The sequence below is a fragment of the Corella eumyota genome, chromosome 7 (genome assembly GCF_963082875.1).
Source record: "Corella eumyota chromosome 7, kaCorEumy4.1, whole genome shotgun sequence".
NCBI classification, from domain to species: Eukaryota; Metazoa; Chordata; class Ascidiacea; order Phlebobranchia; family Corellidae; genus Corella; species Corella eumyota.
In genome coordinates, this window is record NC_137496.1 from 5023303 (window position 1) to 5126851 (window position 103549).

Genomic DNA, 103549 nt, shown 5'->3' on the forward strand with positions numbered 1-103549 from the left:
TTTTAGTTATCAACAATAGCTATCGCCTGCAGCTATTATTAGCCGGCCTATGCTGCGTATACTTTGTCTTTAGCGTAGCCTATGTATGGAATATGGATAAAATATATTGCTCAATTTTAATGTAAAAGATCAAGAGTTTCGGCCCTAGTTCGAGGCTTGCCGTCTTTACTTTTCTGCGAGGTACGAGGGGTGTTTGGCACTGATTTTCTTAAATTGGGAGTGGAAGATGAGCTTTGAAGACTGGATAAAGATGAAATGCTTGTGGCCCCGTGAAAACCGGAATCAAAATCGCTGTTTTAAAACAACACTTTTTTAATATTTAGCTTATCATCAACAATAACTTGTACATACTTATTGACAATAGGTTCAGTTGCCCCCACCAGTTTAAATGTTACATTTCTTTGTTATTAACATGCTTAATGTCTTCTGGTTTTGGGTAAAATAACAACCATTGGCGCCGTATTTAAGTAGAGCATTGGGATTAACGCTCAGTATTCAGCGTGTGTGCTACATCTATGTAGCACTGTTAGTTATTTAAAGTTAAACTAAAATTTGAAATTCCTACTCGTATGAGACGATGCTTATAGTGGGCTTTTCCTCCTTACTCTTCTTGCGGCTTTTCTTTTTAGTCATTTTAGCTCTCAAGGACTAAAATAATTCCAACGACAATTTTATGCATACAAATAAACACAAAATTATTATAAACTATGGCTATTTAAAAATATTGTAAAAGTTTTGTGATCGTCTAGTCTAGACCGTATGATAGCTACACTTATAAACTACATGAGTGTTGCTGTATTTAAGTGTTGTTAAGGATATAAAACAGACCCCTTTTCTGTGCGGTGGACTACTGCCATCCGAAAGCTGATTAAGATCTTCATTCGATTTGGAAAGAAACTTTCCCACGGAGCCTATACCCCCGCTTATAACGCTACTTAAACGGTTACTAGATTTACGTACCGAGTCTAAACGTGGTCGTAGGCCAGCAGCAAAATCTAGAAACGTTAAGAAGTACATTAGAAATTATAGGGCATAAAACGGTAACAGTTTTTGTTAACAAAAATTAACTGTGTTACAAATCGATTAAAACACATTTTTAAGATTTAAACACGTGTGTGAGTTTATTAAGACTAGGTGTCCAGTTTTGGCTGAACTTTATATACAGTTTTGGCTGAACTTTATGTTTTGGCTGAACTTTATATACAATTTGAAAATTAAGTTACCTTTTGTAGTATTGGCATTTGCAACTTCATTTCCGTTGAAGAGTCCTAAATAGGAAAAGTGTTATACATCGTTTTATAAGCTAAGGACATTTATATAAAGAAAAGCGTTTGCTATGACACCCTAGGTTAAGTACAAACATAGGTAATTGGAATCGACTGAAACGCTTAACCTCTATAACTACACTAAGTGCTATAGAATTTGCTATACCACTCTTTTTAGGGTTTTTGTTAACTTTGAATTAGTTCTTATTCTATTTAACCTATTTTTGAATGTGCTGATTCAAAAACAAATTTGTGTTAAAAATAACCATGCTCTGGCAGTATTATGCTGTTAACCAAATATTTTTCCCCAAAATAAGTAATTAGCTTTCAATTCTGCAAAACACAAGCAGTAAAAACACCATTTTTAATTGCAAGCACATGCATGAATTTTATTAACAGTACACATTATTAAGCTTTGGTTAACAATATATATTTTGTATAATATTAGCAGGTTATTTTTTAAATTATTTTAATTTTAACTTCTAGTTAAAATAACAAAAAAACAGTCTCGAAATCAGGTAACAGTTCACAAAAAATAGCATAATAGTTATCATTATGATAAAGATGAACATACAATGAGAATGGTAATGCACAAACGAGGCCTTTTCGAAATTAAAATAATATGAAAAAATAATAAATGAGCAAAATAAATGTGGTCAGACAGTTGAATCACATGCATAACTATGGGCAAAATTATCCAGGCAAAAAAAATGCACAGTTATGTTATTTAAGCATAATTCATCAAGTGATGATTAAAAAGTTCTTAATTTAGAGTTAAAAATTAATTGCTGCTCAGCTAGTGACTACACCATGTTACCAAGTTCGTCATCGTATTAAGATTCCTTTTATATTAACCAAGGGTGGTAAATACCACACCATATTTTGGTCGGATTAATACAAAATAAATGGGTTAATATACCTGTTAAGCTAAACGGGTTAGTTAAATAAAAATAAGAGTAAAAATTGGATGACCAATTTTTACTGGTTGCATTTAAATAAAATATGATGTTATCTGATTAATGCAAATGTTACTGCTTAAAATATAACAAGGCCTAAGCAAGAAAGCATGTCATAGCCTGATCGGTTAAGCAATAAATGAAGCAAGACTAGTCCGAAAGCTTCATAGGTTTTTTAAATTTTTTCTTTTAGTCAAAATGTCATTATTGATATGAAAGTTATCTTTCTACTTAATTTTAAACTAATTTTTAGGGCCTGCAGGTTTCCACATCATACTAGTGCTAACAGAGGGCCTCATGTTAGGCATGGGTATAAAGGGGGCGTTATTTTCCTTCGACTCCTGCTTTTCGGGGTCGTTATCCTTATTTTTGTCGCCCATTTTGGACTTTCGCAACGAAGTCTTGCGCTTAAAACCTATACCCATCAACATAGACTCCTTACGCGAAACCCTGGACCCCTTTGTGCTCCCGTTTGCCTTTTCATTTTTAGAACCCCCCATTCCGTTACTGTTATTATCATTTTGCCTAGGGGCATTTTCAATATCAGGGGACCCTACCCATTTCACACTATCCCTATGGGGCTTGTTGCCATATTGTAGTTTATGCATAATTTTGTCGGAAATTATGTGTTCGTCGTTAGTGCCCGAAAAAATGTGGTATCTCCACGTGGGAAGATTTTTATCATGTTGCTTACTTTGTAGGGGCAGCGACATGCTCTTGAGATATTGAATCGGCCGTTTTCCACTGTAGTCCCTTATCAATGGGTCCGCATCTGAAATAAAAATTAACCTGCTTCAATTTTTGATTTTTTTTTCACAAGTCAGTTACAACACTATTTTTTCTGCTAGCCTTAACTTTTGTATATCTGTATATCTTTATCCTCGATTAGGAAAGGTCGAATGCGCGACCTAAACATAGAGTAACATTAGTTACTCCAACTCAGTCTCAAGTTGCCATTAGCAGTTTGGGATATTATAGAGATAATTGCGCGGTTATTATGCTGCTGATTAAGTGCTGGCTCAGGAGGAGTTTATACCGTTTATAGCGCCTTACCCAAGGGTGCTACAGCATGAGAGCAGTGGGGATTGAACTCACAACCTCATGATGGTAAAACAAGTGTTCTTACCACAACACCATGCTGTCGGTAAACTATATTAATAACAAATATATTACCCTACTTGGCCAAACCTTAATAATGTTATTCATAGTAGTAATAGCAGAAAAAAAAGGCATTTTGGAGGGGAGCAACATAAAATATTTTAATTGTGAAAATTTTACATTAAGATAAACCAACTCACTGTTTTCTAGCAGCAAAGAAATAGCTTTTTCATGGCCTTGCATGGCAGCAAAATGCAACGGTGTGTAACCCTTTGAAAAATGTATTATTTTTAAAAACATTAAAATTTGAAACAGAAAAAAAGGAATAAAAACCTTTACTTAAAAAAATCAAAGTTATTGTCATTTTAATTTACTCTACTTACCCCATGCTGTTTGCAGCCAACGATTCAGTAAACATGAAAAATAAAAGAAATACAAATTAGCTAATAAATATATTTTTAAAACTTTTAAATATATAGTATCTATTTATTTTGTAAATTAAATAAACTTAATTTAAAACTAGTGGTAAAGCCAGCCCAAACATATAGGTAAGTACTATAAGCCCCTGACTTAGGGGTGCCACTAAAAAAAGCAGTTGGAATCGAACACAGGACCTCATATAGTAAAGATTAGTATTCTAGACACAACACCATGCCACCAGTTCTTGTTTTTAAAACCAATTTTTTTTTTATAAAATTTAAGTGTGCAGTTTTTTTGTATATATCTTTATCCTCGATGTGGAAAAGTCGAATGCGCGACCTAAACATAGAGTAACAACAGTTACTCCGCCCCAGTCTCGAGTTGCCTGTGGCAGTTTGGGATATTTATATTATAATTGCCCGGTAATTATGCTGCTGATTAAGTGCTGGCTCGGCGCTACAGCATGGGAGCAGTGGGAATCGAACCCACGACCACATGGTGGTGTATCATGTGTTCTTACCACTACACCACGCTGCCAGTTAAGTTACCCGTTGCCATATTTTAGTTTAAAGTTAAGACTATTGTCACAATTATATATTTGACTGTAGGCATTCTATCGACTAGATCTTATAAAAATCATTTCTTACCGATTTGGGATTAACATCAACCTTCAGATCAAGCAACATCTGTATTAATTCAACGTCTCCTTTTTTAGCAGCTCGGTGTAATGCAGACTACAAGAAAAAACAAAATAAAGCATTGTAAATATAAAATAAAAAAAATTTAAAATAAGGTAGCTTTGATATATTGTTGATAAAAAAAGACCCTTATAAATATATATGGATTTTTATCATTTATGTTTAAAAGCCGACTCAACAGCTTTAACGAGAATATAGTTATTTTTTTTTGTATATATCTTTATCCTTGATGTGGAAGGTCGAATGCGCAACTTAAACATAGAGTAACATCAGTTACTTCGACCCAATCTCGAGTTGCCGGTGGCAGTTTGGGATATTATAGAATATAATTGCCCGATAATTATTCTGCTGATTATGTGCTGGCTCAGCAGGAGTTTATACAGTTTATAGCCCCTTACCCTCATGGTGGTGTAGCAAGTGTTCTTACCACTACACAACGCTGTCGGTTATACCCTTATCCAATCTCGAGTTGCCTTAGTTAGTTTTAAAATTTTTATAGTCTAATACTTTAGGAACAATTAAATCTTAGTCAACTGACATAACTCTGTTGGAACTAAACCCATGACTTAACTTAGAAATAACCTTTAATTAAATTAAATTTTTTATCTACGTTTTTTTAATTGAAAATGTTGTACTTACCGACTGTATAATTCCGACATTATTTCAAAAGAGACGCAACATGTAAAAAAAACATGAGTTTATTTATGTTTTTTGCTTTTAAATAAAAAGACTGACTACACAGCTTAAGTTAGGGTAAACAATTTTAAAATGATTGTATATCAAAATATAGTTATATGTTAATATGTAAAAATAACTTACCCCCTATAATGTTGCATCCATTCATCAACAAAAAAAGAACATTCAAAATAAGAAAATTAAGTTAAAATATTTTTAAACAATTTAAAAAAAAACTATCTATATTTATAAATGTCGTACTTTATATATATTTTTAAACATAGTGCCTAATTTATTCAACCAGTTTTTTTAAATTTATATAAAAAAGAAAAAAGAACTTACCGAAATAAAATCCTGTAAAAAACAAAACAAATTTAATTTAAAACGAAAAATATTAATTTACACAATAGAAAATTGTTTTAAACTGTGATAAAAAAAACTATTGTTTAGGCAAATAATATAATTTTTTTTAAACTTAACAGCCTAAACACTGGGGTGACACAAAAGCCTAACGTTGGGGTAACTTTTATTACCCAAACCCCTGTTTTGAAATGCCTTTGCCACTTTTAGAACATTGCTTACCAAAGTTATACATGTGATCATTGACCTGCAGATTTAATATTCGCTAAACAAAAGTTGTAACTTTTTTATTAGTTCTTACGCATAGAATCTACTACATAAAAGCAATGGGAATAGCACTTAGGATGTGTTGATGCCCAGTGGCCTTTACTTTATGGTAGAGATAGTTAAAATAAAAGAAATACACACTTTTTTGTCAGCAAGAACGCTGTCTATATTCAACAGTTTTCGCATTTCCAACATATTTCCTTGGCATGATTTAATCAACCAATCCTTCTCACTCTTCTCCATCTTGAATATTAAAAACAAAAATTAATATATTCAATTTTTTGAATTTTGATTGAATAAAACATAAAAACTTACGGCAAAAGTTGGAGCAATTCTTTCATCATCGTAATCTTGATCTCCTTCTCCCTAAAAATAAAATATTTATTTAAATTTAGGCATATTTTTTACTATATTTCTTCCATTTCCAGTCACAATGCCACACAGCCAGTTATCAGACCACGGGGCCGGCCACAGTAGCAGTTCTGAAGTGTTTGTTAATGCGACAAATGTTGGTTTCTACTCTAAAAATGATTCTTACTGCACCAAGCGTTGGTAACCATGCTAAAATGTTGGATATGGCCTTAAAATGTTGGATATGGCCTTAAAATGTTGGATATGGCCTTAAAATGTTAAACAACATCAAAATGTTAATTACTTGACCAAAATGTCATTCGCTGCACCAAAATGTTGGTTACAGCACTAAAGATCGGTGACTGTACTAAAATGTTGGTTACTGTATTAAAATGATGGTTACTTCACCAAAATGTTGGTTACTTCACCAAAAGGTTGGTTACAGAACCAAAATGTTGGTTACTGCACCAAAATGTTGGTTACCTAACCAAAATGTCATTTGCTGCACAAAAATGTTGGTTACTACACCAAAATGATGGTTACTGCACCAAAGTGTTGGTAACCACACCAGAATGTTGGTTTAGTCCTGAAATGTTGGTTACAGCACAAAAATGTTGGTTATTACGTAAAAAGATTGGTTACAGCACCAAAATGTTGGTTATTGCGTAAAAAGATTGGTTACAGCACTAAAATAATGGTTATTGCGTCCAAATATTGGTTACCCAGCGAAATGTAAGTTACCTCACCAAAATGTTGGTTACCGTACTAAAATGTTGGTTACCGTACTAAAATGTTGGATACTGTACTAAAATGTTGGTTACGACACCAAAACGTTGTTTACAACACCAAAATTTCAGATACTGTGCCACATCGCTGGCCATTACAAGAATTTTTAGGGTAACAAGTATGGCAAAACATTTACCTTGCTGTCGACTGAGCGCTCTGATAATGCCAGTGACGTTGCATCCTCATTTCCCTTCGGTTTGTTTTGAAAATTCAAGCGAGCTTTCTCAACTGACCCAGCATAACTTGCCTGATAATTGCATAAAGTAATTTTAAAATTTTATTAGCAATTTAAATGATTTTAAAATTTTTTTATAATGGTCGTTTCTCAATATTGAAAAAAAAATATTGAAAAATCAACTTTAAAACTTTATTATAAGGAATCTCTAATTTACTCCTCTAGTCTTCAGTTGCCTAATTTTTAACATACAACAAGATATAGCACAGAAGTGCCTTACACAAAAACACTATAACATGGTAGCAGTGGGTATAGAACCATTAGTCCTTGGTTATGCATATTGTCTAATACACTAAACTTATTTTTATTTTAGGAATAAATTCATTTTAGGTTTACCCATACTATTTTTATTTTAGCTTTAAGTCTACTATAAACTAATATGAAAAAAAATTTAAGTAGTAATATAGCCTTTATTTAAAATATTCTATTTAAAATTTTTACTAATTAACTGAAGAAATTACATTTTTTGCCGATTTTTTACTTGCCTTATGCCTAAATTTTGAGAGCATATTTTATTTCAACTAATAACTCTAGTTTAACAAGTTTAATTTAAAAACATGCCAATAATAAAAAGGAGTTAGTTTAGTACAAAGAATGTTATCAAAGAAAAAGAAATTTTATCAAAAAAATTTGACAGATTTTTAAGAATTAAAACATTGCATAATTTTATTTCTGAGAATGCTTTTAAAAATTAAAATCTATGGAAAAGTATGGCCTTAAATATGGATGTTAGCATAAGTTTTGCATTCACTCATTTATATACAACACGAAAATTGATCGCAATTATTTCAAACAACTTTGTAATAGATTTGCCTTTTGCATACTAACCACAAACAATAAACACAAAAACCTCAATACTTTGAACCCATTTTGCAACAAACAAAAAAGGAAAAAAACATGATTATTTAGTATACTAGATCCACAAAAATTTCGTCAAAAAAATTAATTTAATAATTTTGATATACTATGTTATAAAACTTTGTGTATGAAATATTAATATTTATGCCAATATATATGACATCATAAACTAGTTTTAATTATATATTATTTTGTTGTTGTTTTAATTTAAATAAAACCATTTCTAGAGCATAAAATACTTAAATTAAAAATAAAATATATAATTTTTTTCCCAAAAATCTTAAATTTTTTCCAAAGTATTATTTTGAGTAAGAATTTGACAATTTTGTCGTAAATTTTACCCAAGTTTCTTACCCTTCTAATTATGCTTTGAGTAAGGGACATACGCTCTTGAATTGAGATTCTTTTTCTCGTGCTTTTTCTTCTCAGGGAAACCAAGATTTCATCGCTTTCATTTATCAAATGTGGAGGTGATATAGACATTGGATATGTGGTTATACTTGACTCACTGCTAGTGCTCATATTTTTGTTATCTGATTGTTTTGCTCTTAGTTGTATCGGCTTACTTTTTTATATTGATATTTTAATGATAATTATCTTTGAAATGTACAGGTCTAATTTCAAAAAAATGGAAAATTTTTTTTTTAAATCCTGTCTTTACTTATATTGTCATCTGATTATTTACCATTTAAAAAAAAGGTGATATTTTGATATTATTTTTAACCTGCTTAATTGTTATTAAAAAAATTTCATTTTAAAATGTTTTTTGTTCAGGCCCATATTTAAAATAAATAAAGTCAATTTTTTTATATACACAGTCTTAGTAGTAATGTCTTCTAAAAGTATACTGTATTGAAAATAAAAACACAAAAAACTAGATAATTCTGATGTAATATTAACCTGTCTTACCCTTTTTAAAACTAAATACTTTCAAAGTGAAATTTTTTACAGGTCCGATTTAAATTTAAAAAAAAAAAAAAATCAAAAAATTTATATAACGCCATCTAATACAATTTTAGTAATGCCATACTATATATTATACATCATTTTAAAAAAAAGGAGGAAATTTCACGATATTTATAATAAACCCGTCTCAAATCTTTTTTTTAAAAACAAAGTATATTTAATAATCAAAATAATTCAACTAGCAAATTTTGATTTACAAAATCTAATCTGCACTCTCAATACTAAGACAGAAAAGTATTAAATGAAAATGACATTTACTGTTGAGATATACAAAAGGTTTTTAGCTTTTTGACAAAACCACAAACACGACTGTAAGTTTACTATATAAATATTATTACTTGAAACAATTCGTTATAATAACCTTAAAAATTTCATTTTTTTGAAATTTAATTATAATTTTATCCTAAAAAGAAAAATCTAAAATTCTGAAAAAAAATTAATTATATTTAAACATTTTGTAATTAGGCTAATTTTTTAATGATACTACCCATTATTGTTGATTATTATAAAAAAATCTGAAAATACAATTTTTTTAACTACAATGTTACTCAGTTTTGGGCAAATCTTGTTCGATTTAAAAATATTAAGCCGCCTAATTTTCCTGTAGACTATCTATTAAAGATTGATTAGTTAAACAATGTCTCCAAGTACCTTAAAAACTTACCTATATCTGTCTACACAATTTTTAACTTTAATATTAGCCAGTTTTGGGCGAATCTTAATAATTAAAAAAAATTAAACCTAATTTTTCATTACTAATATTTATCAATGTTTTTTGTTATAAAACTTTTTCAAGTACCTTAAAAGCTTAACTTAATCTGTATACACTATTTTTATCCTAAATTTACCTATTTTTTGGACTGATCTTAACGTATTTTAAAGCAAAACCTGAATTCTGGAGAAAAAACTATTTTGCTATGCTCAAGTGGTCGTCAATATTCGGCAAAATAAACTCTTCACTGAAATTCCTAAAATAAGTAAAATGTAAGGATTTGGAAAAAGAAAACAACAATATTTTGTATTCTGTACTAAAATAGCCTTACTGTCCTTTAATTGTATTAGTCTTTTAGGTTGTAATACGTATTTTTCGTTAAAATTAATAAAAAAAAATTTTCTGATTTCAATTTTATTTAAAATTTTTTTTTAGATAGTTTAATGCTAAAACTATTCTGTCAATATTATTTTAAATTTTTAGTAGTCTATACCTGCATATTACATAAGCCTGTGTTTTAAAATAAGCTGTTTTTACAAGGTAGCAGTTTAACATATTTGTAAAATAACTACCAATCTTTATTTTTTCTAAACTTGAACTTACTTACTGCCTAACATTATACAACTTAAGTCAAGTTTGAAAAAAAATATGACAACTTTTTTATCATTTTTTTTTCTTTTAATGCCAAGGTAAAAAAGATTGAAATCAACAATAGGGGCTTTAATCTAGGTGATAGTAATCACACATCAAGAAATTGAATGTGCATCTTTCTTCTTTGTTAATATACTAACTATCCTTTGCAGTATTGTCTTACAATAATAAATTATTAGCTTACGGTTTTTGTTTAGAAATTATGATTGTAGTTATTAGAGTAATAATAAGGAACTTCCAAAGAAAATCAGATTTATTCAAAAAAAATATAATTTTTTTCTAATTTTATTGCAAAAATTATATTAAATGAATACCTTATACTTTATTGCCATGCCTAGTAAAAAAAAATTTCATTCCTGCTTAAGAAATACTATTAAAATAAAACTCACTTTTTTTAAATAAATTAAAAATAAATTTTAAAACTTGTTATTTCTTTACATAACACCTATAGCTACTACATCAAACTATACTAACAATCAATACAATAAATTAAATCAATTTATAACAAGACTGCAATACAAAACATCCTATTAAATAAATAAGTAATTATATTCCTGTGATTCACTGAGAATGTATTTCCTTTGCCTAATACAAGATATGGCATATAGCGTTATGCTATATATTAATACCGAACTATTTATGCAGTAATAGTAAGGCTATACAAATGATATATAGATATAGCATTGGTATTACTACATATAAGGCATATCTAAATAGGTTTTTAAAGTTATTTTATTATAAGACTAAATAGGCAAAAAAATGTTACTGAAAATGGTCAATTATAATGACAGAAATGTAAAAAATTTAACTGTTTTTCAATTAAAGATAGGTTTTATCAAAATAAAAACAAAATAACAAATAAAAAATGTGTCAACCAATTAAAAATTTGTTTTGATTTTGTAACTGTTAGTTAAACTTGTAAAATCAAGTAGACCATTAAAATTTTTAATTAAAAATGCTTTAAATTTTTAATTAAAAATGTATTTTTTTAGATTTTTTAATAAACCAAAAAAATATTTTTATATCTTGATGCCTAATTTCTTTATTTAAAAATAGTATGCAATACCTTCTAGCTATCTATTATACTTCTACAATTTTTGCATACCTGTTAAGTTTATTAACTTTATGTTTCTAATTTTAAACTAAAAAATAGAAAAAAATTGCAACATTTTGGCACCTTAGTTTATAGCTACTAACTATTAAAATGTCACTACCTTATTAAACCTAGCTACATTACATTTCCTTGTCTATCTTCACCTGTTTTTAAATAATTGTGCTTTAAACTTATTTTGACCGCATTTTAAAATGTCCCAGTAGATTTTAGCAATTTAGGTTATATAAAATCTTACGGTACTGAACCCACTTAAAAATGCTAATAATTATTTCAAAGTTTACTGCATCATTTATTAAACTTAATATTGGGTTATTGTAGAAAATGTCTTTCTATGTTTGGGTTGTGACACTTGCAATTTAGATTAACGATAAATTAAAAATATATAAAAAGATTAAACTTAAAAAGGCATCAGCAGTTGTAGCTTACAGATGCAGCTTTTGATTTTTTTGACTAAATTTTTTAGCATTATATCAGTAAACTGAAAAACCAACAGAACCAGTTTTATAAACCAATATAGAAATAAGCCAGTGTAAAATACTAATAAAAACCATTTAAAACCCTTCAGCCAACAAACCAGCTAATAAACCAACAAAAACCAGCAAACCAATTTTTACAATAAAAACAAAAAAGTGGGTTTAACGATCATGTCATAATAAACCAAATAAAAAAACAATTTTTAACCATGACAATTTTTATTTTAAAGAGCTGCAATATTTTGTTTACTAATAAACAAAAATAAATAAAATACCTGCATCAGACTTGTTGGTCTTGTTCTACTTAATCTTCCCTGTTCACCTGAAGTTTGGAGGGAGGCTTTTAAGCGATCTATTGCTCCAGCATGCCTCTAATATAAAAAAGAGTTAAGTTGTATTTTAATATTATTTGTATTTTAAAAAAGTTGTATTTTAATATTATTTGGAGCAGTTTGAATATTATTGATTATGACAGCTTAATAGTTAAACTACCAATTAGGTTTTGGTTCAGCCAAAGTTTGGACGCTTTTTAGCACCTTACTTAAGTTAAGAGTCCAACAGCATTAATGCAGTTGTGATTAAAATTAGGGCAGCGAGTAGTAAAGTTAGTATTTTAACCACTATATCAAACAGCCTGATTCAAGGACCAACAGCATGGTGTAGTGGTTAGAACACTTGGCACCATTACATGAGGTCCTCAGTTTGATTTTTACTGCCGCATCAACATAGAGCCTAAATCCTGGAGCGAGGTACTTAACTTTTATTAACCAAAACCTAAAAAGTTAGTTATGAAGCAATATCATACGGGTAATAATTTTTTTTTTAAATGGCAAAGGCAACTCAAAAATAAGCCACATAACAAAAAGTATTTGTTTGGAAAGTTAAATTAATCTTTTCATATAGAGGATAAAAAATACTCACATCAAGACTGGGGGAAGGGGGTACATTTTCCTTCTTTTCTTTTTTCTTTCTGCTTGGTACTTGCGGAATGGAAAATTTGCCGGAGCTGTCCATTGAGTTTTGACTTGGCAAGGAAACAGAATGAGGCCGACTTGTTGGCAAACTTACTAAAAATTTAAACAATATTAAATTAGTTTTTTACTTATTTATCCTCGATGTGAAAATATCTACTTCCTGAGCTAAACATAAAGTAACGTCAGCTAACCTGACTCAGTCTCGAGTTAACTTTGACAGTTTGATATCTTATAGTTTATAATTGCCTGATAATTAATCTGCCATAAATGAGGTGATAAATCAGGGTTTTATGTGGTTCTGTTTCAAAGTTTTAGCAATCTATTTTTCCATGCAGCTTTTATTCTTAATATGTAAAGTTAGACAGCCTTAACATAGAGACACATTTAAATATGCCAACCCAGACTTTAGTTTTTTTAATAGCAGTTTTAAATGTTATTTATCATCAGTTCAAAAATTTGGCCGCAAATTTGTTTTTAAAAAATTGTTTTTTTTTTAACTAAAATTTATATTTTTATAGTGCTTATTGAAAGGCATTATGACTTGTTAGCGATGGGGATTAAACCCAAGTCCTTAAGTTTGAAAGTCAAGTGGCCTACCTTTTAATATAAAAAAATAAAGTCTTATTTTGAATAAATTTGTATATAAATGTACATATATATATAAATCACACTTTTGTTGGCATTAACATTTCTATGCAATATTAAATGACATACCTACACTAAAATTATATGCGGTTTATTGTTTTCTATTTACTGCCATATAATTTACCCTTTAAAAGACTATAATTAAATTTTATGGCAGAGTTTTATTGCTTAATTGCAGACTGGTAATCAAGGGCCCCCTAGTTGCACGTGGTAATGAAAAAACAAATAAACAAAAAGAGTAAAGTGCTAATAGTGCTAAAAGGTATTACTGTTTAAGCTTGTACAGATTTCTTCTGAATAACCTTAGAAGCATAACACTTATTATTAAGCAGCACCAATGCCATACTATTCGCCAATGAGTAATTTTTGAAGGAAAAAAATGAATATAAACTTAACAGCAATTTTACTTACTTTCTTGTTTTTTGTCTTTACTTTCCATAGTTACTGTGTTATCTTGTTTCTTAAAAGATCCCCGTTTTTCTTTTTTAGCAGGCGAATATTTCTTTCTATTGAACCCAAATGCGTCTACGTCGGTTGTTTCGATGGGCGGTGAATTAGACTCTCCAGCGTAATAGTCTAACTCCTATATTTAACAAGTTATTAAACACTGCTATAACCAAGCATTTAATATTAGACTCCACACTGTAAGGTTATATATATATATAAATTTAGATACTGTTATAACCTATATACAGCACTTCCTATAGTGGGTGTTAGCAGACAGACCTAAGCTGCGCTAATATATCAACCCACAACAATTACTTGCAACACATACAGTAATTTACTTAGCTGGATCAACAGCTATATTTTAGCAAGAATATATAGTCTTTAGGCCTTTATACAAACTTACAAAGTTTATTACAGTAAATAGCATGCTAGTTTATTAGACTTCATGGAAAAAAATACCTTTAAGTATAAGACAATTATAACTTTCTTCTACCTGTTTGTCTTTAGAATATTCGGCTTCAGGTTCATTGGTAAAAGGTTTGAAAATATGCTCGTCGTAGGTTGGTAGTTTTTTCGGTGAAGCATTGCTGTCAGGTTGGGGTTGCTGCTGGTACGTTGGCACTTCATCATAAATGTGCTGGTCTTCTTGTTTTTCATAGTTCTGGAATGGTCTTTCCAGTTTTGTATGGTGCTTTGGTGATTCTGGAACAGGGGTTGCTTGACTTGCACCGTCGGCAAAGGGTAGGTCATAAACAGGGTCATAACTTTTGTTTAGGTTTGGTGCTGTTAAAAAAAAATTAAAGATGATATATTTACATTTGCAGATCACTTAAAGTTTAAGGTAGTTTTTTTGGTTCTTTTAAATATATGTACTCTAACCCTAACTTTATAATCACTAGGCTATAATTTATTCAATAACAGGGTATTGTTATTTTATAATAACGATAATTATGTCAAATTTACAGTTCTTTTGTCTTTTAATTTTACTATCTTAAACGTTTTGAAGTACCGTAAATTACATGTATTTTAAATTTCGTATCTTAGTTTAGCAACCAAATTGTATTTAATTTTTTTTCCAACTAACAAAAGTACAAATATACTGATTTTTAAGTGTAATTAGTATTAAAAAACTAGGTTTAGTAAATTGTAAAATTGAAAATGCTAATCCAACAAACAGACACGGCCATAGTAGACAGTATTAAAAAAAAAAAAAAAGAAAAAAAGATAATTGCAATATTTATATTTTACCAGGTTTTTGTTCAGAAATATTGGAAGCCGGCTCTTCTGCAGCTGGAGGAGATGGAGACGGTGGCTTGGTTGTAACTGGTAAAGAGGAAGAAGGATCAGAAGAGCCAGAAGATGCTGAAGAAGTGTGGGAAGGTGAACGATATTTTTTCTTTAAGTGCACAAACTTTTCATTCTAAAAAAATATTTTTTTGTTAAAAAATAGAGTTTTTATCTTTTTTGTATAGGCTATCTTTATCCCCAATATGGAAACGTTGACACAATGGCCGACAGGGTTACATTTGTCACCCTGACCCACAAGTTATACAAAGAAAAGTGGTGGGGATTGAACTTATGACCTCATGTAATGAAGTATATGGCTCTTTTTTTTTTACTTACATTTTCGGTTTTCACGACAGCGACAGTGTTTACACATTCCTTAAACTTTTGACGAGCAATGTCTGTAACCATAAAAATCATTTTAAAAACATATTTTTATTTACTATTTTTACCAATACTCATAACATTGATTTTTATATCTTTATCCTCGATGTGGGAAGACCGACTTCACAGCCAAATTGACTAAGTCTTGAGATGTTTTTGCCAATTAAAAATGACGTTAATATCAGACGATTAAATTGTTGTTTGGAATTTGGATTTGCAGGAGCAGTTTGTACCAGTTATAGGAGTTTATACCACTAACTTAATAGTGCTACAACATGGAAGCATTAGGAATTAAACCAATAACCTTGGGTGCTCTGACAATTTTTTTTTTTTTTGTATATATCTTTATCCTCGATGTGGGAAAGTCGAATGTGCGACTTAAACATAGAGTAACTTCAGTTACTCCAACCCAGTCTCGAGTTGCCTGTTGCAGTTTGGGATATTATAGATTGCCCGATAATTATGCTGCTGATTAAGTGCTGGCTCAGCAGAAGTTTGTACCATTTATAGCGCCTTACTGAAGGGCGCTACAGCATGAGAGCAGTGGGGATTAAACTCACAACCTCATGTGTGGTGTAGCAAGTGTTCTTACCACTACACCACGCTGCCGGTGATTTTAACAACATGACAAAAGCAGGCATTTATTATAATTTAAAAATTACTTTAAAAGAAAAATACATTAAATAGGGGTTATTAAATTAAACTTTACCTTTTGTTTGTGGATTATTTAAAGACTTTTTGAAATGTGAAACTAGAATCGTGTTTTTAACTTTTCCTCCATGCGATATAATAAACTGACAAACCGAGTCCACACTAATTTCTTCCGCCATATTAACTATACTACAACGTATCTTTTTGGCTGTACATTAGGCACATATACTAATAAACATGTAAGCAATAATTGTTTAACTTTGATTATACATTTGTTTTTTTAAAGGGCGTTAACGTTAAAACGTTTTGGCAACTGACGTTACTTCAATATTGTCTAAATATTATTGAATTGCAGTTAAACATGTATTTGTATTACAACATAAGTTTTGGCATTATTTAAACACTTTGTTTTACTTTTATGACAATTTTTCAGGTTTTGTTTACATTTAACAAAGATAATTTCGTCATTTAACACCGAGTTATATGTAAGGAGAAGTTGTGACCGATTTACGACGCCAAATAAATGTTATGAACGATTTTCGACATAATTAATTTTAGTAATTCTATTAATAAGATTGGGGTTGGGTTTCAAGTTAATTTTAAAATATTGGATATTTATTTGTTTAATAAATATGTTATAAAAAAAAATTCAATGTTAAACTATAAAAACCACAAGCAACATAAAAAATATAATTGAAATATAACCATAGATATTACGTAATGTAATATTTTTGATGTAACAACTTAAATCGTAATTTATAAACAATTTTTGTTAAACATTACTACTATTATTACATTATTCAAGTTTGTAATAAATAAAATTATATTAAAAATGGTTGTGTTTTGAAAGTAATAAAATTTACAATGTTTCAAAGCCTATAACTAAGTAACTGTAGCAAGTGTTTATAAAGTATTTCGTTTATGTTATGGTACAACATAATAATTAAACGACGCTGAAATGCTGTCGCCATAAACTGTTTACGTTTATGTGTTTTGGTACACAGGATATCAGGATTAAGATTTAAGCTTTAAAATGCAAGATTTCGTTAAGCGATTTCTCCTATAAATACTTTTGAAAGTTATCTTATGTTCCATCTAAAACTCCCGGGCGACCTTTTTTTTATCGAACCTTGTAAAATTGCTAACGATTTGTAACTTGTCGCGATTTTGATCTAGCTTAATTTAATACAGGACTTAACGAGTTAAATGCCGTTTTCGATAAGCAAAATTGTTAATTAACTTGAATGTAAATATTAGGTTAATAACAAACCTAATTAATCCAATCTAACCGATTATCATTAATCATTATGGCTCACGACAGCCAGACCAAAAACCACTGTAAAATTAAAATTATCACAGATATCAAGAAAACAAATAAGCGTATAACCAGTGCCCAAATATATCACAAAAAATCTTAATTTACCCTTGAACCCTACGACTAAATCAATGTTTATTTTAAATTATTGTTTTTATACCATTTTTGTTTATTTATTCAAACAGAAACTTCGAGTTATTATTTTTTGGTGGAGATGATTATTAAACGCCGGACGAAATGTTAAAAAAACACAAATTATAAATTGAAGTGAAATAGGGAAATAATAACTGTTTCAAATTCAAAGGACAGCCCGAAATACCGGTTTGCATTTTAAGAAAGTAATTATCCAAGTACAATAATATTTGCACAAGGTCTTAACGCGCAGCGCTCACATCGAATTAATGTCATTTTCATCCTAAAGTAAAAGCCTTAAAATTGCTTACCGCTAAGCAAGACCTTAAACAAATTCTCCATAAATTGTTAGGCTCTTACCAGTCGTGATAACGGCTTCTATATGCGGACACTGCTATGTTGTTTTACTGATTCTATTTATTTACTTGTCATAAACTCGGGGCCCGCAATTATTTGTAGGCAAATAAACACGAACAGGAGTCGAAGGTTCGAGTAACTTTTACATAGACTTGGCACAGTAATTGCCCCTTGGCAAACGAATGTCGAAAACAAAATATAATCGAATTTTAATTGAAAAGATTTGGAAATTATATTCATTTTAAGTTAATAGCCTACCTTAAAAAAACATTTTTTTGCACAAAATGTGTTGTTTGATTTTTTTGCAATAAAACAGGCCTTTCAAAAATTAAAAAATAATTACCAAGAAATAGCGTAGTGCAAATGCCTTGAACTTTGCAATTAGAATATGCATTAAGTATAAAATTTAATGTGCCGATAATTTGAAAAAAAATGTACATTTTCTTATCATTTTTTTCATATAAATAATAATGTAACCTTGTTATAACATAATTATCTTTGGCTCCGAAATAGACTTAAATATTTCTCGACCTACAACGAAAAAGGCCTAAAAGGAAATACAATGTCTCTTAAAATTTCATTTCGCCTGCAATCGTTCACTGTTTATTTATACCTGGATCTTAATTGGCGCTCGTTATATCGCAATTGAATGTCGCATTCCGTCTCCGTGTGTTTTGATTTATTTGTCTTATTCGCTACACCATCTAGCACAGTCTTATTGATGAGTTTGACACATAGGCTTATGACGGCCGATTAGTAACTCAATGCGAGAATTAATCATTTCTTGATAAGTCTAAGATAAGTGAATGTAATTTCGGTACTGGGGGTGATTAATTAGGTTTAAGCCTGCGCCCGCCATTTTCTACGAGCGACGGTTTCCAAGATGCATTCTAAAGCGTTTTAGGGCACAGACATTAGAAAAATGTAACGTGTCAGAAATAAGCAGTCTTTAAATAGAATAATTTGATCGGTTTTTCAGGTACTTGTAATTGGGTTTAAGAAAAGTAGTCTAAAATATACAAATAACCTGTTTCCAGGTGTGAAGGGCATTTTTGCGGCAATCTATTTGTTTGTGGCGTGCGAATGATTTCTTTAATCTAAGCTTCTTGAAACCTACACGAGGCGATCGCGGCACCAAAAGAAACCCAAAACACGGACCTAAAATAGGCCCTAATCGTTGTAATGAAAAGGTCAAACGTCCATCAATAAGGCTAGGCTGAGTTATTTCTGCCGAAGAATGATGCACTAGAGCCCGGTCTCTGCGTTTTCGATTGTTTTGTCCCAAAACAGTACGCGCGTATAGCCAGCTCGTTTGTGTTTGCACCACTTCTTTTAAGACAAAAAGACACCGTGCCGGAATTCGCGTTAAGTTTGTTATGTAATTAGCTAAAAGGTTTTAATATCAGCGCTTGTGACGCCGCACCAAAAAAATCTCAAAATTTTGCGATTTTTCTATAAAAGGGACGGGTCCGGATTAATGGTTTATAAACAAGGAGCGGCCTTAGCAAGCATGGTTAACTCTTATACCCAAAACTTAAAATAGCTCATATATATTTTGCATTTTTAGGTATATTTAAATTGAATAAAAAAAGGCAACTTAAGAAAAAAAATTAATAAAATAAAGTAAATTTTTTTTGCACAAAATTTTATGTTTTTTTGGGGCTATTCAATTTTTTTTTAAAATTTTTTGTGCCATTATCTACAGATAAGAATCAGAAATATAATAAATAAACATGGTTACTGTTAATCAGAAGCTATTAAAAGTCTTGCTCGTGGTTTTCGCTTTCATAACATTTGTGCTGGCCGCTATCTTTGCTTTTTTAAACAGCGTTCCTATCACAGTCAACACATTTGGAAGAAATGTGCAACTTCTTTGCCAAGGTAGGGTAAGATTTAATGTTGTTTGGGAGTTTTAAAGACTAACAAAAATTAAGGTAAACACAAAATGTGTGTAGCTACGTTTTTTAAATTAAAAGTATACTTTAGAAATAAACTTATTAATTTATTTCTTATTAAAGTCTAAAAAAAATTGTAAAAAAAATATTTTTGGGGAAGAGTGTGCTGTTCGGACGTGTTTTTAAGCCGTTTGTAAACTCCAGGTTCAAGGGCGAATAGTGTGGCTCTAGTGCGGCTCGAACTCGAAACCTTTCGTCTTATATTTCACTGCAGTAATCTATATACAACACTACCGCACTTATGTTAATATTATTTTACTTAAAATGGTCAATTAAATTTTTTTTTACATTCGTTAACGCCTTAATTTTTTAAAGGTCTATACCGATACAACATGGAAATTCTCGCCGAAAAATACCCGATCGCTATAACACCCGCTGGCTGGGTGTTTTCGATCAACTGGCCCCTTATTTATTTCTGGAATCTACTCTCTGCAATCTACATGTTGGGTTCGATGTTTTTACCACCTGACCAGAACCCAATATTACGCGCCAGACCTCTATTGCCCCCGGTAAGAAACTTTTGGTCCAAAATGTCTGGATTTTCTAGCAATATTTTGATATTCTCGATGTAAGAGGGTCGACTATACAGTTTAGAATTAAAGAAACTCACGTAACTCCAACCCAGTCTAAAAATGCCCTTAACATTTATGGATAATAATAACCCAATAATAGTGATTTTGTGTAACTACTTCAGGCTTTTCCCGATGCTTGCAGGCTTTGCAGAAGTAGCTATCTTTAGCGCCACGCTCAAAGATATTACGGGCTCTTACGCGGTGACGCTAAAGTGTCCTACTATAAACACCTTGTTGTTACATAAATATATATGTTCACATTTGTATTCTTTTAAAGGCGTTCTTTTTTGGCTGGATTTCGACCTACGGTTCCATTATTGGCTGGTTATTTAGTTTCGATGCCGAACTTTTTGAGTTGTCCGCATTTTTACTGATCCTTGCCACGGCTTCGACTTATTTCTGTCTGGGAGTTTCATATCGAGCCATCCAGCAAGAGGAAAAGTATTTACAGCAAAAATGTAAAGGTATTAGAGAAACATTTATCATACGAATTTATTTTATTTAAAATAAAATAAATAAACATAAGCAAAAACTTTATTTTTTTTCTAATGAAAACTAACTTACTTCATTAATATATATTTAACTTTAGAAAAATTTAAAAATATAAATAAAAAATTAATTATTTTGTATATTTTTTTTAGTTATGCTTATTTTGGTTCGATTTTTGGTTCACAACGGTCTTGCTACGTTGTCGGTTTGGATAACTTGCGCTAGCCTTCTTAATCTAAATCTTACTATTTACTATAAGGATAGCCCCGATTCGAATACCGCTATATCTAGAGGTATGTATGTAAATCAATTTTAATTTAAAGGCAGCAATTTAAAGATTTTTTATTTATCTTTTATGTAGAGAGGTCCAATTTATAGCCCAAGCGCAGGGTTACAATTGTTACTCCGACTTAGTCTTAAGTAAATACAGGCAGCTTGGGTTAATATTGATAGCAATTCAACTGCCATTTTTTTAAGCTTAACAGGAATTTATACCATTTATAGCGCCTTATTTAAGGGCGCCACAGAATAAAAGCATTGGGAATCGAACCCAGAACCCCATGTATTACATAGGCAATAGTGTATTTTTGTGCATATGTCTTAACCAATTTATCCTTACTACTTTGCTGTTAATTAAAATAACAACAAGATGCCAAAATTTATAAACGTTTTTTCGTTTCAGATATTATTTCTCTCGAAAAATGCGGCACAATCATGCTGACCATCGCCGTGGTGGTAATACTTGGTTGGTTCATTATCGAAAACTTTGTTTACGAAAAATTTTGCCACTACACACTTGTTATCCACCCTGGCCTGGTGTTCGCCTTTTCCGGAATCGTTGTAGCGAATTGGAAAAACTCGTCGGACCCGATTTCTTTGTTTGCGTGCGCGGCCTTGGGTCTGTGTGTACTTGCGTTATTATTGCGAGCAGGCCTGTTTACGTACAACCAAAGGAACAGAAAGACTGTCAAGTCATACGTTCCCCCCATTTAAGATAGTACCTGTTATAAGTGTTGGTTTAATTTAAATAACAAAATGCAACAGATTGTAAAAACCGGCAGCGTGGTGTAGTGGTCAGAAAACTTTATACACTACATGAGGTCCTGGGTTCAATCTCCAATAATCTCATGCTGTAGCCCTCTTGAGTTAAGGCGATATAAATGGTATGAACTCACCTAATCAGCAGAATTAAATGTTGGGCAATTATATATATTATCCCAAACTGCCACAGGCAACTCGAGACTGGGTCGGAGTAACTCTTGTTACTCTATATTTGGGCCGCGCATTCGACCTTCCCACATCGAAAATAAAGATATATACAAAAAAATGAGTAAAAAATACGAGGTTGATTCGAAAACAGCATTCATTTTCATTGGCTATATTTTCTCATAAGATCTTTTTTTATTATTCTGCCTTCACATGTTTGTTAATTTCGCCGCAGTATTTACTCTTTGTACCGTGCATAGTACTATTACAGTTATCTGACCTTTGTTTAAAGTAATTTGCACAATAAAGATATTCACATTAAGCAAATTGTTGTTCGTAGAACTTAAGTTTAGTAACGATTAACCTTGCTATTTTAACGAATGGCGTAAACATCACAGTTGTCCTAATCATTGTTGCACTTGCCTAATGAGATATTTCTCTTGTGTTGACACCCTTTGATAAGGCGAGTTTGGTGTAAATTACTCAGTTTAAATGAGGTGTTACATTTTTAATGAGTTGTGTTTTTGAGAACCTGCCTAACGGTTGGATTGAATTTTTTTTGTGTTTTCCCATTAATTGTAAATCAATTTTATATGCCAAACTCTGTGCTATTTAGTGAGTTGTCATATAAAAACGGCAGTAATTGAGCAAAGTAAATGTTATAATATAGCGACACCGACAGCTTTGTTTTTAGAATCGCAGTGTTTACTTTCTATAACAAAGGTGTTCTATTAAAGTTCATTTACCTTTTGCCCAGAGTTATTTAAAATTAGCCTAACTGTTATTGATGCGACTTGAAGGGAGTGACGTTTAACCTTGTTCGGGCAAAGTAATATGACACTAGTTTAATTACTGTTTAAACATTATTGAAAATTTCAAGGCTGCTGTTTACGTGATATTAAAAACAAGTATGTTTATCAGGCTTACAAAATGAATGCCCATACACTTCTATCTTTAATGCTGGCGCAAAGCCTTGAGGAGAGACTAGATATTGTTTGGAGCGTCAAAAAAGTTCTCCTTTAAGAAAAAACATGTATGTTATTGTTAATATTTTTAACGCTTTACCAAAGCCCACATACAATTACTGGTTTGCTTTTGTTCTATGTTATCTTTTATGGAAATTATGGAGTAAAAGACCAAGTGGTGCACCGCCAGGTACCAATGGAATTCCGCTCATAGGAGCCATATCTTCATTTCGGACAAACATAGAACAGGTTTTAGAAAATTGGGCTAAGATCTACGGACCTATATTTATGATCAAAATGGGCTTCACAGACGTTGTGGTGCTAAGCGACTTGAAAATTGCAAACGAACTGTTGGCTAAGAATGACAAGGTCGCAGATCGACCCGACGATGGGTTACCAGTATTCCGAAACAACATAGGTATGCTGATGCTTAAGTATGGGCAATTTCATCAAGACCAGCGCCGATTTGGGCTAAAAACTCTCCGAGAACTTGGAATGGGTCGACGCAGTCTTGAGCCAAGGCTTATAGACCAAGCTAACCGACTGTGCAACAAAATCGAAGAGTATTGTGGGTTAACGAGTCCAGTTAATTCAAAATCTAACCTTGAGCCTATCTTGTACGACAACGTTTCGAGCGTAATCTCTGAAATAATTTTCGGACACGATGTTACAGAAAAAAACAAGACTCTGCAAAATTTGATTAAGAAAATGGGAGAACCTAGCAAACGAAACTACCTGGCGGGATTTCTGATGATCTGTCCGTATTTGAAACACTTTCCAGTGTTTTCAAGTGTCTCAAAATCTACGATCGAGTTTGGAAACAACATGAAAGAAGTCTTTACCAAAGAAATCGAAAAACAGATGAAAGATTACGACCCGGAAATTCCTAGAGGCTTTGCTGATATATTTATAAACCGAATAAAAAGAAAAGGTAGGCTAAACAAACAGTAAATATATGCGCAAAGTATTGCAAAAATATTGCTGATAACACGTTGCCCTTGCTTGATGAATACTGTTCACAAAAGTAATACAGCTTAGGCTATCTTTTCAATTACAGTTAACATAACTTTGAATAATTTACAGAATCAAACCATGGCAAAAATGCTGAACTAAACCTAAATACTGATATTGACGACTCGTCATTTACTAAAGAACAGATGATAGCCTTTGTACAAGAACTGTACTTGGCAGGGACCGACACGACCTCCACTACCTTATCTTGGGTGCTATTTTACTTAGCATGCTATCCCAAAGCACAAGAAAAACTGCATGGCGAGTTAAATACGGTAATTGGAGAAGATGGGACTCCTGGAATAGGCATGAAAGCGAGTTTTCCGTACACGATGTCAGTACTACAGGTAAGTGGAACTTAGGCGAAATTATCGCATAAGCCTGTATAGAAGCAAGGTTAAGGGTGTGTCTAAAATGCATATTACCTGAATTGAAACCTTTACCGCTACTATCAATGTTACAACTATCAATAAGAAAATTTGATGCTGATTCAGTCGGCTAATTCAACATATATATTTTTTAGGAAGTGTTAAGGTTACGACCACCTGTGCCTTTAAGCCTCCCTCACCGAGCTATAAAAAGCACAATAGCTTCTGGTTACCATATTCCGAAAGGAGCTCTGGTATTTACAAATCTATGGGCGATCCACCATAACGAAGACATGTGGATAGATGCTGATACTTTTCGGCCTGAAAGACATTTAGATGCAAACGGAAAGTACATAAAATCGGGCGGTGTTGTTCCGTTTGGTATAGGTAGGCGATCTTGTCTTGGCCAACAGCTTGCCATTATGGAAATTTTTCTTATGACAGTTAGTGTATTCCGAAAGTTCAGATTTTCTCTGCCCTCTGGTTTTAAACCAAATATGGAAGGTGAAAGCATGATAACGCTGCGACCGCAAACTTATGAGGTGCTGATTGAAAAGAGGGTCTAGGTTGGCTTAGCCTGGTTTTTTATAAACTTTATTTTAATCTAAGCGATCTCAAACGCAAATGCAATGCAAAACCGCTTGTTATTATTTTGTAAAACTGTAATTTGATTTTATCTTCGTTTTCTTCTAAAATTTGTCTGTTGTTTGATTAGTATGCAATATATATCAATGCAATAAATATTTCTCAAATACTTGTAAAAATCAAATCTTTTTAATAAAAAAATATAAAAATGATTAGTTAATCGGACTAATTAGCTAAAATGTTAACGATAGCCCACTTTTTGGTAAGTTATAAAAATGCCTTAAAGTTACAAAACTTACCATGCGGGCATTGACGTTCGCTTGACAGACTATATTAATAAGATTTATTTTCTTTTGGGATTGCATTCTAACTTATAATAAGATAAAACTTAATATTTAAACCCTTAATCTAATACATCCACAATTTCAAAGACTGCAAACTAAACATGACCTATTGATGCTTTGAACAAAAATTTAATATTTAAAATTTTACTTACATTTAACATTACTTTACCCTGCGTAGTACTAAACACAAGCAGTTGTTTGGTTGAAGGGCTAATTATTTATTTCTGAAGCTTAGGCGTTTGTAGTTTAAGGCATGCTGCGCCGAGGCGAAGTTTTGATCAGCAGTCTTTAGCTTTGCAACAGGAATAGAACTGTTGGTAAGAATATTAGAACAAAATAGAAAAGGTTAATGTTTTTTGAAATAAGAAAATATATATTAAACAATGTAAACCATGTGTACTTTACGGATTTTTAAAATATTAGAACTGCAAAGATGATTAGATATGAAAGCTATAAAAACCAATGCAATTATAACATACTAATAACCTACTACAATATATAGTTTACATAGTTAAAGCTAGGGTAAAAAAGCTATAACGTTGGAGAATAAATACTACAGATAACATACTCGGTAGAAAGAAATTTTAAGGGCCTCATGTAATAAGTCTAATTGATAAAAATAACTTATAACATTGCATTGCAGTTTTCTTTTTTTGTTACTAATTTTTTTAAAAATGCAGTTGTTAATTACTTTTAAACGCCTTGTTTTTGATTCTACCGTCTTCTTCGATCAGTTTATTATCTCAGCGTTACTGGTCATAGCCTTCTGTCTAATATGGATTCTATGGAGCAAAAGACCAGAAAATTCTCCGCCAGGAAGTAACGGTTTACCACTGCTAGGTAATATCCTGGCGTTACGAGATAAGCCTGAACGCGTGTTGGCGCAATGGAGCAAGAAATACGGAGATGTATGCATGATGAAAATGGGCTTTGCAAACGTTGTTGTGCTGGGAAGTTACAAAGCTGTTTTCGAGGCGTTCGCTAAAAGCGGAAGCTTTGCCAACCGTCCTTCCACGGTCGAGCTTTTTGCCGACGGACTTGGCCTTCTACTTGTCGACGCCAACGACTTTCATAAAGTCCAGCGTAAATTTACACTTAACACTTTGCGCGAGCTCGGTATGGGAAAGCGAAGCTTTGGGAATAAGTTGACAGCCACAACCCGAAGTCTGTGTAGTAAAATAGAAGCAATGTGTGTTGAAGCTGGCCACAAATCAAAACCTTTCGCGTTTGACCCAATTATTTACGAGAACGTGGCAAGCGTTATCTCGCAGATGATCTTCGGCTTTGATTTACCCCAAGAAAACCCAGAGTTTAGGAAGTTGTTGTTGAAAATGATCGAACCGAACAAGTACAACGCCTTGTCGGGGATCCTGATGTTTGCGCCGTCTCTAAAATACTTTCCAGGCTTCTTGAAGATTGCGAGCATGGCTAAAGTCTTTCAAAAAAATATGCACGGATTCATACAAAGAGAAATAGATAAACACGTGGAAACCTTCCATTTATCGCGCATGCGCGACTTCATAGACCGATTTCTTGAGAAGGCGATGGGAAAACAAATGCACACTCCTAGTAAGAATTTAACAATTTTTTTATAATAAATTTAACTTTAAAAAAATATTTTAATTTTATTTTCAAACTGTTTATCGGGTGTAGGATTTTTTTGCCAATTGTGATTCATATGTCAATATGAATCACAATTGGCAAAGGCAATTTACGACTGGGTAAAGGTAACAGCTATTATTCTTTGTTGCCTGCCTACTTGACATATCGATAATAAATTACCTAGTTTTATTTCCATTTTTTTTAAGACAACTAAGGCAAGGACAAACAAATTTATTAAAACTATTTTCATTTATTTTATTAAAATAAACACTAGAGTTGAATTATTAAGTTGATATAGTTTATTTTTAGTTGGAGTTTAGGTTGTAAAAAGCAAAGTTGTCTTTAAAATTGACCAATCACCATTATGATATGAACTAGCTCAAACATGATAAGAATTTACAACACCCTACAGGTCGCAGGTCACGAAGGCGATCCAGTCGCCAGCAATCACCCAGTCTCAGGCAAAGAAAACTATCAACAAGACGAGATAGCGACTCCAACAACAACATGTTCAAATCGCGAACCCCCCGTCGGCCCTCGACACCTAAATACGGCAACTTTCTCACCGTCCCTGAAACTAGGACCCGCCGAAAACAAACGCCTGTAAAACCATCTCTAGCGCCTCATGTGACGCGTCGTTTATCCTCAAGCAATAAAACACCACATTATTCGTTCTCAGTCGATCAGTTGGTGTCGCTCGTCCGCGACTTGTTCGTGGCGGCCGTTGACACAACCTCGTCGACTATCTCCTGGATCGTTTTCTTTATGTGTTATTACCCAAAGGTCCAGGAAAAAATGGCAGAAGAAATTGAAGGTGTGTTTGGCCAAGACAGAATTTTGACAATGTCAAGCAAAGAGAAACTGCCTTACGTTCTGGCAGTCATTCAGGTATGTTTAGGCTAGATTGTTAAATTTTACTTTCATATACAAAAAAATGAAAGTAAATGGATACTAAAATAACTTGATACACTACTTTTGTTTTTTGTTAGAAAATTTTGACTTTAACTTTATTTTACTATTTCTAGGAAACTTTTAGAATGCGACCCCCAGTCCCACTTGCCTTGCCCCACTCGTGCGCTTACGATTCCACGCTAATGGGGTATCGTATTCCAAAAGGGGCTATTATCTTGGGTAACATATGGGCCGTGCATTTTGACCAAGACCGCTGGCCAAATCCGCACGCTTTTGCTCCGGAGCGCCATCTACGGGACGGTAAATTTATCAAGTCGCCCCACGTGATACCGTTTAGCATCGGAACGAGACATTGCGTTGGCCAACAGCTAGCTAATATGGAGTTGTTTTTTTGCGTCGTCGGTTTACTGCAAAGATTTAAGTTTAATTTTGTTGATGGTTTTAAACCTGATGTGGACGGCAAAAGCATGGTGGTTCTAAGGCCTCAGCCCTTCGATATTGTAGCTACAGTTCGATAGTAATAATAGAATGCCTGTTGTAGTAGATTATGTTAGATCGCATTAAACCCAGTCAAAATTGGTTTGTTTTTTATTTGGTTTATTAGTTTGTGAACTCAATTTGTTTTTGTTATGTTTGACTTAATAGTGTACCAAATTGGTCTAGGGTCATAAAACAACTTAAAAATAAAAACTCTTTGCTCAATTTGCTTATGATCATCACAATGTCTGAAATTTTATTTATTATCTGACGGCATAGAAAGATTAGCAAAATGCTCAAGGAGGTTAATGTCTAGAACCCCCGTCCGTCTACTGTTTCTCGGGGTTCTGGGGCTCGACTTGTTTTTTGAAGAGGTACTTCTGAAACCACCCACAGTTGAAGGATTGGAGTGTCGAATTTCGGGGCTGTATAATATTAAGGAAATAAGAAAACAGATATATTTTCCTTAAGTTAACTAACAGTTGTTAATAATTGGCCTAAAATTTATTTATCCTTAACAAAAACCGGCAGCATGGTGTAGTGGTAAGAACACTTGCTACACCATGCGTGAGGTCGTGGGTTCAATCCCCATTGATCTCATGCTGTAGCACCCTTGAGTAAGGCGCTATAAACGGTATGAACTTCTGCTGAGCCAGCACTTAATTAGCAGCATAATTACTGGGCAATTATAATCTATAATATCCCAAACTGCCACAGGCAACTCTAGACGGGGTCAGAGCAACTTATGTTACTCTATGTTTAGGTCGCGCTTTCGACTTTCCCACATCTAGGATAAAGAAATCTACAGCCTAAACATTTGTCCTGACACAGTTCCGAGCTGACTTGGTTAGTTATGAAGGGTTCGAACTGTTTGTAGCATTTTATTAGCAAGCGCTATAGCATGAATGCAGTGGGGATTAAACCTAGGACCTAGTAGTTAAAGCCAATTTTTCCCCTTCCTATATTCATGATACAGCGTTGCAGAAAAGAATTCTGCGTTTACACAAACAAAAATCGCTTATTTATTAGATATGTCAACATACAATTTCATAAGTGTGCGTTCATAACGATAAAAACTTAAATGAAAACGCATGAATAATTACCTTGCGCATCTCATCATACTAAACTTTCGTCTACGGATCGGTTCGATTAAAGTTACTCCCTTGCTCACTGAAAACGTCAATCGGAGGCTCATGTCATCACCAGCTAGATAATAAAAACATATAAAGTTTACATAAAACAACAAAAAATATCACTTAATTGTTTTGTTATTATTTTTTTATTGCTAAAATCTAGCCCAGTTTAAAGTTTGATCCCCACTGGTCTTATGCTGTAGCGCCCTTACGTGGGGTGCTATAAACGGTTTGAACTCCTGCCAAGCCAACACCTTAATAGCAGATTTATTATCAGGCATTAAAAATCTATAATATTTTAATTTACCAACGACAAGCCGAGACTGGGTTAAAGTTACTTATGTTACTCCATGTTTAGGTCATAAAATCGAACTTCCCACGTCGAAATAAATAAATATAACAAAAAGTTGTCTTCTCGAGGTATAAGTTATTATAAATACAGTATGCTGCCTTGCTGTTAAATTTTTGAGTTTAACCACCGTTTATAGCAACCTACCCATGGACGCTACAACCATGAAGCAGTGGTAGTCGAACCAACGGCCTTATGTTGTGATGATTAGGGTATTTAACAACTTTGCAGCGCCGCCAATAAGTTAAAAAAAGGTATTTTAAATAACAGATATAAAATCTCCAAACGGAGAACCTCTCCGCTTTTTAAACGTTTTCGGATCCATGTTCAAGTAATCCGGCAAATCCGCTGTTCTAATTCTCGACGAATATTTCGGCTTTAGGGACTTTTCTTTCTCTTCATCATCTTTAAGTCCACGTTTACCAGCAAGTTTTTGCTTTCTCATGGCTTCTGCAATTACCGGCGTCATCTTGAGACCGTAAATTTGTTTAAAGCGTTTTGACAGCGTAGGAATGTACTTGTAATACTCGTCGCAAAATCTGCAAAATAAAAACGGACAGAGTTGCAATTTTAAATTAACTAGAATTATTTTTACTACTTAATTTTATAGGTCGAAAATATAATGGGTGAGTTAATGATGTCGGCAGCAAGGCGAAGTGATTAATACACTTTGCTTTACAACATGATATTATACACTTGATATGATCTGCTTTAATGTTGTAGCTCCTTTAAGTTTGACTCTAAAACTATAGAAACTCTTGACTATAGCCTAAATCAATCGGGAGATTGGTTAACAGTCAACATTCTCAATATCACTCAAAACTGCCAACAGAAACTCGAGACTGGGTCAAGGTAACATATTTACTCTATGGTTAGACCTGTGAATTTCTCCTTGCCACATCACGAATATCATCTATACAATCAGACAATACAAGTTTCTCATTACTTAGTTTATTACTTTTTCCAAAAGATTAGCAGCAGTGGAAATACGTAAATAGTAGCCTCGTGAAATAAAGCTCGGTCGATCAAACCGTTGTGGAGAGCCTCTGTGGTTATATCAGCTACCTCTTGGGGCACATTGACCTAATTTTTTAAATTTAAAACCTTTGCAAGAATGTCATTTAATAGGAAACATTGAATATGGTATCCAAAGCAGTGTTCAGAACCCTTGGCTTCACTACATAAGTTCCTCAGTTCGATTTCCACTGCTCTCATGCTGAAGCGCCCTTGAATAAGGCGCTACAAACTGTATAAACTACTACTGGGCCAACACTTGATCTGCAGCTTATAATTGTCGGGCAATTATAGCTCTAATATCACAAACTGCCAAAGGCAATTCGAGGCTGAATTGGGGTAACAAATATTACTCTATGTTTAGCTTTTGAAGTCTATATCAAATATGGAGGATAAATATATGTTGAAAAATGTCATCTTCTTTAAAGAACATACCCTAACTGCTGGCAAAATAGATGAGTCGATATAACAGTCCACAATAAGCTTGGCTTTCCAAGACAACATTTTATTTTTGCCGTGCGGTTCTTTCGACATAACATCCATGGCTGTACTGCAATCCGCCATCGACTTATAACTAAAAATAAGTAATTTGTGTTTTTTTCAGCCTTGGTGTAAAAAAGATGACTAGTCATTTTCTCTCCAAATCAATTTATAATTTTAGCAGAATATTTACAGTTATAAAGAGCCTTGTTCAAAGACTCTAAAATCTATTCAAGGACTTCAAGAGATCAATCCATGCAAGCAAAAATATCATTGTCTGGCGTGAAAAGAGTTCACAAGATTTATACAACAATATATATTACCATTGTATCTCTCGCCAGAAGCTTAAATCATTATGTAGAAGTTCGTAGGTGACCAGCTGCCCGTTAATAATACGTTGTTTCAAACCTTTTCTTTCTCTTTCTGGCTCATTGTTGTTTCGAGTGAGATCCAGCAACGCCATCGTATTAACGCTTCGTTTCGCCACAATATCTGCAAAAATGATGACAAGGATTTTGTAAGCCCAAAGTTTTTACATTTCATTAACAAATAAACAAAATTATCTACAAAACTCTAAATTAGTACACTTTTTTGTATATACCTTTATCCTCGATGTAAGAAGGTCAAATGCGCGACCTAAACATAGAGTTACATTAGTTACCCCGACCCAGTCTCAAATGGCTTTTAGCAGTTTGGTAAATTATAGGTTATAATTGTCAAAATTATGCTGCTGATTAAGTGCTGGTTCAGCAGGAGTTCACACCATTTATAGCGCCTTATTCAAGGGCGCTACAGCATGAGAGCAGTGGGGATTGAACCCACGACCTCATGTGTGCTGCCGCAAGTGTTTTTACCACTACACCAATCTGCCGGTATATTGACATCATCAGATTGATTAATATTAAAAATGACACAAACGGTTTCAGAATGGGCAAACATACCCAAATTAATTTATTAATAAGTCTGTAAAGTCGATAGTGAGGTAAAGCATAGTTATGACATTGAACTACGAGCCAAAAGGTTTCGTGTTTGAGTCCCACCAATGCCACACTAATCGTCTTTGAGCTCGGCACGAATAGATCTGTCACGCGTCTTAATAAAATGTTTTCAATCTAGTTTGTTTTACCCGATAACATGCTGTCGTCTGGAGCGCGCACTGCGTCCTCTCTGTCGACCTCCCTTTTCAAAAACTCTCGGAAGCTGTAAACGAATCGTTCCTCTCTCATGCATCTCATAAACTTCGCAGCTCGTTTGATGAAATCGTTGAATATAACCCAAGCTCGTTTCTAAAAATATGGCCCAAGCTCGTTTCATTTTTTTACGAATTTAAACAAATTAATGTATGATTTTTTTCTTTTTTGCAACTCTTAGCCGTGATATCTCGAAAAGTGATAATTCAATATTAAAGAAACTGGTATGATTTAGTAATAAGCATGCGGCTTTACAATCCTTAAAAAAAATTCTCTAGGATGATATGGTTTAAGTTTTTTACCACTATAACGCTAATGAGACAAAAAAACGCTAATGAGACAAAAACCATAGATTTGGAGCGTTTTAAACTTTAGACCATTTAAACCTTAGTCAATGATATGACTATTGATACTATTGAAAACTAAAGGGCCTAAGAGGAACCCTATGAGTTATCCTTCTCAATTAAACTGCTACTATGTTAAATCCTAAAGTAATTTGCTTACCAGATGTCCCTGTTTGAGTTTTACAGACTTGTCAGCAATGCTGATTACGTCGCTTGGATGTGTAAACATAGAATCTGTAAAAGTGTCGGCGTATTTTCGGAACCAACGATCTTCAATAGCATTTGCTACCACATTTTGAGCTGTCAACAGCATTGATGTAGTCACAACGTCGAGATATGGAATTTCCCTGTTTAAAGATTAAAAAGAAGTCTTGTAAACACCATTTTAATAAGGAGAAGGCTGTTCGACATTGTAAATCGACGTAAAAAAGAAACTAGGTCATGTAATGCAGTCTAAACAAAAAATTGGATCAAATATAAGAGTTAAACCTAATTTATCACAGACATTTTTTGGTAATAGATTTAATATAGCATTGTTTATTTATATTAGAAGCTTAAAGAGATGCCACTTTAAGACCGGCAAAATGATATCTTTTAACGCTACTTTATACACCTGTCCATTAAAGCTACCTCTTTCTTTAAAGTGATAGGTTTTTGTATTTTTATTGGGTAAGGAAGGGTGTGCAGTTAAAACGTGATTAATATATACGTAAACGCCGGGCTCAAGAGTGAATAGTGTTGTAATGGTGCGGTTTGAACCCGAAACATTTTGACTTGTTCTCAGCCGCCATAACCGGTATACCACACTACCGGACACTAATAAATTTATTTTAAAAACACAAAGTTACTAATATATTAGATAATATCTACCGAATAATGTCGGCACTGCACTGCAAAATCTTGGTCGCAGGCATTTTCGCGTTGTGGAAATAACGCTTGATAATTAACTTCGCCTTGTTCTGGCGTTTTTTGATGGTATCTGTATTCCTCAATGCTTCGACTGAAGACCAGAACAAGAAAGGGGTATCTGATCTGTATGCCTTCAAGTACCTCTTGAAAAACTCAACGTGAGTTTGGTCGTGCAAGACTTCGTGGAAATTTCTAAGAAGCATTATTTAAATGTTATTTCAGTTTAGGCGTAAATAGACTTACAGTTAAAAGTAGTTAAATTTAACTAAAACTACATGAAGTCTTGTGTTCAATCTCCACTGCTATTATTCGATGGGCCCTTGAAAAGGGCATTATAAACAGTATTAACTCCTGCTAAGCCAACACTTTATTACTGGGAAAAAATAATCTATAATATCCTAAACTGTCAGAGGTAACTCAAGACTTAGTCTGGGCCAAAGGCAACTTGAGAATTGGTCAAAGTGTAACTGATTCTACTTTACGCTTAGTTCGTAAAATCGATCTTCCTACATCGAGGATAAATAAATATAAAAAAATATATTACTTAACTTACGCTGGTCGTGTCATTGGCCGTTTTAAATAGTGGCCGCCACGTTTGATAGGTTTAAAAAACATTGCTGAGTTTGGATGGCGCTTCACAACTTTGAGCTTAGCTTGAGTTACTATTGGGTTTTTAGGCTCGGGATATTGTCGAATAGACCTTGCTGCCAGCATTTTCATATCAACTGGTGGTTCTAAAAAATAAAAAAAGCGTTGCTTTAAAATTAAGCCATTTATTGGATAGTTGAGTTGTCAAAAATAACATTTTTTTGTGTATATCTTTATCCTCGGTGTGGGAAGGTCGAGTGCGCAACCTTAACATAAAATAACATCAGTTACTCCGACCCAGTCTCGAGTTGCCTGTGACAGCTTGGAATATTATAGATTATAATTGCCCGATAATTATGCTGCTGATTAAGTGTTGGCTCAGCAGGAGTTCATACCGTATATAGCGCTTAACTTACGGGCGCTACAGCATGAGAGCAGTGGGAATTGAATACACGACCTCATGGTGGTGTAGCAAGTGCTTCTACCACTACACTACGCTGCCGGTGACTATTTAATTTATTACACAAGCAATTTTTTTTATTTAATAAAAGTTTTAATTTATTTAAATAAAGAATGTAGAAACAAAACACACACAAACAAATATTAGGTATCATTATTTTAAAGCGTTTCTGCGTCAAGAAAAATAAGTAATTAAGATTTAGTAAAAAAGGAGAAGAAAATAAAAAAATGAAGAAAGAAAAAAATAAAAATAAATAAGCATTGATTTTAAGTTACAATCTACAGTTGTTTACATATATTAAAAAAATCACCAAGTACTCTTTTTGGAGGAAGCGGAGTTCCAACTCTTCCATCTTCATCACTCTCGAGTCCTGAATCCTTATCTGGTAACTCGGAGATCGGCAAATGACTTCTCCCGCCTTCAATAAAAAAATCAAGTAAATTATGAGTTTTACTTAAATTTAAAAAAACAATTTAAGTAATTAACTTAGGGTTGAACACATTTTAGTAGTTATTGAGTTTTCCTACTCACGAGCAAACATAACATTCAAAACGATTAAAGTAAATAGTAAGTTCATTTAATAAGAGCATTAGATTTAAGAAAATATCAAATTTTTTTTATACAGAAGTCAAGTAAAAGTTGAGTTTTCTTAACTAAAAAAGAAAATGTTGAAGTAAATAGCGGCGATTTTTTTAATTAAAAAAAAATTATAGAAAATTTAAGTTTGCTTTCTAACTTAAGAAACCTAACTCAAGAAACCAAACTCAATAAAGTTCTTACTTGGTAAGTTACTTTCAATCACCAACTTATGTGCCCGCATCATTCGCCCCTTCATCTCCTTCTCGATTCGACCCAACTTCTCGGCCATCGCCTTTTCTTCGTTGGAGGAAAGATGCGTCAACTTTTTCGGCAGAAAGGGTGCCAGGGGAGCAGAGTCGGGAATCCGTCTTGCTATAATAGGAGGAAGTAGCAAGTTTTGTTTTTCGGAATTGATCGCAGGTAAATGAGAGTTTCGAGAGTCAAACATCGTCTCGTCCTCTGTCTTAAATGCCTGAAGTATAAAAATATACGTCTAAGTTGCATAATGTGAAATCAAGATTTCCGTTTTTGAATGCCTAGAGTCAAGACCTTTCGTTTTTAAATGCCTAGAGTATATAAATATAAATCTAAGTTTCTTATATGGTACATTTAAGGCATATAACACTCCGTTTTTAAATGCCTAGAGTATATAAATCCAAATTCAATATATGTCACATCAAAGGATTAAAACACTTCTATTTAAATATCTGAAGTATATAGGTATAAATCTAAGTTTTATATATGTTAAATCAAGGGCCTAAAACAATCTTAATAATATAATTCACAAACTTAATAATATAAAAGCTGTTTATTAAAACAGATCTAACTTACGGCGGCGTTGTAAAAAGATTGTATCTCTTGCACACAATAAGCCTCATAACTACATTTCAGATCTTCGAAAACCTCCATGTGCAGTTTTCTTAACTCCCAAGGTATTTCCCTCAAGTCGGTGGTGAGAACTTCGAATATTATCGCTTTCCTGAGATTTTCTGGAGACTCTATATGGAATGGGGATGAGGGAAGAAGATATTGAGTGACAACAGACCTGACCTATTAACAGAAAATGTATGAAAGAAAGAAATATTAGATATACTAGTCAATAGTTCGCCCTACATGCTGCATTTTAATTGTTATATAGTCACAACCCTTTAATATTTGCCCGTGTTAATTTAATCGCATATCAATTCTAATTTAGTCGTGCGACAAAACGGCAGTTTTATGTATTCTGTAACCTAAAAAATGGACATGCATATATTGGTCACTAAGCACCATTGAATTAAGACAACAATCAATTAAAATTACCATTAGGAAAAAAAAAGAAGTAGAAAAAAATACCATTGCCTTATACTGTAGTATACCGATCATGGCGTCAGACTACAAGCCACTTCGGGTTCGAGTCGCACCAATGCCACACTATACGGATACCTTAAGAACGTCTGAATATCACAACCTTACCCGGTAAAACTATTAAAAACCTGTCTTCTTATTGGGAAATTGGAGAAAAAAATTACCATAGCCTTACTTATATTTTAGGTAAGCCTAAAACATCTTATTTTAAGTAAAATTTTTTAAGTCCATTCTACTTACTGATTCAATGAAGACGGTAAAATTCATCGTTCCGTACGGGTAATCCCAGCGGACTTTTTCGACGTCCTGCCAAAAACTCAAGTAGTCCAGCAGCTCTTCGTTGTCCGTGTTAACCAAAAACTGCTGAAACGGGTGGGCTGCCACGTGGTCGGTCTGTAGGGCAATAATCATTCTCTTGTTTTTCGGGTCGTTTCTGTATTGGTAGTCTCGCTCCATAGTAAAAGTCCATTTTAACTGAACAGGAGCTACATGCCTGAAAAATACTCGGAAAGAAAATTTGATTTAAGATAACAAAGATTAACTGTATCCTTTATATGGCAGAATATTTAGACTTTAATTTCAGAGCTTCGTCCGGCAGCGTGATGTAGTGGTAAGAACAATTGCTACACCACATGTGATCGTGGGTTTAATCCCCACTGCTTTCTTGCTGAACCGCCCTTAAGTAAGACGCTATGAACCGTATAAACTTCTGCTGAGCCAGCACTTAATCAGCAGCATAACTGTGGCAATTATAATCTATAATATCTAAAACTGCCAACGGTAATTCGAGACTGGGTCGAAGCAACTGATGTTACTCTATGTTTAGGCCGTGCAGTTGACCTTTCCACATCGAGGAAAAATATATATCCTAGTCCTTATCGGGCGACCCTTATTTATATAGCTTAGCTTGTACAATTTTTCTATTGCTTTAACTAGTATCTTTTTCCTTGCGGCTTTTTGCGTTTTCTTTTTGTCGACCTTCTTCGGTTTTTCATCTTTTGTATTTGGGCCGTCTCCAGACAAACTGAAAGTCAGCGTAGTAACCTAAAAATAAAAAATATGATGAATCACTTGTACTTCACGGTCCTTAAAAACTAGGCCCGTAGAGTACGAAAAAGAATCTGCAAGGACCGTAAAAGAAAAGGGAGAATTAGCGAGAATTATTAAGTACAAAAAATGAATTAGCGAGAACCGTTAAAGGCGAGAAGAATTGGCGAGAAGAATTGACAAGGCGAATTAGCGAGAATTATGATACACAAGAGAAAATCAGCGAAGACTATAAAGTAGCCTAAGGTATTAGAATTTGTTCGAGAACCGTAAAGCATAACGTCAATGTGTTATATAATTATTATATTTTTGTTTGCCTAGATTACTATACCTTTGCCTTTCTTGGTTTGATTCTAACACTAGGTCTTCGTTTCTTAACAGCAGTAACCATGGTAGCAGTGGAACCGATAGAATCTTGTAATCCCTTTCTACTCATTTTTCGCCCTGAGCCGACTCCGCCCAACTTAGATAACATTACCCTGTTGACAAATGGTTTAGCACTGTTATAAAACCTTAATTAAAACAAATTATATATTTTAATTGCTGTGTTTTAAAATACAATTGTAAGAGCAGCATGGTTTAGTGGTAAGAACACTTGCTACACCACCATGAGGTCGTGGGTTCAATCCCAATTGATCTTATGCTGTAGCGTCCTTGAGTAAGGCGCTATAAACGGTATGAATTCCTGCTGAACCAGCACTAAATCAGCAGAATAATTACTGAGCAATTATAATCTATAATATTCCAAACTGCCACAGGCAACTCGAGACTGGGTCGGAGTAACTGATGTTACTCTATGTTTAAGTCGCGCATTCGACATTCTCACATTGAGGATAAAGATATATACAAAAAAAAGAGTCACTTTACTGAATTTTATATTTACCCGCCACCGTCGACAAATTTCCCTTCAAACGAACCGGAATGTTTTCTTAGCATATTAGAAGACATGTCTTCTTGCGAAAGGTCCCAAAACGAGCCGGTCGTGCCGAGAAATCCTTCATTCTCGTTACCATTACCGGTTAACGATGGCGGAGTGGTACTGGATGGGATGCGCAATGCTGCCTTAAATACAAAGAAACTATGTCCAGTTTACTGTAAACTTTACTGTAAAAATTATTTTTAACATTTTACCCACAATAGTTACATTGCATCTCTAACTTAAACATCTTTTTTACCTTCAAAATATTACCTTTACTTACTTTTAGTATGTTACCTACCTTTATTTAAGTATTTTTTAACATATATATGACTCACTTTAAACAAACTACACCACTACAACATTACTTTCAACGAAATTTTTACCATTAACCAAAATACTTTTAATATTACACCCACTTTCAATATAATGTTCAGTTTTAACATTTATTTTTAATATAATACTTACTTTGAATAGTTACTCACAGTCAATCAATTAATATCAACAACACATATGTGACTTTCAACATAATATTTACTTCAACATATTACTATCAACCAAATTATAAAAAATTGTTTTGCATTTAATTGCCTTCTGCTTATCTTGAACTTAAAGAACATTGTAAACAAATTGATTGCCTTTAACTTTTACTATTACTTACCTTTAGTAACGCCTTCCCCCCTATATTGTCCAAATTCATAGCATCAGGCCTGTTTAACGCACTAGACATTCTTCTACTTGTGGTACTAGTCGGTGAAGTTGGTGCACTACTTGCATCTGTATCGCATGATCCACCCAACGCGTTGTCATCTTCCAATTCGTCAACAGTGTTGTCAACAATCTAAATTTTATCTTGTTAGTGTAGGAACTGTTTTCTTGCCGATTAAATTTAATTATTCAATTGACAGTTTAGGCTCAAAATAGCCTTATATAGCCTAATATAGTAAGATTTTTTATGAGAAACATGCTTAAGTATTTATGTTTGATTATAGCCTATTAGTTTAGGCTGAAAAATGGCCTTATATGGCCTACAGTATAATTTATAATTCTCTATTTAAATTAAAATACACCTAAGTGCTCGAATTTAACTCGGCAGTTAAGGCTCGAAGAATCCTTATATAAAAATATAACTCATACCCATTTTTTCAAAATATATGAGAGTTTTTTTAAAATGATTAAACCTGCCTTTTGAGGTAATTTTCGTTTTCCTTTTGTCTTAATCTTAACGTTAATTTGATCGGCTGTAACACTGGTTCGTCTGTGGGAAGATGTTTGCAACAATTGTTCAAACTTTTGTTTTCTTGAGCCAGCGGAGCGACTAATGTGCCTGTCCTGGTAGTGAAACTTTTTTGTCTTTTTGCTTTTGCGAAATTTGTCATGCACACCCTCCCAACTTTCAGAACTTTCGCCACCGCTTGATGAAACACCCTTGCCACTTTCAACAGCTTCCTCGTCTTCAAATCTGGGTTAAAATAATATAGGTAACAATATCCGGAAGCGTGGTGTAGTGGTGGTCAGAACACTTGATATCACTAGATGAGGTCCTGGTTTCGTTTTCCACTGCTCTTATGTTGTAGCGCCCTCATGTAAGGCGTTAAACTCCTGCTGAGTCAACACCTAATCAGCAGTCTAATTATCAGGCAAATATAATCTTAAACTTCCCAAAGGCAACTAATTTTACTCTATGTTTAAGACGTGAAGTATGCCTTTTTATATGGAAGATGAATTTTAAAAGCAAAATATAGTCGAGACATGTAGGCCATGTAAAGACTAAGTCTATGTAAAAAAAACATTACACAAAGTTCTTTACAGAATAATTTTATTGTAATTTATAGTAATTTACCCGCTTCCACTACTACTTCCTTCTTCCGAATATGAAGAAGACTTTTCTGGACGTGAATCAGATGACTTGCGAGATTTTTTTACTTTTTGATTTTTTGATCTTCTTTTCTTTTTTCTTTCATCATCATAAGACGGAGGATATTCTTCTTCGTCCGAGCTAGAAAGTCCCGGAGGAGCGTGGAATTTAAATGATACTTTTGTCTTCTTTTTGTCGGAGGACTCTTTTTCGGAGACCTTTTCCGTTGGAGTATCATCAAGAAACATTCCTTTGGGCTGAATTATCGTCTGACTTTTACCTCCTGGGGTCGTCACATCGATTCCCGGCGTAGGCGAACTACCGTCGATAGAGGCTGTAGTTGTAATAACAAGAGATATACACTCTATTTATTAACAAAAAGTGTTAAAATTACAAGTAATACCAAATTACCTTTACGAGTATATCCTCCACATTTGTTAACCAGTTCTCTTTCCGGTTTTACTCCTTTCATAAATTGAATAGCAAGCTTATAATATGACTTTTCTTGTGGTGTTCTTGTCTTTATCTTAGCTGTTGTTATGTAACGAGGTTGCCAATAAGTTTTCAATCTTTGAAGGCATAACTAAACAAAAAAATTAACTTTAAATATTAAGCATACCCTAAATAACGATATAAACTAAATTTTATAACTTCCAAAATAACATTTTAAAATACACTTAATTGTAAAGTTTTGTTTTCAGCATTTTTAATCAATTTATTTAAATGAAAAACAGGGAGAAGAAATGTTTATAATTTTGCATCCATTTTACCTTTTGCATGCAAAGCGTAAACTTAATATCGTAATCTCTTCTTCCAGCGTCTCCTCCGGATCTTTTGTGAGAATCCGGTAGATTTTCCCAAGCTGCGTCTAGAAGATGTTGCGGGAATTTCATCGATCCACTTCCGGCAAAAAACTTCTCTTTGAGCTGGTTGAACAAATCCATCGAGCTGCGCGAACGACGCTTAATGTGATGATATCTAAGCATTTATTTAAAGCATTTATTTTAAGCATTTATATAAGCAGTTAATAGCCTACAAGACTTTTAACTTTATTAGTACCTTAGTGTAACAAAGAAAATATAAAGTTATATCACTCATATTGTTACTTAACACAGTGTTGTTTAACATAGTGTTGTCTAACAACGTGTTGCTTAACATAGTGTTGTTTAACATAGTGTTGATTAACATAGTGTTGCTTAACATAGTGTTGCTTAGTGTTGTTTAACATAGTGTTGTTTACTTATTATGCCCTTACAATCGCTCGACGTCCAGCCAGAATTGATACATTTCGAAGGCATACGGCGTTCTCTGAAGAAATATTCGAAACTTTCGCATTGCTGAAACGCTTCCAAAGCATTTTGTTTCTAGCCAGGCCAGAGATTCGTTGACAGCAACCTCCTCTGCGTAAAAAGAAAAAAGATAATAATAATGTTTTTCGGCAGAGTACTCTAGTGGTTAGAACATTTAGCTTCACTACATAAGGCCATATCGACACCAACTACTTTCATGCTGCAGCGCCCTTGAGTAAAGGCTAAGTCGAAAATCATTCATTAGTTTAAACATCAGACAATTATAATTTATAATACCCAGAGCAGCCTAAGTCAACTTGAAACTGGGTCGGGGTAACTAATTTTATGTTTAGGCCGTGAATTCAATTACTTAACATAGAAGACAAACAAAACCAAAAAAATATGTCAGTTTGCAAGCATATCTATCTAAGTAATATAAAAAAATGATGTGTAGCGCCTTTAGCTATGCACCTAAAGCACGACAGTTTTAAGGCATATAGCACTGTTTAGTAGCGGCCAATCTACCTGATGGAGTGAACTCATATTGATGAGTTCGTTCAGTTGAATGTTCGATCAAATGCTGTGCCAAGTGATACTCGTGGTACAGGCGACTCTTCGTAAATAAAGAAAAACGCTTTCTCCAAAGCCATTCCAGCAAACCATTACGGTTTAAAACCTTTTAAAAGCGAATTTGATTATGTCATACAAATTTGTTAAAAACAGTGTGCTAACATATTACCGAAAAATATTTAACCGAATATGTTTTTTTACCGAAAACCATGCGCATGACAACGGTATTTCACCGGCAATGGGGCATTTTTAACCCCTTTTTCACCCTTGACCCTTCTCCAAAAAACGTCATAATTTACCATTTACACTACTTAATTATTGATGCCTAATTTATTAAATCTTAGCGCAAATCGGGACAGATAATGATAAATTTAGTAAAGTTAATTGTAGTTTTAACGTTACTAAAGCTTGCATAACCTTCAATTTGCGAAATTTCACAAAATCTTATTCGGCAACATTTTAATAAAATTTATTTTTTAGTTTATTTTAAAAGATTTCGAATATCTTGCCTTCTTAATTGCTTTTTAAATATATCACTTACGTATTGGTTATGCGGCAAATTGGGTTCCAATAAAAATTCCTGTCTTTCTTGACTAAATGCAACGAGCTGTGCAAAAGCCTGTAACAACATAGACTTTATCCTAGTACAACTGCAAATGCTAAAATATTTTACATATTGAAAAGGCGCAAAGTAATATTGGAGCTTTATCAGCGTCGTCCGCCAAGTATATAAATTGCGGAATTGCAGAATTTTTATAACCTTAAGGCCAGTTCACACGACAAGGTAACGTTGCGTTACGTAACTTTGCGAGTTTTACAGATTTCTTTTTTAAATTTTAATAAAAAATATCTAATAAAAGTATACAGCTTACGAAATCTTACGTAATTTTCGCTCCAGCCACAAAATTTTACGTAATCTTACGTAATTTTTGCAAACTTTCGTACGTGTGAACGACTCTGTTCATTTTAAATGGTTGCGCGATCTTGCATTACGTTACGTTGCGTACACCGTGTGAACGGGCCTTTACCCTAATCTTTTTTGTACATTTCGCCTTTTACGCATTTATTTTAGTACTACTCGTTTCAACGGAGACGCTTATAGATTTCCGTAATATTAGCATCTGTCCTAGCTTACTAACTTTAAATGTGGCATAATATTAACTAAATTGCATAAGTTTTACCGGTAGGCATATAAACTTGTTGAAGTAATCAATAAACAAGCTGTCTCTTAACAAAACGCGGAATTCTGTTAGCGAAATCAAAGAGGTACCTGAAATAACAACACCTTTTAGCAAGTTTCTCTGTAACTGATTTCGTGAAAAACGAAACGCAGGCTTTTTACCTTGTCTCGGCATTTTTTGCTGGTTGCGCTGTTTTTCTCATAGCCTAGTTAAGTGAATAGTTATTTTACTTGTACATTTGGTTTCTTTTTTGTTAATGAATTCTTACAGTCACGTGATTTCAATATGTTATATTGTTTAATTGTGACATCATACAAATATGTTTACTATATTTTATTAAACAACAACATGTTTTTAAGGTTTTTTTATTTTATACTAAATCATATAACATAATAAATAGAATAAATAATATGAGAAAATTTAATATTTAGGCAAACATTCTCTATTTTCTTTTTCATAAAACCATTTTCTAATTGAAGGAACAGTCCGTGGTGTTTTTGCATACCCAAATAAGGGAACATTTTGCTTAGTTTCGTTATAACGAGGCGAAAACACGTTATCTACGTTAATACCATGCAAAACACGACATAACTGACACATACCTATTGTCCTTCCATAGTCAAGCAATTCTTTTTCGTCGGTAAGTCTCCAATTTAAATACTCCCTATATGCAGTGTTGTTTTTGTCAAGGTAGTTGACAAAATCAATTAAGTCTTTAGTGGTAGCAAAATCGTTAACGTGTATGAACGAATGGGGAGGCGCTACTTTAAGGTAGTCTGCCTTGTCTGAGCCCCAAACAATAGGCACCACACCTCTTCTTAGAGCCTTACTCCAAAACTTTTCGGTTATGTAGTCGCCGCAGTGTTCATTGTTTTCAAACGCAATATAAAACTTGAACGACTCGATAAGCTCAATTTGTTCTTGCTCGTCATCCGGGAATGGCAAATTTTGCTCGAAACAGCGACCTCTCCTGTCTATAGGTAACCCTTCTTTTATCAAATCATCCGTTAGTGCTTTTCTAAGTCTAGCGCCTACTGTTTTATCGCAGTTAGATACTACCCAAAGTGCTATATGTTTCTTTTTGGACATGGCAATATCAATATCTTTAACAGGATCGCCTGTACCAAGGTCGTTAAGATATTGGAGAGTGCTTGCTGCAGTTCCCCATGGAAAATATATGTCTGCATACCGTCTGTAAGAAATTAATTAAGTACTTTGTATAGTATGTATTTTTGTAAACATTAGTTTACATGCTTTCATAGCCCATAATATAAATACTCTATTACAAAAACTAATAGTCAGTTACTTTGGTAAGATTAAGCCTGTTAGGTTATACAAACGTGCCTGAAAGTTTATGACATTTCTATATTTAACCTTAAAGTGTTTTTTTATAAAATAAATCTAATCGAAGATAACTTTAGATAAAACTTAACCATACAAATCTATTTAAATTACCTGTAAGTCATAGTTAAGTTAAACAGATTGTCAACATCTTGAAACGTTTTATTTTTAACCAAGCTCACATATCTTGCACTTTCGTGTGTTAGCCAAACGTAAAACTGGTCAGGTCTTCTGTTAGATTAAAGTTTATAAACTTCTTTTAAATTTTGATAATTATATTGTGATTTTTAATAATCTAATAAGAGTTGCCTCTACCTGTATTTTGGTAATTTTCGAATTTCTGCTTTCGGATAAACAAATAAAACAGATTTTGTGGTCGACTCTTTTATCTGTAAAAACAAAAAATCCCAATAAAAACTATAAACTTTAACATATTCTATGGAAGTAAAAACTTATAAGCACATCTAAAAGTGAATTTATAAAATGATGTTTACCTTTGATTCGTTGTAAGATAGAACGCAGGAACCACACTGCTTGTCATCAATCTTCATATTTTCTTTGAAGTGGGATTTCTTCCACAATAATATGGTAATAGTCTAAAGATATTATACTTAAGCAAGATCGTATAACTTTTTTAAAAACATTAAATAGTTTATTTATACTAAACTTAAACAAACCTCTTTTGAAGCTTTCAATAAAGCATGTTTTAGTCTTTTTTGGGAATACAATTGAGTTTCATAAAATTTTGTTGTTGACTCTAATATGTTTTTACTGGATTTGATAAGCGAATTTTCTTTCCACTCTTTAAACATAGTTGTTGATGTCTCTAAATCTGTAAATTGATATTTTTATTTTAATGTAAATTTTTTTAAATTAGTACTAAAAAGAATATATATAACTTTGGATTAAAATTAGTTACTTTACCTTTTTGTCCAATGCTTACTTGACTGGTGATTTTGTCTTGTTTATTGTATTCAATTGAATATAGAGAATCAAAGTTTGTTGTACTAACTAGAATATAACTTTTTAGTAGAACCATGGGCACAAAAACTAACATGCACAGTGCGGCTATACCTTTTTTTAACATTATGTTTATTTAAAATCCTTTTACATAATTTTGTTTTAATGCCTATACCAACTGAACAAAGGCAAAAATGTTATTTTAAGTTAGTTCTTTAAATAAATAAAATAATCTATTAAAATATTACGCCCAGTTTTTATTGCAAATTATATTTTTTATTACTCTTTTTATTACTGTTTAAATAAGACATATTCTATACCTTTATAAAATTGCTGTAGCGTAAATGAATTCACTAGGCATAATTAAGTGGCTTAATCAGTAGTTTTAGTTTGCGTCGTACGAATGCCGAAGGGCTAATATTCTAACCAAGACAACCGTATTTATTTGTATTTTTATAAACATATGAGAAAATTCATAACTGGTTTTTATATATAAGAAACTTACGGTTATATATAAGGCCCAAATCACTTCAAGACATTTATTATGTTATTTTCATAAGAACTTGTATTTTTAGATTTTGATACATTTACATATTGGCATATCAACTTTTAATTAATAACAAATTATAAAAGGTTGGTATTTAATTAATGACAAATTGTATGAGGTTATAATATTTCATTTTATAGTGGTATGGCCTTAGCTATACATCTGTATTAGCAGGTTACAAAAGACAAACAACTTGCTTATTTGATTCATGCATATCAAAAACGCAAACACTTGCCAAGCAAACATATTTTTTACACAATCATGCCGCGTATCAATAAATGGCAAGTAAGTAAATACAGTCTCGTGATGTTTGGACAGTAAATTACTACAAGTCGTGCTAACTGCTAGAATTGCAAATACGCAAACATAACGGTTTTAATGCAATATATGCAACAGCGGAATTTTTCTGTCAGAAGTGCCAATTTTAGTTGTCAACAGAAATGCATTAAAATGTTAAAAATTTATGGTTCTTATGGAATAATTTTTACTTTTGGCACGTTTTGAAATTGATTTACAATCGAAAAAAGGGTACAAATAGTTTTAAGTTAGGTATAAATGGTAAAAGAAAAAAAAAACTCGCTTTTAAAATATAACAACAGTTGTTTTATACCAAAAGTTATTTGCTGTTAAATGTTATTTTAATTTTTTGTCCAAGAATCAAATTTTTTAAGCATTATCAAAAAAATTAATGGTATTTTTAGCTTGCTGGTCAGCACGATTTGGACTATTTTTGGTTCGCGGTTTTAACGACCCGTTCAATATAAAATAGTTTTGCGTGTTGAGGCACCAAACGTGTTTATATAATTCCAATTAGTTGTTAAGCTTTGAAAGGGAAGTGCTATATAGGCAATAAATAAATATATCGTTTGCATTATTCGCCTAAGTGAAAAGGAAAATGATATGCTAAATCAATGTGATTGGCATATTTGTTTTTCTGGATATGTAATTTTAAAAATGTTACTAAACCACGTCCTTTTATATAGCTGAATAGGGATTTAATATTGTCAGGTCAAAATATCTGCAAGAAAGGGTTGCATACTAAACTATAGCCAATAATATTCTATTTACTTTCGTTAAATATTAACAACGGAAATGGGTAGCCTATTTCGGAATTTTTTGAATTTTGATTAACCCGTAACTGATCTCCGTTTTTAATGCAATATGTTTAGGATTTAATATAACTAAAATGAGTGCCATAAAAAGGCCTAAATTAATAGATTATAGACCTTACCTTTTAGATTAATTATTGACATCTTTCAGTTTAGATTTGATGTACAGTTTTAAAAAATTAGTAAAAAGAAAATGTTTGAAGATGCTGAATCTACGAGACTTTTGCCAAGTGACCAAAGGTAACTTGATAATATTTTTAAAAGTCTAGTTTTAGCTAATTATGGTTTAAAAATTAAAAAGGTTTTAGCTCTATGTTTTTGTTTTAGCTCTATACAAAGCATTTCCTTCAAGGACATGACTTCATCTCAAAAGTGGAGATTTATATTTAACCAAGCAATTCGCCCTGTAACAGCAGAATTTTTAGGCCAGATGGCCTTTGCATTTTTCCATTGCTCGACAGCTCATTCTATTGGTAATGAAACCACTGCACTTCGATCAATTTTGCCAGCCGTAAGCGATGGGCTTACGGTTGCTATTTTAGTCGTTATTATTGGCGGAATTAGGTAAACTTTCACTATACTATGTTCTATAACCCAACTCGTATTGCCGTACTTTAAATTTGCTGTGAATAATTGCAATTTTGTCACCACAGCGGTGCTCATGTAAATTTTGCGGTTACCTTTGCTGTGATGTTGGGCGGCGGAATCAAGCCGTGGAAGGTACCGCTGTATTTGATTGCTCAGTTACTTGGTTCGCTTAGTGGCGCTGGATTGGCATACGTAAGTTAAAGTTTTTAATAGTAGCTCTCCTACCTTATAAAAACACTCCTACCTTATAAAAAATATAAAACCTATCACCTTAAGATGATATGAAAAAAAAATAGTTGCTCAAACATTTTCGGTAGTGTGGTGAACTGGTCATGGTCCGAGTACGAGCCGAAAGGTTTCGGGTTCAAGCTGCACCAACGCCACACTATTCGCCCTTGAGTCCGGCGTTCACGGATAGCTCAGACACGTCTCAAACCGCACACTCTTACCCGATAAAAATATCTTATAATACCTGGAACAAAAATACTATAAAAATCGTCTTTAAATTGGTCTGGAAGTACATCAGGTTATGGCAGTGTGTTACGTCGGACACAGCAATGTAGCGCCACACTTAACCCTAACTCTAATATTTGCTCTTAATGCTTATTTGTGTTATTCTATCAGGTAGTACAAGGTGGGCCTAGCGGTGAATTTGTGCTTGGAAAAGATATTGGGCCATGGCAAGGTTTTGGAATGGAAGTTATGGCAACAACTATGTTAACATTAGTAGTGTTGGTTGCGGCGGTAGAACTGAGCAGTGTGAATGCTGCATTTGCAATTGGTTTTGCTATATTGGTTGACATCCTGGCAGGGTAGGCGTTGCAATTTCTATAATTAATGTAACACTTTAGCTTAATACTTCAATCTTAGTCCGTTGAACAAAATCTTGTTTGAAGTAAAGTTACTACATATGGTAAAGCTTTTATAGGTTATCAGACCATAGTCTCACCATTAAAAAATTATTCGTTTACTATGATTATTATTTTTGTTATTTTAAAGATTTGAAGTATCGGGCGGCTGCATGAATCCCACTCTTAGTCTCGGGCCAGCCGTATTTTCTGGTAAATGGGGATATTACTGGATTTACTGGGCAGGCCCTATACTGGGTTCGCTAATTGCTGCAGCAATATTTAGGTACTTATAACTATTTTTGTATTTACTATACAAAAAAATGAAAGAGGTAACAGCATGCAAAAACAAATGCATTTTAGCAATACGGGATTAGTTTTTAATATTTATTTTTTTCTCGATGTAAAAAGTAAAACCGGCAGCTTGGTGTAGTGGTAAGAACACTTGCTACACCACACATGAGGTCGTGGGTTTAATCCCCACTGATCTCATGCTGGAGCGCCTTCGAGTAAGGTGCTATAAACGGTATGAACTCCTGCTGAACCAGCACATAATCAGCAGCATAATTATTGGGCAATTATAATCTATAATATCCCGAACTGCCACACGCAACTCGAAACTGGATCGGAGTAACTGATGTTACTATATGTTTAAGTCGCGCATTCGACTTTTCCACATAAAGATATATACAAAAATAATGACTTTACAGCCCAAACAAACACAGTAGTATTGTTACCTCGATTCAAAATTTTTTTTTGCCTTTACTTTTTAAGAACAATTTAAAAATGTTTGAATTTTTTATTTTTTTGTTTGTTCTCTAGAATTCTTCTTGCTGACAAATACAGAATCACATGTCGCGACGATCGCCATTAAGAAGAGGATTAAGCAATTAGTATTTTGACAACGTCATTTAAACTTTTACATCAGTTCAACTTTTCTAATTTTTTTGTAAATTATCTTTTTCTACTGTATTTGTGCAATAAAGATCGTAATTTTCCGGATCATATTAACTAAGCAAATAGTTTTAAATAGTGCATAACTTTCTAAACATACCTAAATTAAATAAACCAGCAGCGTGGTGTAGTGGTCAGAACAATTGGCTTCACTACATATAGTTATAAGGTTTAATCCCAACTGCTCCCATGCAGTGGCGCCCTTGAGTATAGCGCTATAAATGGTCCTGCTGAGCCAGCCTTAATCAGCAGTTTTATTATCGGGCAGTCATAATCGATAAAATTTAAAACTGCCAAAAGCAGCACGAGATTGTGTCGGGGTAACTAATGCCATTCTACTTTTAGGCTGAGAGGCAACCTTTACAAATCACGGATAAATAAATGTAAAAAAATAAGAAAGACTAGATTTAATCAGTAGTTAAAAAGCACAGCGCAAATATTAAACAGGACATAGACAGGTAAAATGAATAAAATATAAACAAAACACAAAAAATCAAATTTCTACAATAAAAATAAATTACGTTTTTGTAATTGTGCAAATTGTTTTATCGTCACGTGATACAAAAATTGCGACCGCTTCTTTGTAGGAAGGCGGTTTTGCTTCTTTTAATTTCTGCTCGGTCTCCATTTCAGGACCCCTTTCGACTTCCGGTACCTTGACCACGAAAACCGGTATTTTAAACAACGCGTCGTAACTTGGGGGAATGCTCTCCAGTTCCGCGTAACTGGGCGGCTCGCTACTCACGTGACCCGTCGCCTGTTGTTCGCAATCATTGTTTGCTGCGTCAGCGCTGTTGTTGTTTTCTGACGAACCTTTAAAATCAAAACCGTAAAATTTTTTTTGTTTATCAGCCTTTTTTTGGGTGTTAAAAACATATTGTCGTGTTTATTACCTCAAAGTTGGTATTTATTTTTGAGCCTACATTCTAACAAACAAAAGACGTGCTTAAACATGTAAAAATCATAACCCCTTAAATCCCATTAAGCCATAAACATAATGGTCGTAATAAACAATTTGTAGTCAGTCAATTATTACTAGTCGATAGCTCGTTCTAGGGCTGACATTTTTAAGTGTCGTAATATGGTTGCAACTTTCAATACAATAAGTTACCCGTGGGCTACAAACTGCAATCTTATTTATTTTGTTGGACTATAACTTGGACATATATATTAGATGGTCTATTAGGTTTATTTTAAATGAGTTTATTCGTTTCATATAAATGCCCCAAACTTTAAAAAATTGTTTTTAACAAGAAAGTGTTTATGTGTTTTAGTTTTAAACACGTCAGGGATTTTTCCAAAATTCATTTAACCATAATTACACTCTTCTAATTTACCAAGACTTAGCAACTGATATTATAAACGTATCACAGGATTTTGTGGCTTGTGGTTAGCTTGTTAGTTATTGAGAAATATTATTGCGATTCAATGCCATTATACTGAGGCTAATATTTAAGCATTTGGTTTTATAAAACAATTCATAAATTGCCATTATATTTTCTTACCTCTATGCTTTAAAATACATCGAATCAGAATTCCAAGGAATAGAAATAGAAGAATCAACGAGCTCCAAACAATGGCCACTTTCATACCGGGCTTTCTATATTTAAAACAAAAATTTTTGTAATTATTTTAGAATTAAACAAAAAGGTAAAGGTTAAGGTTAATTAATTTAGTGTATAAAAAAAATTTAAAGTTTAATTATAAAAACATTAGTTTTAATAGTATAGCTTTATGAATTAATTTAAGTTAACAACTTACTTAGCTAATAGTAATACATAAAATAAACATATAAGTTGGATTAGAATATCTAATAACTGCGCAATTACCAAAAATTGTTTTGGAAATAAACAATACAGTTCAACAACTTGACTATCTCTAAATGTAAGAGAGGTCATTTGATAAGCTTAATAAACACTATAACAGTACTTTACTACATTCAACAATAAACATTTAGAAAATCGTTATTAAAATCAGACTGTCCGATAAAAAAAATAGCTGTTTTTATTCATAACTTGCAAAAAAAACACCTTTCTTAATCTGATTAGTGCTAAGCAGTATTATTACTAATTACAAACGCTGATAGCAATCTAATGCACGACTTTGTGTTTAAATAAACCAAAGTATCTTACCTTATAGAGTTTAATTTAAACAAGGTTGTTTGGCTGTTGTAGTTATATTCTTCGGTCGTCGTTGGCGCAGCTAAAACATAAATAAACACATGAATAATTTATCTAAACACAACATGTTTATTAAACATTAACTGCACTAAATGTCTTATTCATTAAAAACACAATTTATTATATGACTACCCATGCTATGTTTTTTAAATTTACATTTGTTGGTTTATTTTCAATAGCAGTAAAGGTATGTAAATGCTAAATAAGAGGCATTCAATGCAACACATTTTCGTTAAGGTTTAATTACATAACTATACATTGACAACGTATAATTTGTCAATTACACTAACTGTGCAAAACAATTAAGCATTTTTTTCATAAAACCTCAAAAATAAAATCGTTTTAGAACTCACTTTTTGATTTTTTGAGTAGTGTTAGCAGAATAACTGATATCATCAAACAAAATCTATTCATGTTTTAGCCTTTTAAATTTATCTGTAATCGTTTAACTTTTGGATCAAATTAAGTCTTCTGATTGAATCTAACGTTCATGTGTTTTAATAGTTGGCGACCTTTTTCGCAAGACTCGTTTTTTTAGCTAATATGATTAAGCGTTTTTTTGAAACTGTGTCGTTACAAAACGCTTGGCATGTTTAATATACCTCATCTAAGTTTTATTTAGACGCACAGTGTGAGAAAGACATTCAAAACACGGTCACGTGACCCGTGTCTTCCGATTGCGGTGTAAGCAAATAAGTTACATTTTGTAAAAATTACCCTGTTTAAAATTTGAACCTTGTTTTAGTGTGTAAATAACACTATAGAACATGGTTAATATACGTCATTGCCCATGGTAGAGCGACCAATACGTCCCAAGTATTTACAACATTCATTAAACATGGCTTGTTATCACATAAAACCGCCTAATATAACTAATTAGCTAATATAGAATGACAATTTTGCACGTGGTGGGGGTAACCAAATAATGACTTCTTGTTTAGGTATTGGTCGATTTGTCTAGGCTGGAATAACACGTGTTCACATAAATACTTCGACTTATTTGGTGATAGCAAAACTTTTTGACGTAATTTGTGTAGTTTGTTTTAACGTTAAAATATTCAAAGTTTTATTAGCAAGTAGCAAAGACTGTTACAAAATAAATTTCTTCATGAAACAAATATAATACTTTTTTTTTAATTAATATAATTTTTTTTAATTAATATAGAGGAGTTTATTAACTTTAGGCTAATTAAACTGCAATTTTTAAACCCAAGTCTTTGCTACCTACGACTAACTAATATATTACAAAACATAACGTAAAACAAAAACTGTCAAATATGGCCTAGAAATCATGTGTTTTCTAATATGTGTACATTTTTATTACGTGAGAAACTCTATAGGTATACATTGTATCTTTAAACTAAAAAATTAATAACAAGTAAAATATAATTTTTATTTTGTAAACTTAATTCAGCTATTTACGCACTTTTCATTAATAAAAAATTGCTTTTATTAATAAAAATATTTTATATATATATAACACTGAGGACAAATCAAGAAAACGCTTTAGAGAAAAAAAAAAAAAAATCGCTGAAAAAAATCGCTGCGCAGTTAACCATGGCGATTTAAACTCAAGTATATTTAGATTTCTGATTCACTTGTGTTTTGAATGCGTAGGAGGCCGCTACGTAAATAGAGTCTTTTGTTCGACTGTTTGAAAAGTTAATATTCGATAATTTAGTATTACTAACTATGTTAAAAAAATGTGAGTTTAAGTTATAATGGTAATGTTATCAGAAATCACTATTTTTTGCTCTTTAAAGTAAAATTTTTAGATGCAAACTGACAGAATTATGTCAAATTAAAAATTTTTCAAATTTTTTTTAGTTTATTATTCACTAGCTTGGTGTTTTTAATATTTTGCTGGTGATATCAAAAAAAAAATAGAAAAACTTGTTCTGTCAACTTTGATTAAAAAAAGGGGGCTTTGCCTTTTTAATTGATTTCTTTTTTCAAGAAAGAATTTTCCAGAATGGTTCAAAAATATCAATCCCCAGTTAGGGTTTACAAACATCCTTTTGAGATGGTTATGGCTGTAAGTAATTTGTAAATTGGTTAATATATATTTATTGTGGAATAAAGGCATGTAGTTGTAAAAAGCAGTTGCGAAATGATCATTTTAAACTTCATAAGCAATAAGGGGCAGGTTTGGTTCCCAATGACAGATGTTTCTTCAGTGGGTACCCTTCCTTAAAGCCTTCAGAAAGGCAATATGTTGAACCTAATAATATTCTATGTGGTCAAAGTCAGAAAGTTCACCTTTAAATAAGATTGGTAACAATTGTTACTCTATGTTTATGCTGTAGGGTCAGCCTTCTTCTATTGAGAATAAATATATTCAAAAATCGGAGCTCTATCAGTGTTGTCCGCCAATTATAACGTTACCCTTATTTTCTTTTGTACATTCTGTTTTTTTGCATTCATTTTACTACTACTCGTTTAAATTGGCAGAAGTCGCTAAAAGAGATTCCAAAAAACATGGTTATGTTTATATGCTGTAAAAGCTTTTTTTAACACTTTTTTTTTAATTTTTAGGCCTATGAAAAAAGATTTCCGACTTGTGATATGATTCCTGTGTTTGTCGGCTGCGATATTATGAGCGATGTAGAGAGTGAGGACAAATCAACACATGTTATCGAGCGAAAATGCAAATTAAATGTTGATGCACCTCGTCTCTTAAAAAGGGTAAAGTTTATTTATTTTGGTTATCGTCATTTTTAAATTTTATTACTATTTTTTAAAGTCTCTGATATAAAGAACAATTGATAACAACAAAATATGTTTTATGGTTTAAGTATATTTAAAGTGAAATTTGTTTTCTTTTTTATTTAAATTTTTTGGAAATGTATAATAAAGTGACAAGAAAAAATAATTGATGCGTTAAAAAAAATTTTTAAATTTTAATTCATAATTTAAAACATGCCAGAATTAGTAAATATTTTTACACGATTTTACAGTGTGTATATAAGATAGCATGGTCATCACATTACCCAAAAATATATATACATTGGTTTTACAGATGGTGGGATTTGAGTTTGTTTACTTTGTTCAAAAAAATGCTTTGAATCGAAAGGAAAGAACTTTAAAAATTTCTGCGTACAACGACACCTTTTCCAGTAGAGTTATTATCAACGAGAACTGCCAGTACACTGTAAGTATCTTTTTTTTAGGTGCATTGCCAAATATTACCTAAGCACTGCGCTTTTATCGCAACAATTACAACCATAGGGCAGGCCTAGGCTAGATTTTTTAAAGTATGTTTTTTAAATAGTTTTTTTAAAAAAACATGTTTTTTACCGTAAAAATTAGGCCACATAAATTGTGACGATTGTTCTGATTTTTTTCTACCTGTGATGAATTACCTATGCACCACAAAAGGCAGTTTTATTTTATTTCAAAGTCTTTTAAATTAAACATACCTATGTATATTGTTTACTAAGCCTAACTATATATAGATGGGTTTATTTATACTAACTAGAAAATCACAGCTATCTATTTATTGAGTATAATAAAAAGTTACACCACTTTTTTAATCTTTCGGGAAATAATCTCTTAAAAAAACAAACAAATCAATCCTCAGCTATTATTTATAATAGCTATCCATATGTGGTAATACACAAAATAGCATATATGGTAGCACTTAGGCAATTACTCAGTATTGTCTTAAGGGAAATGCATATTTGAGTGACACGCATCACGAAACCTTTCATTCACACAAGAACGGCTAAACACAAATTTTAGGCTTAGCGCTACAGTGTAATACAATAAGTGTTCACCTGTTTTTTTGTAAACTAGTCAATTGCCGGTTTCATAAGCTGCATTTTAATTGTCATAATATGGTTGCAACTCATAACTAATATTTGCTTATGATGATTTTCCTGTGCATCACAAACAGGGTTTTTACTTTGAAGGTTTGTTAAATGGACATACATATATGTCCACTATGGTCCCAAATACATAAATAATAATTGCTTTTCTTTATAAATTAATATTTTTTCCGAATCACACGATAAAATGTTGTTTGATTTTTTGAAAGAGGGTTGGGCAATGTTATTTGTTTGTATAAAATTTGTGATTTCAGTTGGAACAATCTGAATTAAGATTATGATTAACCTTATTTGTGCTATTACATCTGTTTGATATTTTACAAAATTGTAATATAATACTAGGTAAATTAACCTACAAAAGAGCACTTATTTTAGTATATGTATATATTAATTAAGATCAGATTTCTAAACGAGGCTAGTGTAAGGTAATACAAATAGATACAACTGATGATCTTCTCTGAAGCGTAAAGTTTTTGTCATTGCGATTTCTTGTAAATCTTGTCAATATTGACATATTGTAATATTTCTAAAAGACCTGTAAATATATAAGGTTTCAACAATAGGGGTACAACAACATAAAATATGGTATTATCAATTTAATATTATTAACATTTAAAAGCACAATACCAACAATAAGATATTTATTTATTTTTTTGTATAGGTTCATCCTGATAATCCCGGTTGGACATGTTTTGAGCAGTCCGCCACAATGGAAATAAAATCTCTTTTTGGATTTGAAAGCAGTGTTGAAAAATTAGCCATGAAGCAATATGCTGCTAACATCAAAAAGGTAATCAAGTTTTTAGAATTTTTTTTTGAAATATTTTGCCTAAAAAAATAAACGAAATTTTATTTTTAATATTGCAAAAGTGGTAGTTTTAGACCAGTCATTTACCCAAATAGTTAAAATGACGTCAAATAAATTTTTTATAATCTCAAGTAATACATTGTATGAACTGACTTTCTCATCCTATTATGTTACTATACAATGTATTCTAAAGCTACACGTAATGCCCAAACATACAGGTCAATGTAAGGCCCTTTGTGTTAAGTAATGTCCTGTTCTTGGAAATGTCATTAAAAACCCTGTATTGTCAGAAATATATAATTCATTGAACTGTTTACCGAATCACCATAACATTTAACAGCCTCCTATTATTAAGAAAAATTATAGCTTTCGTGTATATTTTAATTTAAATAAGAAACTATTTCAATATAGTTGTTAAATTTTATGTTTGAATTGTAAATTTTAAAAGACAAATTTACACGAAGCTACAGAAATAAAAAAGATATATATACCATTTTCGATGTTTAATTTGTAAATTTTAAGTCAAACAATTTAGTTTTTTTATAATTTATAAAATTCAAAAAATGGTTTATAAGAGTAGTGGTATAGATATTAACATGTTTTAAAAAATTAAAAAAAGTATTTATGCAAATATTAAATAATAATATTAACCTAGTAATTATCCAGTTAGATTATAGATATATACACTAGTCAATACCCTGCCCTTTGGTCAAAATTTTAATCGTCATAATCATATTTGCAACTAGCAATTCATATTTGCTTGAAATAATTTACACGCGCACCACAAACTGTCGTTTTTTATTTTGCAAGACTATTAATTGAACATAATGGACACTGAGTTTTATTATAAATAGGTTTTAAATAATAAACAATCTTATCCGGTAGTGTGGCGAACATGGAGTCGGACTACGAGCCGAAAGGTTTTGGGTTTGAGCCGAACTAATGTCACACTCTTCACCCTTGAGCCCGGCGTTTACAGATAGCTTAATCACGTCATAACAGCACACCCCTACCCAATAAAAAATATAAAAAAACCTATCACCTTAAGGTGATATGGAAAAAAAAAATAAAAAAAATAAAATAAACAATCTTATACAGGGCAAAGAAATTATTGAATATTACCTCAATGAATTGTATACCGGTGGAACAACCCATATACCCACCTGGCAGGAGCAAAATGTACACTTAACTACTTCCTCTACCAAGACCTCAACTTCTACTGCAGAAAACGACTCCGACAATGATGTAAGAAATTTAAAAAAAAAAAATTTGTTTAGTATTTAGAGGTGGTCTGTAACATATACTGAATAAAATAGATTAAATTTTAACTTAACCTGTTTAAAATTTATTTGATTTTGTATGTTTATAGGTACCAGTTTTCTTGTAAAGTATATACTGATTTTTCAAAATATTGGGCATATTTTTTTGTGTGTAATGTCATATTACTAAAAACTATTTTACAAAAATAACATTTGACCAAAAAACTATATGTCTGTAAAGTCATTCTTCTGGCAATTAGACGTTTTTTATTAACTCCTTGTCTTATTCTTCTTTGTTAAAATACCCCTTAATTTATAAAAAAAATGTTAAACTAAATTTCAGTAAAGTGTTTTTTTTTTTCGAAATTTTGGTTCATTGGTCAAATGATTTTCAATAATTTTAAAGGATACAATTATTTTTTAAGTACCACAAACCAACTAAATATCATTTAAATTTTTATTTTTTTTTGTTGTAGTCATTTCACAGTCGTAGCTCTTCTTTTTCTTCTGCTTGTGGAGATCAATTTGCAACAGCTGAGAGAATTGTTGGAGGCAAAGATGGTAAGTTTAAATTTAAAAGATAGGCAAAATTAATCAGAGAATTTTGTCAGTTTAACTCATACTTAACCTAACTTGTCTATTTGAATGGGGCTGCTAGTTCCTGTAAAAATAGAAAAATAAAAAAAAAAATATATGTATTTATATATATATTGACCCAAACTTAACTTAATCTTAAATTTAATTGGGCACTCTCCGCTAGTGTCTGTAAAAAGTGGACAATAATAAAGCAGAGAGATTTTTACTCTAAGTTAGTTTGACCTAGATTTAACTTGCATTGTCAGTTTGATTGATTCATATTCTGTCTATTGTTTTTGTAAACAACTTTTTCGAATTCGCAGCTAGCTAGTATTAGTAAATCTATGCTTATAAATCTACCACCTAAAACAGAATATTTGGCTTTGTTGATTTTGATTTAATTTTGTTATAACTTGTTACTTTTTTTTTAACAGATATTTTGGAGGAGGAATATATTACACACAACCTCGGCGTTCTGAGACCTCTGGAAGAAAGCAAACTCATTCAGCTTCGAAAATGGTTGTCCGACACTCACAATGGAAAGGTATTTAAAATTAAAAATCAAAATATTTACTAAGGATATTCCAAAGAAAAGGTATTCGTAGAAAAAAAGTTTTTCTAAAGTTGCAAATAAAGATAGTTTTTTTGGGATTGAATTTCATGATTTTGCTTATACCGAAAAACTATTTACACATATTTTTTTTTTGCTGTGTAATATTTTTGTAGAAAAGAGGTCCGTTACATTGGTAGAAAAAATTTTTTTAGAGGCATTGTTTTTAAAATAATGATTGTGTTAACTGTTAAATTACAATAAATGTGAAAAGTTAAAAAATTAGCACAAATTGTTGAAATATTTAAGTGTGACCCTTTTATAGATATTAAATTATTTAAAAAAAAATCTTTTTTTGTTAATAGTTAAAAAATTTTGTAGTTAGTATAATTTGTCAACTGTTGCAATGTGATGACTTAGCTGCTGTTATTTGTTTTTCGCAATGTTTAATTAATTGTTTTGGTCAGCTACTACTGAATGTTCCTGTTCAGAAGGTGCTTTCGGTAACTGTTATTGTTTGTAAACATCTATTCTGAAGTTGGTTGTTTTTAAAGCAACTGACTGACTAAGTGACTAATGGTGTGTCTCGTATTACGACAGCCTTTGACTAAATAGAAATTTGACTAAAAACAAAAATCCCCAAAAGAATAAAACTCAAGTCGTTTTCCAAAGGGAAAGAAAATCTCTTATTATAGATAAAAAAAATATTGTTTCAAGCATATGGTGTTTAGTCAATTATCTGTTTAGTAAAATAGTTTTCAGTAATATAACAGTAAGTAATACTAAACCTAATTACAAAGAACCATAAAGTAATAGAATAATTTAATGGCTAAAATACACGTATAAACCTATATATTACACTATGCGGTCTCTGAAATCTGAAATTTTATTGCAAAAAATTTCTTAGATTGGAGAATTTAAAACAATTGCAACGTATTGTTGTTTTCATATGGTACCTGCATACTTGAGAATATTTCTAATATAATTTCCTGTTTTTGAGTGGTGCTGATTTCTCTGTGAATACTTTTGTTTGCTAAATAAAAAAAAAATTTGTGAATTTAAAAAAATATTTAAAATTTTAAATTCATGTTTTGTAAAAAAAAATTTCTTAAAGATTTTTGTAAAATTCAGTAAATGTACATAAAAATTTATAATTATATAATCTACATACAATTAATACGTATCTGTTTATGACTCAATTTCTAAAAGGTAAATTGTTACAATACAGCTGGTAAAAACACATCATCTAATCACATATACAACACATTTAATTACGTTCGAAATATAACATTACTTAATCACTTTAATCTCCTTGTTCTTATTAGTTAATCTTTACACGTCATTTCTTAAGCCTTTAATCATTGTTGTGGTTTTTTAAACTTAGTTTTTAACAATATTGTTTTTGAAAACATTTTGAATTATCGAAAGGTTAACATTAAAATTGTGATTGCCGGCATTGTGAAGTGGTTAGAGCACTTTGGTTTCACTACATGAGGTCTTTGGTTCAATTCCTATTCTTTTCATGCTGTAACTTTTTTAAATAAAGCATTATTAAAAGTAAGAACTTTTGCTTAGTCAAAAACCAATCAACACATTAATTATCGGGCAGTATTGAATTGATAAAAAATTAAATTTGCCAAAATAAGACCCACTTAGAATAATAAATATACCTATGTTTAAGCTGTCAAATTGTCCATTTTACACAAAGAAAATTAAATATTAAAATTGTTTAAGTTTCATGCACTATTTTTTATGCTTGAGTATTGATTATTGTTTTTGTTTATGTTTGAGTATTTATTTGGCTTGTAAGGATAGCTCATAGCTTTCTAAACCTTTTAGAAGTAATTTAAATAAAAGTGATAAATTTTAAAACGAAAATAAATATATTTTGTCAGATGCGTTGAAATGTATTTATTAATATTTGATTACATTTACTAAATTCAAATTTCTGTTTTAAAAATCGTATCAAATTAGGTAGTTTTTGATGTGAATGTTTGTGAATAAATTTAACTTGTACTATTGGTAATTAAAATTACCATTTTGTAACTTGATCGGTTTTTAGTATCACCATATTATTTAAATCTTTATTTGAAATCACCCTATTTTGCATTATTGTTGATTAGGCCTATGTTAAATAAAAGAGTATTTAAATTTTGTTTTAATGGATAAAAAATAGATAATTTATCTTTTATATAGTATATATATATAAACTTATTTGTTTATATATTTTGTCTATTTTGGAACACAATTATTGACCTATTAAAATACTTGGTATTTTTTTTATATTTATACTATATGTTCTATTTTTAAAATGTGACTTGTCTACGTTTTCATGTTATCCTAGTATTTTTTTATTTTTAATTTTTGAGTCTGACGTCATAATAATGAATCAAAGTCTAGCTGTAAAATGACTTGACAAATATTCTTAACAAATTTTTTTAAGTTAACTTTTTGACACGTACTCAATTATTTATGATTTCTGTAGACTTTGTTTTTAGATGTTAATTAACTTATTTTTGTGCGTGAATTCTGTCACACAATTTGCTAATTTTAAAACAGTCTGATGTTTTTTTTATGTCTGTTTGCTTTTTTGATGTTTTATATCAAATATTATAAGGCACTATTTTAGGTAGTTTGTCATATTTTACCATTTATTATTTGGTATATATAAAATATAAAAATCAAGTATTTTAAAAAAAATACTATTTTAATTTTATAATAATATTTTATTTCTATGTTAGGTAAATTTAAAATACCATGGTCTATTTACATGGTATTTAATTTTTAGTTTTTACAAAAAATATAAAAATTGGCAATTTTTTGTATAATTCTACATAAAAACCATGAAAATATTAATTTTGAAATTGTATGCTATTTAAACACTATTTTCTTTGTGTGTTTTATATTGGTTATAATAGAAAATACTTACATTAAACTATATTTAATTTTTTTTACAATTATATATTTTTGTAGATTCCAAGAGACGAACATATTCTTCGCTTTCTTAAATCTCGAGATTTCCACGTGGACAAAACTAGAGAAGTTTTATGTCAGAGTTTATCATGGAGAAAACAACACCAGGTATAAAGTTTAAAAAAATAAGGTCAAAAATTAAAAACAAAAAAATCAAATTGAATTTTACAATATTTTGTCAGTGTTAAAAACGTTTTGTCAGTATATTATGTTGTAGTGATTTTTTGTTAATACTAAACTGTACGTGCTGTTGCTATGTTAACAAACAACAGGCATCTATATATAACTGGGCTTAGTGGACAATATGTATATAGCTTTATCCTCGATGTGGGAAAGTCGCGCATTCGACATAGAGTAACATCAGTTATTCCGACCTAGTCTCGAGTTGCCTGTGACAGTTTGGGATATTATAGATTATAATTGCCTGGTAATTTTGCTGCTGATTAAGTGCTGGCTTAGCAGGAGTTCATACCATTTATAGCGCCTTACTCAAGGGTGCTACAGCATGAGATCAGTTGGGATTAAACCCACAACCTTATGTGTAGTATAGCAAGTGTTCTTACCACTACACCACGCTGCTGGTTCAATATATGTTGATATGAATGAACAATTCAAACGGCTTCAATTATAAAAAAAAGCTACTATTTGTGGTGCACGGTAAACTATCATGGGCATATATTTATTGTAGGTTGCTACTATATATTGACAATTAAAATGCAGCCTGGCAATGGCCAACTTACTTATTTTATTTTTTAAAGATTGATCGCTTGATTGAATCTCACACCCCACCTCAAATATTAGAGCAATATTACTTGGGGGGATGGCATCATCAAGACAATGGTAATTTATGTTAATATTAACTAATCAATTTTTTTTTTGTATATATCTTTATCCTCAATGTGGGAAATTGAATGCGCGACTTAAACATAGAGTAACATCAGTTACTCTGACCCAGTCTCAAGTTGCCTGTGGCAGTTTGGGATATTATATAGATTATAATTGCCCGATAATTATACTGCTGATTAATTGCTGGCTCAGCAGGAGTTCATACCGTTTATAGCGCCTTACTCAAGGGCGCTACAGCATGAGATCAGTGGGGATTAAACCCACGGCCTCATGTGTGGTGTAGCAAGTGTTCTTACCACTACACCACGCTGCCGGTCAATATGCATCAGTTACTCGTGAAACGAAAAGGAATTTTGTAACGAATGTATAATCTATAAATAATGTAGTTTAGTGGACAATTTGATTATGTATGTTCAATTTAAAGGGTTTCAAGTTAAATAAACTGCCATTTGTGGTGTCCAAAAAAATTATCACTACCAAATATCAAATATTAGTTGTTAGTTGCCATCAGATTAAAATAATTAAAACTTTTTATATAATTCTGTCATAAGATAAATACAGTTTTTTAAAGACAGGTTTTGTAAAAATCTGTAGGTTTTTGCTAATAATGTTTAACGACAACATTCGCATTTTAATGACTGTTTTAAAGTGCATTGACCTTGGCTTAATGGATATTGATTAGGTATTTAAGCCTAACAACATAAATTCCTTGTGCTCTAAGTTTGTTGGAATTTTTTCTGTTTAATTATGCAGTGACGAGTTTTATAATAATAGGGGTTTTATTGTAGTATGCCAGAAAATCTTATTTTAACGACTAAAAGACATTTTATATTTACCCTTCATTACCCTAACCTCCCTCTATAAAATGGACTTTAGTAAAATTTTTAGAAATTTTGACTTTAAAAAAAATTCTCATTGGGTCATTTTTTTTATTTGTAAAAAAAAAATAGCAAGTACCAGTTACCAATTATATAAAATTTGAAGCCTACTTTTTATGGTCTTACGTAACTGTTTAACTTTACGACTTTGTGAAAAAAGGCTTAATAGCCTACTTAAAGGTCATTGACTTGGGTATGTTTGTATGTTTTTTATATGTTAAGAAATGTGAATGACAATGTTGACATGATAAGAAGGCAACTGGAAATAAGTATGTTTTCGGTCATAACATTTTAACAATAATATAAACTTTCATTTAATTTTTGAATAGGAATTTTCAACTTACAAAATTTAAAAAAAAGGTTATGAAATTTTGATATCTTTACTTTTAAAAATATTAAATTGTATTAAATTTTATTTAAACATTTTTAAAAATAAAAAAAATCATATTTAATAAAGCTTAGAGGACAAAACTACGTCCAATTTATAGCTCCGCAAAATAACTGCTGTTTGTGGTGCATAGTTAAATTATTGTTGGCAAATATTAGTTGAGAGTTGCGACCATATTACAACAATTAAATCCCATCTATATGGCGAGCTATCGACTATTTACAATAAAAATTTAAAAAACTAATTCCTTTTTTATTTGTGTTAACAGAGGGCAGACCTATCTATGTTTTAAAACTTGGTCAAATGGACACAAAGGGTTTATTGAAAGCAGCTGGGGAGGAACAGATTCTACGACATGTAAGTTTATTTTGTTTAACACCTAAATCAATAGAAATTAACAGGTTAATGTGACATGTTCAAAAATAATTTAACTAAATAGGCATTGGATTAAAATTACCATTTAAGCAAAAATATTAAAATTCATAGCCATTTTTTGGGGGTTTTTTAAATATTTCTTTTTGTAGTGTTTCGTAAAATAAATAGTTTTTAAAATTTTCTGAGCATGGGTAGTGGAACAACAAGCGTATCAAAGTCTAATAAGGCAGTCCCTTTAAATGTAAATAGTGCCTCGAATGATTGATTAAATATTATCACACCATATTCTCACTACTTCTACACATCCTGTATGTCAATCAGTTTAAATCACTTAGTCTACGTTTACGTTGAATAACCCTAATTTTTGGTAGTTTAAGTTGATATCCCGGTTTTAAATTTACTTTTAATAAAGTGGAATTTATTACTTTTTAATATGACTATGTAAAAACGATTGTTAAGCAAAATTTTCAATTCTAAATATCTTTTTTTTAAATCAATAAAAAAGCTTTAATTGCATATTTTTTTAAAAAAATAGTTGTTATTTGTTATTGTTTTATAACATTAAGATATTTATAAAAGTCTATTTAACATATGGTTTAAAGACAAATAGTGTCATTGGTGCAGCTTCAACATGAAGCCTTTTGGCTTACAATCCACTGTTATGACCAGTATACCACACTATCAATTGCAAAACAATTATATTCATAAATGCAAAAATCCTTTATCACAACTAATTTTTTATATTTCCTTTATCATATATCTAATTGATCCTTGAGGATGATTTAGATATATATATATATGTCCAATTTATGGGCCTACAAAAAAATAAAACTGCTGTTTATCGTGGTAAACTTAGTATTATAACTTTAAAAACTAGATAGTTACACGTTTTCTTATATTTTTCCTAATTATAAATGTATTTTTAATAAATTTTTTGTTATGTAGGTACTACATGTAATGGAGGAAGGTTTATTAAGATGCAGAGAGGCTTCAGTAGCAAACAACAAGCCATTAAGGTAAGAAAAATAACAAATCATTAAAATCAAAAATTCCCAGAACAAATTTTAATTGGTATCGGGTTATTTTTTGAGTAAAAAATTAACGAAAACAAACGATAGATTAGTCAAGTTGTTTACATAATTAGTCATAACATGAATTTCAAAATATAGATAACTTAACTTTATATATGCTATAACGCATGTAACGTGCTTCTGCGTATTTTTTCCATACACAATATTGTTTGAATTGCCTTAAATTGACAGGATGTTGTAAGTAATATAAAAACGTAAATCTTAAAAAAGTCTAAACACATAATTCTTGAATATAAAGTTGAAATTATATAAATATAAAGTTGAAATTAGATTTTTTTAAAAATAAATTTAGGAAATTAAAAAATAACAAAAACTTTTAAATTTCGTTTTTTTTTAAACACAAAAATATCTTTTTTCACAAATATTTTTCAAAATTTTGGCAAATAGTTAGTCAGGCAATTAATCTGACCATTAGATCGAAAATTTTGGTAAATTATTCTTTTGTTATTTATTTGTTGTTGTCAAAGTTAGTTTAAGTTGAATATAATCATCTATGACTAACATGACTGATTTTTAACAAAGAAATATTATACATAAATGTGTCATCTGCTGAAATCTGTCAACATGTTGTCAGATAATACATAACATAACATATGTCCAAAATTGAATCTTTGTTCTTTGCTTAATTAAATAGAATTGTCTAATTTTTTTGATTGTGATTCGAAATTGTAAATTTATGTGAATATAATGGGTAACATTCTTGAAAGTGAAAAGAAAAGGAAAAAATGGTTTAATGAAAAATTTAAAAACATGAAAAAATGAAATAACAATAAAAATTTAAAAAAAGGTTTTTTACCCCTCTCTAATTCTTATTATTGAAAGATAGGGAAAGGATTTATAAACTTTTTTTCGATTTCTTGGTTTTATTTTTTCTTGTTTTTTAATCAAAATTTTTCTCTTTTTGTGGTTTAAAATTTTCGATTATTTTTGATGTTATTCAATTTAAAAAAAAATTTATTTAAGATTTCTATTTTTTAAACAAGTTTTAATCAGTACCGATTATGTGAAATCAAGTAATTTTCATGATAAGGTATTTCGTAATCTTACCTCCTTTTTATTATTTTTAATTCTTGTATTAGTAATAATGTTGATTTCTCAAAATTGGACGCATCACCTATCGGCAGGTAAGCTAAAAAAACAACAAAAAGTCAACAAAATTGGGTGACACTAACCTCAGGAAAAACAAAAACCATGAAAATAGGCAGAAAAAAAATGGCAAAGAGAAAAAAATTACCAAAAACTTTGGATTTAAAGATACACCCTGCCCCTAACCCCAAATAGAGGGATAACCTCAAAAATAGGCAGCTTACCCTTACCCCCTAAATAAAGGACAAACACCCAAAATAAAATGTACTTTCTAAACAAAGGGCTATTCTATTTAATAAGGGGCTTACCCCCTAAATAGTAGAATAAACCCCCAAAATAGTGTGGTAACTCCCTAAAAATAGGGTTATACTTGTAAATAAAGCCCTTGCCCCCAAACAGGCAGGTTAATCCTCTAAATGGAGAGTTGGGGTGGGGTGTACTTATCTTCTAGTTTCGCTGGTTATACCTTTTTCGTTTTTAAACTTTTCTGCCATTGCTTTCCTATTTTTCTGCTTTTTTTAACCTGCTGTTAGTGTCATCTAACCAAATAACATTTTTGCTGCTTGGCCTTAATTTGACAAATGGTTGGCTGTGTTTTTTGCATATTATTACTTACTAACTCAAAGTTTGGTGATTCGAGAACAATAACAAATACAAATCATAAAATGGTGATGCCTTCAAATTCTGCCTTCTGTTTTTTATTCATCTAATTAAATTAAATTAACTTTTTAAATCGTTGGCATGTTTTTTTTGAAGTTTAAAAACTCTCAAAGTAAAACATGTTACAGTTTTTTGATTCTTTTTTTTATTTGATAATCAATATTTGAAAGTTAGTATTTTAATTTGAACATAAATTGTAATTAAACTTTTTTTTTATCATTTTTAATATTGTCATTGATATTTAAATAACTATTTGGTATGATGCGGAAATTTAAATCAAAAGGGTACCGAGTTCGATTCCCTACTGGATAATTCGGGTTGAACACAAAAGTACTGTTTGAATTGGCTTTACTGCAAGTGGTCTTGGGCTTGATCCCTACTGCTTTCATGCCATAGCATCTTTAAGTAAGGTTTTTGGCCTCAGCAAGGGCGCTATGACATAGTTGCAGTGGGAATCAAACCGATGACATCATGTAGTGAAGCAAAGTGTTTTAACCACTACAACACGGTGTCGCTTTAAATATACATAAACTATTTTTACTGAGAAACAGCAATTTGCCTCTAAATTACTGCATGAATTACTTTCTTAAACATTGGCCTTTGGTCTGAAAGTTGGCTTTGAAATAATACAAATTTTTAAAAAGTTATATATATTTATAGCCATTTACTGGAATGCTGTTTTCTAGGTTTCTTAGACTTTGCATGACACTATGACCATAGCATTTTGCTTTTTTGTTTATTTTAGTTCAGTTAAAATAAATGACAACCTTTGTAAGGTGGCTAAATTATACGATTTTTATTATTTACAATAATAATGATCAAAAATAAACCAATTTTTTTTTTCAAAGTTTTTTTTCTTATAATTAGCATTTTAGCATTTTTAATATTCCTAAATATAAAATATATATTGTAAACAAATCTGGACATTATTTTAATTTTGCCATTTTTTTTAACAGATTCTAAACCTAAAAATATTTAAATAAACGCTTAAAGAAATTCTCATTAACAGAATATAGCATGCAAAATAATTTCAAAAAAATTCTGCGTTGTCAAAATCGACATTTTTTTACAGCTCTTGGACGTGCTTGGTTGATTTGGATGGTCTCAACATGAGACATCTTTGGAGGCCCGGAGTTCAAGCTCTTCTTCGGATTATCGAGGTGATTGAGACAAATTATCCGGAGACGATGGCAAGACTCCTCATCGTAAGAGCACCGAGAGTCTTCCCAGTATTATGGACTCTTATCAGCCCCTTCATCGGTAAAAAAACTTTAAATAACTTATTTTTTAGTTGCAAATATATAAAATTATCTTAAAAGTATTTCCAATTTTGTTATATGTTTACTAATCTGTAATGTTAGTGGGTTCACTTTGCGAACATAACAACCCTGGCTTGAAAATATGTCAATATGGCAGTTTAAGATATTATTGATCATAATTGTCTGATAATTAACCTACTGAATAATTAGTTTTTGGTTCAGTAGGTGTTTACACCATTAATGGCATAAAACCAGAATTAATTTGGTAACTCGTGTAATAAATCCAGAAGTGCTACCCACTTCACCACACTTCTAGTTTCTTATAGCTATTTTTTGCAAATATATAAAATAAAATTAAAAATATTTGAATATAGTTATATGTTGTTTATTTATAAATTTAAGAGGGCCAACATTACAGCCTAAACATAAGGTAACATTTGTTACTCTGAATCAAGTTGCCATTGGCAGTTTTAGATATAATTGATCAGTAAAAAAACCTCTATTTTTTTGTATATATCTTTATCCTTGATGTGGGAAAGTCGAATGCGCGACTTAAACATAGAGTAACATCAGTTACTCCGACCCAGTCTTGAGTTGCCTGGGGCAGTTAGGAATATTATAGAATATAATTGCCCAGTAAATATGCTGCTAATTAAGTGCTGGCTCAGCAGGAGTTCATACCGTTTATATCGCCTTACTCAAGAGCGCTACAGCATGAGATCGGTGGGGATTAAACCTACGACCTCATGTGTGGTGTAGCAAGTGTTCTTACCACTACACCACGCTGCCGGCTACTTTAAGTTACTACTTTAGCATGATTTAGTTCAGTATTATTTTACTTTTATTACAGCTTTATTTGCTTTGTCAGTAGGCTTTATTTTTATCACGTTTTAAAGGTTGTTGTTGTGTTAACAGATGAGAAAACGACAAAGAAGTTTATGATGTACACCGGTAATGATTACCAAGGCACTGGAGGTTTGGTCGACTATATTCCTAAACAGTTTATTCCGGATTTCTTGGGAGGGCCGTCAAAGGTACTGTTCTTTTTTATAAATCATTGTTTAAATTTCATCATGTTCAAAGTTCAGTTCATATTTGTTCACTCTTATTTACTATTTTAAAGCAAATAAACATTAATGTACATTGTGCCTAATGCACATTTATATAATTAAGTTCAGTTGATAATATAGGTATATGACCAATTAATAGGCTTTTAGCATAAAAGACTGCCATTTGTGGTGTACGGGTAAATTATCACAGGCAAATATTAGTTTTCGAATTGCGACTATATTATGACAACTAAAATACAGTCTGTAAAGCGGACACTAGTGCACACCATGTTTAATTTTTGTTTTTCAGAATTCAATATCAATTACATGGCCAATTAACATATTTTTTTAAATTCTAGTGTTTGATAAACGATGGTGAACCAGTTCCTAAGTCATTATACAAGATGGAATGGGAGAAAGGAGATGGGATCTCGCTGTGGGAAGACACAATCTACAAACCCGCCAACATTTTTAAGGGTTTACCCCATGAGGTAAAATAAAATTTTTGTATTTATTTATCCTTAATGTAGAAGGCTGACCTAAACTCAGAGTTACATTAGTTATCCAAACCCAGTCTCTAGTTGACCGCACAATAATAGTAAAATTGCATTTTTTAAATTATTTTATCACATAGGTTGTGGTAGAGGTGCCAGAAAAGGACTGCGTTGTGACATGGGATTTCGATTCGTTGAAGGGTGATGTGATGTTCACACTTTTCCACAGTCAATCACCTATTGGTATGTAGTATTACTAGTTAAACTTTTAAAAGCCCACTCTATGGTTGGGATTTTATTTGTCTTAATATAGCCACAACATTTAACTAATATTTGCCTGTGATAATGTATCCAAAAACCACAAACTGTATATATGATTCACTAAGCTTCACCATAAATAGATTATACCCACGTTGCCGATGTCATGATATATAGAACAGTAAATATGGCAAATTGTTTTAGTTTTTTTTTAAATTACAGGTCATTTTTTAGATTGGGGTTTGGGTAATAGAGATTCATAAAAAATGTCTCATTATCGATAAAACTGGATTTTCAACAAATAGTTTTTCTTAAACGTCCATTTTGTGAAATAACTTTTTGTAATATAATAGTGCACCCGTTTTTAGTTCTTTTTTTACTGCTTCACTAATTTTTCTGTTGTTTTTTAAGGACCCTTAGAATTAGGTGACACACAATCTTGCCTTGCTACTGGAGCTATTGTAAACTCTACTTCTAATAATTCAACAACTCACAATGTACAGGTTTGACATCCATGTTAAAATATATATATATAAAAAACTAATTTAAAATTTTTTAATTTTTTTTAAAATTTAGTATCCTTTAACTAAATTTAAATTATTTGTTCAATAAGACATAAATTCTTGGGTTTTCAAATTAATAGAATTGCTAATTTTAATATAAAATATTTTATTTTGTAATGCTATTGTATATTTTAAGGCATACCAAAAACGATATTTTAGACATTTAAGCCTTAATTTTTTGTTACTGACTAGGTTTTGGGTAAGCACTTATCACTCGGTAAGGACTACAATGTTGTTGAGGAGAATATCATGTGCAGAGAAGGTGAAAGTGTTCAGGTAAATATTAGTTTGAAAAATGCTTAAAATAAATTATAAAAAAAAAATTAATTATAAAATTGTAACTTGCTGTTGTGTAAATGAAATGTTTTACAAATTGAAGTAGTTTTTATGTTTTTATAAAAAGGTAAAAGCTCGGTTGTTAAAACTACTCCATAAAACACTAATACAATCAAATGATTATGCCCCATCCAACTAACACTAAAACTCCAACTTGAGCCAGTCCCGAGTTAGCTTTGTCAGTTTTGGATATTGTTGATTATATATCTTGATTTTTTTTTGGTTAGCAGGAATTATTACTGTTATAGCCTAACTTAAGGGCTCCATAAAAACTGGAAGCAGTGGGGATCAAACCAATGACCTGAAGAACACCATGCTGCTTTAAGTGGAGCAAAAATATATATTTTTTTAGGGTTTTTTAGTGGTCACTAACTCCATCGCCAGTGTATCCAATATTACAGGCAGCGGAAAAAAATTTTTTTTTAGGGTTCTCTAGTGGTAATGGTCACAATAATAGTGGTCAAGATTGCCTTTGTTATCAGAAATTGTATTTTCTAGGGTTCCCATATAGCCAAACGATCTGGTTTTTACATCTTGCAGTGGAAATTTCATGGCCCACCCTCTCAAACCTCCACTGTACAGGATGTTCTCTATCAAGTCACTCACAACCCGAAAGCCAAAGTAATTTACTACCATGAGCTTCTGGGTTCTGAAAATTTTAGGTATGTGTCTTAGTTAACTTAAAAATGGGTTTAGTAATAAGCGAATTTGAAATTACCTAAATTCAATAAAACTTCATATTATTGTGTAGCATTTTTGAGGATTTTTAACATGGTGTAGTGGTTAGAACACATGGCTTTACTGCATGAGGTTCTAATTTCTATCCCCACTGCTTCCATGCGGTAATGACCTCGAATTTATTTTTTTTTGTATATATCTTTATCCTCGATGTGGGAAAGTCGAATGCGCGACTTAAACATAGAGTAACATTAGTTACTTCGACCCAGTCTCGAGTTGCCTGTGGCAGTTTGGGATATTATAGATTATAATTGCCCGATAACTATGTTGCTGGTTAAGTGCTGGCTCAGCAGGAGTAGTTTATAGCGCCTTAATCAAGGGCGCTCCAGCATGAGATCAGTGGGGATTGAACCCCTGACCTCATGTGTGGTGTAGGAAGTGTTCTTACCACTACACCACGCTGCCGGTTAGGTTCTATATGTAGTATAAACTTATGCTAAACCAGTCAATGGTTAATTATCAAGCAATTATTATTCAAAATATTCTGAACTGCAATAGTCAATTTGAGACAGGCTGGGTTAACTAATGTTAAGGCCTTGAAGTCGATCTTTCCACATCAAGGATAAATAAATACCCAACAATCAGATCTTAGCACAAAACATTTTTAAAATATTTTATTTATTTTTTTGCAGGGGTTCAATGACAAGTTTGGAATCCTGTGCTAGTGCATTTTCCTCCCTATCTCATGCCACCACCTCAAGCTTTACTTCAAAATAATTTTAATGCAAAAATGGCTACCCAAAAAAGTTTTTAGGGATCAATTTATTCAAGCCGAATTTTTGAAAGTTGCTCTTAGGCTATGTTAATGTTTTTATTTTCTTAAAGATTTAAAATATCAGGCTATTAAAGTATTGGTTTTGCGAATCATTAAAAATTGGGATTTTGTGTGTCAATATTACTTTTGTACTAACAGATATTAATTTGTTTTTTTTTAATTTGTCTAAACTAAATTATGAATTATTGTGATATTTTTAAAGTATTTAAGTAAGGTTTTTTTTTTTGTAAATAAATTGTTTTATTCAAAATAACTTTTGTAATAATGTAATTTGTACTTAAATTTACTCACTGTCCTATAGTAAATACCATACAAATATGACAAATTTAACTTTTTTTTAATTTTTATGCTAGTTTTTTAAAAGGCTTAAAGAATATACTTGTACAGCTTAACTAAAAGAATTCAACTTAAAAATTTTGTAGTTTTTTAGTAATATAACTTATGTATTAATACACTTTTGCCTGCTTTTTTAAATTAAAAAATAAGTATTGCATTGATTTTTTTGACTCTTTTGTGTTAAATGACCCTGTGTTTTTTAACAAGCTTAATATATTTTATTGTACTTTTTTCTGATCTGTATAAATGTTTTTACAAAATAAGATTTTATCTCTATTTGAATAAAGGATTATGCATTGGGCAAAATGTACTAATATGTTTTATGTAAAAAAGCAGTTATTTGAATAGTTGTTTAGTAAATAATTAATCATAAATTTTATTAATTTTTCAAAATTTTAATATTGTACAATTTCTTGTCTTGGGTTTACTTGTAATAAATGTTTTAACAACTACTTGAAAATTTGTCCTGTCTTTTTTCTGTGCAATTTGTAGTGCAAATTCTTTTCGATATTGTCTCAAATTACAGCACTTTTTAAGTTTTTTTGTGTTAATAAAAGTGTTTCTACTAATATTTTGTATTTAATTTTAGGAAAATGAATTTTATGTTTTTTTCTAAAAAAGAAAAATTTTAAGCATATTTTTAAACTAGCACATTTTGGAGTTGCCTTTGCAAGCATTCAAACATAACTACTGTTAGACTAAAGGCTAACCTATAAATTAATTTTTTTTTAATTTTACTCGATGATGGTGCTCTTGGAAGCAATAAAATTCAAACATGAAACCTTAGGTAGTGGTAACATAGTTGGTGTTCAGTCGTTTCAATGATAATAATACATTTAAACCTAAAATCGAATTAAGACAAAATGTAAAATCATTTTATTAAAATTTAATTAATTAAAATATTATTTTTAGTTTTTTTAAACACTTGAAAAAGTTTTATTTAATTTTTATAAAACAAATTAAACAGTTACTTTACTTGTTCCGGGTATTGATGGCGTCTCAATTCTTTTACTTTTCTTGCTCGATGATTAAAATTTTATTTTTTCTACGAAACCGCAACCTTAAATAACTAGTAAACATGCAAGGCGTTTTAGTTGTTTGTAGCAGAACTCTTTGTTCTGCTGATGTTGCTTAGGCTGTAGTAATTAAATTTTACTAGTTTCTCGGTAACGGACATGTTAATTTTTTTAAAAGAATGCAATTTATTGCTAAAATTTCGGTAGTCTAGTCAGCTGATTAAATTGGTGAATATGTCAGCCTGTCAATTTAAAAATTTTTATTTTTAACTGAGAAATAATTAAGTTTTTTTTTTATTTTACCAACTTCTAGTTTTTAAACCCATTTAATTGTTTTAAGGTCACAAAGTGCAAGCAAAGTGATTAACTGAACTCGTTATAGTAAATAAAATTATTTATTATTTGACGTCAGACCTGTTGAACAATAAATTCCGAATTGAGGAAGTCATTAATCGTCATCAGAAATAAAATCATCAAGAGCTCGTAGAGTTGAGTTTATTTTCAGAGTGTAATGGCAGCAGGTACTGCTGCTATGTCAAAGGACATAAACCAAATGAAGATCAAGGCAAGAAAAAAACACTTCAAGAAGCAGAAGCAGAAATTGTTTCGGGCCAATGAGCCATTCATTTCTGTGTTCATGTGGGGAGTCAACCATTCGGTAAAAAAATAAATTATTTTTTATTAAATAAACAGTTTTTAAAGTTAATTTTTTGTGTTGGTTTTTAACTGTGAAGTGGGAAGGTTGACTTGGAGGACCCAACATAGAATTACATTTGTTACCCCAACTAAGTCTTGGGTGGACTTTGTTAGTTTGACCTTTTCACATTAAGGATAAAGATACCCCCCCCAAAAAAAAAAAATTTGGGATATTATTAAATGTATATATTTTGGTCGATTTTTCTGCAGATTGGGTTTTGGCATAGTAAGGGTTCATACAGTTTATAGCACCTTACTCAAGGGCATTACAGTTTAAACATAATTTAATAATTATTTTAAAACACAATATCAAACTAATTATATTCTAGATTAACTTACATGAAAGAAAAATACAGTATTAATTACTTTTTTGTATATTTTCCCAGATAAAGGAGCTCTCCAACATGAAAATGCCACTAATGTTAATGCCAGATGACTTTAAGGCCTATTCCAAAGTAAAAATAGATAATCATATTTTTAATAAGTAAGTCAACTAAACAGGATATTTTGTATTATTAATTCTTGATGGCCAACTTTATAGACTAATTGTATAGGAGAAACTTTTGTTATCCTGACCCAGTCTTTAAAAGCTAGAAGTGGTGTCAGTGGGAATCGGTCCCAAGACCTCTTTTAGTAAAACCAAGTTTTAAACCAATATACCGCACCATTTTAAAAAAAAAAAAAAAAAAAATTTTATATTTTAAAAACAATTTATTTTGATTTGATTTTTAGAGAAAATCTTCCCAGTCATTTCAAAGTAAAAGAATATTGCCCGATGGTGTTCCGAAGACTAAGAGAAAGTTTCGGGATCGAGGACAAAGATTATGTGGTAAATACTTTACAAATTAGAACAGTAAATACATTTTGGCAGTGTGAATAAAAAAGGCATATATACTATTTTTTCTTTTTTAAATTTTTTAATAGTTTTTTTAATTCCAATTTTAGCCAAAAAAGTAATAAAAGATAATGTAAAAACTGTTAAAGTAGTTTAAGAATAGTAACACATGAACAGTGAGGTTGTGAGTAATATGGAAATACAGTATAAATATATATTATATTAGACACATTTTAAAGTCATATAAAAATACCAAAGTTTGTGCATAAATTAATAAAATTTTTAGCTAAAACCAAAAGGATCCAATCTGAGAACGATAAATATGCATGGCCCTATTTTATAAAATTTGAAATATTCCTTATATTAAATGTAATGCAATATAGGCCACCAAAGTTATTGATTTTTTTCTTGTCAAAGCTTGTTGGCATCGTTTAAGATTGATGCACTAGATAATACCGTATTGATTTATTGCAATTTCGTAATATTTGGTATAATTATCATAAGAAAATGCTGTGTCGTGTCTAATCCAAAAAATACATATCTTAAATCAATAATATTGGATTTTATTAACAGACCTTTTTAAATTTATTAAAAAAATAATAAATTGTAGTAGGCCTATTTCATAAATAATAGCTTATTATTATGTATTTATAATGGAGCTTAGTAAATGATGGCCAATTTAATGTCCCAAAAAAAAAAAAAAAAAAAAGCCCTTAAATTAAAAAATGCCATTTGTGGTGCGCTGGCAAATTATTACAGGCAAATATTAGTTGCAACCCTATTTAGACCGTTGCAACCCTATTTAGAAAATGCAATTTTTGGGCAAGCATGTGACTAGTTAAATTAGTAATAGAATTTAATAATTCTTAAAAACCTTTTTGTTTAAACGTACAGCCCTTTTGCATTAAAACTCAGTACAATATTAAGCATTATGAAACTAAATATTGAAATGAGTCATTCTTTTATTTAAACAAATCGCTGTTTCTTTGTTTGGTTAGTTAGGTAAATTTGAATTGTATATATTTTTTTTATTAAACTATTGATTGATTAAACTTTTAAATGCCTAAAAATTAAAAACAAATTAAAATTTTACGGTTTGTAAAAATGTGATTTCTTTATATTTGTGTTTGATTTTTTAAGTTATATGTATATATATGTTAGAAGCTTTCGGGTAATTTTTAACCTGCATTTAAATTAAAGTGTTTTCAAATTAGTTTTAATAGGCCTTTCTTGTCTAGTTTTCTTACTTAAAATTTTTTTTTTTAAGTTTTAAAAATGGATATATATATAAATGATAAATTTCAAGTTAAATTAATCCTGTTCAAGCTATGCTAAATTAGTTAACCTTTTTAATATACTATTCTTGTAAAAACCACACTCCCTTTTTAACCAATTAAAACCCAGTCTTATCTCACATGCAAGGTAAAATACACACCTTATATTAATCCAAGTTTAACCCAAATTGCCAGATAAAATATCTAATTAACCTTTTACCATGACAATTATACGCTAGGTTATTTTAGCAAATTTTTTGTAAAGTTAAATTCAAATTTTATGTATATTTTACAATTTTTATGAAGTTTTTAACTAAATTTGACATTTACTTTTAAACTTTTACTGATTTAAACTCAGTTTAGGGTTTATTTTACAATATTAACAATTCAAACCCAATTTGTCTTTTGGGTCACAATTATTATAAATTTAAACTTAATTTAATGTTTATTTTACAATTTTAACGATTAAAACTCAATTTTTAACATATACATTTTACAATTTTTTTTCAAACTTAGATCGACAAACTTTTACCAGTTTTGAAGATTGAAACTTATATTGCTGTTCATTTAGCAATTTTTAACGATTTAAACTCAATTTTTTTAGAACTCGTTATGTTTCAATCAACCAATCAAAGTTGAGGATAAGGGAAGATCGATTGCTCATTTTCTCCATTCATTTGACCACAAATTTGTCATCAAAACTCTGACAGGAGAGGATATCGCTGAAATGCATGGACTGCTGCCAAAATATCATCAAGTAAGTTCAAAAGTTGGTTAAAAATATGCAGTTCAATTGCAAAACATGGGATAAATATGAATAAAAATGAAAAAATATATTGTATTATGACAATAAAATTTTAACAAAAAATGGTATTTTTATTATAATAAACTAAACTAACAAAACTATGTAGAATATATAAGATATTTTCTACGGTTTATGTTCTCTGTTTTTTGTTTTTTTTATGTATATATATATTTGTTTAAAAAAGTTTAAGAAAATCAATTTTTATTTTAAGAAATTTTATTTTGAAAATATTCTCTCAAACCTAAAAAATCAATGTGTCAGTTTGATTTATTGTTTTTTTTTTCTTTATTAAAATATCATTATTAACACTCAATTAGTTAAAGGTATTATAGTCTTATTCATATTAAAAGTTTTTGGTAAATTTCCCATTAGATTTTAATATTAGCATTTTACTAACTTTATCTAATTTAGGAATAAAAAAACTTTGAATAAAAATCTCATTTTGAATAGCACACTTCTAGTTAAAGCCCTAATAAATAAATAATTTATCAGATTTTAATTAAATATTTATGAATGCCGATCCAAAGTAATTATTTAGGCCGGGTCCAGTCATTTCTAAAGCAACTTAATTAAAATAAATTTTTATGACATTTTCCTTTTAACATATATATATATATACAAATCTATTTTGTATTTTAATACACTACCAACTAGTAAAAAAATAAAAAATTAGTAGATTATTATTTTTAAAGTTTTCTTTGCAGTCTTATTAATGTATGCAACTGAAAAGTATATTTAAAATTTTAACTTACACATTACATGAAAGGACAAATTTAGCTTTTTTAAATCCTATTGACGATGTAAAAAAATTATTGCATTTTAATTATGTAACACTATAAATTTTCAATGCATGTTTTTATTATAGATTTATAGGACTTAATTGTGTTTATTAGTATCGTAATTATCATATGGCTATTATATGGCATTTAACATAGGTTAAAATATTTTCAATTTTTATTTTTTTATTATATTAAATTGTCTATAGCCCTATCATGTACATACCATTAGCTTGCATGTGATAGATTGTCGACATACTTATTTATCTTTAAAATTCTATTTTGGTCTCAAGTAATTACACACACATATGCATACCATTTCAGGAAACTCTAGATAAATCATTTAATGCACAGTGACTAATTAAAACTAATTTTGTATTTGTGTTTTTTGTATGAAGCGCTGATTTAAAATTAAATTTAGTTGGTCATTATGTACCGTTTTTGTAATTCTTTTGTTGTATTTTACTTTAAAATGCTGGTATTTTTAATTATAAATATCCCTTTTTTAATTTAAAAACCTTTTTTTTATATGAAATTTGTAACAATTGTTGGATATTACCTTACATTATTTACAACATAAACATTGCGAAATAAAGCGTCTTTTTAAAATTAAAACACCGTCAAAACAATAAATTCTAAAATTAAAACAGGTTTTGCAATGATTTATGTATTAAATCTAATTCTATTTCTATCTGTGGGTTATCTTTACATGCTTGTATATTCGATTTAAGTTTATATTCAATTACTGTATACCTATATACACTTAGGTTTTGGTTAAGTGAATTTTAACTGCCTAAGGGCAAAAAAATAAACTCAGTTATCCAATGTTTATGAAATAACTCTTATATGTTTTAAGGATTATGATTTTTAATAAGATTACCGTATATTAATCCAAACAATTTTAAACCTAACAAATGCTATATTTAGACATTTTAATTATAAAAAATGTTGGAAAGGCTAATATCAACTTTTTTTTGAATTTTAAAATTTTTTATATAGGTCAAGTTTGTTTTAAATATGTTAAGTTTATTATAAGTGATTAGATCCGGTTTGATGATTTTTGAAATAACTTTTACGGGATTATTACCCAATTTTTTTCGTCTTGAGTATTTTGTATTATATTTATGGTTTAAATTATTATTATTTTCATAAACATGGGTTCTCCATCAAAATTCATTTTTTTGTACATTACATAATATACATTTAAATAGTGTTTTTTAAATTTTAAAAACTGTCAATTTTTTTATTTTTATTTTTTAAAAGCATTCTTGAATTTTAGAAATTTACTATTTTTTGAGTATATTGTGAAACTGAAATATTCAAATAATAATTTTTTAAATTAAAAAAATTTACTATTTTTATTTTATTTTCAGTATATTGTGGAGCATAACTGCAAGACCCTGTTACCCCAGTACCTTGGCATGTACAGATTAACTTTAAATAACGCAGAACATTACATGATAGTCATGAGAAACGTGTTTAGCTCTAATTTCAAAGCCCACAAGAAGTACGACTTAAAGGTAGGAAATGTTTTTTAATTTTATTTATTCTTGATGTGGAAAGGCCGACTTTAGTCTTAAGTTTAAGTCTTTAGTTTAAGTTTATCATTTTGATATTAGTTTTTTTTGTTTTTTTTTTCTTTAAATTGTTAAGTGGTTTTTGAACTTGACAAATATAGTCAGATTTTTTTTAACAAATCATGGCTTACCAACAGTGGGGTTTGAACCCTGGACCTCATATAGTAAAGCCTAAGGTATTTAGGCCATTCTGAAGTATTTTATTTGTTAGTTATCTGATTAGGTAAATATTATAGGTAAATTTTGTTACTCAGAATTGTTTTTTACTTTTTGTTTTACTTTCTTCAATTTAATTATGTAGAAAAGAAGCATAATCAATTTGATTAAACCTTTTTTAATAAAGTAAAACCAATATTTAATTGCAATACTAGGAACTAGATAACATGAAAATTTGTACTGATAAAAAGGCCGTATTAAAAAATAGCATAAGCAAAGCCAAATTTTTTAACAGTTTTTTTTAATTTAATTAATTAACAAAAAATGTGCTCGTTTTTTTAAAATATTTTTCGATTTTTACAGAAATAAAATAAAAACAGTTTTTTCTTTTTTTTAAAAAAATTTTAATTTTATATGTTTAGGGTTCAACTGTGCAACGTGAAGCGAGCGATAAGGAGAAAAAGAAAGAGTTTCCGACTTTCAAAGACAACGATTTCGTAAAAGACAACGCAAAGATCTACCTGGACTCCAACATCCGGGGAGAGTTTCTCACAAAGTTAAAGAGTGATGTGGAGGTAGAAAAAAATAGATTTTTTTTGATCCCCCTATTTTAAAAATAATATACATTTGTAAACAAATATATTATATACCTAATCCTGGGGTTTAGCATGGTATATTTAGTTTGTAAACTTAAGGTTTACTCAATTTTACACAAGATTTCATAAAGATATCATAAATGGCCACACCGATAGTGTTCAGAACACTTAGCTTTACTATATAAGGTCCTGGTTGCATCTTCACTGCTTTCACATTGTGGTGCTATGAGTAATGTGATATAGATGATATTATCTCTTGTTAAGCCAATAACTAATTTGCAGATCAGTTTTTGTGCAAATTTGATAAATAATATTCCAAATTTAAACAACTAACTCAAGACTAGGGTATAGTTAATGCCACTGGCGTCGATCCTGGGGGTGCAGGGGGTGCATGCACCCCCACTTTTAATTTTATCAAGTGCTGAATATATGTGGCACCCCTAGAATATTTGCAAAATTTTGCATTTTTAGTGTAAAAACGGATAGTTATATACGCGATCTAAAAAATTTCACGATAATAAATACTTGGAATGTCGCCAAGTACTTAACAAATGTTAATCAAAATGGCATTTTCTGCGTGCCACGTTGTAGATTGTGTAAAACAGGAATTTTTGCGAAACAAATAACGATTGTCTGGTGCCTTATTTTACGTAATAATTGTACATTGTACTTCCGTTGGTTAAAAACCAACGTGGTCTGCTATCGTTGCGAACATTAAGATTAAGACTATTTAAAGTCTATTTTAGAAAAGCTAAACCAACTATGAGCACTTTAAAACGTTTTTTTATAGAAAATACGTTACTTTTTTTGGCCCCCCTAACATTAGTAAAAAAAAAATTTGGATCGACGCCCATGGCTAATGCTACTCTATGTTTAGACCATAGAATTGGCCTTCTAACATTAAAGATATATATAAAAATAATGGTCCAAACCCAAAATTTTGTTTGTTCCAAATCTAACCAATTTTTTTTTAAATTTTAGTTTCTTGCTTCATTAAAGTTGATGGATTACAGCTTGTTGGTTGGAATACATGACTGTGAGAGAGCTGACAGATTTGCTGATCATGTGACTTGTAATCAGGAAAATGTTGATGGAAATGGAATTTTGGATGGAAGCCCAAATGAAGATGAACCAAGTATGTAAATAATTTTTTCAAACTTGGTAAAGTTTTGGACTGTTTTTTGATTTATTTACTCAACTTAACCCAAAACTCAACTTAAAACTCGTACGTTTTCTGTGTCAAATTTTAAGGAATTTTTGTTGTCACATATTTTTTTTTAAATGAGAAGTTTTTAAAAAATTCTTTATGTTTTGATTTTGCTTACATTATTGTAAAGTGTGGCTAAAATTTTTAAACAAATAATTTTAATTTGTGTTTTTTATTTTGATTGTGAATACTTTTTTTATTGAGTGTAATTTGTGTAGCTGAATTTCCTTTTTCTTAAAATAATGTTCAGAAAAAATTTTCGTTCATTTAAACCCCTCAAAAAATATATTTTACCTTTATTTTTTTTTAATTATTAACAAGTTGATTGGTTTTTGGCCTTAACAGAATTATTGTTATATTTTTTCTTGAACATACTATTCAACTTAGCCACAGTGGGCTTTAAACCCAGGACCCCAAAAGTAATACCTAGAACCTTTAGCCACTCCCTGAGTAAGGAGGCCATTATTTGGTTCTTGAGTAAGGAGGCCATAATTTGGTTTGGCATTATTTTTGTTAGTGGTTTTAACATTTTATTGTGCTGTAACATTTTACTCTGGTTAATTTTGGTTTTGTTTGAATTTGTAGTAACTAACACACCCCCTGACTCTCCAAATGGAAGAATAACAAAACCGTTAAGGCAAGAATCGGTAACGGAAAGCGACGAACTTAATGGTAGTTTTTATGCTGTGCAATCTGCTCAAAGTGAGAAGAAATTAAGTTTTTATTTTGTTTAAGTTTTAGATTGAGTGTCTTCCTAAAGTGGTATATTTTTAACATCTTTTACAAGTATAAGTGGTGAGGTAACATTAATAGTTTTATAAAGTTTACATTTTTTTAATGTGTTTAAAAAATTAGATCTGAATTGTATATTTTTCAGAGTGTGATAACAAAATCTATTAAACTATTTATTTTTTAATGTTGCTAGCCCTTAATTTAATTTGAATTATTTAAATAGTTTTTTAAAACACTTTTTATTAATCTTATTTTTTATCTTTTTGTACCTTGATTTTGAAAATTTTTTGAAATAATTTTAAATTTTTAGATGCCCCAAAATCTGAGGTCTACTACATGGGACTGATCGATATTTTAACGCATTATGACACTAAAAAGAAGGCAGCCCATGCAGTTAAAACAGCAAAACATGGGGTAAATACAATTTAAAATTGAGTTTGTACAAATTATTGTTTAAATGACCTTAAAAAGGCATACACTAGTAAAGGTATGGCATTTGCTATACTTATACAAGACTATACAAAAGTATGTCCATTTTACAGAAATTTACACTAATAAGACTGCCATTTGTACGGGCAATAACTACTTATGACCACTTTACAATAATTGATATATTTAATAGTAACCAGTCAAATAAAGAAACTACCATAAAAATAGGGCAGTCATTTAACTAGTAAACTAAATGGCTTAGATTTGTAAATGTTAAAGGTATAGTAATGTAGAAAAGTAAGCTAACCATTTTATAATCCTAGAGTATTGGTATGCATTAATTTAAGTTAGGTACAATTGCCATTAAATTAGCAAAATTGTTATTTTAAAACAATTGTGTTAGCATAGAATGCAATGTTCTGCAAAACAGATCTTGGTGTCCTCAGTTCTCATGCTGGTTTATTGATTATTTACTCTATATTTGTGCACATTACTAAGCATATTATTTGTTTTTACTTTCAAGCAAAAAGCAATTGTATTAAATTTCTTTTTAAACATTATAAAATTTTATTTTTAGTTGAGTTGCAATTTTTAATTATCGTTTTAATGTTTGCCTAACAGTTTAATATGAGTTTATCGGTATGATTTGATTTTGTGGTAATCATTAGTGTTTACACAAAACTAGATGATTAACGATATTTTGCTGAATAAAAAGTACACAATATGTTATTTAGACAAGCGAGCCCATAGAAATTGATTACCGTTAATATTATGTTGCGTTTGGGTAGATTATTATTTAATGTTTTGTGTATTTTGAATTTCTTTTTATTGTAGAAACCATAATTTAAAAAAATGTAGTATATTTTATTTAAATTTTATCTTTTGAATTAGTTTTTTTATAAATGACTGTAATTTGGGTTTAAAATAACAATTTTTTCTTGAAATCTTTTTATCTAACACTTAAAAAAATTCCAAATCTTGTTCTGCATTTTTCTTTAGATAACAAAATTTAGAGATATAACTTAACTGCAAATATTGAGCCTACCACAAAAGCCATTTAAATAGAAAGCTTTTTACTTTTAGTTTGGCACAACTATTTCTGCACATTGATTTTAGAAGCACTGAATCATTATCAATATAACTGCAGTAGGCCCATAGCAATAGCATAGAGTTTACAGTTTATAATGCTTTAGATAAAAAAAGATAAAATGTAACTTTTACTTATAGTTTGGAGCTGATTTCTCAGTCAAAACCCCTAGAGTCTATGCTCACCGCTTACTACAGTTCATGTTAACTAGAACAGAATGGCAAGAGAAAAATTCCCTTAACCCCATAGTTTACCCCTCAGCCTCACCCGGGACCCATTTACTACAACCTCAGGTTTTTAGTCAGGGACTGCTCATGAGATTCTGTTACAGCAGCGAAGATCTACGGTCTACTAAAGTAAGCCAGAGAGCACAATTCCAAAAAGGAAGATGTAGCAGCGCGACTTATATTCTGAATCAAAAAAATTTATCGCAATCTACTTTATGTTAGGCAGGCAAGCTTTTTTTACTAAATTTTAAATAGTCACAATTTATATAAAAAAAAATATTTAGAGTTTAGCTTATTATTTTTAAGGACTAATTTAAAAAAAAAATAATAATTTTGAGAAATTTGTCGCAATCTACTTTATGTTAGGCAGGCAAGCTAGCTTTATTTACTAAATTATAAATAGTCACAGTTTATATAAAAAAAAAGATTTAGAGTTTAGCTTATCATTTTTAAGGACTAATTTTTATTAATAAATGCAATAAATAAATACAGTTAATTTAATTAAATAAAAATTAGTGTTAGTTTCAGTAAAATAAAATAAAGTTTTAGTGTCAGTTTTTAGCACAGCTATTAATCAGAAATTAGTAAGACTATTGTTCCAAGTTTAAAATCATTTCCCTACGGCAGCAATTTTTTTTTTATTGTATCCTGTTTGTGTTGCTTTTAAACCAAATTTTCTATTTTAAGATTTCGATTTCTGTAGCCGGAAATTATTTTGTGCTAGTTTTTTTAATTGCAAAAAATTTCATAGTCTGCATTTAGGGAGTCCCTTTTATTAAAGGGTCATAATTTTTGACTTAACACATTAGTTTTTTTATATTTATTTATCCTTGATGTGCTAAAGTCGACTTCACGACTTTAAGATAGAGTAAAACCAGTTACCTCATCCCATATAATAGACATAATTTCCCGATAAATGAGCTGCAGATTAAGAGTTGGCTAGGCAGAAGTTCTTACCATTTTTAGTGCCTTATTCAAGGGCCCTACAGCATAAGAGCAGTGGGGATCGAACCCATGACCTTATGTAGTAAAAACAAGTGTTATGACCACTACACCTCTATGTTTAAGCTGTAAAGTTTTCTATTCTAAAACTGAGAACAAATTAATATAAAAATGTAAAATAAATTTAGTTTTAAACAAATTAAATTTTTTGCAGTCTGGAGCTGAGATATCTAGTATACAACCGGTCCAGTACAGCAAGCGATTTTACGAATTCATCTGTGATCAAGTCATAAGCTCGCCTTCCGCTCAGGAGCAGTAACTTTTAACGAAAAAAAAGTGTCTACTATATTTCCAACCCGGTATATTGTATTTGATTTTTAGGTTGAAAATATGTTTTTTGATTGTCGTTCATCTTGCCCGCGCCAAGAAAATTGTTAAAAAAAACGGTAATCTTAGTTTTGAAAGAAATACTTCGAAATTTAAGGGTAAAAAAACGGTTTTTATACTGAAGAGGCGCCATAACATAAATGCGTGTTTTCTGCTTGATAATATTTACTTTAGAGATTTAGATTTTGTTCAAAAAAACGCAAATTTACTATATAATATTTAACTTAAAAATTGTTTATAATAAAATGTTTTTCTATTTATTTGGCCCTCTAATTTACCTATACTATAATAATTATTTTTTTGCGATTTTTTGTTATGTCATTATTATTCGCGGCTAAACGAAAGATAGAAATGTAATTAAAATTTAAAAATTTGAACAAATTATTCGAAACTATTTTAAACGAACAAAAAAATAATTTATCTAAAAAAATGTATATGTCCTAGATTTAATAGATATAAAATCACCAATTTAATGTGTTAGCTGCTGACTGCCTAGCAGAGTTAATTTGCAATAGACCTTATCGTGCGTTAGTATATTAATCTTTATTAAAATGGCAAACATTTTCTTGGTAATTTCGAAAAAAACGATTTAAAAGATTTTTTGGGGGGGACGATATTGTTACTTCCTAAATTTGATTTTCAAATTTACGTGTTTTGCTTTTTTATCTTATCTGTAATACGTTGTAACTATACCATCTTGAAATCAGTGGTGTAATTGTTAGTTGGATGACGTCACGAGGTTGTGTTTTATCGATATATCGATCCTTTAGTTAAGATTATAGTATGATATGATTTTCAACCTTTATCAAAAACTTTTGAACTGTGTTAAATTAATCATCGAAATTTTGTCATCAGATTGGTCATATTTATTTTTCAACTTCTGATTAATCAAAAATCTTAACGTATTACACACCGATGACGTAATTAACTACGTCACAAAGCGCTTCGCTTGGCTTAGATAGGCTAAGCTTCGGTTAACCTTAGTTTAAGCGTTTAATATATCAAACCCGTTTTCTATTTTCGTCGCTAGATCTTGTTACACTAAATGTAAGATGGTCTGTGACGTCACTGAGCGCGTCGTTACGTTATTAAATATAGTTAGGAACATTTTTGATTAGGGACATGGAATGTACTTTGTATGCCTATAAATGTGAACTTTTTGTGTATTTTGCTTAAATTTATACAGGTTTGGTTACCTACTATTGCTATTCTTTTCTTTGTATTGTTCATTAACTGTTTGTTATAAAGGGCATTTACACATTAAATACCACATTTTTTGGAATTTTAATTTAATTTATAAATGTCTCTTTTACATAGAAATCCTAAAAGCGACGATTTCTGCTTTAGAGTGGCCTAAAAGTTCCCCGCGTTGAAGTGAAATTGTTCTAGATTTTATTATTTTCTATATCGTTGTTGCTGAAAAATATCTCTATATATATTCTTGTTACTTTTTCTTTTTTCATTGCTGTCACTTTATTCAGAACGATTCGAATGGCGTGACGTCACACGAATTTGCTGTTTACTAAATATTTTCATAAATTCAAAGTTTACAGTAATTTAAATTTTTCTAAATCCTTTTTTTTAAATCAACAACATTTGGCGAAGTGTTATTGAGGTTATATTGAAAACAGATTCTCTAATTTTCGATGTCGTTTCATTCACTGTGTTTTGTCATTGCCAGTTATCGTGAATAAAATGTATTACCACCAAAGAGTACTTTTTAGCAAAACTAAATGACAGTATTTGATATTGTATAAGATATAGCTTAAACTTGTTGTAAATAATTACTAAATTAGATGCAACTAACGACGAATTGGCACAAAATTAAGTCTTTAAATATGGTTATTGGTCATATTGAAAATTAATGTACTCACGTTTAAAAAAAATACTTAATAATAATTTACATATTCAAATTTAAACGTGGGGGGAGGGGTTGAGCGTAGCATTGGCTAATAAAGAAAATAAAAAAGGTTAAAAAAAGAGCAATTTTACTCTTAAAATATGGTTGTTCTGTAGCAATTATGTTAATTACTAATAAAAAAGAAATTTTTAGGTATTACTCTATATAATATCTTTAAATTATAAAAATACTTAACAGTGGTATAGTTTTAATTCGAGGATAAACTGTCAGAATATACCCTAGGTCACATTTGGTTACCTTCACGCTCAACGACATTGCAGAAAAATTTGTATTATCAGGTTATCGGTTTACGATTTTTTCTTTACTCGCGACCTGAAGACCCTTAAAACATAGCCCTTAAGTCTTTTTAAATGGTAAATTTTGTTACCTCGGCCCTGTTTAAAGTTTTCCCGTACTATTTTAAATATTATTTACTTGGTTTATAGCCTTGTCATTAGTATTCGGGCTTTACATGATATTGCAACATGCAAACGTAAATATTATGGGGTCGGTACGTTTGGCGCGGTATTAAGTACGTTTCGACAGAGCAGCACGGTGAACCGAAACTGGAACCGATTATGGTTATGTCTAGTTTTCTTATTACTGCATTACTAAACCAGTTCAGCTGTTCATTGCCTTGCCTAACAAACTAATTAACTGATAAATCTTAATTTTTAAAGTAATTATTTTTTATGACGAGCAGGCAATGGTAAAACATAAATATCTGTAATAACTTTTATTAAATATAAAACTGCAGAATGGCTCAGGAAGGACTACAGGACATGTAAGTGCATCTAAAGTTTTTATTTTAAGTATTGAACTTAATAAAAATATGTTTTAATACCATTAGCAGTATGAATAATCTGCAAACCAGCAGCATGGTGTAGTGGTAAGAACACTTGCTACACCATACATGAGATTGTGGGTTAAATCCCCACTGCTCTTATGCTGTAGCGCCCTTGAGTAAGGTGCTATAAACAATATGAACTCCTGCTGAGCCAGCACTTAATCAGCAGCATAATTATCGAGCAAATATAATCTATATAATATTTTAAACTGCCACAGACAACTCGAGACTGAGTCGGAGTAACTGATGTTTCTCTATGTTTAGGTCGCGCATTCAACATTCCCACATCGAGGATAAAGATACATACAAAAAATTAAATAAAAAAGTTATATAATTAATAATATTTTAAACTGTTAAAGTCAGCTTAAGACTGGGTTGGGATAACTAATGTTACCAGGTTTAGGCCATAAATTCAACTTTCTCGCATCAAGGACAAATAAATACAAAAAAATCTTTTTTAGACCTGGTGTATTTGGACCAATACCTGATCCCATTGATCGGGAGCGAAATAGGACTTTTACCGATCCAATTGTTGAAGTTCCGATCATGAATTATAAATCTCAATTGAAAATAGCTCCGATAGCGACCAATTTTATGTATTATGCAATTGAGGGACCTGCTGACTTTATTAAAAGTAAGTTTTTGTTTTTACTGAAATCTCTGCTTATAATGGTTAAGGTTTTAAAACTCTTGGTTTTGCCATATAAAGTTTTGTGTTTGATCACTACTGCTTTCATGTGAAGAGCTGATTTTTTATTAAAATTGTCGCTTTTACTTCAATTTACAGTTGGTATGTTCTAGTGTTAAATCACTTGGTTTTAGTCTTTAAGGTTTTATGTTTAATCCCCACTGCTTCCATACAAATTTTTAAGATTTTTTAGTAATAATTGCTAAAAATAAAATATTTTGTTGGCATAGTTTAGTGTTAATACATTTGGCTTTGCTTTTTAACGTCCTATTTTTAAATCCCACTACTTTATGCAAATTGCCTTTATGTGTATAATAAACTCCTGCCAATCATAAAACCTATGTTAAAGCTATGCTATGCTTCATTAACAATGGTTAAAGTCATATATTAGCGACAATTTTATACTCAAAAATTAATAAAGTTGGTGCAACTTTAAATAATTTCACCTACTTTTTAAGTTATACAACTTTAAAAAAAAATTAAAATTAATTAAAAATAAAAAAGGGAAGCCCTGTTTGTGATGACGTAGAAAGTACTACCGTGTATACATTCACTACGCTACTTAGTACTTTCTACGTCACACAAAACATATGGTAACCCTGGTTTTTTATGTATATCATTTTTCAGTCTTTTTAAAAATTAAATTGTAAGTACCACAGACATTTTTTAAAGGTTGTAAAGGCATTTTATGATTCATTGTCAACCATACTAACAGGCTATATACATCACTTACAAAATTGCAAAACTTTGTAACATAACACTTTAATAAATTATCTCTTTTTCAATATTAACCAGCAGCGTGGTGTAGTGGTAAGAACATCTGTTACACCACACATGATGTCGTGGGTTCAATCCCCACTGATCTCATGCTGTAGTGCCCTTGAGTAAGGCGCTATAAACGGTATGAACTCCTGCTGAGCTAGCATTTAATCAGCAGTATAATTATTGGGCAATTATAATCTATAATATTTCAAACTGCCACAGGCAACTCGAGACTGGGTCAGAGTAACTTATGTTACTCTATGTTTACGTCGCGCATTTGACTTTCCCACATCAAGGATAAAGATATATACAAAAAAAATAAAATAAAATAAAATATTTTTTATTATGTTTTAGATATGTTGGATAAAGTAAGGACAATAAAACCACGTCGTTATTATCACACCCACTTCAACAGGGTTCCTAACATTTGGGAGTGTGCGATTGAAGATCACATATGCGTTTACGAGGCGGAAAATCAATTCCGACGAGACATGTAAGTTATGTTACAAAATATTAACTTTTTTAATTGTCTTTTTAATATAATTTCATTAATTAGATTTTTTTGTACTTCACAGCCTAATTATGAGATAACATTTGTTTCTTTTATTTGTTTCTTTTTAGTTTTTGTTTAACTTTTTTTATGTTGTTATCAATTAAACTGTCTAACGTTTGATTGGATTGGTTAGATTATATTTGTTAAGCATTCTCAGAACTTTTTTGGTATGGCATTACTGGGGAATAAACCCTGGACTGCAGTTAAATGTTAAAATAGATGCATCAAAAGCTGCTATAAAAAATATTTAAGCTTAAACCATTTTTTAAAGTTAAAATATTGTTATGTTATAATGCTTTAATGGCTGCTATTAACTTTTAAAGCTTGTGTGGTATACTGGTAATAGCATCGGATTATTAGACAAAAGGTTTTGGGTTTAAGCCAACCCAATACCACATTATTTGCCATTTAGTCCGGCATTTACAAATAGCTCTTACATGTCACAGCAGCACACCCTTTCCCAATCAAAAAAAGATAAGAAAAAGAAAAACCTATAAAGTGGTAAAAAAAATTAAATTTTAAAGCTTAAACATTATTGTTTAGGGCAGTTGATGGTGAAGTACTTGAGATACTGGATAGAAGGAAACTAGCTTGCCAGGTTATGGAAGGACCAAACTATTTAGCCAAGTGTGCGGATATTAACGAGTTGTACAGTAAGACCCATGCTCTGTGGCAAATTAAATGTAAGTATGTAGATTAAAAAAGAAATTAACAGTATACTAGGTGAGTGTTATTTTTTTAAATGTGAACTTTAATGTAGGCATAATGTTTTTTAGGATTTAAATTTTTTGATTGAGTTTATATAGTCTTTAAGATTAAAACCGCTATAACAGCATAATGATATTGATGTTATATTCTTTATTTGAAATTGGTTGGTACATAGAAATCCTAAGGAGGTTTTTGAACAAAAGTTCTCAAAAAATGAGGGCATGAATTTAAAAAAAAAATTTTTGATTTCCATTTTTTCCTTTTTTTAGACTTTTTATTTTGTAGTTGTAGCCATTTTTCTTTTCATTAATTTCAGATGGCGATATTGGAACATTCTGTACGGCAAGACGCGTTTTAAATAAACAAAAAAATCGCTTTATCGAAGATAGATACCTTGCCAGACAAAGCAAAAAATCTAGTGAAGACAATTAAAAAAAAAATGGTTCCTTTTTTATTTATGGTTTCAATTTATATGAATTTTTTTTGTGTGGCAAAATTTTGTGTTCTTTAAAAAATAAAACGCCATAGCTGTTAAATGAAGGTTTTTTTAATAGATTAGTTTAAAACATTAGTATGTTTTTTTTAATAATTAGATAGCATGCCAGCATTTTTTATATTATTTTTTTATTTTTGTTTTGGATATGATTCATTTTTGCTTAGATTTATTTTAGTTTTCAACAAAATTACGCAATACGGTATCCGTAAAACTATAACGTTATTACTCACTATGGAAATAATTATATATAAATTATTGCTAAACAGCTAAAAACAAATGGTAAGCCAGGCTTTTAGATTAGTTAAATTAAAATACTCAAAGGTTTAAGCAGAATACAATAAAAAACAAGCAAGTGATATTCAAATAAGTTGTTATTCAAAATTTTCGACGATTTACAGATAACAAAGTTAATTCCCTTTTTCGGTTTTGGTATACGCGTCGCTTTTTACGTGAATTTGCCTTCGGGCCATTCTATTGCGCAAATGAGCACGTTTCGTTTAGTAAAAGATCAGTTAACGTCAGGAAAGCTAAAGTCAAACGGTTATAAAAAATACTATAACATTTAAGCTAGAAAAAAGTATATCAAGAGTTAGTTGTAATAATGTCATCTGCAAGAACGGTTTTGCTTGCTGGTGGAGCAGGTTATATTGGTTCGCATACTGTTGTTGAACTTTTAAATGCTGGACACAGGTAAATATTTGCCGATATATATAGATAACTTTGTAAACTTATAAGCTAAAATTACATTTAAAAACATTGTTTACTTATTTTTTTGGCATGTACAATGGGACCATGTATAAAAACTAACTTCGTAGTTTGAAAACATATTATAGGCTTTTAAAACGACACCCCTTGTTTAAGGTAAAATATTATTACATGACATAATCCCTGACTTAAAAAAAGATAAAGGTAGTATTTTTTTCAGAGTCGTTGTTATTGATGACCTGTCGAACTCTCAAGCCAATCCAGTTAACTCGAACGACCTTCCACCATCTCTAAGACGAGCCAAGGAAATCACAGGACGCGATTGCTTACATTTTATTAACGGTAAAACTTTATTTTTTTTTACTTAAAACATTGGCATTTAAGGCAGTCTTAAAACACATTTTTGCCCTTTGTAGCCTTTTTTCTTGAGTATTTCATCTTTTTTAGGGAATATATGTGACAAGGAATTGGTGAACAACGTTTTTTCCACTTACAAAATCGACACAGTATTCGATTTCAGTGGTAGAAAGGGTGTAGGCGAAAGCACACAAATACCCATGCAATACTACAAACAGAATATGAATGGTAAGCTAAGTATAATGATAGGTTGTTTAATATGAAATAAGAGACAAACTGATTTTTTTACTGACAACTAAGTAAGAGTATTATACAAAACAAGTTTGTAAAACTAGTTTGTCTTTTCTTTTTTGCCTCGGGGCCTTCTAATTACTTAATTTAAATATCAATATACGAGCAATACAAAAGCACTTAATACAAAGTAATTTAAATCTTTGCATTTTTAAGGCACTATGAATTTACTTCACGTTATGCGAAACCACGAAGTCAGGAACTTCGTTTTTAGCAGCTCTTGTACGGTATACGGTGCACCAGACAGCAATGCTCTTCCTATTAAAGAAACGGACCTAGTAGGATGTTGTCATTGCCCTTACGCCAAAATTAAGTACTTCACCGAGTGTCTGTTGCAAGATTTGGCGACAGGCGAACCCGAATATTGGCGCATTATTATTATGCGATATTTCAATCCGGTAGGAGCGCACGAGAGCGGGTTAATTGGGGAGGACCCAAAAGGCGACCCGCTTAATTTAATGCCAAAACTAGCTCAGGTAATGTATTTTTATAAAAATTCACAAAAAACAATAAAATAATTTAAATCTTTAATCATTTTGGTCAATACATAATTATCATATCATTTATAGTCATGGGATGTTTACGTCTGTTACCATTGCCTTAGCGTGTGGAAACTTTTGTAATATTACGAATTTTGTATTTTCAAATTACTTTAAAAATAACCTACTTTTACAGGTGGCAGTAGGTAAACAACCGATCTTGGATTTGTATGGAGAAGATTACGAGACAACCGATGGATCTCCAATCAGGGATTATGTTCATATTGTCGATGTAGCAAAGGCACACAATAAAGCCATGAAAAAAATATTGGTAAGCAAAAAATATTAACATAAGGTATTTGAAGTAGACAACATTTTAAAATTCAATGTTTTAAATTTTTAGTTCTAGTAAGCCTATAGTTTTATTAGGTAATATATGCGCATTTGTTGAAGGTTTTTAGGCTTACTCATCTTTTGTGAAGCCTTTTTTATTTAAAAAAAATGATAAATTATTTATTTTTTAGGACATTCGTGGAATTGAGACTTACAATATTGGCACTGGCAAGGGCAAAAGTGCATGGGACATGGTCAAAGCTTTCGAGCAGGCCTGCGGTAAATCAATTTCTCTTAGAGTTTGTCCCAGAAGGCCTGGAGACGTTCCTGTCATCTATTGCGACCCTAGCAAGGCGGAAAAAGAGCTCGGCTGGAAGGCTGAGAGGTCTCACGAGCAGATGTGCGCCGACTTGTGGCGATTTTATAGCTTAAACCCGAACGGTTATCAAGACAGAATAAACGTGGGGTGTTGATCTGATTGAGAACAAATTTTTAAACTTCATATCAGCAGCTTTTTTACTTGTTAAAATAAAAACGTTTATGCTCGATGCATAGGTACTAAAAATGTTGTAATATAAGCTGCTATGGTTTTATTTTTTACCAATCTTTAACGCTTATGTAATATACAAAGCTAGAGGTGCTAAGTATTGTATTTTAAAATTTGCACTCACGCAGCTTAAGTAAATTATATACTTTTCGTGTATTTTATAAAGTGCTTTTAGTATTACAATATTGAATCTACAAAACCTGTTGCATTAAATATAAAAATTACATCAAGTACATTGTTTTTGTTTAATATAAAAAAGTATATGAAAAGGTATTTAGTTTTGTTGTGCTGCATTTTATTCGGAAACACTGGACATTTTTAATTATGAAGTTCACGTGGTAAAATATTTGGGAAACACTGGACATTTTATTTTTTCTAAGTCCACGTGGTAGGAGGCATTATTTTAAATAAAACCTAATAATCTCTAGATAATTAGGAAGACTAGTCAGAAAATTATAGTAGAGGTAAGTTTGTAAGTATTATATTGACTTCGGTTTATTTTTAGTTTACTTTATAGCAATAAAAAATCGTTTTTAAACGTTTGTAATTTGTTAAAATAAATACTAGCAATAAGCCATTTTTTTGTGTATATATCTGTATCCTCGATGTGGGAAAGTCGAGGGGGCGACTTAAACATAGAGTAACATTAGTTACTTCTGACCCAGTCTCGAGTTGCCTGTGGCAGTTTGAGATATTATAGATTATAATTGCCCAATAATTATGCTGCTGATTAAGTGCTAGCTTCAGCAGGAGTTCATACCGTTTATAGCGCCTTACTCAAGGGCGCTACAGCATGAGATCAGTGGGGATTAAACCAACGACCTCATGTGTAGTGGAGCAAGTGTTCTTACCACTACACCATGCTGCCGGTGAATTACAATTATTAGTTTCTTATTAATAATATCTTGAACCCTTAAAGTTAACTTGGGACTGGGTTGAGGTAACAAAGGTTACACTATATTTACACCAATTTAAACGTCTGGTAAAAACTTTAATTTTAGTAAAAGTATATATAATTAATCTGTTAATGCGAAATATTTATAACAAAATTTATAAGTCTGTAAGTTTTGCGGTCAGTATAACAGTACTTGCATTAGTCTTTTCTAATACTTTGTTTGCAATTTACAAAAAATTTGTTAAGTTTTTAAAGATGGCTAGCTCCTCATTTTACTCGCAAACCAAATCAAAAATGATTAAGTCTCGAAAAGACGGGCTTCAATCTAGGTTAGATTCACTTAAATCCTCTTATAAGGAAACTTTCGAGATTTTTCAACAACGATTAGATGACATTTTGTGTGGGGTAAATTTGTAAGAATTTTTTATTTTTTTTACCTAATAGTTAAACCCTAATGTGGAAAGGACGACTTTACAGCCCTAATAGGTAACCTTAATGTAAAGAGGTTGACTTCACAGCACTTGTAAAACAGTCAGCTTTAGATATTTTTGACTTCGTGATGTTTTTTGATTTTTAAACTGTTCTTATCATCTTATCCTGCTGTAATCACTAGTTTTTTTTATTGAACAATTCTTTGAAAGAGCTGACTTTACCAGGCCTACCTATAACTCCGGCTTAATTTTACAACTAATTGTTTAGTATTTATTTAAGTATTGTGCTCTAAAATTGCCACTGATTTATGTAAAAGATGTTTATGAATACAGGTTCTAAGTACGGGTGACGCTTTGTTAAAAGAAAATGATGATGATGATGTGTTTTTGAAATCTGTTAATGATGTAGAACACAAAATAGAAAAATGCAACCAGGAAATATTTGATATCACTATGGCATTTTGTCTACACTGCACAAATAGTCCTGGTCAGTTTTAAAATATATAATAAAAAAATTCACTAAAATCCATTTTATAACTTTTATAGTTGCTAATATAATTTTCTTTTTCAATCTTTTAGTCATTAGTCATTTTTTTATAAATTAATTAAAAAAACATTTAAAAATATATTTTTAGCTGAAAATGTGGAAAAGTTATCGCCTGTTATTGAACAACAAAATTTTGTTGATGATATTTATCCTCAATCAATTTCTTGTTCAACACTTTTGACGCCAACTAAATCTCTCGAATGTTTAAAAACTGAACCTGAGGCTAAACCAAACAGAGTAAATATGCAACTTCAGTCTTGTGATATTTTAACCGATTTTGTATCTTTATCAAATACGACGTCAACAGAACTGAATTGTGTTGAATCAAATTCAAATGTTGACATTTTAGCAGCAAAATATAATGCAACAAAGAGCTTAGAAAATAACTTTAATTCTAAATCAAGTGCAATCTCAATTGAAGAATTGATTTCTGCAGAGAGCTTAGATTATCAGTTTCTAAATTTTGAATCTATTGACAGTACAAATAGCAAAGATGTGGAAGTTCTAAAAAACAAAGTTAACAACACATCTATAATTAGTGATTCAACATCTTTCAATCTTAGCTCAAGTAACAAGATTGAAGTAAAATCAACTGCTAACACAGTGCCTTATTGTGACAATGTCATTATTAGTTCATTAAGTTTTGATAATGCTACCTCTAGTACATCGGAATCAGAAATTGGTTCTACCAATGCAAAATCTTCAATAGATTTTTTGTTGTCTGATCGTCATATCAATAAACCTGTTACTTTAACTAATGATAAATCCAAAATGATTGCTTCAAGTGGTAATAATCATTGCTCAGTGAAGTCAACTAATATTAGTGACATAATGCCAAATGCTAATAAATTGGGGGATTTTTTTACTCAAAATTTTTCACCCGACAAAACAGATAATGAGGAGTTAACTGAAAGAATGTTGGACATGAATAATGATGAATTCTCTCTTCTCAATTTATCTTCATCTTCGGAAAATGATTTATCTTTTCATGTTGATTCAGATGGCATGATTGTAAACACTCAATCCAATTATTTTGCACCAAAAATAAATACGCTAAAGGTAATTAGCTTTTTTTGTATTATTTGTTTATCAGTGGTGTAAGTAAGCCACAGTTTAATTATTCAGTAAGTTCTTAACCTGCACTAGTATGTGAGTTGCATGCCATTAGGTATCCAGCATCAGTTAACAATAACCATTAAACTGATTAGATTTAATTTTATGTATATATATATATTTTTTATTCTTTTTCAGTCTCCAACCAGCAAAAATGTGCCAGAATTATTGCAATCCAATCAGCACAAAATAAATAAAACCAACAAAACCGATAAACTGAAAAGTCAAGTAAGTGTAATATATATATTTTTTAATAGTAAGTATTGTTGGGTATTCTAATACATAGCAATTCTTGTATTTTTGATGTGATAAATAGATTACACTGTTATCTTCTAATATTCCTAATACTTCCATTTTGTAGCATCTTAGGTTCGACACTGTAAACTATATAAACTCCTGCCAAGCCAAAAAAAAATTGGCCGACTAATTATCAAGCAGATATATACATTAAATGTTATTTTTAATTGCAAAAGTCAACTCAAGACTGGGTCTGGGTAACAAATGTTACTTTGTGTTTGGGTCATAAAGTCAGTGTTTAACATCAAGGGTAAACAAAATAAATAAATACAAAAAAAAAATTATAGCAATTACAGTTCATCTTACTTGCTATTATAAATTCTATTCATTTAAACACAGGTAAAAAACTCAATGCCAAAAAAATCATTTGACAACCATTTAACCTTGCTAGAAGAAAATAATATTGGTACAGGAACAACTGTGGTTGCATTAGTAAGTGATGTAGTCGATCCATCATTGTTTAGTATACAGCTGGAAGTTTCGAAAGATGTAAAGATGGATCTAGAATACGAAATGAAGTATATATATATATATATATATTATTTAAAATTTATTTGTACTTTTTCGTGTTATTTTTTGTATTTCTTTTCCTCAATGTGGGAAGGTTGACTTCAAGACCTAAACATAAAGTGACATCGGTTACCCTAAGCCATTCTTAAATTGCTTTTGACAGTTCAGGATATATATTTTTTATGTATATATCTTTATCCTTGATGTGGGAAGGTTGAATGTGCGACCTAAACATGGAATAACATCAGTTACTCCGACCCAGTCTTAAGTTGCCTTTAGCAGTTTGGGATATTATAGAATATAATTGCCCGGGAATTATGCTGCTGATTAAGCGCTTGATCAGCAGGAGTTTATATTCTTTTATAGTGGTTTACTTAAGGATGTTACAGCATGAGAGCAGTGGGTATTGAACCCACGACCTCATGGTGGTTTAGCAAGTGTTCTTACCACTACACCACACTGCCGGTTAAATATTAAAGATAACATAGCAAAAACTGAAGTTTCGGTTAAATAATACTTAAATAAGATAAAGACCACTTAAAACTGTGTTAAGGTATTGGGGGTTAGTCCATGCGTAGGCTGTGAAGTCAACCTTATCAAATCAAGTTTCATTAATACCTTATTCTGTTTTGTGGCAGTTATAACGAAAATTTTGTATATGTGAATAGTTGGTAATGTTGTATGAAAGGTTAATTTTAAGTTGTTATAAACATTTTTAGTGAGTTCTATTCACAACTCCAGACATTTTCTCTTCGATATAAAAAACCGCCAGCTATTGGTTCAATCTGTGTTGCATTGTATTCTATTGATGAATGTTGGTACAGAGTCAAGGTGTTAAAAAAGCACAAGGAGGCCAGAAAAATCGAGGTGAGTTCTTGAATTAACAACAAAGTGACTGGGTAAAGCACTGAACTCTATTACACCAGGACCCTGGTTCGATTCCCACGGCGTCCACTGTCCAGGCTGTAATCTTCTGGAGTAAGACACTATAAACAGTAAAAACCCCTGCTAAGCTAAAAAACAATAATTTGGCTGGACAATTATAACCAATAATATTTAAAAAATAAAAAATACATCAGATCTATAATACCCACAACTCGTTTGCTCAAATCAAGTCTAAATAACCATTATTGACCGGCAGCGTGGTGTAGTGGTAAGAACACTTGCTACACCACACATGACGTCGTGGGTTCAATCCACGTTGCTCTCATGCTGTAGCGCCCTTGAGTAAAGCACTATAAACGGTATGAAAACTGGGCAATTATAATCTATAATATCCCAAACTGACACAGGCAACTAGAGACTGGGTTGGAGTAACTGATGTTACTCTATGTTTAAGTCGCGCATTCGACTTTCCCACATCGAGGATAAAGATATATACAAAAAAAAATCTAAAAAATAAAGAGTATATAAAAATTATTTTATCCGAAAGGTGTGGTTTATTGATTATGGAAATTGTGGTTTGGTCAACTTAGACCAACTTCGAATAATTAAAGATCAGTTTCTAAACTTTCCTCCACAAGCAATCTCATGTTTTTTAAATGGGGTAAGTTAACCTTTTGACTTTTTTCACAACACTTTTTGTTTTAATTAACATGTGATGTGAAAAGGTCAACGAATACCATTTGTTACCCACGACTAAGTCTACGTTTTATTTGCAGTTCAGAATATTATTGATTTTAACTCTTGATATACCGGCAGCGTGGTGTAGTGGTAAGAACACTTGCTACACCACACATAAGGTCGTGGGTTTAATCCCCACTAATCTCATGCTGTAGCCCCCTTGGTACAAACTTCTGCTAAGCCAGCACTTAATCAGCAGGATAATCATCGGGCCATTATAATCTATAATATCCTAAACTGCCACAGGCAACTTGAGACTGGGTCGGAGCAACTGTTGTTACTCTATGTTTAAGTCGCGCATTCGACTTTCCCACATCGATGATAAAGATATATATATATACAAAAAAAAACATGCCAACCTAGTCTCGAATCATGGAAAATTTGAATTTATAGTTGCTCAAAAATTTATTTGTTGATTGGTGTTGTCTAGCTTGGTACCTAACAGATTAATTACAATTGCTTACATACTGTAGCGCCCTTAAGTTATGCTATTAATGAATTACCAAAAAACAAGCAAAAAAATGCAATTACACAAGCCTACGCTAGTGGTATATACAATAAAAATGCTTCTTTAACTAAAAACACCATTTTTTTAACTAAAACACTCTAGGTGGAACCAGTTAACCGGGATCAGGATGGTTGCTGGTCCAATAAAGCAATAAAATGGTTTGATGCAAAGGTATTTGGTAATTACTTTACTGTGAAATTTATATCGGATAAACCAAGTTACGACAACCAGCGCTGTTGCCAAAAATTTGCTGTCGATTTGGTATCGTTTGATAATGTAAGTATTGGATTTTTTTATTAAAAAAGTGTATGGGATTTATATTAATATGGTTTTGCAAAAGTAAAGGCTAATTTCACAGTTTTAATAATGAAGTACTTGAACATATTTCATTTTGTCTTTTGGCTGTATGTTGAGGTTAGAACAGTAGGCTTATACTACAAGGGTGTCTCGGGTTTGATCTCCACAGCTTTTATATTGCAGTACTTTTAAATAAGACGCTATAAACGGTATGAACTCCTGCTTAGCTAAAAACTAATTGGCAGAAGAATTACTGGACAAAATGGAACTACAATATTTCAAACTGCCAAAGTCAGATAGATTAAGATTGAGTTGTGGGTTTAAATGTTTTTCTGTGTTTAGTCATAAAGTTCCATTTGTTAGAATATATTTTTGTATAGGTTTTACAATTCTATGTTGCCCATTTTTGTAAAAGATGATGGTTACTGATTATTTAGTTATTAAATTATGTTTAATTGTGCAGATTTAGTTCAGAAATTAAAAAATCGCGATTTTAGTTACGCTTAATGTTTTATTTATATTTTTGTCTTGTCTTTTTTTTTAAAGGAAAAATGGAACGTTTGTGAAAGCATGGTTGGATTAAATTATGCTAAAATTCTCAAAAAAGAAGACAATACCTTAACACAATACTGTGACAAGAATAACAATATCCTTATTCCGAAAAATACTGCGGAAAAGGTAATTTAAAAAAAAAAAATTTAAATTATTTATTTTTCTTTAAAGGTTAAAACACTTGGCTTCTATATAAGGCTTGGGTTAAATCCTTACATATTCCATCTTGTAGCTTTCTGAAGTTGGGCATGATAAGTTGTAGACCTCCTGCTAAGTCAAAAACCTATCACCACAATAATAACTGAGCATTAACTTCTAATAATTAATCATTGTTAACATAAGTAAGCAAACTGTCTCTTAATACTAAAAAAAAATTAAAAAAATATGTTTTATGAATAGGTAAAGTTATCACATGCAAGTTTGAAAAACAGAAAATCAATCACCTTACCCAAAAAAATTAGAACATCTAGAAACAAATCTGATTTGTAAGTAAATATAGTTTTCTATTTTTAATTTTTTCTATTTTTTTTAATGATAAATACAATAAAAACTCGGAGACAAAAGCTTTTTAATAATTACCCTTTTTCTGGGGGGAGAAGGCCTCCTTACAGTTCAATCCATTTCTAAGGTGACACAAGATTATAATGTAATAGGCCTATTTAGGAGGAAAAAATACTTTTAACACCTTCCAAAAACTGCTATCATGCTAAAGCAGTGAGGATTAAACTTGGAACCTTATGCAGTAAAGCTTAGGTTCTTGAAAACCACAACACTATGCTATTAAGGTAATATTCTTTTTTTGCAGAAATGTTAAAATTAAATGTGATAGAACACCATTGACAAGTTTTCCTGCCGGAATGGAACGAACTTATCACAGAACATCAAAAGAATATTCCAATAAGAATATCACCTATAAACAACCCAGCACACCAAAAGCAATAACGAATGTCTCAGGTTTCAGTACCACCAGTTGGGAAAGTGAAAGAGAAAATTGTGAAAAAAATTTAATGATACGAAATGAATCTGGTGATGGTTTAAATAAAACATTGCAACCCAAAAGGAGAAATTGTAAAAAAGATTTTAATCAAAACACGGTATGTAATTTTTTTGTTAAAAATTTTATGATGAGTAGCCAGCAACTTGGTTTAAGGGTTTTAGCAGTTGGTGTTACTATAAAAGGTTCTGGGTTAAATTCCTACTGCTCTCATGCTGTAGTGGTTTTAAATAAGGCGTTATAAATGGTATGAACTCCTGCTGAGCCAGCACTTAATCAGCAGCTCAATTATCGGGCAATTTTAATCCATAATACTCCAAACTGCCAAGGGCAACTTAAGACTGGTTTGAAGTAAATGACGTTACTCTATTTTTAAGTTGTGAAGTCAACCCATCCATTTCAAGGATAAATTTTAAAAATGATCTAGGCAATTGAAACTAGGTCATGGCAACAAATGCTGCCCTATTACTAGGATTAAAATTTGGGCACTTACATTTATTAAAATCATAATTTTACATTAGGATAAGAGGATCCAAAATGAAAATAAAAAATTGACATATATCGAACACATGGAGAGACAGAGCAATGCAAACTTGGAATTGTTCGAAGCAATGGTGCGTAGCAGTGAGGAGAGAAAGCAATATGCGTTATCTTCTCACCCTTTTTCTTCTTGAATTCTCTCAAAAACATTTCTGTTATCTATATAAAAAAATTAATGTCTAAAAAAAAGTAAAAAAAAAAGTAGGCTTCTTTTAAGTTTTAATTTTTTTGCATTTTTCACATTTTTTAATATTCTTAACGTTCTATTTTTCGATTTCATTTATTTCATAATTTTTCGATTTTTTTTTTTTTTTTTAAAATAAATTTTTGAAAGTAAAATTTGTCTTGTTTTTGTAATAGAATTGTAA

The 103549-nt window shown here is 31.0% G+C and overlaps 12 protein-coding genes across 16 annotated transcripts; 8 read left to right on the plus strand and 4 right to left on the minus strand.

Moving 5' to 3' along the window:
• Positions 1-1461: 1461 nt before the first annotated feature.
• LOC145760147 (uncharacterized) lies at positions 1462-16734 on the minus strand. Its single transcript, XM_082574025.1, has 15 exons — positions 16329-16734; positions 15575-15636; positions 15200-15371; positions 14445-14734; positions 13916-14087; positions 12807-12952; positions 12161-12256; positions 7013-7123; positions 6055-6105; positions 5881-5982; positions 5455-5466; positions 4387-4473; positions 3703-3708; positions 3520-3589; positions 1462-2993 (listed from the first exon to the last, which is right to left on the minus strand). Exons 1-15 carry the CDS (start codon positions 16447-16449, stop codon positions 2464-2466), a joined length of 2028 nt encoding a protein of 675 aa, XP_082430151.1. The 5' UTR covers positions 16450-16734; the 3' UTR covers positions 1462-2463.
• Positions 16735-19807: 3073 nt separating this feature from the next.
• On the plus strand, positions 19808-22083 carry LOC145760149 (uncharacterized). The gene is made up of 5 exons (XM_082574026.1): positions 19808-19955; positions 20345-20538; positions 20879-21065; positions 21243-21383; positions 21773-22083. Exons 1-5 carry the CDS (start codon positions 19808-19810, stop codon positions 22081-22083), a joined length of 981 nt encoding a protein of 326 aa, XP_082430152.1.
• Positions 22084-23327: 1244 nt separating this feature from the next.
• Positions 23328-25206, plus strand: LOC145760150 (vitamin D 25-hydroxylase-like). Its single transcript, XM_082574027.1, has 3 exons — positions 23328-24192; positions 24345-24619; positions 24796-25206. The coding sequence occupies exons 1-3, from the start codon at positions 23328-23330 to the stop codon at positions 25204-25206; spliced, it is 1551 nt and encodes a 516-aa protein (XP_082430153.1).
• A 1037-nt stretch (positions 25207-26243) lies between these two features.
• Positions 26244-28601, plus strand: LOC145760151 (cytochrome P450 2J4-like). Its single transcript, XM_082574028.1, has 3 exons — positions 26244-27138; positions 27584-28059; positions 28197-28601. The coding sequence occupies exons 1-3, from the start codon at positions 26244-26246 to the stop codon at positions 28599-28601; spliced, it is 1776 nt and encodes a 591-aa protein (XP_082430154.1).
• Positions 28602-28683: 82 nt separating this feature from the next.
• Positions 28684-43988, minus strand: LOC145760152 (uncharacterized). The gene is made up of 26 exons (XM_082574030.1): positions 43815-43988; positions 43175-43252; positions 42589-42739; positions 42030-42174; positions 41545-41752; positions 41186-41357; positions 40760-41108; positions 40102-40378; positions 39578-39757; positions 38884-39062; positions 38332-38479; positions 37785-37997; positions 37194-37463; positions 36438-36656; positions 35808-36078; positions 35338-35445; positions 34533-34713; positions 33941-34171; positions 33231-33417; positions 32663-32822; positions 31860-32028; positions 31492-31630; positions 31001-31125; positions 30324-30581; positions 29664-29765; positions 28684-28985 (listed from the first exon to the last, which is right to left on the minus strand). The coding sequence occupies exons 1-26, from the start codon at positions 43986-43988 to the stop codon at positions 28817-28819; spliced, it is 4863 nt and encodes a 1620-aa protein (XP_082430156.1). The 3' UTR covers positions 28684-28816.
• A 246-nt stretch (positions 43989-44234) lies between these two features.
• LOC145760153 (3-galactosyl-N-acetylglucosaminide 4-alpha-L-fucosyltransferase FUT3-like) lies at positions 44235-46276 on the minus strand. The gene is made up of 6 exons (XM_082574031.1): positions 46080-46276; positions 45833-45987; positions 45650-45751; positions 45471-45544; positions 45270-45386; positions 44235-45006 (listed from the first exon to the last, which is right to left on the minus strand). Exons 1-6 carry the CDS (start codon positions 46240-46242, stop codon positions 44235-44237), a joined length of 1383 nt encoding a protein of 460 aa, XP_082430157.1. The 5' UTR covers positions 46243-46276.
• Positions 46277-47921: 1645 nt separating this feature from the next.
• On the plus strand, positions 47922-50187 carry LOC145759358 (aquaporin-8-like). Its single transcript, XM_082573168.1, has 6 exons — positions 47922-48011; positions 48099-48335; positions 48425-48551; positions 48984-49171; positions 49359-49493; positions 50030-50187. The coding sequence occupies exons 1-6, from the start codon at positions 47965-47967 to the stop codon at positions 50079-50081; spliced, it is 786 nt and encodes a 261-aa protein (XP_082429294.1). The 5' UTR covers positions 47922-47964; the 3' UTR covers positions 50082-50187.
• Positions 50188-50553: 366 nt separating this feature from the next.
• Positions 50554-52908, minus strand: LOC145759359 (uncharacterized). 2 transcript variants are annotated; one of them, XM_082573170.1, is made up of 5 exons: positions 52695-52908; positions 52294-52363; positions 51923-52039; positions 51667-51761; positions 50554-50974 (listed from the first exon to the last, which is right to left on the minus strand). In XM_082573170.1, exons 1-5 carry the CDS (start codon positions 52753-52755, stop codon positions 50679-50681), a joined length of 639 nt encoding a protein of 212 aa, XP_082429296.1. In that variant the 5' UTR covers positions 52756-52908; the 3' UTR covers positions 50554-50678. The 2 variants fall into 2 exon arrangements, with proteins under 2 accessions (XP_082429296.1, XP_082429297.1); XM_082573171.1 differs by lacking the exon at positions 51923-52039 and having other exon boundaries at positions 52695-52895.
• A 1214-nt stretch (positions 52909-54122) lies between these two features.
• LOC145759790 (SEC14-like protein 1) lies at positions 54123-73655 on the plus strand. 2 transcript variants are annotated; one of them, XM_082573637.1, is made up of 20 exons: positions 54123-54376; positions 54877-55026; positions 55361-55492; positions 56830-56958; positions 58075-58221; positions 58712-58796; positions 59246-59355; positions 62335-62442; positions 63093-63174; positions 64715-64803; positions 65767-65837; positions 66992-67036; positions 68731-68918; positions 69833-69951; positions 70326-70457; positions 70601-70703; positions 71130-71221; positions 71474-71557; positions 72116-72279; positions 72988-73655. In XM_082573637.1, exons 1-20 carry the CDS (start codon positions 54314-54316, stop codon positions 73070-73072), a joined length of 2178 nt encoding a protein of 725 aa, XP_082429763.1. In that variant the 5' UTR covers positions 54123-54313; the 3' UTR covers positions 73073-73655. The 2 variants fall into 2 exon arrangements, with proteins under 2 accessions (XP_082429763.1, XP_082429764.1); XM_082573638.1 differs by lacking the exon at positions 66992-67036 and having other exon boundaries at positions 54124-54376.
• Positions 73656-74824: 1169 nt separating this feature from the next.
• On the plus strand, positions 74825-87910 carry LOC145759791 (phosphatidylinositol 5-phosphate 4-kinase type-2 alpha-like). 3 transcript variants are annotated; one of them, XM_082573640.1, is made up of 11 exons: positions 74825-75140; positions 75565-75662; positions 75911-76007; positions 77892-78044; positions 80242-80388; positions 81024-81176; positions 82179-82332; positions 82990-83106; positions 83447-83550; positions 86036-86180; positions 87526-87910. In XM_082573640.1, the coding sequence occupies exons 1-10, from the start codon at positions 74994-74996 to the stop codon at positions 86138-86140; spliced, it is 1275 nt and encodes a 424-aa protein (XP_082429766.1). In that variant the 5' UTR covers positions 74825-74993; the 3' UTR covers positions 86141-86180; positions 87526-87910. The 3 variants fall into 3 exon arrangements, with proteins under 3 accessions (XP_082429766.1, XP_082429765.1, XP_082429767.1); XM_082573639.1 differs by having other exon boundaries at positions 86036-87910; XM_082573641.1 differs by lacking the exon at positions 82990-83106 and having other exon boundaries at positions 86036-87910.
• An 899-nt stretch (positions 87911-88809) lies between these two features.
• On the plus strand, positions 88810-92202 carry LOC145759825 (NADH dehydrogenase [ubiquinone] 1 beta subcomplex subunit 10-like). Its single transcript, XM_082573676.1, has 5 exons — positions 88810-88892; positions 89417-89589; positions 90760-90898; positions 91502-91641; positions 91983-92202. The coding sequence occupies exons 1-5, from the start codon at positions 88867-88869 to the stop codon at positions 92096-92098; spliced, it is 594 nt and encodes a 197-aa protein (XP_082429802.1). The 5' UTR covers positions 88810-88866; the 3' UTR covers positions 92099-92202.
• Positions 92203-92684: 482 nt separating this feature from the next.
• On the plus strand, positions 92685-95117 carry LOC145759444 (UDP-glucose 4-epimerase-like). Its single transcript, XM_082573281.1, has 6 exons — positions 92685-92852; positions 93088-93209; positions 93315-93452; positions 93672-93991; positions 94191-94325; positions 94519-95117. The coding sequence occupies exons 1-6, from the start codon at positions 92764-92766 to the stop codon at positions 94798-94800; spliced, it is 1086 nt and encodes a 361-aa protein (XP_082429407.1). The 5' UTR covers positions 92685-92763; the 3' UTR covers positions 94801-95117.
• The last annotated feature ends 8432 nt before the right edge of the window (positions 95118-103549 follow it).

Bases quoted from the DNA above. Each gene is read 5' to 3' on its own strand.
- LOC145759359 (XM_082573170.1), bottom strand. From the start codon at position 52,755: ATGAATAGATTTTGTTTGATGATATCAGTTATTCTGCTAACACTACTC. The intron at 52,364-52,694 runs GTGAGTTCTAAA...TTTATGTTTTAG, and splicing joins ACTACTCAAAAAATCAAAAA to CTGCGCCAACGACGACCGAA. The intron at 50,975-51,666 runs GTAAGAAAATAT...TTGATTTTAAAG, and splicing joins ATGTATTTTAAAGCATAGAG to GTTCGTCAGAAAACAACAAC.
- LOC145760151 (XM_082574028.1), top strand. From the start codon at position 26,244: ATGCAGTTGTTAATTACTTTTAAACGCCTTGTTTTTGATTCTACCGTC. The intron at 27,139-27,583 runs GTAAGAATTTAA...AACACCCTACAG, and splicing joins AAAACAAATGCACACTCCTA to GTCGCAGGTCACGAAGGCGA. The intron at 28,060-28,196 runs GTATGTTTAGGC...TACTATTTCTAG, and splicing joins ACGTTCTGGCAGTCATTCAG to GAAACTTTTAGAATGCGACC.
- LOC145760152 (XM_082574030.1), bottom strand. From the start codon at position 43,988: ATGCCGAGACAAGGTAAAAAGCCTGCGTTTCGTTTTTCACGAAATCAG. The intron at 41,753-42,029 runs GTAAGGGCATAA...ATAAATGCTTAG, and splicing joins TGGCTGGACGTCGAGCGATT to ATATCATCACATTAAGCGTC. The intron at 30,582-31,000 runs GTAATAAACTAA...TTTATTTTGCAG, and splicing joins CTGCTAATCTTTTGGAAAAA to ATTTTGCGACGAGTATTACA.
- LOC145760153 (XM_082574031.1), bottom strand. From the start codon at position 46,242: ATGTTAAAAAAAGGTATAGCCGCACTGTGCATGTTAGTTTTTGTGCCC. The intron at 45,988-46,079 runs GTAAAGTAACTA...ATCAATTTACAG, and splicing joins AGTAAGCATTGGACAAAAAG to ATTTAGAGACATCAACAACT. The intron at 45,545-45,649 runs GTAAACATCATT...TTGTTTTTACAG, and splicing joins TATCTTACAACGAATCAAAG to ATAAAAGAGTCGACCACAAA.
- LOC145759444 (XM_082573281.1), top strand. From the start codon at position 92,764: ATGTCATCTGCAAGAACGGTTTTGCTTGCTGGTGGAGCAGGTTATATT. The intron at 93,210-93,314 runs GTAAAACTTTAT...CATCTTTTTTAG, and splicing joins TTGCTTACATTTTATTAACG to GGAATATATGTGACAAGGAA. The intron at 93,992-94,190 runs GTAATGTATTTT...CTACTTTTACAG, and splicing joins TAATGCCAAAACTAGCTCAG to GTGGCAGTAGGTAAACAACC.
- LOC145759790 (XM_082573637.1), top strand. From the start codon at position 54,314: ATGGTTCAAAAATATCAATCCCCAGTTAGGGTTTACAAACATCCTTTT. The intron at 70,704-71,129 runs GTATGTAGTATT...TTGTTTTTTAAG, and splicing joins CCACAGTCAATCACCTATTG to GACCCTTAGAATTAGGTGAC. The intron at 71,558-72,115 runs GTAAATATTAGT...TGTATTTTCTAG, and splicing joins GAGAAGGTGAAAGTGTTCAG to GGTTCCCATATAGCCAAACG.
- LOC145759358 (XM_082573168.1), top strand. From the start codon at position 47,965: ATGTTTGAAGATGCTGAATCTACGAGACTTTTGCCAAGTGACCAAAG. The intron at 48,552-48,983 runs GTAAGTTAAAGT...TTATTCTATCAG, and splicing joins GTGGCGCTGGATTGGCATAC to GTAGTACAAGGTGGGCCTAG. The intron at 49,172-49,358 runs GTAGGCGTTGCA...GTTATTTTAAAG, and splicing joins TTGGTTGACATCCTGGCAGG to ATTTGAAGTATCGGGCGGCT.
- LOC145760149 (XM_082574026.1), top strand. From the start codon at position 19,808: ATGGTTACTGTTAATCAGAAGCTATTAAAAGTCTTGCTCGTGGTTTTC. The intron at 19,956-20,344 runs GTAGGGTAAGAT...AATTTTTTAAAG, and splicing joins TGTGCAACTTCTTTGCCAAG to GTCTATACCGATACAACATG. The intron at 20,539-20,878 runs GTAAGAAACTTT...ATTCTTTTAAAG, and splicing joins CCAGACCTCTATTGCCCCCG to GCGTTCTTTTTTGGCTGGAT.
- LOC145760147 (XM_082574025.1), bottom strand. From the start codon at position 16,449: ATGGCGGAAGAAATTAGTGTGGACTCGGTTTGTCAGTTTATTATATCG. The intron at 6,106-7,012 runs GTAAATGTTTTG...TTTTATTTTTAG, and splicing joins AGCGCTCAGTCGACAGCAAG to GGAGAAGGAGATCAAGATTA. The intron at 5,983-6,054 runs GTAAGTTTTTAT...TTAATATTCAAG, and splicing joins GAATTGCTCCAACTTTTGCC to ATGGAGAAGAGTGAGAAGGA.
- LOC145759825 (XM_082573676.1), top strand. From the start codon at position 88,867: ATGGCTCAGGAAGGACTACAGGACAT. The intron at 88,893-89,416 runs GTAAGTGCATCT...AATCTTTTTTAG, and splicing joins CAGGAAGGACTACAGGACAT to ACCTGGTGTATTTGGACCAA. The intron at 90,899-91,501 runs GTAAGTTATGTT...ATTATTGTTTAG, and splicing joins AATCAATTCCGACGAGACAT to GGCAGTTGATGGTGAAGTAC.
- LOC145760150 (XM_082574027.1), top strand. From the start codon at position 23,328: ATGTATGTTATTGTTAATATTTTTAACGCTTTACCAAAGCCCACATAC. The intron at 24,193-24,344 runs GTAGGCTAAACA...AATAATTTACAG, and splicing joins AAACCGAATAAAAAGAAAAG to AATCAAACCATGGCAAAAAT. The intron at 24,620-24,795 runs GTAAGTGGAACT...TATATTTTTTAG, and splicing joins ACACGATGTCAGTACTACAG to GAAGTGTTAAGGTTACGACC.
- LOC145759791 (XM_082573639.1), top strand. From the start codon at position 74,994: ATGGCAGCAGGTACTGCTGCTATGTCAAAGGACATAAACCAAATGAAG. The intron at 78,045-80,241 runs GTAAGTTCAAAA...TTTTATTTTCAG, and splicing joins TGCTGCCAAAATATCATCAA to TATATTGTGGAGCATAACTG. The intron at 81,177-82,178 runs GTAGAAAAAAAT...TTTAAATTTTAG, and splicing joins AGTTAAAGAGTGATGTGGAG to TTTCTTGCTTCATTAAAGTT.